This window comes from Canis lupus, chromosome 1, assembly GCF_011100685.1.
Source record: "Canis lupus familiaris isolate Mischka breed German Shepherd chromosome 1, alternate assembly UU_Cfam_GSD_1.0, whole genome shotgun sequence".
NCBI lineage: Eukaryota > Metazoa > Chordata > Mammalia > Carnivora > Canidae > Canis > Canis lupus.
The window spans coordinates 169,423-313,601 of record NC_049222.1 but is presented as its reverse complement, the minus strand read 5'-3'; the positions used below and the strand labels follow the sequence as shown (position 1 = coordinate 313,601).

General features: G+C 39.1%; 2 protein-coding genes across 2 annotated transcripts; both read left to right on the top strand.

The window, feature by feature from the left end:
* Positions 1 to 23,780: 23,780 nt before the first annotated feature.
* On the top strand, positions 23,781 to 27,644 carry LOC102151484. Its single transcript, XM_038529555.1, is given in 6 exon segments — positions 23,781 to 23,819; positions 23,821 to 24,143; positions 24,145 to 25,791; positions 25,793 to 26,212; positions 26,214 to 26,878; positions 26,881 to 27,644. Coding segments are annotated over 6 exon segments (3,789 nt in total). The 3' UTR covers positions 27,576 to 27,644.
* Positions 27,645 to 30,721: 3,077 nt separating this feature from the next.
* Positions 30,722 to 104,517, top strand: ENPP1 (ectonucleotide pyrophosphatase/phosphodiesterase 1). Its single transcript, XM_038525686.1, has 25 exons — positions 30,722 to 30,857; positions 62,950 to 63,022; positions 64,793 to 64,909; positions 65,729 to 65,854; positions 66,732 to 66,792; positions 68,739 to 68,836; positions 70,743 to 70,822; positions 71,827 to 71,946; positions 73,012 to 73,121; positions 74,023 to 74,088; positions 74,399 to 74,471; positions 76,692 to 76,800; positions 79,028 to 79,159; positions 80,928 to 80,959; positions 82,113 to 82,240; positions 83,591 to 83,660; positions 84,388 to 84,475; positions 86,098 to 86,267; positions 87,097 to 87,148; positions 89,051 to 89,205; positions 90,766 to 90,895; positions 95,493 to 95,573; positions 96,406 to 96,538; positions 98,107 to 98,269; positions 100,173 to 104,517. The coding sequence occupies exons 1-25, from the start codon at positions 30,774 to 30,776 to the stop codon at positions 100,341 to 100,343; spliced, it is 2,622 nt and encodes an 873-aa protein (XP_038381614.1). The 5' UTR covers positions 30,722 to 30,773; the 3' UTR covers positions 100,344 to 104,517.
* The last annotated feature ends 39,662 nt before the right edge of the window (positions 104,518 to 144,179 follow it).

Here is a 144,179-nt window from a genome sequence, read left to right as displayed (position 1 = left end):
CATTTGTCAATGTCACGGGCAAGGGGCAGTGAAGACCTAAGCCCCCAGATATCAGCATAAAAAGGCCATCAACAGCACAGACACATTAACCTAATAGGTAGACAGATACTGGACCAAAGCCCTGATTGGCAGGACTCAGCACACCCTGATTGCTTAAGATAGTTCTGCAAAAGAGCTCTTAAAAATCCCTAAACTTAGAAACTCCAGGAGCAACCCTCTCAGGCTCCCCCTTCTCTCTGGAAGTTCTATATTCTCGCTCAGTAAACCTTGCTTTGCTGCTCACCACTCTTGGTCTGGTCTACCTCTTCATTCTTTGAAGTGGAGTGACCAAGAACCTGGGCACTTAGGAGCACAAATCCTGTAGCAATGAAACCTGAAGAACTCATGCTGTTGATGAGCTTTAGTGTTCTGACTACTGCCTAGGCTGCCAAAATGAGCACATATTTTTGAGCACTCAACAAGCTATCTACATGACTTATAGACCATTGTTTGAAAAAATATGGCATTATATGTTTTGTTAACTATCTCATATAAAAATATGGTGATGAGATCTCTGATAACCACACCTAGAAAACCTGTCACCCTGGGTGTTTCGTGTGTAATTCTCACAAAGATCTTTCTTTCTTTCTTTCTTTCTTTCTTTCTTTCTTTCTTTCTTTCTTTCTTTCTTTCTTTCTTTCTTTCTTTCTTTCTTCTCTTACTTTTCTTTTCTTTTCTTTTCTTTCTTTCTTCTTTCTCCTTCCTTCCTTCCTTCCTTCTGTTCTTTTTTTCTTCCTTTCTTTGGTGAGGATAGTGATAATCTCTGTTCTACATCCTGAAATTACAGAGGAGCTCAAGCTTTGGAGTTCAGTAAGTTTGAATTCCAGTTCTTCCATTTATTAGCCATATGACCTTAGGGAATTAATAACCACCTCTCTCTACAGCCTGCTTTCTCAACTATGAAGTGGGTACATTAACAGTATCTTGCAGAGTTGTCATGAGAATCAAATGAGTTTATATGTGCACAGTGAGCATGATTAGAGGATCCTGTAACATCACAACATGAGGACCCTTTGTGACTTCATGCAGATCAGGTAATTGTCAATAAGTGACTTGGCCAAGATCATGTAGGAAAGTCAGAACACTGGATAGAGTGTCCAGAGGTATCCAAATGTTCCCAGACCCCCAGCAAGCAGGAGTGAACCAGCAGCTGCCCTGAGGGCTTGGATGGAGGGTGGCAAAGGGGAAGGTAGAAGGCAGGGGTGGCAAGAAGCAGCATGTCCATGTACTGAACGCTGACAACAATGATACTATGGTTTACACTTTTTACAGCTGGAGGAACTAAAGCTTCAGTGTATGTAGTAATTCACCCAAGCTCACCCAACTAGAACATGCAAAGTTGTATTTGGACCCAGGTTTGCCTACTCAAGTCTGCACTCTTCCACTACATTTCCCTGCTTACTAACTTCCATTCATCTATTTGAAAAATATCTATTAAGTACCAGGCACTGTTCTAAATGTTTAGAATACATGAATGAAAAAAGACAAAGCTTCCTGGCTTCATGAATTTTAGATTCTAGGGGGAAAGACAAAGAAACAATGTAATTTTATAAAAAATTATATACTTGTTAATAGACGCTAAGTACTGGGGGAAAAGAAAAGAGGAGCAGAATCAGAGGAGTCAGGAATGCTGGGAGTGGAGGCCAGGACAGGTTGCCATGTTAAATAGAAGATGAGCTTCATTAGAAAGATGTCATTTGAATAAGACTTGAAGGAGGTGAGGGAAGGAGGGAGCCATGCAGATCTCTGAGGAGAGGCATTCCAGGCAGGAGGAACAGGGAAAGCAAAGACTCCGTGAAAAGGGATGTTCCTGGCCAGTTTAGGAATAAGCAAGAGGCCAGGATGTTAGAGCAAAAAGAGTGAGGAGCAAAGGAGCAAGAGGTGAAGTCGTAGTAAAAAAAATGTGCCCCTGTAGGACTGTGAATTTAATGTATGAGGAGTGTGGACTGGAACATTTTGAGCAGAGGAGTGACTTAGACTTTATCAGGGTCACTATATCACCCACATTGAGAATTGACTGCCAACAGAGACAATGTAGAAGATAGGCCATTTGGGGGTAAAAATCCAGGCAAGATTTGATATCACTTGAATTCTACTATCCAGACCTGAGTGGCATCAGTGGCAGGAGGGAGAAGTGGTCAGGTTTCACATGTTTTTGAAGGTAGAGTCACAGATTTGCTGAAAGATTAGATAAAAGAAGGAGAAGGAAAAGTCAAGATGGCACCAAGGTTTTGTCTGAAGCAACTGAAAGGATAAAGATGTCCTCAAACAGAAAGTCTGGGGACAAGATATGGGGCTTACTTTTGCCTTATTGAGGTTTATATGCTGAGTAGATCTCTAAATGCAGTTGTTGGGCAACCAGTTGGATACTTCCTAAACAATTGCTATGTATCCTCATGTAGTTTATTAATGAAATGATTTATCATATAAGTGGCTTGAGTTATTGGGAAGTCCTAAATATCTTGCCTTCATCTTTATTTGCTTATAATTATATTCCTTGGTGGGATTAGTTGAGAGGGCTAGGTTCACCTTCATTGGTGCTCATTTCTTCATTGCATATCCATTGCCCAGCAAACGTTTCTGTCAGGTGGTAGGTGCTCAAGGCACGTGCCAACTACTCAAGACATATTTATTAAATAAATTGATATTTGTTAGAACAATGGATATTTTTAAGCTTACAAGAGGAGCGTTGATTTGAAAATAGAGATAAGAAAAAAAATTTGGGAATTTTTCAAATGTTATTACCATGCTGTTTTACCACAAGTATCCACCCACTTTAATTCAGGATTATACAATGATATTATCAGAAATTATATTCTTAACTATGACATTTCAGAAAAGTTGAGGCATCATGACATGTGACTGTAGCTTGTAAAATAATATATGTATATTAAACATATATACATATGTAAATTTAAAATATATATTTATATGTATAAATTGTGCTCTTCAAGTGAGAAAGCATGTCTGAAATGATGATGTGCCCCAAGGAAGAACATTAATAAGACTTATAATAATAGCAAAAAAAGTAAATCAGAACTTTTCTAGAATGCTACAAACTTGTAAAGAGAAACTCATTTTATGTAAATGTTTTGGATTTAAGTTGATGGCAATGATATGAGAGCAAGGAAATGGTGGGAGGGTAGTGGGTAGAAGATCTTGATGCAAAAACCATGGGGAGGTTGGATTTTGAGGAACTTGTGACTCTGTGTACTCCCATATGACCCACCTCAAGAAAAGTAAACCATGTGTCCTTGGATTCATCGGTATCCCCAGTGGGGAGCCTTTCTTGAGTCTTAGTGTCACTACTCCCTTGTCTGATGTGGTTAAAAAAAAAGAATGGTCAAGATTCTTCATGTATATCTTAGTTAATTTCTTGAAGATATCTCTGGATTTCTTAACCCCTGGATAAGGAAAAGACAATAACTCACAAAGTAATAGTGCTGTAAAAGCTCCAGCATAACTGATGGTGTTCAGTTAGTTTATTTCTTTTTTTAAAAAAAAAAAAAGATTGTATTTATTTATTCATGAGAGACACAGAGAGAGAGGCAGAGACACAGGCAGAGGGAGAAGCAGGCTCCAGGCAGGGAGCTGGATGGGGACTCGATCCCAGGACTCCGGGATTATGCCCTGAGGCAAAGGCAGACCTCAACCACCGAGCCACCCAGGTGTTCCCAGTTAGTTTATTTCCATGATTTTTCCCTGAACACATAATTCTGACTTCCTCAGTTGAAACTGGACTCAGATACAGAAAAAGTGAGATAATGTGTCTATAGCTATTTTTACAGTGTTTTCAGGCCAATTGCGGGCCTGTAAGATTTTCTTGGCTTTCCTAATCTCTACCAGATCCTAAAAGGAGTGTATCCCTCATCCATCAAGGAATAAACTGAATTAAACATTACAGACTGATCTAATGATAACAGTCTGCTTATTGCTTCTTAAGATTTCAACATATTTTTGCCAGTTATTCATACCTCCCTTTGCAGAGTAAATGAAAATATGTCCCTTTGGCAGCTACACATAGAAACACTGCGCAGATTTTCTTAAACTCTCTAAGCATCAACTTTTTAAATCTAAAAAATGGTACAATAACAATACATCAGAAATTTTTTTATGGGTTAATGCATGTAAAGAGTTAATATGTGCTTATGATAGCATCCAGTACAGAATAAGTATTCTAAATAATTGTTTTTAATACAGAAAACTTGGGTGAAACATCATTGTGGTTTTAAAAAAAGAATGGGGTTAGAAACCAGAGTCAGTTCATCTTTGTTCACTGCTGAATGCTTCCTACCCATGGATTCAATCTTGGGCTTTTTTAAAAAAGACCTCTCGGTAAAAAGTTACAATGGCATCTGAGTACTATGAAATATACAATATCATTAAAAATAATTCAAAAGATAGCAAGTCTTAACTATCAAAATATTACTAATTTGTTGAAAAGCATTCATTTGTTCAGCAGTGGGAAGAACGATGAGCTGATATAAGTAGTGGGGACACTGCAACAGGCACATGCCAGGCTGGCCCCTTGAGAATTCATGACCGCCTCTCCCACCCTCCTCAGGTCATTATCTTATCTCCATATTCTTAGTGTCACGGTTCAGAAATGCCCATATCCCTGATAGTGAATCCTCCTGCATACTTCCTCTGCTCTTGAATTAATTGGCAGAAAAGTCAACAGAAAAAAAAAAAAAATCTCTGCAGATTTATAGCTTCCTAGCAACTGAGGACAAACACAAGTCCAGATAAAAACCTATCCATGTAACTGCCCTCAAGGGAACCAAGAAATACATGAGGATCCTGCCTTAAATTGGCAGAGGCTCCAAACAGAGGGCAGAGCATCTACATATGTACAGTAAATCCACTGGCTGCACTTGGCAATAAAAGATATGAAATCCCAGAAGAAGCTCTCTAGGGAGTGTCCCACAATGGTAGTCAGTATTTGTGGGATTTGTAGATAAGGGTTGTTTCTCACCTCCAAAATCCAATTTCCTGACCTCTTTCACTTCATTTGCTTTCATCTTTCTTCCCCAGCTCTGCTCCAGCCACCCTGGTCTCTTGGGTATGCTTCAGAAAGGCCATGTAGGCTCTGACCTCGGAGCTGTGCACCTGCCAGCTCTCATTTTCTGCAACACTCCTTCCCCAGATACCTTTTGTCACCTCATTCTTTATTACTCTTTACTTAGATGTTACCTTCTCAGTAGGGTCAGTAAGGCCTTCTCTGGCCACTATGATGAAAATTATAGCCACGTCTCCCTAATATTCTCTTCCTTCCCCACTTATTCTTCTCCACAGAACTTAGTACTTGCTGACAGACTGTAGTTTTATTTATTTATTATCCTTGTTGTCTACATTCCACCCCAATAAACTGGAAGTGCCAGGAAGGTGTCTTTTCCCACCATTACTATATTTCCAGTGCCAGCCATGTGGTAGGCTCCCAATATCTGTCTCACAGAGAGATGGATGTCTATTTAAAAATGGGTATAAGGGCCTTGATGGTGGTGGCAGTGGTGGTAGTGGAGATTAAAATAGTTCATTAGGTAGCAAGGTAGGCAGATGGAGGGGCTGAGAGGATTTGATGGGCCTGGTGAGATGAAACCAATTTTTGGCCTGCTAGCTTTACATTGGAAGTAGATTTGACCACTGGTATGGACTTCTGAGCAGCCATTTTGCTGATATTTATGAAGAGAACAGTTTTCTTAAAACAGAACTCTGAGGAAAACAACCTAGAAACCCAAGGGTCACTGGGATGGAGGAAATCACAGGCTGTTAAAGAATAGATGTGACAAGCTCTAGGTGGGTAGGGGAACAGAGAGGACACTGGGACACAGCAGAAACCAGGACAACCAGAGTACTTTGGGAATGTAGAACATCGGTTCATAGCAAGGCTGTTTGTGTTCTTAAAGCTTTTCCACACCTGTTTTCTGCAATACCCTTCTCCAGATGTGCCTAGCCACTTGTTGTGGATTTTTTAATCCCCTCCTAACCAAGAGATATTCCATCTTGTTTGACCTGCCTCATTAGATACGAAATCCTGGTTTATCTTGTTCACTCATTTCTGCTTCTTTCTTTTATCCAGATAACCAACATTATCTTGAAGGGGGAACGCGTTGAGGTAAGGTTCAATAAAATGAGACTAGAAAATGAATGAGTTGATTTCAGAGTCGACTGAGTACTGATCTGTGTATCATAGATGCTCCATTTTTTATTACAGATTATGAAGACCACAAAATCTTTAGACTTCACTCCTCTGGAATCACCATTGATCAAGAAGGCTAGCCAATTCATCAATCTTCTTATTAATTCTCATTGGTTACTCTGTGCAGTAAACTGACTTCCATCTTTATTTCTCTATAAGAAATGACCAACACACAACATATATGTGTTAATATTTCCTGATAATTCCAGCATATGAATTTTAACTTTGCTTATGGGTTGTTTTGTTTTTGTTTTTGTGAGAGAACTATTAGCACATTCTCATTGGCAGAGCTTTTTTCCAGGAATTGGAAACCAAGAAGCAATTAATCATGAAAAAATACTTTCTGGTTGTAGTAATGAAGTCTGGTTGTTTCAATGTATTTCTCTATGGTTACTTAGCAAAAGGCTTAGGTAAGCCCATATTGATATATGTGGGCCAAGTTTCTCCTTCCTCACTTCTGTCTTACTTCTCTCCCAGGAGATTGTGTGGAATAAAATTGCTTGGTTGGAAATGGCAACCCTCCATGTAGCCAAACTCTCATCCAGAGCTCCATCAGCTTGCTGTCCAGACATGTAACTCAAGCTTCATGTAGGACCATTGGGCATTGGGTTTATAGTTTCTACTGGAAGGCTTATTGAGAAGAAGAGTGGAGGCAAATGTAGAACATCTGTGCCCTGGGCCAGGGAGCTTATGGAGGCTGGATTTCTCTCGCTTATACCCTGGGAAACTGGTGGTCTTATTGATACCCACTCTCAGTACAGATCTTGGTTCTGGCATGAGAAGTCAGGCAAATTCCCACAGGAAGCTGAAAGGAGGAAAAACTCTGCACAGAACTCAATGTTTCAAAATCTATGCCTTCTTGGAAAACCAAATTAAGAATAATTTGACATTTCAGATTTTTTTTTTTTTTTTTTTTTTTTTTTAGAAAGAGAGAGAGCATGTGTGTGTATGTGCACCAGTGTGGGGAGAGGGGAAGGTGGCAAGGGAAGAGGGAGAGGCAGAGAGAGGATCTTAAACAGGCTCCATGTCCAGCACAGAGCCAGAGGTAGAGCTCAGTCACGCCCCTTGAGATCATGATGTGAGCCAAAATCAAGAGTCAGATGCTTAACTGATTGAGCCACCAGGTGCCTCCAAAATAAAAATTATTTGGCTTTTTAATATATAAAATTGTATCATAATATTGTTTTTCCCCCTAAAACACACATACCTCACTGAAAGTCTAATATACCCCACAGAAAATCTTCAGTCTCAAGTATGGATGATTTCACCAGGGGTCCTAGTCACCCTGGGGCTCGGGGGTTCAGAGAGGGGATAAAAAAACACTGGAATGTCTTAGTCCCCTTCCCTATAAGGGTTTCACCTCTATAAACACTCCTGGTATTTTGGTTCCTGGTATTTTGGTTCCCTTCTAGTTTGCCTGCTGTTTATGGAATAGAGTCATGATTCCTTAGTTTTTAAAAAAATGTTTCCCAAATGTAAAACTTGTGTAGACAGGTTCTAATATTGGTGGAAAATTTGGAAACCTAGGATGCTATGCAAGCCAAGTGATTTTTTTATGGGCTTAATTATTTCCTTTTGTAAGATTGTTGTTTGCAGGGAATCATTTCAAAGTACTGTTTCTCAGAATTAAGAGCCCAGAAATAAACCTACACATGTATAATCAATTAATTTATGACAAAGAAGACAAGAATACACCATGGGGAAAAGACAATTTCTTCAATAACTGTTGTTGGGAAAACTAAACACCTACATGCAAAAGAGTGAAACTGGATCATTTTCTCACACCATACACAAAAATTAACTCAAAATGGATTCAACACTTGAATGTATATCCTAAAAACACAAAAGTCCTAGAGGAAAATATAGGCGGTAAGCTTCTCAACATTTGTCTTAGTGATCTTTTTTTGGACCTGACTCCATAGGCAAGGGCAACAAAAATGAAGCTAAACAAATGGGACTATATCAAATTAAAAAGCTTTACACAGCAAAGGAAACTATCAACTTAATGAAAAAATGATCTACTGAATGGGAGAAAATATTTGCAAATCATAGATCTTATGAGGGACTAATATCCAAAAATGTAAAGAACTCATAGAATTCAAAAGAAAGAAAAACAACATCTGATTGTAAAGGGGGCAGGAGATCTCCGGCCAGCCTTGGTGGCTCAGTTGGTTAAGCATCTGACTTTGATTTAGGCTCAGGTCATGATCTTAGGGTCATGAGATTGAGCCCCACATGGAGTCCCATGTGGAGACTTGCATCAGGCTTGTTCAGTGTGGAGCCTGCATAAGGTTCTCTCTCCCCCTCCTCCTCTATTACATCACCTCCCTCCCAAAGGACACACATGTGCACACACGTGTACCCTCTCTCTCTTAAAAAAAAAAAAAAAAGAATGAAATTTTACCATTATTGACAAGGTGGATGGACCTAGAGGGTATTATGCTAAGTGAAATAAGTTAGCTAGAGGAAGACAAATATCATATGATTTCATTTAAATGTGAGATCTATAAAATAAAACAAATGAACTAACATAATAAAACAAAACCAGATTCACTGATACAGAGAACAGACTGGTGATTGCCAGGGAAGAGGTTGGGGGTTGGGCAAAATAGGTAAAGGGGATCAAGAGTTACAGATTTTCAGTTATAAAATAAAATAATGGGAATGAAATTTCCAGCACAGGGAATATAGACAATAATATTATATTAGCACTGTATGGTGACAGATGGTAACTAGACATTAGGTGATCATTTTTGTAGCATATATAAATGTTGAGTCACTACCTCGGACACCTAAAACTAATATAATATTGTATGTCAATTATACTTCAATAAAAAAGAAAAGAAAAACAAAGTTCTATTTTTTAAAAATACTGTGATATCTTTCAAATATTTATTTCCACTGTTAGCCAAAGAGTAATTTAAAATCAGCAAAATCATTGTATGATATACAAACTATATTATGTGTATCATACAATAATAATACATCTTTGGAAAGAAAAGCACAGGGGATATTGAGGGTAGGGCAATAGGATCAAGGAGCATCCAGAATCTTCCTCATGAAAAAATATGTGAATATTGCTTTTTACCTGAAAGCTGATGTCACCTTGGAATAAAAGGCATAGAGGGAAAGAATATAGAACAGAATGGGGTAAAAAAGAAGTGATATTAAGCAACAAAGAAGTCATGGGATCTCTTTAGGAATGAAGGTCATCGTACTTAGGGTGGGGAAAGGGTGGGCACATCTGTTTATCTTGCCACAGATCTTATAAAAAAGCACACTGACTTTTATTTTTAATTTTTTTTTAATTTTTATTTATTTATTTATGATAGTCACAGAGAGAGAGAGAGGCAGAGACATAGGCAGAGGGAGAAGCAGGCTCCATGCACCGGGAGCCCGACGTGGGATTCGATCCCGGGTCTCCAGGATCGCGCCCTGGGCCAAAGGCAGGCGCCAAACCGCTGCGCCACCCAGGGATCCCCCCTGACTTTTATTTTTAAAGTTAAATTTTACTTTGAAATAAAAGGTTATTTTCTTGCATAGAGTTCTGTATATTTAGAAATTTATTTTGGATCCTCAGACAGGTCTACAAATTCACACAATTATCACTTCAGGGTAGAATGTCCTTTGGAGCAATTAAGAAAAACAAGTTTGCTTTCTCTGTGGTTATAAACTGTAAAATTTTCTTCAGGGAATAATTTTTTTTTTCAGCAGTCATGATGTGAAATTTAAAATGAGCGTTAATTTAAAATACATAATGTTTGCAAGTTATGTTTACCAATACTTTGTTTGAAACTAAAAAATAAAATCCTAGAAATTTTAGGGTAAACAAACCACCACTCCAAAGTGGCAAATTTCCCCTTCACGAATAAATGATTTGGCTTCAGTTTGCATCTACTCTACAGTTAATTATAACAGGAACATCATCACCAACTCTACTAGTCCCTTAAAACTTACAGAGTGCTTTCATGTCTAGACTCTTCATTATATTTCAAACAGCCTTTTTGAGATGGGCAGAACAGATAGTACCATTATCTTCATTTTCCAAATGTGGAAATCAAAGCAGAAAGATGTTAGGTAACTTGGCTAGGTCATCCAACTATTGAATAGGGAAACCAGAACTTCCAAAAAGATATTCTGAGTCCAAAGCCTCTTCTCATTACAAAACAATACTTCTTTAGCTATCTTTACAAACAGCAGCAGACCCTTCAGAATAATGCATTTGGGAGCAGTCCAGTAGGGACTGGATATCAGGCACCACCGAATTACATACTTTCTTTGCTTCCTTCTTTTCCTTTCCCTTCTTTTCAGCCAAAGAGAATTTTGACTCTTCAACAGTTACTGAACTTATTCAAATAACTGTATTGCCATAAAAACAGAAAAATATTCACCAAGAGTTGCCAAATTTGGAGGGATCAGGTAGGGAGGAAAAGATTGTTGATGTTTTATCTTTGCTCCATGTCACAGGAAGCCTAAGAAAAAGAGAAAAAGGTTTCCTTACATCTGGAAACAAAACATTAAAAAAATAGCAAGGTTTCAAGTAGAAAGTCTTAAAAATTATAATCAACCTCCTCAGTTTATTCAGTCCCACGCAATTAATTCTTGTTGATCTATCTTTTGTCAGAAGCTTTAAGAAGCCATCAGTTTCCCCAATAAAGCTGCTATAAATTCTTATTTAGTTCAGTGATATGCTCTGAAAGTTATCAGAAAGCTGTATTCTAGAGTACTTGTCAGATTCCTTTCCATGAATTTCTCTGAAGATGAAACAAATTTGCAGGAAGCTTTTGTAAAAACATCTGAATAAAACAATAACAAAAGACTTAAAAGTAGCCATAATTAAATATGTGATGAGAGTTCATTATAATACAATTGATGAGAAAATTTGACAAGATAATTTATTTCTGTGACACACAACATTTTCAGGTAATAATAACCAGAATTGTGATTGATAACATTATACCAGGATATATCAGAATTCTAGGAATTTTATATAATTTTAAAGCACTCATATTATTAACATTCACTTATACCCTATAACCTAAGAAGAGTTATCATTATTATTTGACAATCCTTCCCATGTAATTTAACATACTAAATTAGAATAATTTGTGTAACATTTCTCTCTCTCTCTCTCTCTTTTTTTAGAGATTTTATTTATTTATTCATGATAGACATAGAGAGAGAGAGAGAGAGGCAGAGACATAGGCAGGAGGAGAAGCAGGCTCCATGCCGGGAGCCCGAAGTGGGATTCAATCCTGGGACTCCAGGATCACACCCTGGGCCAAAGGCAGGCGCCAAACTGCTGAGCCACCCAGGGATCCCCAACATTTCTCTTTTATAAGAGGAGAGATAAATCTTTTGAGATGTCCCAGAGACCCTCTTAAAATTGTTTGTCTGAGGTCAAAAAGACTTTATTTAGAATTTGCTTTGGGGGAAGCTTGTCAAAAATATCAAAAGGTTTTAAAACACTTGGTAAAATAGGATCATAGTTCCCTGTGAAATAATCTTTAGTTATTTATCTCTTTAACCAAAGTGACAATTACAGACCTCATAGGCAAATATAGGTTACATAGTTCTAAGCAAAACTTAGTTCTTTTAATATCAAGAGAACTAGGTTTACTTTAGCAATCAAAGACCTGATAAACACTGGAAATTATTTTGGAAAAACATAAAATTCTTGTTTTCTAAGCAAATTACTTTAAAAGGTAAAGAAAAACCTTTTTATAATTTCTGATGAGGAGTATAAACTCTTATGAGGAGTAGACCAATAGTCCAGTCAAATTTATTTGTCCTTTTAGAAGCTGAAAGAAAATTAAGTTCTTGTTTGACATAAGTACACTATTGATATTCAAACTTATTTCCTTAACCCTTATAACAAATTAATTCAATTAATCAAACTTGATCACATATAAAATTCTGTCTCCAAGATTCCTTCTTCATAAACCTTCTACAACTTCCTATGTTTATTTCAATTTGTCCTTGTTATCTTTCCTGCTCAGAAAATAATCAGCTTTACTTTAGGACAGAATTATTTTTTCCAACTCAACAAAAATGCATCTTTATTCCTCATATGTTTGCTTTCTAAAAATGTTTATCCTACTTTTCTTGCATACAGTTATTTCTCTTATTTCTAAAAGCTTTAATTACATATGCTAATTACAATTCTTAACCCTTAGGAACCTTAATTTCTAGTGAAAATTAAAAAGTAAGCAACTATGAACTATTACATCAGTATTCTTAGATTGACAAAATTATAAATACAGAAGTAGCAAAATGTATTTAACATAGCACAAGGCATATTTACTAATACACCCAAATTTCTCTAGTTCCTTTGTAAAAAGACTTCAAAAGTAGCTTTACTTAGGCTTGTTCAGCAATTAATGTTTCCGTATTTATCTTATTGGAAATGATCTAGACAGTGAACAAGCTCCCTTAATTTGATTTAACTTAGCAAAATCCTAAGGATAGGAGTTCTGGAAGATATCAAGTAGATTTGGAAAACTAGAAGTAAACATATTCCAATGCAATCATTACTTAAAAATTCAGTTTTTAAAACTCTTCTCACATTTAACTCATATGTTTTTAAGAATCATACTTAGATTACTCATGAGAAAAAAAAAAAAAAGATTACTCATGAGAATTTCTTGAGATCATTAAAGCAGTTAACCATTAAGTTTTTTTTCTTGCTGACACATTTTGTAACAGAGATAACATGAACTTATTTGACTTTTGGTAAGCTTTAGGCAGAATAAAAGCATTATATTTAATGCTGAGAACTCTAAAAACATCTGTATTATTTAAACCAACAAACTTAAACTTGCTCTAATACCAAATATTTTCCCAGGGCATGTGATTTTGAAAATCAATACGATTAGTTTCTATTATCTTTTTTGAGAATCAGAAATACTTAATTTACAAGCACTTAAAGCCATTAAATAGAGCTCTTTTATGAATTAGTTTTGGCAATACCATCCAGAGGTAGAAAAATACCATATTTGTAATGTACATATTATACACATACATACAGACAACATAAACAGAGATCCTACAGCTTACGATCTCTGCATAGAAAGACCTGAAGCTGGTAAAGTCTGACTATAAAGCCCAGCAAAATGAACCTTATTGCTCATCCTGGGTATTTCTGGATTTATTTCCTGGCTTTTAGTATTTACCTAAGTAACTTGTAGACCTTGGGCCTAGGGATTATGCTGGAGGGCTCTCTGAAAATCTTGTAGGGGAAGGGAAGTTAAAACAAGCAGCTGAGTGTTTAAGGGATTTTCTGCGGAAGGTGGAAGAGTTTGAGGAGTTAGAGGAATTTGAGGAGATAGGGCCAGATTTTAAGAAAGGGAATTTATGTTGGATGTGGACTTTAATTTCATTTTAAGCTTAATTTCTGTTCTTTTATCTTGTTAACAGAGTCCTTACAGTTAGCTGTCATAATTTTTTGTACCCACTTTTTAATTTGGTCTTTCAGTTGATATCAATAAGACAATTGTTTAGGTTCTCTAAAATATAGAAGTTTTTCCAATTCAAAGGATCCATTGTGTGATCAGTGATGAATAGAATCTTATACTAATCTAATAGTGACTCAAACCAGTAAGCTTTTTTATGGCTTCACCAAAGATGCCAGAGGTATCCTATGAGAGACTACAAGAACTGCAGCCCTCACAGATCCAGACAGTCTAAGAAAGCTAAGGCCTTCATTGCATAGGCAATAAGGGATGGTGAATTGAAAATGCTATTTCTGTTCTCTGATAGGAACATGAGATGCCTCTCCAGTCCCAGACCTGCTAATCTGTGACATTGTGCAGGTGCTGGTGGAATTAGATTAGCAGACAGAAACATTGAGATGATAAAGGCCACTTATGGAGTGTTAGGACAAATTCCCTGGAGAGTTGGCATGGTCAGACAAAGAGAATGTTGCTTATAACATCGTGTCTTGGAATCCCAGTCCATTCAACTGACCACAAAAGTGTACCCTGGTAAGTACATCTTCTGGATGGGGGAGACCAGAAAGAATATTCCCTTTGGTCATAAAGGCACACTCTCAGGACATAGAACAAGATGAAAGGAAAAGCCTGATCTAGTTTTTACACAGGGAACCCATAGCAAAGTTTATGGTAAACAGACATTGATCTGGTGAGAAGTGTGACCTCACCAGTCTGTGAAACCAGCTTGAACAGCAGGCTTATAGGTCCTATGCCAGTGTTTTACCCTTTGATTTTTCCTCCTTATGATAAATGATATAATAGACAGAAACAAAGAGAAATAGTAGCCATCTTTGGGGAAAAAAGGATCAGTACAAAATGACAGCACTCATACAAAATCTATACCTGTGTCCTTGTACCCAAGGAACTAGTTCCACAAATATTTTCTCCTGATAATCTAAATTTTGCAAAACAGCAGAAGGGTTATCATTTTTGTTTCCATTGAACCCTGTAGACAGAGACCTGCTGACAAAGTAAGAATTCTTTACTTTCTGTTGGTGCGTCAGGGCCCTAGGACCTTTCAGTTGTAGCCCCGGAGCAAGTAGTGTCCAGCCAGCAAAGTACCCTTCCTACTATGCCAAAACTGTCAGGGAGGGGACAGTTTCTCCCAACCCCTCTTGGTTCTTTTGGCTGGTCTAATACTTAAATTAACATAACACAGATTGATGGGAGAAACACATATTTAATTTTGTATATATTGAACCCCATAAGAATATGAGACTCAAAGAAGTGATCAGTGAAGGCAGCTTTTATACCTTTCAGACAAAGAAACAATACATTTGTGAAGAACTGACAAGACAAGGAAACTTAGGTTTGAGTACTCATTAGTGAGGAAACTAAGCAGAGTTTGTTTACAAAAAGCCTACATGGCTTTGAACTCCCTATCTCTAACAATAAGGATGTCTCTATATCCTGGTGCATGGAGGGTGCATTTTACCTGGGAGATTTATTTCTTGCTTTCAGAGAGACAGAAAAGAGAGTCAGAGTATTCTTGTGTTGGCTGTTTCTCAAGTAACTTTAATTCAAAATAATATGCCAAAATGGCATATTCTGGGGCAGCCTGCCCTGAACCCCATTAAACCCACAAGTAGTAACCAGTATTATTTTATTATTTATCATCATTTATTTTCTCCCCGTAATATGCAGTTACATAGCAACAAGGCTCTACAAGGCGACTGTGGTTGTTTGTATCAGTGCCTGTTAGAGATATCATTGGCTTTAAGCCTTTGCTCAAAAAAAGCAACTTCATGTCTCAGCTGCTTGCCAGATGGATCTGTTACCAACAGCTGTTTTCCAGCCAATCTCAATCATGGCTTACTTCCAGGGAGCTGAAGAGGATGTCTGAATGAATCCTTAAAGTCCTTTTTGCCTCTCTTTGGAATTGTGTTTACAATACAGCAACTACTAGAGAGGAGGATCTGCCCATCCTCTGAGCTGGGAAGCCAACTGCTTCTTTATGCACAAAGGCCTAACATCGTGACCCACAGAATCCTCATCCTCCTATTTTGAAAAATATAATAACTTACTAAAATGAAATTTTGAATCATTTTACAATTTGTGACTTACAAAGTTCAAGTATCTCTGAACAAAGTGCAAAAAAAGCAAAAATAAATCTTCACATTGCTTTGTCAGTTTGCCAAGCATTCATTCCTATGAAATATCTTAGAAAGTTTAACTTTATTTGATTGAAGCAAAAAAAGTACAAGACATTCAATTTCCTGTTAAAACCTCATAAAGGTCACTTGTTACTTGCAGTGCTTCGGAACTCAAGGTAAATCAAAACAAAAATATCTTTACAGATTTCCTTTCTCGACATCATTCTGTGATTTGCTTTCTTTTTGAATCTCCTTTTTGATGTATAACTTTTCTCATTTATATGACTCCCTTATTTTCAAAATACATATTTGAGTCTATTTTCAAATGTATATTTTATCTAATTTGCTATTTCACTTTCTATTTTCAAAATGCATATACCTGGATCACATTTCAAATGTGTATTATTGGGACCCCTGGGTGGCTCAGCAGTTGAGTGTCTGCCTTTGGCTCAAGGCGTGACCCTGGGATCCAGGATTGAGTCCTGCATCAGGCTCCCTATGAGGAGCTTGCTTCTCCCCCTGCCTATATCTCTGTCTTTCTCAGTGTCTCTCATGAATAAATAAATAAAGTCTTAAACACACACACACACATACACACACACATACAAATGTATATTATTGTTATCATCCCTTTGAAGTTCTTTTTTCACTTGTAAATTCAAGTACTTCTCCCTATCCAGATCCCAAAACTCTGGGCAATGTTAGAGAGATCTTGAATTGTTTTCATGTATAAAAGGACACCATAAAATTGGCAGATAAAGAACTGATACCTGAATTGTCTCAGTTTATGACTCATGGCCCATTTATCTCATTTCTTCCTTTATACAGATGTTACACAACCGGTGTAAGCATTTTTCAAAATCATCTGGGTCTGTGGTCTTATTTTCACTTCCTCTAATTAAGCCCTACCTATCTTTCAAATTTTGGTCCAAGCATCACTTCTTCAAGGAATCCTTTAACCACATCCTACCACTACCGCAGACTAGTTTAGATATTCCAGTATCTATATTCTAGCCTCTTGTACTCTTTCATCATAGTGCTTATTGCACTTTTTAATATAATTCTAAGCACTTACTTGATTAATATCTATCTCCTTTCACAAGACTCTTAACTCCTTGAGAAGATTGATGTTCTTTTACTCTTGTAGACCAAGCCTATAATAACACTTGACTCATGGTAGGAATTCAATAAATACTGGGTGAATACATGCATAAATAAATGAATGAATAAAGAGATGAAAAAAAATACATGAATGACTTAAGTCTCCAGAACCATGACCAGTACACAGTGACAATCAATAAAATAAGTTAATATTATTATTGTTAGTCTCCATGCCAGATCAAATAAATTTGCTGAGTATTTTAGTCCATCAAAGACCTGATTATGGCTTCAGAAACTGAAAGTTATGTGCTCCTTCAAATATGTTGTTTCCCACCATCTTAATGTTTCCTATAGTTGTGCAATGGATGGATGTATAGACATAGAAAGATATACATATATGTATGTGTATGTGTGAATGCATAATAATAAAGAATAAATCAGTTAATTTTTAGATGTAAAACATGTAAAATATTTTTCTATTTAATAGTCATGCATATTAAAAATGTATATTCATATTGACTTTTCTTAATTTTCTAAAACAATAAAATTTTTAGTATGAGTTTTATTAGTCTGATGAAGATTTCTACGATCAAGAAATATATAGCCAAGGGGTGCCTGGGTGGCACAGTAGATTCAGTGTCTGCCTTCTGCTCAGGTCAGAGTCACAGGGTCCTGGGATCAAGCCCCATTTTGGGCTCCCTGCTTACTGCGGAGTTTGCTCTTCCCTTCCCTCTGCCTCTCCTCCTGCTTATGCTCTCTCTCTCAAATAAATAAATAAAATATTTGGAAAAAAAAAAGAAATATATGGCCAAGAGTAAATAAAATTAATTATTCATACATTTTTTTCTGAAAATTCAATTTTCTCTACTTTAATTTGCATGCTTTAATAAAATTTGCAAGTTTAAGACCTTCATTTTGTTTTATAAAGAAGTATGATAATTTCAAGAATAGGAACATTTCTGGGTAACTAATTTTTCTGTTATAATAATGTTAATCTTGGGATCCCTGGGTGGCGCAGCGGTTTGGCGCCTGCCTTTGGCCCAGGGTGCGATCCTGGAGACCCGGGATCGAATCCCACGTCGGGCTCCCGGTGCATGGAGCCTGCTTCTCCCTCTGCCTATGTCTCTGCCTCTCTCTCTCTCTCTGTGTGACTATCATAAATAAAATAAATAAATAAATAAATAAATAAATAAATAAATAAATAAATAAAATAAATAATGTTAATCTTAATTTCAGTTCTCAGTGAATTGACAGCGAGCACTCAGAATCACTGTTTTAGATTCACATGGAAAATTTGAGACCTGTGGATAATTAGCATCCCATTCATCTTACATTTAATTTCTTTTTTTAAATAAAGTAATTGCATTTATTTTATTTTTAAAGATTTTATTTACTTAATCGAGAGAGAGAGAGAGAGAGAGAGAGAGAGAGGCAGAGACACAGGAGGGAGAAGCAGGCTCCATGCCGGGAGCCCAACGTGGGACTCCATCCCGGGACTCCAGGATCGAGCCCTGGGCCAAAGGCAGGCGCTAAACCGCCGAGCCACCCAGGGATCCCTTACATTTAATTTCTTAAAATGAATTCTCTGGTAGCTCAAAGATATTGAAGATATTTTGAAGATACCCCCCCCCCAAATTAATTTTCTAAGTAGGATATTTACACACAACAATACTTCTGTAGATTATTCTCCTGGAACCAGACAATTCTTTGGTTGTTTTTGTTTTTGTTTTTGTTTTATCGCCATGTGTTTCCAATACAGCCCTTGATATACAGTAGATAATCAATAAATGTGTTCCCAATAATGGTAACTAGATAGATATGTTAATATGGTAATTCCTTGCCTCTCATTTCTGGAGTCCTTGAGTCCAAAGACTGTGTTTTATTTTCCCCACAGAATAAATATCCAGTTTTCTGCTGACAAGGGAAAAGAGAGAGACCAATTGCATGGAGTTGGGGTGAGACTCTGGCCCTCTCAATGCTTCTAAAACAGACTTTTACCCAATTCTCCTGTTTTTAAGTCCAACCTTTATATCCTCTAAAAGAGGTACCCAGTGCAGCCCATTTTACATAGAAGTCTAGTTGCATCTTGGCTTTTGGCTTAGGGTTGCGTTTCTTTCATCTCCTAAAGCAGTTATCAAATGTCCACCTCTTTTTCCACCTAAAGTTGTGTTATTCTGGTCATCTCTTCTCCAGTTCTCTTTGTCCTTGTATGTGTGTAAAAAATCATTTTGCTTGTTTGAGTGTGGTTTGGGAGAAAGTGAAAGAGTTTGATCCACACCTTGCCCAGAAATCCCTGTCCATATTACTTCATTTTTTTTAATCAGCCTTATTATTGAGGTATATTTTGTATGCAGTAAAATTCTTCGATTGTAGGTGTGCTATTTAGTGAGTTTTTGGTGTATATATAAATGGAGTAATGATATAAGTCATTTCTATCACTCCAAAAAGTCCCCTGGCAAAGGTATAAAACAGCAGGACAAATTTGTAGCTGTAAGTCCAGGGGAGTATTAAAAAATGTCAGAAAAATACTCAGAACCCAGAGTTGCTATAACAGAGTCCCACAAGTCCAGTGTTCAACCAAAAATTATATTACATGCAAAGAAACAAGAAAAAGTAACACATATTCAAGGGGGAAAAAATCTGTGTGTCTATATGTGAGTGTTCTCTTAATTTTTTTTAAACTCCAGTTCTTTTAATTAATTAATTAATTAATTATTTATTTATTTATTTATTTATTTATTTATGATAGTCACAGAGAGAGAGAGAGAGAGAGAGAGGCAGAGACACAGGCAGAGGGAGAAGCAGGCTCCATGCACCAGGAGCCCGACGTGGGATTTGATCCCGGGTCTCCAGGATCGCGCCCTGGGCCAAAGGCAGGCGCCAAACCGCTGCACCACCCAGGGATCCCCATTCTTTTAATTTCTTAAAAAAAAATATGGTTGTTTAAAATGATTATAACACTGAATCATTGGCTTTATAACACATACAGATTGATATATATAACAACAATAGTAAAAGAAAAGGATGAGGAAAGGGAAATGTATTACAGAAAAAATTGCTATATTTTACCAGAATTAAGTCAGTATCAATCTGAAGCAGATGGTAAGTTAAAGATGCAACTACTAAGAAAAAACACCTTTAAAAAAGCTAAAATTCAACAGAGGAAATAGCATGGTATAACAAAAAATTACCACAAATTTATAGAAGCGAAGGAGGAACAGAGGGAAAGATAAGACATGAGGCACGAGGAAAGCAAATAGCAGAGTGGCAGAGATGAATTCAGATTACTGGCAACCAAAGGTTTTTTTTTTTTTTTTTTTTTTTTATTCAATTTGCCAACATATAGTGTAACATTCAGTGTTATCACATCACGTGCAACCAAGGCTTTATTGGAAATGAGGTGTAAAAGGAAACAGGAGTGGCAGAGACTTCAGAGTACCAGAAAGTGAAGGCCTGGATGGCAGCTCCCTCTAGATGGGATATGTATTTTCCATGTTTCCATGGTTTCTGTAACTCTCAACTGCATTTTACACTTCGTGGTTCACTCCACTCATTTTGCTATCTGCCTGCTAAGAAGCTGTCTCTCCTCCATCCCAGAGGGGCAAGCATCTCTTCCTGACCCCACAGGCTCTACCTTTGTAGTTGCATTTTCACTGGCAGCTCTCGAACCTTTCCAGAAATTAAGTGTTAACCATGCATTATTTACGTGAAAATGAAATTGTTTATTCTCTCTCTGGTAGGGGTGTGAGTTGAGTGATTTCAGTATGGAAAGGATACAATGAATGGATAAAGAAGATGTGGTCTATGTATACAATGAAATATTACTCAGCTATTAGAAATGACATATACCCACCATTTGTTTCGATGTGGATAGAACTGGAGGGTATTATGCTGAGTGAAGTAAGTCAATCGGAGAAGGACAAACATTATATGGTTTCATTCATATGGGGAATATAAAAAACAATGAAAGGGATCATAGGGGAAAGGAGAGAAAATGAGTGGGAAATATCAGAGAGGTGACAGAACAAGAGAGACTCTAACTCTGGGAAACAAACAAGGAGTAGTGGAAGGGGAGATGGGTGGGGGGATGGAGTGACTGGGTGATGGGCATGGAGGGAGGCACTTGATGGGATGAGCACTGGGTGATATGCTATATGTTGGCAAATCGAACTCCAATAAAAAATAAACAAAAAATATGGAAAGAATACATTCAAATTTTTGTGACAGTAGGGAAATGTTAATTTTTTGTTGTTGTTGTTGTTGGCATTTGGAGACAGCAGTGTAATTTTATGGTATTATTTGTAACATCATTTTATAAATGAGGAAGCCGAGACTCAGAGAGTCCTTGTAATCTGTACAAGGTCACATAGTTATCCAAGCTTCTCCCAGAGAGTAAATCTTTTGTGCTTATGAAAAGGAAAGAGAAAGGATATTCTACAAAAATCTTAAAAATAAATTAATGCCATGGAAAATGTTTTTTTTTTTTTTTTTTTTTCTAAGTCTCACGAAGACTGAAGAGCCAAAGTTTTTTTTTTTTTTTTTTCTTTTTTAGGCTGGGCTAGAGGTCTTTCCTGTTTTACTGGAGAATCGGAGAAAGTTGGACAAGCTCTGGAGCAGCTGGTAAAATAATTACTCTGCAGCATATTTCAGTTTTTAAAACCCAGAAACTGTTCCTCACATTGTGAAAGTCAGAATTCAAACACACAAATAAGTTGGTTTTATTTGGTGTTTTGGTCCTATCTGTGTCTCAAGTTTCAGGCACTGGGAGAGAAACATTGAAATATTTCTGTAGAGGGATGCCTGGGTGGCTCAGTGGTTGAGTGTCTGCCTTTGGCTCAGGGCGTGATCCCAGGGTCCTGGGATAGAGTCCTGCATCGAGTTCCCTGCATGGGGCCTGCTTCTCCCTCTGCCTGTGTCTCTGCCTCTCTCATGCGTCTCTCATGAATAAATAAATAAATAAAATAAATAAATACATACATACATATTTCTGTAGAATAAAACTTCAGAAATCTTATAAAATCTTAAATTCTCATCTTTCCTGCTGTACCAGATTATAGTCTTCAATCATTAAAGCAGAGTATTTAGGGTCAAGGATCAAACTTATTATTAACCTTGCACTAACCAGGAAGGTTCTGTTGTACTTGGGAGTGTGGAATACAAACAAGACCGAGGCAAGACTCACTACAGGCATTGCTATGTCTGTAGCTAAGCAACATGAGTGGCATGCTCAATTGATCCATTCTTATCCCTCTGATTTAATTTTTTTTTCAAAAAAATTTTAAAGATTTTATTTATTTATTCATGAGAGACACACAGAGAGAGGAAGAGACATAAGCAGATGGTGTAGGACCCAGGAAATTGAACAAAATCCCCTACCCCTGGACAAGCAGAGCAGGACTGACTATTTAGGGCTGCACCCGCCTTGTGCTGACCTGCTTATTACCTAGGGCACTGCCCCGCCCTAGTCAAAGACCAGGGCACAGCCTAACCGGAAATCCGGCTCAGTGGACCAGCATGGCTATGCAACTTTCTGTGTATCCCATGGGCCACTGGCCCCTATAAAGCTGCTAAGCCTCTTAGCCTCGGGGTCCAAGTCCCTGCTCCGCTGCGTCGGGTATACTTGGGCCCAGGCTCGAGCTTGTAAATAAACCCTCGTGTGATTGCATCGGTGTCGGCTCCTTGGCGGTTTCTCAGATTCGCGATCTTGGCCACAACATTTGGGGGCTCGTCTGGGATCCAAGAAACCTCCAGGACCCCATCCGGAGGGTTTCACGCGTGGAGAGCGCACTCAACTTTTCCACCTTTGGCGCGCCTATTTTCTGAGAGCTCTGAACTGGGCCGTACCTGTAGGAATTCCGATCTGTGTTGGGGCGGCCTTGGCTTAGGCGGGCGCTGGCGGGCGGTCAACCGGGGGTCTTGAGGAGCTGTCCCTTGCCCCTGCCTGGAGGACGGGGTCCTCATCTGTAAGGAGGACAGAGGTCCCCATCTATAAGGGGGGCCGGCTGCGAGCCCTTCAGGTTACTTTCTGTTTTGTCTCCGCGGCCGCACGGAACGTTCGTCTGTTACCGTGTTCTTGTTACCTGTCTGCACGTTTGTCTGTGTTAGTACGTCCTTGCTAACTGTTTGTGCATTTGTCTCTGTTGTTGTGTCCTTGTTAATCATCTTTACTGTCTGTGTCTTGGTGTGGATTGGGGACATAATGGGGGAGACAGAAACCACTCCCCTATCTCTTATGCCCTCTCACTTCTCGGATATTAGGGAAAGAGCTTGTATTCTGAGCATAGACATAAGGAGAAAGAGGTTCCAAATTTACTGTGTATCAGAATGGCCAACCTTTGACGTAGGATGGCCCCAGGAAGGAACTTTTCACCTACCTATTATCTTACAGGTTAAGGCCGTGATCTTCAGGGACAAACCAGACGGCCACTCTGACCAGGTGCCCTACATCCTGGTCTGGCAGGACATGATGGAGAATCCTCCTCCTTGGCTAAAACCATTTTTACCCCCCAAATCAGGACCCACAGAGATTCTAGCCCTGCAGAAAGCCAAAAAGGAGATCGACTCTATGCCCGAAGCACCCCTTCGTCCGGTCTTCCAGGATTCCTCCCCGGAGGACCTGATTGACCCGCCGCCCTACTGGGCATCCCTCCCCGCTTCTGCCCCTCCATTGGAGGCACAGGGGGCTGCAGAAGGGGCGCCACCCCTCCCTGACGAGGGAGTCCCTGTGCACGGGCCAGCAGCGGGGACACACAGTCAGACCCAGCGGACGGCCCCACCTCCGAATGCGGGGGGACCGACTCCACCGCCCTTCCTCTCCGCACTATGGGGCCCCCCCCCCATGAGACTGGCGAACAGCTAATGTTATATTGGCCGTTCTCCACTAGTGATTTATATAATTCAGAAAACCCAAAATGCAAAGTTCTCTGATAACCCGAGAGGTCTAATCGGGCTTTTAGATACTGTTCTCCTTACCCACCAGCCTACTTGGGATGACTGCCAACAGCTCTTACAGGTTCTCTTCACCACCGAGGAAAGAGAACGAATTCAGGTGGAAGCCCAGAAGTCTGTCCTGGGAGAGGACAGACAGCCAACTCAAAACCCAGACCTCATAAATGCTGCCTTCCCTTTATCCCGCCCCACCTGGGACTACAACTCAGCTGAAGGTAAGGAGAGACTCCGGGTCCACCGCCAGACTCTAATGGCAGGTCTCCAGGCTGCCGTGCAAACCGACAAATCTGGCCAAGGTCTATGATGTGAGGCAGGGTAAGGATGAGAGTCCAGCAGCCTTCTTAGAGAGGGTCATAGAGGCTTTTAGACAGTACACCCCTACGAACCCAGAAGCCCCGGAAACAAAGGCTGCAATTATCATGGCTTTTGTTAACCAGGCCACTCCAGATATTAAAAAGAAATTACAAAGAGTAGAGAGACTGGGAGATAAGATCTTGCAGGACTTAGTGATAGTGGCAGAACGAGTCTATAATAATAGAGAAAGTCTGGAAGAACAACAAACCAAACTAAGTGACCGGCAGACCTGAAATCTGGCCAAGATCCTGCTGGCCACAACCATGGACGACCCACAGGAAAAACGGAGGCACCGCAAGAAGCTGGCTCCAGGGACAGGTAAGGAGGATGGCCCTGGTCCCCCTTGGGAGTGCCCTAAGCTGAACAAAATCCAATGCGCCTATTGCAAAGAGGAGGGCCATTGGTTAAAAAGCTGCCCTAACAAAAGATCTAAGGCCGCTGCCAAGATCTTAGAAATGGAGGACCTGGACGATTAGGGGAGTCAGGGTTCGGCACCCCTCCCCGAGCCCAGGGTAACTCTTAAAATGGAGGGGCAACCTGTTGAATTCCTAGTGGACACTGGGGCATGACATTCAGTTTTATTACAACCCCAAGGGAAATTGGCAAACAAAACTTCATGGGTGCAAGGGGCCACGGGCACCAAACAGTACTCATGGACTACCCGAAGAACTGTGGATCTCGGCACGGGCCAGGTATCCCACTCCTTCATGGTCATCCCTGAGTGTCCCTACCCGTTGTTAGGTCGGGATTTGCTCACCAAGATGGGGGCACAGATTTGCTTCCACCTTGAAGGGGCAAAAGTCCTAAACAAGAAGGGGCACCCGATTCAGGTGCTTGTCCTGAGTTTAGAAGATGAATATTGTCTCCACCAAATACCCTCAGTGTCAATGACTGACATTGACCGTTGGCTGCGGGAATTTCCCCAAGCGTGGGCAGAAACTGGGGGAATCGGGCGGGCCCAACATCTGCCGGCCATATACATAGAACTAAAGCCGGGGGCCGACCCTGTCAGGGTCCGCCAATACCCCATGCCTCTAGTAGCACGAAAGGGAATCACACCCCACACACGGCGACTACTGGACTCGGGCATATTAAGGCCCTGCCAATCGGCATGGAACACTCCCTTGCTGCCGGTTCCAAAACCGCACTCTAACGATTACAGGCCAGTCCAGGACTTGAGGGGAGTCAACCGGCGGGTAGAGGATATGCACCCTACGGTCCCAAACACATACACCCTCCTCTCCACCCTGCCTCCAGACAAAACTTGGTATACAGTATTAGATTTAAAAGATGCCTTTTTCAGCCTGCCTTTAGCACCCAGAAGCCAAGACCTCTTCGCCTTTGAATGGATGGACCCTGAGAAAGGCATCAATGGCCAGCTCACCTGGACTCGACTACCACAAGGATTTAAAAATTCACCGACCATCTTCAATGAGGCCTTACACAAAGACTTGAGTGAGTTCCGTTCCGAGCACCCACATTTAACTTTATTACAATATGTAGATGATATCCTGTTGGCAGCGGAGGACCAGGACACATGCCTGCAAGGCACCAGGGACTTGCTCCAGGATAGCGGCCCTAGGATACTGGGCCTCAGCTAAAAAAGCCCAGATGTGCAGAACAGAGGTGAGCTACCTTGGGTACAAATTAAAAGATGGACAAAGATGGTTGACGGATGCACGGAAGGAAACTGTCTTAAGAATCCCACAGCCGCAAACCGTCCGCCAGGTGCACGGAATCAGAACTGATCTCCAGGACCAGCCACTGCCGAATGCGGACGCCACCTGGTACACGGACGGCAGCAGTTTTGTTCAAGAAGGATTCAGATATGCGGGGGCAGCCATAACCACGGAGTCGGCTCAATGGGCAGAACTGATCCCACTGGCCAAGGCGCTGACCATGGGGGAAGGTAAACGAATAAACATCTACACCGACAGCAGGTACGCCTTTGCCACCGCTCACATTCACGGAGCCCTTTACAGAGAGAGAGCTTCTGACAGCAGAGGCAAAGACTGTTAAAAACAAAACGGAGATTCTTGAACTCCTGAGGGCCCTCTGGCTGCCCAAGGCCCTAGCCATCATCCACTGTCCGGGGCACCAAAAGGCAGACACGCCAGTAGCCAGGGGAAACCGGCTAGCCGATTTAAAAGCAAAGGAGGCGTCCCTTTTGGTGACCCAGGTCTTAGCTAGCACGCTACCCAATCCGGGGGCACTGACCCAGCCTGACACCCCCAACTACACTGATGCTGACTTACACTGGATCAAACGCTTGCCTGTGACCCAGTGCTTGCGTGGCTGGTGGAGGGCCACAGACTCCAGCATCATCTTGCCAGAGGAACTGGGACGGCGAGTCCTATCCAAAACGCATCGGAGTACTCACACGGGAACAGGGAAGATGGAAGACCTCCTACGACATGCAAAGATCACTATTAAAGACTCTCGAGCAAAGATCGAGCAGATCGTGGCAAGCTGCCGCGCATGCCAATTAACAAATGCCTCCACCCATGGATCTAACCCAGGCACCCGGCTCCGAGGGGACCGCCCAGGAGCCTACTGGGAAGTGGACTTCACTGAAGTAAAACCTGGAAAATACGGGTATAGGTATTTACTAGTGTTTGTACATACTTTTTCAGGATGGACAGAGGCATTTCCCAACATGAAACGGCACAGATCGTGACCAAGAAACTGCTGGAAGACATCGTACAGAGGTATGGTTTTCTCGTTAGAATTGGGTCAGACAACAGCCCAGGATTCGTCTCTAAGGTAACACAGAGAGTGGCTCTAGTACTTGGGGCAGATTGGAAATTACATTGTGCATATAGGCCCCAGAGCTCAGGACAGGTAGAAAGGATGAACAGAACATTAAAGGAGACCTTAACTAAATTAGCCCTGGAGACTGGCGGGGACTGGGTGACTCTCCTCCCCTTCGCCCTATATAGGGTGAGGAACTCCCCATATAAGATGGGACTGACTCCCTACGAGATCATGTTCGGTCTTCCTCCACCCATTATCCCCAATTTAAAACCTGAGGTGCTTGATGAATTTGATGATCACCAACTTCTTTTCTCTCTCCAAATGTTACAATGAACCCATGAGCAGGTATGGCCTAAGCTGAGGGCCCTCTATGAGACTGGGCCACCCCCGGACCCCTATTGATATCGGCCAGGTGACTGGGTGTATGTGCGGAGATACCAACACCAGACACTTCAACCTCGCTGGAAGGGACCCTACCTCGTGATCCTGACCACTCCCACCGCTCTCAAGGTCGACGGGATTACTCCCTGGGTCCACTACACCCACATCCGGCCAGCTGACCCACAAACCATTCTCACGTACTTTGTTACAGAATAAAAAAAAAGCCAACCAGACAAGGACAATCCCCTAAAGCTAAGACTGTGCCGTTCTCACTTATTTCCCAACTCCAAGACTCCCTAGTCCGAGGTTGTCCTTCAAAATAGAAGGAGACTAGAATTAGTCTTCTTACAACAAAGGGTTGCGGGGGGCGGGGGGGGGGGGTATGTGCTGCCTTAACTGTAAATAAGAGCAAGAACAGCAACAAGGTTGGTGAGAATCCTGGTTTAATCATTCCACCTGGCTCACTCTGAGAGCAACCTGGACCCTTGATTGGATCCTGCATAGGATCCTCTGAAAAAGGAGGGAATGTGAGACCCAGGAAATTGAACAAAATCCCCTACCCCTGGACAAGCAGAGCAGGACTGACTCTATTTAGGGCTGCACCCGCCTTGTGCTGACTGCTTATTACCTAGGGCACTGCCCCGCCCTAGTCAAAGACCAGGGCACAGCCTAACCGGAAATCCGGCTCAATGGACCAGCATGACTATGCAACTTTCTGTGTATCCCATGGGCCACTGGCCCCTATAAAGCTGCTAAGCCTCTTAGTCTCGGGGTCCAAGTCCCTGCTCCGCTGCGTCGGGTATACTTGGGCCCAGGCTCGAGCTTGTAAATAAACCCTCGTGTGATTGCATCGGTGTTGGCTCCTTGGCGGTTTCTCAGATTCGCGATCTTGGGCACAACATTGGAGAAGCAGTCTCCTCGCAGGGGGCCTGATGGGGTATTCGTTCCCCAGACCCAGGATCAGGCCCTGAACAGAAGGCAGACGCCCAACTGCTAAGCCACCCAGGCATCCCTGATTTTAAAATTTCAATGGGACTTTTATAGTTACCCATACAAGTCCCGACTGGCACAGGCAAGGCCTGAGTATAAGGCAGAGGCCACATCCTGGTGGCCTGTTTGCCAGGCCCACCCTGCAGATGTGTTAGATTTTGTTTCAAGTGTTTAAATAAATTGTTTTTCTGAATTTTGTAGACACAGTTTTGCAATCTGGAGAATTCGCACAAACATCTACATTTCTTGTTTCTCTTGAGAAATCTAAGTAGCCATGATAGGCACATGCCTCACCCCTCTCACGAGGGCACACAGTTCACCTACCCGGGGCTGCCTCACTCCTTTATGGTGTTTGAGTTTGTGACTCCAGAGTGTCCGCTCACATTTCCAATGGGTGAAACCTTGAAAGTGATTCTTTGCCTTGGAACGTGAACGATCAATATACTGATTCCATTTGTTTTGTCAGGTTCAAAGCCACTTTAGAAGTTTCTGAGGAGTTTCCTTTAGAAGTTTTGACACTGATTTGACCAGTCTCTGTGGCACAAATCTTTGTCCCTGAATCTGACTTCTGGAAACAGTTAAAGGAAAATTTGGAGCCAAGTTTGGGGTAAAAAAATATGTGTGACTATGAAACAGTGAAAACGTGTTTCTTTTGGGTGATTTGTAAGCTGACTCAAAGGTAATTAAAAGTGGGCTCAATAACGTTTTGAGGGATGGCCTTTTACTCCTTCCAAATGTCAGTTACCTCTCCACTAAACTTTCAAAATATCTGATTTGTGACACTATTTTGTATTTAGGACTTGGGTTTAAAATTTTTTTTTGTTTGTTGTCTTTACCCCCTTCCATCAGACTGAGAGCTACTTGAGAAATACATAAATTTTTTTTCATCTTCAATATGGTATACAAAGTTGGAGGCCAAAAGACTGAATGAATGAAGAGTCAATATAAATGGAAAGCATCCTAAATTGACTGTTTTAAAGGGAACAACAAACATTTTCTGTTAAATAGTCATCCTCAGTTAAAAAAAAAAATATCTGGGGGCACCTGAGTGGCTCAGTGGTTGAGCACCTTTGGCTCAGGGCTTGATCCTGGGGTCCTGGGATCCAGTCCCATTTTGGGGTCCCTGCAGGGAGCCTGCTTCTCCCTCTGCCTGTGTCTCTGCCTTTCTCTGTGTCTCTCATGAATAAATAAATCAAATCTTTAAAAAAAAATTGTATGCATTCGTGTAGTCAAAATGAATTGAGAATGAATGTTTTTGGACTGTGAAACTTTCCTTGGTGTTCAAAGTCAGTCCCTAGTATTGCAAAGCTGTTGAAAGCCACTCGTCTGTTTCCCCTTGACAAGAATCACTTCACTACACACTTGCGGTTTTTCTGATGAGGAAGGAAATGTGAAAGTTGTAGAATAAAAGGTGAATCAAAACCCATCAAGATTTACAGCCTACGCTTCATGTCCTTGATCAAAAATAAAGTATCAAAGTATTTCAGATGATGTTAAAATGTTCAGTATTGCTAACCAAGTGCCAGGATCAACCTCAGGAGGAGGCAGCACGGACACTTTGAAGCCTTCAACACAGAAAGTCAAAAGGAACTAACAAATATATTAAGGCAAGATCGGCTAGAAAACCCCAGAAACCACATAAAGCCGTGGAAAACTAAGTATCCCTTATATATGAGTGCTTTTGTTAGACCAGAGGTGGGTAATTCGTTTCTCAGAGGAGAGTGGTAGTGGGTGGCAGGACTTTGAAGGCGTTCTCACTTGCTTCTACGCAGGAGAAGAAAGAAGAGGGCCTTACCCCACCTCGGACCCTCCCGCCCGCTTGCACGTGCACCTAGAAACACGCGCGGCCCCACCGCTCTCGCTGGCCACGGAGAAGCAGCGCCGCCGGCCGCATCCTTCTCCTCCTCCCGCTCTATTTTGGGGCCCCATGAGCTCATGCCCTCTGCAGACCACACTCTGCAATTCCAGGGCAGCCCGCGCCGCGAGGCCACGCAGGGCGACTCCGGCAAGTGTTCGGAAGGTGCCCGGGCGCGGGGAGGAGAAGGCTTTGGGGGAAGTTAAAGACTCGCCCACGGGCAGGACCTAAAATAACCGACACGCTGAGTGCCCGAAATCAGACAGGAAGCAAATAATCCGGGGCGTTGAGTCGCTTTCCCTTCAGAGTAGCGCTGGGCGGCGGGAGCCGAGCCAAGGTCCGGCGGCGAGGGGCGGGCGCGGGGCGGGCGCGGGGCGGGGCCGGGCGCGGAGCCTATTAGAGGCGCGGCGGGGCGGCCGGGCCAGAGCGCCGGGGCCACGATGGAGCGCGGCGGCCAGGCGGGCCTCGGCTCCCGGGAGGGCCCGGCGGGGAACGGCCCCGACCCGGGCTGCGCTCGAGCCGCCGCGGCGCCGGGGGATGGGCAGGCAGCCGCGGCCTTGCTGGCCCCCATGGACCTGGGGGAGGAGCCGCTGGAGAAGGCGGCCCGCGCCCGCCCGGCCAAGGACCCCAACACCTACAAGGTGCTCTCGCTGGTAGGTCCGCGGCCGGCGGGCGCCGGGGAGGGCGCGGAGGGCGCGGAGGGCGCGGAGGGCGCGGAGGGCGGGGAGGGCGCGGCCGGCTCCTGCGCCCCCTCTCCACGCGCTCGCCTGCGGCCGCTGTGCGGGCCCCTCGCTCGGTGCCCTCTGCTCCCCGGGGCAGGAGTTCACGCTCCCGGGCGCCGCGGAGGCTTCGGAGGGCCCGGCTGGGAAATGAGGCTGTTAGAACTGCGCTGTTTGTAAATACCGCTCGTCCCCCAAGAGCGAATGAAGTTGTTTTTGGGGGAAAATAACCAGCCAGCCGGAGAATTGCTGGTCTTAAGAAGGACCAACATTTTTTTTTTCCCCTTTTCAGTCTCTTTTTAGGCGACCCTGGGTGTAGTATTGATGACTTTCTTTGCATTAACCTATTTCACTGGAAAAGATTTAATAGAGTTCCCTAAGTTTTATGGGGAGCTTTAGGAAATGCCTTTTCTTTTGGCTCCGCTTAGGAATTTCCGTGCAGCTGTTCAGAAATCCCATCAATATTCATGTTATGCGAATGTGAAGAAGCGCGTACGATTCTTTGTCCACTCTTTTTACCGTAGGTTACATGGCTTTTGTTGCTAACAAAAGTAGTCATTATTCCTCTGCTATTTTGTTGTGACAGTGGCAAGACCCACAGCCAATTTTATGAAATGTGGGGGATTTTCATTCCTAGGGTAGAAAGTGGGGGCGCTGAGAGTCAGAGCCTGGGTTCTTGATTGAGTTAGTGATTGCTGAGTCCTTGTATAACTCTCCCAAACCTCAGTTCCTTATTTGTTAAAATGAGGACATTACTTTCATTGCCCATTGCGTAGGATTATTATGAGGATCCAATGGGAACAATGTTTGTGGGGAAGTAAACTGAAAATTACAAGGAGACATTATTTTTATTGCATTATGTGGAAGTAACATCACTTATTATGATTGAACAATGCTGTGTAGAGAATACGTTTCCTGATATTTGAAACCTACCTCTTCTCATAAGCATTTCCATTTTCACTATATTTCAGGTTTCATGGAGTTGTTACAATACTTTGAGGAGCCAACATTCCTAAAGAGATGGTGTTGTATGCTTAGTCAACCTAAGCCTAAATTTCAGAGAGTCACTAACCACACAGTGTATCTCAACACATATTCTTGCATCAGGATGAGAACTTACTTTTGGTCTTTTGAGTCTCCTTTTAGGTTTCTGTTAATGGGAGACCTTTGCTTTTATAACGATCACTTAAATTCTTTAGTATCTGTACTTTCAGGTTTAGCACACTCCTAGCTATTCCATAATTGTACATTTGAATCTGTGTGAAACTAATGTGAAATCACTCCTAAATGCCTGTAGTCTTAGAAGGTAGCTAAATTGCCAATTACTATATCTGTTTTTAAGTTTTTCCTACTCGTTTACGTTCAGGTATGAGCAAAGGTCTACCTCTGAAACTTGCATTTCAGTCTCTGACACCTGCAGTCACTGGTCAGACAGCATTCCACTGTGCTCTGATGATGCAGCTGTGGATACTGGACATGAAAGTGTCTTAGGTCTCACTTTCACAAGTAGTACAGTTATGAATATTTCTTTTCCCGTTAGGTGGGTCTTTGCTGTAACATGAATTGGCAAAGAATTCTTATCTCACGTCTTTGATGTAACACTGTGGGACATTAAATATACATCTAAACTCATTGCTGTATTTTTGAAATGTCAATAACTCCAGTGAATGTGAAAACTTTTACCCATTCTTTTTCTTCCCTACTTCAATACTCTGCTTTCCTCTGCAACTGTTCCCGCTTTCCCAAATGATGCACTTACAAAGGGAAAAGTCTCCTGAAGGAATCTGACAATTGACATCAAAGAGTTCTGGGACAAGTCTTCTAGAAAGGAGCTGCAATTATGGGATTCCTTTTTTCAAGTTGGTCATCAACACCTTTTTTTAATTTTTTTTTAATTAATTTATTTATTTATTTTTTATTTTTTATTTTTTTAGTGAAATAATTTTTATTGGTGTTTAATTTACCAACATACAGAATAACACCCAGTGCTCATCCCGTCAAGATCAACACCTTTTTTGTAAAGCTGAAGGAATGTGTTGACTAATTGTATCCTGAGTTGGGATTACTGGAAGCCAACCACTGACCTAGTCGTGGGGCACACAGTCTTTACCTAGCAGGATAATTGCAGTTGCTTTCCAGAGAGATAATCAGTGGCAACTCTTGCATTTTTGAAGACATTTCCGATAAGTTTAAATGCTGTAGTAATGGGAGAATGGATGAAGGAAAGAACCCACTCTATCCTTGCTTCTCTTTAGTGTGGTGTCTGAGTCCAGGGAAAGAATTGCAGGTTCTGGTGGCTTTTGGCCCTGGGCCCTGGAAATGCCAATGCCTAAGCACTGAGCTAGGCTGCAGAAAACTCAGAGGGCAAATAGGAGAATTACTCTGTATGTGCTCTAGATGATATGTTAAATACTGGATGTCTTTCCTTAGTTCCAAAATAAATTCTGAGCTGAAATTTTGACTTCCACTGAGGTTAGACTTGAAGAGTTATTAAAAAAAAAAAAACCCTTGTTCCCTGGTATCATTTGAAAGGGCAGAGAATTTTCAGCCACAATGCAGTACATTTTTCCATTCACCAGTGAGTCGTTCTGCAGTTTTATTTTGTTTGTGACGTCCTGCTGTGCTTATGAATAGATATACCTGTGTATGTGTAAAGGGCTTTATGTGTGGGTGGTGGTGGCTAAAGACTACTTTCGCCTTTCAGTGAAAGAATTATTTGTAAGTGGCAGAGGTTGCCCTCATTTATCAGAAGTTTGGGTATGAAAGCTATTAATCTGATAAGATTTTCTCCTTTTTTTTTTTTTTTTAGATTTTCTCCTTTTTTTACAACACATTGTCTTATCTCTAAAATACAGCATTGAGAACATTCAAGATAATTCTCTGCCTTTTTTTTTTTTTTTAAGATTTTATTTACTTAGCCTGAGCAGGGAGAGGTGCAGAAGGAGAGGGGAAGAGAGAATCTCAAGCAGACTCTACTGAGCGCAGAGCCTGATGTGGGGCTTACTCTAACAATCCTGAGATCAGGACCTGAACCGAAATCAAGAATCAGACACTTAATTGGCTGAGCCACTAGGTGCCCCTGGTTCTCTGCCCTTAATCAGATTTGGAATCAACATTGTTATTTGATTTGTAAAATTTAATATCCATCCAGCCATAGTTTAGCATATTTCAAAATGACCAGAGCATCTTAGAGGCCAAAGAAGCCTCCTGTTTATGCCTTTTGGTATTTGTTTCACATGTGATAAAATGAATCAAACATTTCTAGGAGGCAAGCAAGATGATTGTGTTTACCACTGGTTCTCAGATGGTGCCTGACAGTGTCAGCTTCTGGTTGAATGAATGAATGCACTGCATTTTTACTTAGACCAGGTGACACTTTGCTTTAGAAAATGGGTAGATGAGAAGTTGCATATACAACCACAGACCCATATGACCAGTTGAAAGTCAGGAATCTAAATATAGATGCACCAATAGATAAGGCACTTGGGTAGAAATTCAGGGTAAGATCAAAAGTAGGATACCATTCCATTAGGGCATTGCAGATGGAAGAGGCAGTGAATAAGCCATAAACAAAAGTTTCCAGCCAAGGCCATCATGCTTTAGGACAGGCCAAACAAGGCCTCTGTGATCACTTGGATTCAGAATCAGGATCTAACCACTGGCCATCCTCTCAGGTATGAATGACCTAGTGTGGCCGCATCTGGCATGCACAGGTTAGGTCATCCTGCAGGTACAAATGAGAGTCTCCTTTACTTGTGTCAAGGCCTCTTCTGTTTTCGTGACTTTGTGGCATACCCTGCCATTCAGTCTTCATGGCTTTTGTGGGCTGTTTTCTCCAGCATTGCTTTCAATTCTTTCTGGTTTGAGTCTTATGCATTCTGGTCACTCTCTCACCATTGATACTCAGCGGTTTCTGCTCCATGGATACAGACATCTTTTCAACATTTTATTTTTCCCTTGCATTCTGCTTGTTCAGTTAACTCTGGACACTTGGTTTTGCTGTCCCCTGCCTCTGTTATATCCTGTTCATGATTCTGAAGAGAATCCCTAATGGCCATGTTGAGGGACCTGATGCATTCTGTGTAATAAAGAACTGAGGACCATTGATCCATTTAGAATATTCAAAGAAATTTTTACCTATCATCTTCTCTTCCTCCAGCTAGCTTTTTTCTCAGATACAAACAAACGTTAAAGGTAAATGAGAATAGTTATGTACTCAGATTGAGTTTGATAAATTTCATGGCAAAATATCCCTGTGATTTCTAACTCATAGCAAATGTATTTCATCTGTATTATGGGTTTTTGGACAAGTTAGAGAATATAATTGTGATTCATAATTTTTATTTGGTAGAGGGAGAGGCATTTCATGTTTCAAATGATTTAGGAAGATGTAAGCTTTTGGAATGCAACTTGTGATTAGAGATCTATCTTTGGTTAAAATAAACATGCCTTTATCAGCTATGAAATATTCCCAAACAACAGGGAGTAAATAAGGGACCCCTTAGCAAATGAGTTCAAGGCAGAACAAGTCTTTTAAGCTTGACTTTTATGTAGCAAGAATTGATATTCAGAAAACTGAGTCAAATAAAAGCCCCCTTTGGCGTCAAATAAAATCTGTTATGTATTTACCATGGAAATTATACTTTAATAATATATTTAAAATCACTTTTCAAAAGAGTGACCAGGATGTTCAGCTATTAACTAGACCACTCTATTTACTGTGTATTTTAGTTATCTGAGGTTTTATGGTAAGAATTAATATAATATCTGTAATAATCTTTTATTCATTTTTACAGTTTTTTAAAAAAGATTATTTATTTTAGAGGAAGGAAAGGGGCAGAGGCAGAGGGAGAGAATCTCAAGCCGACTCCCACTGAGTAGAGTGCCTGACTCAGGGCTTGATCTCAGGACACTGAGATTATGACTTGAGATGAAACCAAGAGTCAGATGCTTAACTGACTGAAGCCACCCAGGTAACCCTCACTTGTAATTTTTATTTTATTTTAATTTTTAAAATTTTTATTTATTTTTTTTGTCAGGGAGAGAGAGAGAGAGAGAGAGAGAGAGAGAGAATCGTAAGCAGGCTCCACGCCCAGGATGATGCCCATTGCAGGGCTCGATTTCAGAACCCTAAGATCATAACCTAAGCCAAAATCAAGAGTAGGACACTTAACTGACTGAGCCACCCAGGCACCCTTACTTTTAGTTTTTAGAATATGACCTGGTGGAAATGTAGGTGATAAAAGTTTGGATGATTATCATTCACAAAGCACTTTGCAGTCTTAGAAAGCATTTTCTCACATATTCTTAACTGATCCTCAACACATCAGCAATTCTGAAACAGGAAAGTATGGTGACTATCAATCCCAGTTTACAGATTAGGAAACAGGCACACAGGGGCACACTCAGGTTTCTCAAACTGCAGCATACTTAGGAGAACAGCCAGAAACTATTAAGGAAAACATTGTTGGGCTCCAGTCCTAGAGGTTATGGTGTACAAGGCTTGAAATTGTTAGGACTAGGGATGCCTGGGTGGCTCAGTGGTTGAGCATCTGGCTTTGGCTCAGGGCGTGATCCTGGGGTCCCAGGATTGAGTCACACATTGGGCTCCCTGCAGGGAGACTGCTTTTCCCTCTGCCTGTGTCTCTGCCTCTCTCTCTGTGTCTCTCATGAATAAATAAATAAAATCTTAAAAAAAAAAAAAAAAAGAATTGTTACAGACTACACGTTTGTGTCCTTTTCAAATTCACATGGTAAAATCAACTCTGCAGTGTGATAATATTTGGAAGTGGGGCTTCTGGGAGGTAACAAGACTTAGATGAGGTTATGAGAGTGCAGCTGTGGGGATCAGATCAGTGGCCTTACAAGAAGGGGAAGAGAGAGGAGAGCTGAGTGGTCTCCTCCCTTCCTTTCCCCCATGCCCTCTGCAACACACACAGAAAAGGTTCTGTGGAGACATAATGAAAGAGCAGCCAGGAAGAAGAGTCTTTACCAGGATGTAGTTTGGCCAGCATCTTGATCTTTGACTTGCCAGGCTCTAGTACTGTAAGAATTTCTGCGGTGTAAGCTATCCAGTCTATGATATTTTGTCACAGTAGTTTGGGAAGACTAAGATAGGAATGGACCCAAAGAATCTGCATCATATTAGGTACCTCAAGTAATTCAGACATAGTTGGTTCATTTACTCTACTTCTAGAAAGAGTGGGTTAAATTTATAGGCAAAAGTCATACCATTTGGAAGTAGAAAACTTTGATAACCAAAAGGACTTTTAACTATGGATTTTTATTCTGAATTATTGGTGAATGGCATCCTATTTGTTTGCCTTTTTATCAGAGTGATGTCAGTAATCACATGTTACTCTGAGCTTCCAATGTATACAATTTTTGGGAAAATGATTTTCATCTTTCATTTGAATTTCCTTCTTAATACATTTTTAAATGTACTAGAATAGGAAAATAGAGAGTCATGATAAAAAGTCATTTTGAGGGAGTGAATTTTCACAAGCATATCTCATGTGGATGGATCATTTTCTCACCATGTCTTAGGTCTTTACATAGATTTAGGTGGCAAACATTCTATCACAGGTGTGATTTGATATCCTTTAAAGAGCATTCTACTTTGGTTTTCAGGAAGTCTTTCAGAGAAAGTAGCTTGTTCCTAAAGCTGATTTCTTTTCCTTGAAAAGCTTTGTGCCATTAGCAAGCATCTGGGGCCTATGGTCTGTCATGGAGAGACAGACATGGAAGGGACTTAAGCAGTTTTTATGGTGCTGTCGTGCAGCAAAATAAATACAACTTTCATTATGATGTTTTTCCAAATAGTTGCCTGTTGCTCCGGATTACCTTTATTTTGAATAAATCTTCACATAAGCAAAAGACAACACAGGTAGAATGAAGTTTCAAAAGCCAAAATATTTCAGGCAGCAGCTCTCAAAGTGTGGTGTGTGGGTTCCTGGGGTATCCATCCCTAAGTTAAGCCTTTCGGAGGACTACGAGTTCCAAATGATTTTAACAGTAGCATGCTGTCATTTGCCCTTTTAACTGTGCTGACATTTACACTGATGACATTAAAGCAATGGCAAGTGCCTCTGTGGTCGCCTTAGCAGAAATAAAGGCAATGAGTGGCCCCAGTAATACAGGTAGTCATGTACTTGGGATCACGACAAAAAGAAGTCAGTTTCACTTAAAAGAGTATACTAGATAAAGCAGTAAAAATGTCCTCAAGGAAGCAGATTTTTATTAAATATCAACCCTAAATTACCTCTCTCTTTAATAGGTGTGAAATTGGAGGTACGCATGCCGCATATCTGCTGCATACTGGAGTGCTGTGGTTTTCTGGAGGGAAAACTGATTGTGTTGTGAGTTGAACTAGCTGTGGGTTTTTTTTTTTTTTTTTTCATGGAACATTTTTATTGGAAGGAACAACCGACACACATAATATAAATGTCATAGATTTTAGATTAGATTTTCATATTTTAGATTAGATTTTAGATTTTAATATTTGGCACACATTTTCTCAAAATGCATAATGTTAGCTTGTCACTTTAAGGACAACAAATTAAGATGCCTGTTTCCTATGATAAAATCCAGTCTTTTCAGCAAAAATCAGAATTTTGGAGAACTTTGTAGCTGCCATTGTATGATTGATAGCATCCCAATTTTTAAAGACTTTCTTCAGGGGTGCCTGGGTGGCTCTATCAGGTATCTGCCTTGGGCTCAGGTCATAATCCCAGGGTTCTGGGATCAAGCCCCACATCAGGCTTCCTGCTCACCAAGGAGCCTACTTCTCCCTCTCCCTTTGCAGTTCCCCCTGCTTGTGTTCTCTCGCTCTCTTTCTCAACTAACTAAATAAAATCTTTAAAAAAACCCCAACAACTTTTCTATAGAAATTGGTGGAAATAGTAAGGAGTGTGATTTTTTTCGCATGGGGTAAAACAACGTGTCAACATTTGGAAGAACCGTGTAACTCAGTAAATCAGTATTTTGGGATCAATGGATGATTTACAAAACTATGAATGAGTGTAAGTTTCATTCAAAGTACAGGATAGACCAATGGATTTTAATGTAGCAGTATGAAAAATGTATTAATATTGTTTCAAGTGGCATGTTGCATTTTGCCTTTAAGAAATTACCATTTGTAGAATTTTGGAATCATTTTAAAGAATGCCCACAATTGTCTGAAAAGTCCTCTGTAAGAGTATAAAGGAATTCTGAGACCAAAAGCTTTAAGAATATCTGCTTTAAGGAAAGGTATACATTCAATACTATTTTAAGGAAAGGAGATTTAGACATATCTCTTAGTTACAACTAGAAGCTAGTTACAACTTACTGTATCTTCATATAACATCCTTTCTAGACTTCTAAATACATCCATTACCTCTTTTGTTCTATGCCATAGTTCTGCCATTATCTCTGTGTTAGGGACAAAAAATCATGGCTCAGAAATTTGGGGGACTCTAAGAATTTCTAATACTTCCCTTAATCCTATCCCTGTAGCTTATTTTTTTTTAAACTTTGACAAGCTTATTTATTTATTTTTAATTTTTATTTATGATATTCACACACAGAGAGAGAGGCAGAGACACAGGCAGAGGGAGAAGCAGGCTCCATGCACCAGGAGCCCCATGTGGGATTTGATCCAGGGTCTCCCGGATCGCACCCTGGGCCAAAGGTGTGCGCCACCCAGGGATCCCTCCCTGTAGCTTATTGACAAACAGTTTTCAAGTCAGACAGACTGGGTTTGTTTGTTTGTTTGTTTGTTTATTTATTTAATTTTTCAGACTGGGTTTAAATCCTGGAACTGTTATTAGCTGTTTGAATGCTGGCAAATAATTTTACTGAATATCAGCTTCCACAGCAATAAAGTAGAGATGATCAAATCATACTGGCTGGTGTAAGAATTAAATTAGGCAATGTATACGAAGTGGGACACAAAATGTGCCCTGAATAAGTGCTCATTTTTCTTGTGCTTCCTGACATGCTTCAGTGTGATTGAATTTTTTATTTTTCCTTATTCAGAAGACATTTATATCCTTGCTACCCAAAGCAGTCTGCAGGCTAGGCTAGTGGCATCACCTCCTCGGTGCCTGTGCAGAATGCAGCACCTTGGGCCCCACTCCAGACCTCCCAAACCAGAATCTGCATCTTCGCAGATCACCAGGGGTTTGTGTACACATTAAAGCTTGAGGAGTGGCACTCCTAAGGATGTTGAAGTGGGTGGTACAGGAGGCATTTCAACCCGTATGTCTCGGGCTGGGGGTCATTGACCTTTGGGCTTCCACAGACTTCATACATGATGTTATAGTTAAGAATAAAATTACTAAGTGTTCCTTAATGATCTCAGCTGTGTTGGCTTTGGGTTGATGTGGTGCTACTGCTTGTTGCATTTGGCCTCATTCTTTCCTGGGACCTCGGTGCATTGATGATGGTAGCCCTTGCCCTTGTGTGGACAGGACATGAAGTACAGTCTTTCTTACCTCCTTTCACATGTACAGTCACTGTCTCTCAGGAGCCAACCTGTGCTCTCATTTGTTTCTTGTACTTTAACTGCCTTTTCCTGCCTCTGCCCTAGCTTGTCCTTTAATTGCTCCTTATTACTCTCGGCTGTGCCAATCTTCTGCGGTTGCTGGGATCTGATAACATTCAGATGTTCTTTTCAATTCAGACACCCATCTATCAGAATATCAAGCTGATTTCAGTTTTACGTTGCACCACCAAATAGAACTCTTCAGAGTTTCCATGGCCAGCACCTTCTCAACAATCAACAATATACCCAATGCAACACCAAAACAAAGAGATCTTGGACCTGGGTTTTTTCAGGTGGCACTGAATCAAATTAAATGTCCTTGGCATAGAATTTATTCCATAATACTTCATCATCCAAACACATTGGTTTCTTATAGAGTGCCACCCAGCATCACTTCGATTAGAATCTTCTGGGGCCTTGGAAGCAGGTGAATGAAGTGTATTCAGGTGGGAAGGGTGTGGTTTGCATCATGAATACTGTGTTTGTCTTGTCTCTGAATTAACAAAAGAGAAGTAGGAAACTGTACTTGTACACTAAAGTACCTTACAGCTCAAAGGAAGTAAAGGTGAGGAATGGTGATGTATGAAAGTATTGCTACATTTGTCATCTCTTGGAAACTTTTAAAGGAAAAGAGAACATTGAGTTTTCTGGGATGATTCAAGCAAATTTTAAGAGATGGGCATGTGAAGTCACAGCAATTAATTGCTGTGTGACCTTTGAACACGTATGTGCTTTGCTTCTCTGACTTTCAGTTTCTTTAACCACGTTATAGGAGGTTTGGGTTAGGTGACTCTCTTGTACATTCAAATCTTTGTATAGTATAGAGAGCTCAGAGTATTTTCACCTTGTTAGAAACATACCATGTCTTACAGAAAGTTCAGAAAATGTGGGGAAATATAAGGAAGAGAATAAAGATTGCATTCCTCTTATCTGCTATTTATAGGGTTTTGTTTTTGTTTCTGGTTTCTACCTCAGGACTTTTCTGTGTATGTATCACTTTTTTAACAAAAATAGAATTATACTACAGATACTGCTCCATTTCCTTTTTAAATTATGTTCCATTGAGATTTTGTTATTGCTAGACAGCTTTATAACCTTTCAGGAATAGGGTTTCGAGACTTTTATTTTATGGGGTTAAATCATGGGGTAATCTTTGAAAGCATCTCTGCTCATACCTCAGACGTAGTCCCCAAGAATTCAAAAATTTAGAACACATTTTTTGTTTGGTTTTGTTTTATTCATTCCTCAGCTTCACCTCCACTGCTCAGATCTCTTTCTTATTGTTATTAGTTTTCCTGAATATAACATACAAGGGGAAATGCATACCCCTAAGCGCAATCTTTTTGCCTATTTCTCATTGCCTGAGTAACAGTGTTACCGATGGGGGCTGGGCGTGAATAGCTTCATGCATTCATAGCAGCCCCGAAGGTCCATGACGCATATGTGTGGCTGTTGGGCGGTCAGTGTTCGCCAGGCTCTTAGAGTAGACCCTTGCTTGTGGTAGGAGCTGTGAAGTATTTGATGAACTTGTACATGCCTTTATGGAGTGGACTCTGTGTCAGACTTCTGTGAAGCACTTTTCCGCCTTTGATCGGCACGATTGTGTGACCTAACAGGGATCACATCTGATGGCTGGGTAGTCAGGTCTGGGACCCAAATGGAGGTGGGACACTGTGTCCCTTCTGTAATATGGGATATGTGGATGTTGTATGCCTAACGTGGGTTTAGATGTTTGAAGGACTCGGATCAATATCCCCTTCTGTACTCCCGGTGTTGTGCCAGTGGAGGCAGCCCAGGTCTTGATATCCCTGTTCACAGTGCCCCAGCTCTGCTGGAACATACCTTCCATTATAGTCAGCTCAGGCCTATATATACTGTTTTACAGATACACTTGTTTTGACTATTTCTGTTTTCTAACCCAAGAATGATTTTTTTTTTCTTTTAAACCTCTTTTTCTTACCTGACATGAGGCACTCCCTGGGATCCAACTCCATTTCTCCTCTCACAGGAAACATTCCTTAAAGCTTTTCTTTTTTTTTTAATTTTTATTTATTATTTATGATAGTCAAACACAGAGAGAGAGAGAGAGAGGCAGAGACACAGGCAGAGGGAGAAGCAGGCTCCATGCACCGGGAGCCCGACGTGGGATTCGATCCCGGGTCTCCAGGATCGCGCCCTGGGCCAAAGGCAGGCGCCAAACCACTGCACCACCCAGGGATCCCACAGGAAACATTCCTTAGCTGCTCTTTGGCACCATCTCCCCTGTCCCTGAAGCACTCAGTTGCTATTTTATCTTGCCTCTGTTAATCATATAGAGGCCATAGAACTTAGTAGTTAAGGGCCAAACTGCTGGTATGAAATCATCTTTGTCCAGAACTGTTGTGTGCCCTTGGGCAAGTCCCTTCACTTCTCTTGTGCCTTAGTTTCCTCACCTGTAAAATGGGGAGAAAAATAGTAGCTAGCTACCTCATAGGTCTAGAGATTAAATGAATTAATTATGGTTGATTGTTATTGTTAGGGTGGGTAGCTTAACTATTTCAAGTCCCTACTGTGTAAGCAGTCTCATGCAAGAATCAGGGCTAAATGTGGCTAGGAGAAGGGAAAGACTTCCTCCCTGTTCTCAAGGTCCACCCTCCGTAGTACCAGTTATCAAAGAATCTATATGATTATCTCCCATTGCAGCAGTGATAAGAATTGCCTGGGAACCTTACCCAGGGCTGTGAGGGAGAGTCCTGAGGGGGAGGTGGCACCTTCACAGAGGTTGAAGGTGTCCTGGGGGCAGTGACCTGGGAGCAGAAGAGGCTTCCGAGGAGGTGGCTGCATGTACAAAGGCCCCCTGAGATAGCGGGGAGCACGGTCTATCTCAGAATTAGGAGGAAACCAGGTGGCTGGTAAGCAGAGGTTGTGTGATGAGTGATATGGCTGAGAAGGAGGCCTGGGGCCAGGTCCACGCAGGGCATTGCAAATTGGAAATCACTGTTTGTTTTTGTTTCTATTTTCATTCTTAGTGACAAAATCTGATTTACATTTTGGAAAGATCAGTAGCGGTAGTGATGAGGGGAGCAGAGGCAAGCTGAGGGCAAAACATATGTTGACACCTCCCAAACCTCCCTCCCCCAGGTGGGATCTATGTAAGGTTCCTCAGGCACTCCTGGCTGCCTGAAAACTAAGGGAAGGATAAAAAGAAATGCTTAACTAATAGAGATCACAGTCCTGCAAGACAGAAGTCTCCCTCAGTTTACAAAATGTCTTAGTGATTTACAAGAAAAAGGATCTTTATCAATACCCTAACTAACCCAGAAAGAATTTCAACTGTCTTCATATTAATGCCTTGCTAGAAGGAAAAACAGCCTTAAGTTGACAATGGCATGTGAAAATCCTTTTGAAACCTCCCTTTGCCTTGCATCCCCCAACTCCCAAGATTATAATCACAACCCCTCACAAGCCCTTGGCAGCAGCTCTTCCTGCCCATGGGTCCTGTCCCCACGCTTTCATAAAATCACCTTTTTGCACCAAAGACTTCTCAAGAATTAGCTCATTGGCTCCAGACCTTACCCCACCAACCAACTCACCTACATTCCAAAACCACATCAGTAGGAACATGGGTGAAGGAAGAGCCTGCTTTTTTACCTGGCTGTTTCAGAACTATTTTCTCCTTTCCTCTAGATTGTAAGTTCTGCATGTCTCTATTTAAATTAAAATTTCTGTTACGTAAGGTTAAATAAAAAGGAATCCAGTTCGTTGTCACAGGAGCCACTTTTGGAGTTCTCCACAGCTAAGTGCTAGTCACTACCATACTGGGCAATAGAAGCTGTTAGAACATGAGCATCTTAAAAACTTCTGTTGCTAGTAGTTCTTGAAGGTCGTGGTATCATAGGGTTTTTGTTGTTGTTGTTTTTACTTTTATAGTTCTTCCAGGAAGTAATAATGAACATGTACCTAAAACAAATGTTCTTTGTTCAAGAGACATTTTTTAGAACAAAAGAAATTGTTCAAAAGGGTTACTTTGTAAATGTTCTTCCAAATGTAATTTTAAGATTTTTTTTTTATCCAACTGAATGAGTGTAATTAAGTTGGTTTCAGCCATTCAGCAAATCTGCACGTTAAAAGGTGACACATTTCTAAAATTATGTTGCCTCCTAAATTATAAACCCATGTATCCCTTACCGTTTTTAAGTTCTGTCTTTTAAGTTTCTACTGTAATTGTGATTGAGTAACCACTGCATTATCTTGCATTATCTTGCATTATCCTGTTTCCTGTCCTTGGGAAGAATTGCCAGGAATCCCCTGGATAAATTGTCTTTTTGTTGTCTATTCCCTTCACTCCTGCCACCATCTTTTAAGAATAAATATAAGTTGCTGTAGTCATTATGCTGCAAAAATTATTTGGGGTGCAAGGGGAAACAAATCACATATACTTAACTGAGCACAATGCCCTTTCTCCCTTTTGTTTTTATCTCAGACCTTTCATCTGTGAAGGCAAGATACCTGTCTAGGCAAGAAAAACTATTTTGGATAAAATCCATAGTTCCTTACCTTTTTTGTCCATTTGTCCTCAGCCTGAGGGGAGAAAGGGCTGTCCTGTTCTGTAAATGAACTAATTTTCCTCCCTTTTCTATCTCATGAACTTGACTTAAAACATTTTTTTCTAAAATCAGTTAATAATACTTTTCATTTAATGACTCATCTTTCTTGATCATAGCTTCAAAAGAAACAAACTGTTTTCAGGATTATTTTGGCAGTGTTTTTTTTTTTTTTCTTCTTGAAATCCAACTGAAGCCAGACTTAATTAAAATATATGTATCTTTTGTATCTAGGAGATAGAGAATTAAAAACAAATGAATCCCCAAAATGGAAAGTTCTTTGCCTATATTCAGTTTAGTTTAGATTATACCTTTAGGTTATGCCTTGAGGGGTCTGTGTGTGTGTGTGTGTGTGTGTGTGTGTGTGTGTGTGTATAGGGTGCATTGAGAGAGAAATTCCAAGCTCTATTGGCCAGGGTCCAATCAGAAAAACAAAGGCCATACTTGGTAATCTCATCCAGAGAATTTAGTATGAGAAACAGGTTGCAAAGGTATTTGAAGAACTGAAATCCAAATGGGATGGTGTGGCAATGAGGCAGCTCCAGGAAAGGTAACAGAAGGAACCTGCTACCACCCTGAGGGCAAGAGGGGCAAAGGGGAAAGAATGGTGAAACCGGAGCTGAGATGACTAACATCTTATGCTAGAATGATGCATTTGTCACAATATCATCAATATGATGAACCCATATTCATACAGCCTCATTAACTAAAGTACATGCTTTGTTTGTATTTCCTTATCTTTCCTCTGCTGTCCTTTTTTGTTTGTTCCCATATCCCATCCAGGAACACCACATTACATTTAGTTGTCACATCTCTGTGACAACAGACTATTCTTGTTTTTGATGACCTTGACAGTTTTCAGCAGTACTAGTCATGTATTTTGTGGAATGTCTTGCAACTGGGATTTCCCTACATTTTTCTCATGAGTAGAGCGGGAATGTTCACTTTTGGGAGGTGGAGCCCTGAGGTAGTGTTTTCCAGTGTTCTTCACTCTTCGAGATACTCTGTTTTGTACTTTTCCATCCTGTACTCTGAAATCCCAGCCAACGCTTTTATTAGAGTATGTTCTGTCTTGAGGGTAAAGTATCTACAGAAGTTAATTGGAATTCTGTATGAGAGATTTGTCTCTTCTTTCCCATATATTGCTTATTTACTCAGTCATTTGTTTCAGTTTGTACTTACTGATGTTTATTTTATACTTTGGGCTATAACCCCAAAATGTGTTATTGTATTTTTACACAAATTATTGTAGCTTTGGCCATTGGGAGTTGGCACCTCTGTCCCTTTGACCTCCCCCATCTTTGTGTGGTGCATGTGTTTGTGTTTAACACTTCCTTATTTTCTGGTACTACAAAATGTTTCAGGCTTTCAAACTCATCTTGTCCTATTCCACCCCCCCCAAGTGTTTACTAATATTGTTTTCCTTACGGATTAATACAGTTTTTCTAAATTAAATTATAGTTGGCTTTTAAAGAAAATTGAATATAGTTGACAACAATAATTGCTTTACTTTCAAAGTATTGAGGGCTGACCATGTGAAATGTAATTGGATCATAATTTTTTTATTGAGGTATAATTGACATATAACTATGTTAGTTTTGGGTAGACAACATAATGATTCAATATACATGTAAAGTGATCACTACAGTAAGTTTAGTTAACATCCATCATCACACAGTTATAATTTTTTTTGTCTTGTGTTGAGAACTTTTAAGATTTAGCATCTTTCAAATATACGAGTATTTTTTTTTTAAAGATTTTACTTATTTATTCATGAGACAGAGAGAGGCAGAGACACAGGCAGAGGAAGAAGTAGGCTCCCCGCAAGGAGCCCAATGTAGGACTTGACCCCAGGACCCCAGGATCACGACTGAGCCAAAGGCAGGTGCTCAACCACTGAGCCACCCAGGCATCCCTACAATAGAGTATTTTTAATTATAGTTACCATGCTGTACATTAATTACATCTCTATAACTTGCTTATTTTATAATTGAAAGTTTGTACCTTTTGGCACTCCCCCCATCATTGTGTGTGTGTTTGGTATTTAGCGCTTCCTTTACTTTCTCGTATAAGACAAGATGTTTCAGACTTTCAGCCTCATCTTGTCCTATTTTTCCCCTAAATGTTTACTAATATTCTTGATACTCATAAGCAAAAGTCTACACTTGAAAATTAGGAGTGGACTTACATAAATACTTGTGCCTAAATTCTCTGTGCCCATACCAAAGGAAGCAACATAGACATCACATCACTTACATGCTTATGTCCCTATGTGAAGTATTTTTCAGGCATTTCCCTTCCTTCAATGAAGTGATGAGGAACAAATATTACCTCTGAAAGAAGCTGGCCATTGGGCACTTTAAGCAGAGTTAACTCATTCCTCCATTGATCATTTTATCTTGGGAATGATGTAGGCTTAAAATCTGGGAGGAAGGAAAGTGTGTTCTCTCCTATGCTCAGAGAGCCATACTGGTTGGTATTACCAGCTTGATAAATTCCTCTCTGTTCAGTATCTGATTGTCAGTTGTATAGATTCAAAACCCTCTCATGGTATTTGATGGGTCAGGAATTTGGGGAAAGTGTGGTAGGGCAGATGTGGTTCAGGTCTGTCATGTGGTTATAGTCAGATGGTGTCTGGAGTTGTAACAGCAGGGGATGGAGCATCTAGATGCTGGCCAGGCATCTTCCTCCCACTTCATATAGTTTCGGGACCTCCTCATGTGGTCTGATCTATGCATAGGATAGCTTGGGCTTACGGCACAATAGCCTCAGAGTAGACAGCTTACATGGGGCTGAAGACTTTAAGAGTAAGCATTTCAGTGATGGATTTACATAATTTCAAAAGAATTGATCAGTATTTTATACTGTTTGGGTTTACCATAATGCATTATATTTATTCAGTTGCTTATTATCAGAAATTTAGGTTTTTTGCACATTTTTGCTATTACAAAAATTGCTACAATAAATATCTCTGTGCATAGCCTAATGCATTTATGTGAAAATTTCTCTGCAAATTATTAAATTTGGAATTGCAGGAGTGGAGATTATGTACATTTTGAATTTACATAAATTAATCTAAATAACTTTTTAGAAAGGTGGATTAATCTAAATAACCTTTTATTTATTTATTTATTTATTTATTTATTATTTTTTTTAAATAACCTTTTAGAAAGGAACATATACTATGAAGGCAGTGCAAAAGTGTCTGTTTCACCTGATATACTTGCCAATACTTGCAATTATTAATCTTTTTAATAATTGTTAATCTTATTAGCTGAAAAAGGACTCTGATTTATAGTTGTTTGATTTTTAATGGAGGCAAATATGTTTTTATTAGCTGTTTTACTTCTTTGCATAGAATAGTTTATTATTTATTATTTTTATTATTTTAAAACTGCGGATTATCTTTTCTACTTGATTTTTATGTGCTCATTATTATGGATGTTAACCTGTCATACATTGAAAAAAAATTTTTTTAAGATTTTATTTATTTATTTGAGAGAGAGAGCAGGAGATGGGCAGAGGGAGAGGAGAGAATCTCCTGCAGACTCCTCACTGAGTGCAAAGCCTGATGTGGGGCTCAATCCCACAATCCTGAGATCATGACCTGAGCTGAAACCAAGAGTTGGACACTTAACCTGCTGAGCCACCCAGGTGCTCCTTTTGAAATGTTTTATCCTAGTTTCTCCCACCCCATCTTTCTAGTGGCTGATGTTCTTTTTCTTTGGCATTACAGGCATTCCTTATTTTTATGGATCAAATATATTAATGTCTCCATTCTAATTTTTGGATTTTTGTGCCATCTTTATAATGGTGTTCATCACCCTAAAATTATAAAAATATTTGCTCATATTTTTCTTCCAGTGGTTTCATGTTAAATCTTTATTTATTCCATATCATTTTACTTTGAAACTTTTTCTTTATTTTTTAGAGAGAGGCTACAGTTAAGTGGGATGGGGGAGGAGCAGAGGGAGAGAGAGAGAAAATCTTAAGCTGGCTCCATACCTAGTGCAGAGCCGACCTTATGACCTGAGTCTGAGTTCATGACCTGAGCTGAAAAAGAGTCTGAGGACTCTTAACCAACTGAGCCACCAAGTACTCCCCATCATTTTATTTTGTTAAAAGTCAAGAGATAGAAATCCAGTTTGTTAAACACTTTCCTCAAGATCTTATTTCGATAGATTACTTTTCTTAAGAGACTGGAGTCAGAAGATTACATAAAGGAAAACCACAAAAATGTTCTGTGATCATTTGTGGGTATTATGCATTTGTAGATATAAGTAGAAGCCTTAGTGGCAGAAGGCTGTGTCTGAGTTAACCTCCAGCCTTTTTAAGAGTGATCCTGTTTCATGTTGAGGTATTTTCTGTTACTGATCTTGTTAATTAAGTGTTTATATCTCAAGATTAAAGGAGAGAATACAGGTCATGGGGTGAAGGTTGCCATCAAAGCTAAATCTACTGAAACCATTACTTTATACCACCAAATGACTGCTTTACCCTTTGACCTTTAACTTCAGAGAGAAATGGTCTGTGAAAGCAATTGATGAGATCTGAGAAAAGTGATTACTCAGCCAGAAGTTAAAAAGACTGGATATTTTTCCCTATGAAGGGCTTGGTACTTTTTGAAGCAAAAATAAACAAGTTATTCTTTTTATTAGATCTATATGAGATGATAGATGTTAACCAAACCTAATCATTTCACAGTATGTATCAATCAAACCATCATGTTGTATGCCTTAAACTTATAGTGATGTCAATTATTTCCTGTTAAAACTGGAAAATAAATAAATGAACATAATAGAGAAAAGAATTGCTGTCCTAGATGGTTCAGTTCTCTGGAGGCTTTGCAGCATTCCAGGAAAAATTTTGACTATGAAGGATATGGCTCAGGTGAGTTGCCCCGCCCACTTGTACTTCTGATTCACCTGAGGAAGTTAAGTCTCCAGGGCTGATGTTTCCAGTTCTTTTCATAGCAGACCTAATAGTTATTCCACTATACTATTTTTAGCTAATAGTCTTTTTTTTTTTCTTTTTCAAGTTTTTAAGTTCCAGTTAGTTACCATACAGTGTAATATTAGTTTCAGGAGTAGAATTTAGTGATGCATCACTTAACATACAATATCCAGTACTCATTCCAAGTGCCCTCCTTAATACCCATCACCCATCTAGCCCATCCTCCTGCCCACCTCCCCTCCATCAACCCTCATTTCATTCTCTATAGGTAAAAGTCTTGCTTGGTTTGCCTCTTTCTTTTTTTTCCCCTTATGTTCACCTTTTTGTTTCTTAAATTCCACATATGAGTGAAATCATATGTCTTTCTCTGACTGACCTATTTCACTTAACATAATATTCTCCATCTTCATCCACTTTCTAACAAATCGCAGGATTTCATTTTTTGTATGGCTGAGTAATAATAGCCCGTGTGTGTGTGTGTGTGTATGTGTGTGTATACACCATAACATCTTTATCCATTCATCAGTCGGTGGACATTTGGGCTTTTCCTATAATTTGGCTATTATTGATAATGCTGCTATCAACATTGGGGTGCATGAGTCCCTTTGAATCACTATTTTTATATCCTTTGGGTAAATACCTAGTAGTGCAATTGCCCAATCTTAGGGTAGTTCTATTTTTAACTTATTGAGAAACCTCCATACTGTTTTCCAGAGTCAGCCAAGAATCTTAATACATGTTCATATTTGAGGTAATATTCCTTAAGAGAGAAGGGTGGAGGAGATGGAGTCAGGAATAATCCAAATAAAAGTAGGATCAGTTGTCAGAAGTTGATTGGTAGATATTTTAGATTTATCAGGGACCATAGAAAATATTCAGTCCAATGTGGGAACTACAGATGATGTGGCTTCTTCTGTATCACAAAGCTCGAAGTATAATACACATCCTTCTTTGGATATAATGGCATGAGAGTTGTTGATCTTTTTGTGATTAGGGCCATGATTTTGCCATACTTATATTTTTAACTGAAAATGGTTAGGATTTAATCATTTCCTTGCAGTTTATGGCAAAGTAGTAACATTATTTCTATTTTTAAAGCCAGCCTTTTAATTTGATATTTTATTTTAACTTGTCCTAAAAAAGATTATTTTTCAGTTATCATTACCAGCTTTTATTGGCTGTAGATAGGAGCTTTTTTGGATACTTTTCTTTAAATGCTTGTTTAACTAGGATAAGTCTTTGAAAATCAGGGAATTGATGAAATGACTATTTGCTTAAATATCAAAGGTGCCAAAAAAAAAAAACCCCAAAACATTTTCTGGACCACTAATTCTAGTTTGGGGAAGAATCTCGTAGTTTTATCAACCCAAGAGACTAGTTCAACCAAATATGAAATGTGTTTATTCAAAATAATTGTTTTGAACTGCATGTTCTTTTATAAGCATCTCCTAACAGATTCATGTGAGACTGAAGGCATTGCTGCTTTTCTCTGTCTTTCATGTACATAGTATCATACCTGAATGTTTCAAAATATCTATTTGCTGTTTTCTTTCTTTCTCACTTAGGAAAGGGTTAAATGGGTTAAATGTCCAGAGGTCCAGAGTAACACATGGTAGCATTTAAGAGAGCCAGTATTTAAAATAATAATAATTTAAGGATTTCTATTTTATGTCTTACTAAACTGTTCTACCTCCTTCTGACATTATTTCTCTTCTGTTTTTTTTTTTTTTAAGATATGAGAAAAGGAACTAAATATTCCAAAGAAGAGTATATGGTTTTTCTTTCTTTTTTTTTTTGAATGATTTTATTTTTATTTTTATTTTTTAATAATAAATTTATTTTTATTGGTGTTCAATTTACCAACATACAGAATAACACCCAGTGCTCATCCCGTCAAGTGCCCCCCTCAGTGCCCGTCACCCAGTCACCCCCACCCCCCGCCCTCCTCCCCTTCCATCACCCCTAGTTCGTTTCCCAGAGTTAGGAGTCTTTATGTTCTGTCTCCCTTTCTGATATTTCCCACACATTTCTTCTCCCTTCCCTTATATTCCCTTTCACTATTATTCCCCAAATGAATGAGAACATACAATGTTTGTCCTTCTCCGATTGACTTACTTCACTCAGCATAATACCCTCCAGTTCCATCCACGTTGAAGCAAATGGTGGGTGTTTGTCATTTCTAATGCCTGAGTGATATTCCATTGTATACATAGACCACATCTTTATCCATTCATCTTTCGATGGACACCGAGGCTCCTTCCACAGTTTGGCTATTGTGGCCATTGCTGCTAGAAACATCAGGGTGCAGGTGTCCCGGCGTTTCATTGCATCTGTATCTTTGGGGTAAATCCCCAGCAGTGCAATTGCTGGGTCGTAGGGCAGGTCTATTTTTAACTCTTTTGAGGAACCTCCACACAGTTTTCCAGAGCGGCTGCACCAGTTCACATTCCCACCAACAGTGTAAGAGGGTTCCCTTTTCTCCGCATCCTCTACAACATTTGTGGTTTCCTGCCTTGTTAATGTTCCCCATTCTCACTGGTGTGAGGTGGTATCTCATTGTGGTTTTGATTTGTATTTCCCTGATGGCAAGTGATGCGGAGCATTTTCTCATGTGCATGTTGGCCATGTCTATGTCTTCCTCTGTGAGATTTCTGTTCATGTCTTTTGCCCATTTCATGATTGGATTGTTTGTTTCTCCTGTCTTAATATTTCTTATTTTATTTATTTATTTTTAAAATTTTATTCATTTATTCATTAGAGACACACAGAGAGAGGGGGAGGGGGCAGAGACACAGGCAGAAGGAGAAGCAGGCTCCATGCAGGGAGCCCGACATGGGACTCGATCCTGGGACTCAATCCCAGGTCTCCAGGATCATGCCCTGGGCTGAAGGCTGCGCTAAACCTCTGAGCCACCTAGGCTTCCCAGTATTTCTTATTTTAAAACCAATATTTACCCTTTTATGTTTGTGGAAAGTGACGAACTAGTATCCATGTAGCAGAGAATTTTTTTATCCACAGTGCTAGATATCTCTGTGAGGGACAGTCCTATGGCTTGTGAGGTTAGCTTGCTTGTAATAGAGAGGTCCTAGAAATACTTTAGCAGCTGGGTTGAGCAGGTAATAATAAGTAGTGCCTCATGCACGGATCTTTGCAGATCCAAAGGAACCACTATAGTGTTCCCCCTCTGTTACATTGTCATTAGTTTTCTGATTGGTCCTTCTAGTTACTGTTAGAAGCAGTGATTTGGTAGCAAATGGCCTTGTCCATTAAGACCCTGGGTTTGGTTTGTTTGTTTTGGTTTTATTGTCAATGTGTGTGTGTGTGTCTCAATAAATTGCTAGTTATTGCCTAAAAGCTCATAAAATGAGGGGCGCTTGGGTGGCCTAGTTGGTTAAGTGTCTGCCTTTGGCTCAGGTCATGATCCCAGGGTCTTGGGAACAAGCCCTATGTCAGGCTCCCTGCTCAGTGGGCAGTCTTCTCCCTTTCCCTTGCCCCTGCCCCTCCTCACTCTCTTTCTATTCCAAATAAATAAATGAAATCTTAAAAAAAACAAACTTGAAAATGACTAATTTCTCATTTGTTTTAGCACGTGATCCTCCTTCTGTCATTGTAGTCTTTAACCTATTCTAGTCAGAAGATAATAAATATTCCTATAATGATTTGTGACTCTTAATTGAGACTTGTTATTGAGGTAATAAAAAATACCACTATTTCAGTAAATTACGTTATAACTAGCATAAGTATGAGCATAAAGGACATTTTACTTAAGACAGTTAGCAGGGCAGCCTGGGTGGCTCAGCGGTTTAGCGCCGCCTGCAGCCCAGGGCCTGATCCTAGAGACCCAGGATGGAGTCCCACTCAGGCTCCCTGCATGGAGCCTGCTTCTCCCTCTGCCTGTGTCTCTGCCTCTCTTTCTCTCTGTGTGTCTCATGAATAAATAAGTAAAATCTTAAACAAAAAAAAAAAAAAAAAGAAAGAAAGAAAGAAAAAGACAGCATACTAGATGTTCCCTGATACAGTACAGGCAGGCATTAATATTTCTTGAACAGAATTTGATGAGCTTGACCATAGAAAAGAGAGACAGAAATATAAGAGGTATATTTCTGGAGGCTATCATAAATCAGAAATAATATTTTGAAGTCAAAACTTCATTCTGTAAAGAAATTTTGCAGGCTTACATATCTTATATGCTGTGAATTGTGTTATAAATGTATTATATACATATTAGGTTGTATGAAGTTGGAACACTCTGTAAGATCTAGCTCTATTGTGTAATTATGGTGTATTTCCCATAAATAAAGATATATGTAAGTTGATCTCACTTTATCTACCTCAAGTTATAAAGGTGTTCTCAAACTTGAAGTTTCTCTAATGTTTTTGACAGAAGCAAATATAAATCATTTCTGGAAGAAAACACTTTCATCCCAGGCTTCATAGAATCCTGAAAATTCTTAACATCAATGAACAGAATGCAGTTAAAAACCACCAGGCACCCAAAGGAAAATAGCACCATGAGCGAAACCAGGAGAAATATCACACAACAGAAGCACACAATAACATCGGATGGTATTGTTATCAGACATAGATAGTAAAATTCTTGACTATTTTTGAAGAAAATGTAGAAGAAATAATAATGAATGGGAAGAAGGGTAATTTTTTGTGATCTTTCTTTTTGTGATGTTAGACGATGTCTTCTGAACTATCTTCCAGCTTACCAATTCTATTTTTCACTGTCTCTTCTGATGTGAAGCCTTATTACTGAATTTTGTTCATTTTTTATTTCTAGAAATTTTATTTGGTTCTTTAAAGACTTTCTAGGGCCACTTTTTGTAGTTTAAGGTTTTCCTGCTAATATCCGTTTTTCCTTTTATTTTGGATACTATGTGAAGAGATGACAATTTTCTAGAACTGAAGAAAGATACCAATCCTCAGATTTAAGTAGCTCATTGAATCTTATGCAGAATAAATATGAGAAATACATCAACACATGATAGAATAACATTGTAAAATGTAAACATAAAAATGAAAAATTTTAAAGGTATTGAGAAAAAGACATGTTTCCTTCCAAAGTGCAACAGACAGCTGAATTCTCAATAGCAATGATTAAAAGCATAAGAGAATGCAGTGATATCTTCACTGTGCTGAAAGAAGATAATTGTTGCCAGTTATTTTGGCAACATAATATATTATGGCAACATATATTTAGGTATATATTTAGGTATATACCTAAAAGAAATACCTATCAAGAATGAGAACAAAATAAAGACATATACACACTAACAAATAGAGAATCTGCCATCAGGAAAATTCTAAGAAATACACTTTAGGCAGAAGGAAATAGATTTCAGAAAATTCCATATGAAAGGTTCAAAAGAAAGTGTGTTAAAATGCATAAAGTCATAAATATTTGGGTAAATCTAAATGAACTTGTAATATAACAACAATGCCTTAAGGAGTTTGAAAATTAGAATACAAGTAATATTAAAAGAGAAAATCTATAAAGTTATAACCTACGTAGCCATATCAATAACTTAGGAAAAACAAAACAAAACAGAAAATTAAATGTAGGCTATGGAAGGAAATTAAAAATAAGACCAGAAATCAATAAAATAAAAAACATGTAAACATGTAGAAGATTGGTAAAGCAAAAAGTAACTTCTTTATAAAGGAATATTACTTCTGGTGAGCAATTAAGCCAAAAAGTAAAAAATGATAGAAGGACCACAAATACAGATCTACAGACACTGAAGAAATAACAAAGGGCTATTATAAATCACTTTATACCAATATATTTGAAAATGTAGATGAAGTGAACAATCCAAGAATAAAAACAATTTACCAAACTGACTCAAGAAAAATTAGGAAATGTAAGTAATTTTATAACCCACAAAGAAATTGAACCAGAAATCAATAAACTTCTTATACAGATCTTTCTAGGCCCAGAGAGCTTCACCAGTAAGTTCTACTAAACCTCCAAGGAAAAACTAACTCTGATCTTATACATCTTTACTGCTCATTTAAATTTTTATAATATTGGCATACTTTTACTTGATCTTTTTGTCATTGGTGTTCTGGAATTTTACAATGATGTCAATAAGTTTGAGCCTTCTTTGATTTATTATCCTGGATACTTGATAGAATCTTTGATTTGAAGATTTATGTATATCCTCTTGACCCACTGAGAAAACCAACTAGGTGTAATTATGTATTTTTCTTTCCCTCTCCCTTTATTTCTGTTGTGTTGATCTTACACTTTTTGTTTATCTCATTGTAGGCTTACCTCAGATGTATGGTGGTGAATCATGGCTGTTCACTAATATTTAAGAATGTGGGATTAGGGGGGTTGTTGGGTGGCTCAGTCAGTTAAGCATCCTACTTGATTTTGCTTATTCAGTGTTTGATATCTCCTTCCCTCATTTTCACTTGATCATTTATATAAATTGCTTTACATAAAATGTCACTGCCATTTGGGAGAATCTCCAATTATGTCAGACATAACTAAAATGATACTGAGTGTAGAAGAGGACAAGCAAAAGTTAGAACCATTTTTTTGAAAAGTTCTAAATCCATGCAAGCGGTTGTTCTAACGTGCACTTTGAACTCTGTAATACTTAAAAGTTCTTCAAGAATATGACATTTTCTTTGGTGTCCCTTCGAATCTCCTATGAAAGTTTCTGAGGATCTAACCTTCATCTTCTAGGAAAAAAAAATTTCCCTGAAGACTTAGCACTGTAGAACTGAGTTCTTACAAAGTTCTCTTCCGAAAGCATGTAGCTCTGGTCAGAGGTCAGAGGACTGATAGGCAGTGTGATCAGCCAACTTATCTTCACATCACATGGGCATTTATATTCCATCTGTCACAGTTGAATACCAAATCCAGCCATCTACCATTTCCTTAAAAAATGTTTTTCATGAAAAAAATGTTTTTCATATATATTTATTGTAGGCATTTATATAAAGCAGATACCAAGACACTTGAACTGATTGACTTTGTCAAGTCAGATGAAGAAAAGGAGAAGTTTATGGTTTTCCCTCAAATTATGGTTAATGAAGTCACAGTTTGATTTTCAGTTCAACAATTATTTTTGAATGCCTACTGTGTGCTAGGCACCATGCTAGACATGGAGATTATAGAAATGCATCAATTACCCCTTTCTGGAATTTACAGTCTAGTCAGAGACAGATTAGTCTCATGGTGCATAGTGAGGGCTGTAGTGCTTGGGGGTGAGGAAGACAGAGGAGGACAGAGCATCTGCTGAGAATCAAGGAGAGATCGATCAGCCCAAGCTCTCATTTCACACTTGAACTCATACCAGAGCCTTCCACATGTTGCCAAAGGCTTTTTCTAGAATTTGAAAATCCAGTCATGTCACTTCCATATATAAACACCCCAATGGCTCCTCACTGACTGCCCCCAGGACCACAGCCCCCCTTCAGTCACTATTGTGTCTCCCTTCTGCTCCATGGCTTTACAACCTGACTGCCTGAGTTCAGATCTTTTCCATGTGACTTGTCAGCTCTCCACAGCTGTTTCCTTAAACTGAGTTAATGTCAATAATGTCTCATTATTGTAAAGATTAAATGATTTGGTATAAAACTCAGAAAAGTGCCTAGCGCATAGTTCTGGCGAAGTGCACTTTTTAGGTCATTACTCTCTGTCTCCCAGGCTGGTGCTATCTTCTGTACCTTTCTGGCTTTGCACGAGGTGTCAATTGCACGTCACTGCCATGTGATTTAATTCTTAGACTGCTACTCACCACTTGCTGTCTTTATCATCAACAGATTCTACTTATCAGCCTGATTAGATGGTAATCTAAGAGATTAGGGATTTCACCACAAAATTTTTTTTGTTTTATTTTTGTACTTACCCATAGAACTTAAATACAGCTCCTACTGCAGACACTGGGACATTTATTTATTGATGGAGGAGGAAATCCCTTTTTCTCCAAATTTCTCTTTATCAAGTATTTTTTTTTTAATTTATTTATGATAGTCACAGAGAGAGAGAGAGAGAGAGAGAGAGAGAGAGAGGCAGAGACTCAGGCAGAGGGAGAAGCAGGCTCCATGCACCGGGAGCCCGATGTGGGATTCCATCCCGGGTCTCCAGGATCGTGCCCTGGGCCAAAGGCAGGCGCCAAACCGCTGCGCCACCCAGGGATCCCAAGTATTTTTTTTTTTTAATCACCATTCTCTCCTTTGCTTCTCTCTACTGTGCTATTTGTGTGTTAACATTTTTTACATATTTCTTCTGTAGCTCTTGTCCCTTTTCATCGTAATCATTAATTTCCATGCCCTCCCCCCACCAGCTTCATTTCTCTGTCAGGATAGGAGTTACTAGTTACTTTTATTTGTCTCTGACCTTTAGCAAAGGGAAGGGACTGGGTACAAGTAGACACTCATATATGAATGAATGCTCAATAAAGAATAATACATGTTATATTAATGTCACTGTATTTGAGGGAATCTGTGTGAAAAAAACCGAGTGCTTTCTTTGTATCTATTTCTTTTGGTTCACTAAATGTCCAAGAAAGGCCTAATTATTTAAGTACTCCAACTGAAGAAGCAGGAAACTCTCAAATAAATATTCTTCTGATGTAGAGGTAAAACATTCCAACAATTTACTTTTGTGTCTGGTAGCTCCATGTGTTCAAAGATGAAATGTTTTGTCTCAAGTTTCTAAGAGAATATCAAAATATGAAAAGTACCTAAATTGATGTAGAGGTGAAAATGAGTAGTGAATCTTGACATTGCTTTAAAAAAGAATTTATTTGAGAGAGATCACACACAAGTGGGAAGGAGGGGCAGAGGAAGAAGCAGGCTCCTGTCTGAGCAAGGAGCCCGAACGAAATAGGGCTCGATCCCAGGACCCTGAAATCGTGACCACCTCATTACTTTTTTTTTTAAAGTTGACTCCTTGCCCACCAAGGGGCTAAAACTCAACATCCCAAGATCAGGAGGTGCGTGCTGTATGGACTGAGCCACCCAGGCTCCCCTAATTCTTATGATTTAAATGCTTACCTGTGATCAACTCTTCCCATACTTTTCCTCAAGATGAGACTTAATTGTAACAGAACCATTGGCAAGTTTGTTTTATGTTTAGTAAGAGTAGTATGGTTGTTGGTAATATATCTCCATGACTAAATTTCTTACAGTAATGAGGGAATGTGTATTTTAAGCCAATACTTTTCAGAATATAAATAAAGTTCTCCTACTGTGATTTTTGTTGGTAAAAACTTAACTGTGATTACTAGTAAAAGTCCTGGAACTTTCAGGTCTTCTTACTCCAACAAGTATTTTATGCCAATTTCAGATTTCTCCTTTTGATTTCATCTCCATTCCAAACTATCCCACTTCTGAGAATGTAGACTCTGAAATTCCTTTCAAGTTCATAATTTCCATTCTTCCTCCTTCTTTGCTCCCTCCCTCATTCCCACTCTCACTTTTGCCTGATGCCCTATCTTCTCTCAGTTGTCAAACATCTGTGTCCACATGGTCCCAAACCTGTTCAGCCACTGCAGCCACATTTTGACTCTTGTAAGCTTCTCTGCTCTGTTTCCCTTGCCTTTGCATCTCCCCATGCCATGTTATCTTTTGGTCCTATCCTTTCATTCCCAGCCTTGGAATTTCAGGTTATTTGTGTCCATTAGAATCCATGATTTCAGGTTCAGCTGGGCTCCCAGAGCTTGAAGGTCTTTCTACTCTTCCCATCTTGACTCAGCCTCCTTTGTTACCATGGCTTTGCAGCCATTCTTCATTTGTGATATCCTGTGCCTTCTCATTACAGAGCCCCAGCTAGACTTCTTCGTTCCCGGAAGATATTCTTACTTGCCCAAGGAGATTGAGGGGGTCCACCATCAGCTGCTTCCAGCTTCCTCTGTCTGCATCTCTGTTTTGTTTTTTAGTTTCTTCTCAGGCCTTCTTTTGACATGCCTATCTTTGAGGCTAACCTCCTGAGATTGTGTAGATTAAACTGACCTTTTAAGGCAGTTTCTTAAAATGAACTTATTTCTTGGTTCTTGTTTGTTTGTGTATTTATTGTGAAGACAAACATTTTTGAAATAGGCCGCCTTGGACAGCCATGTTGCCCATGCGTGAGAGCGCAGGCAGCCCTAGTTTTGCATGACTCAGTGGCATGCTCAATTTCAGTAACCACAGTTTAATAACACCAGTCCCCCAACAACATGGATCATTTTAGTTACTAAGATTTATTGTTAACTGTAAAGAGTTGCACAGAGTAGAGTCTTTGCTGCTAGCTTTTTCAGCCTGCAAATCACTGTGTAAATAACAGATGTGTATGGTGGTCTGTGACCAACTGGCTTTTTTAAAAGTCTGTGAGAGGCATCTGGGTGACTCAGTGGTTGAGCATCGACCTTTGGCTCACACAGTGATCCCTGGGGTCCTGGGATCGAGTCCCACATTGGGCTCTCCACAGGGAGCCTGCTTCTCCCTCTGCCTGTATCTCTGTCTCTCTGTGTGTGTCTCTCATGAATAAATAAATAAAATATTAAAAAAGTCTGTCAGTGATTGGTTACTATGCATGTGTTGGTCAGTTCACAGCCAGCAAAGCAAGTAGTTATGTTGCTTCTTTGTCTGCCGGTGGCAAACGTACATGACCTTTTATAAAAATGTGTAATTTAAAGAGAGTATTGGCCAATAAAGATGAAAATTGAGTAAAGGCAAAAAAAAAGTGATGACGCCAGAAGTGAAATTCAGTTCAAGTGTAAATGAGATTATGGAAGAAAAAGCCAACTGTGTGCATGTTAACACTGCCTCTGTTTAGCAGACTCCAGCTATGCAGCCAGAGGAACTTACATCAGTTTCCCTCGTTTTAGGCTTTGCACTTTAAGTATTGTGCAGTATCTCCAAGACTTCCTTTAGTATGATTTCTTGTGCCAGTGTCTCTTTCTCTGGGACATCCTTATCCTATCCATCCAACCACACTCCTCACTATGTCCATAAACTCACCATCACTAAGTTTAGAAAGGAATGTGGCAGGGTGCTGAGGCATGGAAAAGATTCTCATTCTGTATTGTAAGCTATATGACAAGAAAATAAAGCACTGTTCAAACTATTCTTATAAATTTATTACAATGAAAACTTTAATTCTCCAGGTTTTAAATTACAATATACTAAATACAGATTAGTTTTACAATTGTTTCATTTCCCTATGTGACAATAAGAGTGTTTAGTGTTTTTTGATAGAGACTTAAAAATTACTTTTCATATGTTTGTGTCAACTTATACTACCATCAAAGGTTCAGGGCAATCTGTTAGTGCTCTCTGCTGGTGCCTCGTTCTGTTTGCCATCATTTACCTGTTTGTTGAAGCTCTTCCTCGGATGGCTCCCTATTTTGATGGACATAGATACACTTAGGTTTTTGGTTTCCTAAGAAAAAAGCTTCACCTAGACCCTGTTGTGTTTGAAACCCACTATACTCTTGCTCTCTCTTCCTTTACCCTCATTTTCTTCTGAAATAAATTAGACCTGCTGATTCAGTTTGCCATTTCCTTTCTCTTTAGTTCTTGTAGTCACTTGACATTAGGCACCTCGAGGATAAAGGTCATGTGTGTTTTACTACTGAGTATCCAGTACCTAATATGGTGACTGGCATATATGGTCAATACTTGATATGTTTTGTTTGAGGGAGTGAGTTCAAAAATGCCCGTACCCAGCATCCACCCTGTCCCATTTACTCATTCCTCTTGTTTCTATTATCTCTTTAGCTTGGCTTTTGGGAAACACCAATCTACCTGTCCCCACTACATCCATTCCCCTTTGCATATTCTTTGTTCTAGCTAAAGTAGGCTGCTTATTCATTTGCCTGCCTTCCACTTCTTCCTTCAGACATCCTAATGCTGGCCTTCCTCCTAGAAGTTTGCTCCATCATTATCACCTATCATGTCACACCATCATTTTCCCCTTTCAGAGCACCACCTAAGGACTTTCTCCATGAAGTCTTCTCTGATCCTCTCTCCAAAAACTGCAACTTTTCTCCTTCTTTAAATAACCGTGGAACTGCAGCTGCCTCCTTGGACCTGCCAAATATGAGCCATTTATGCTGTTATATTTATCTTTTGCCACACAAATAGAAGCTCCCTGAGGTATCTCTCCGTTCTTTCCTGTGCATAGCAGTCTTTACACATAGTTGGTACTGAATGCATAGTTTGTTGGATTTTCTGCAAAGCAAGACTCCAGGGAGCTGTCAAGGGAACTCCATTCCAGTAAAAATATTGAGAGTTGTTCTCTGGATTTTTTTTTTTCTCTCTCTCTAATTTTCAAATAAAAATTCTATTTGGTGTATCTACTTATTTTAAAAGAGTGGAGAATGAGAAAGCGGCAAAATGTTAGAGCTGGGAAGATTTTTAGAGATCCATGTAGTCCAGCCCTTTGATTGTATAAGTGAGTAATCTGATGTCTAGACTATTGTAAGTGATCTCCCCCAAGTTGTACAACCAGTTTGTGGTGATGTTTGGGCCCACATTGGAGTTACCCAGCCCTATCTAGTGCCTGTTCCCATGAGCAGCTGTGGGGCACGGGGCCTATGAGGATATTGTTTAGGTTTATGTAAACTATATAAAGGAAGCATCTAATATTCTCATGTTGCCTTTTATGGATTAACAAATAAGAAATTGAATCTCTAAATAGATTTTATTCCTCTCTCCTTTCCTTAATTAGTTCAGAATTCTCTGACTGGATTCATTTGCATCAACTGGGAAGTTTCTGGAAACATTTTCAATGGCACAGATTTGTTTGCTAACACTTGAATAAACTTTTTCTTGAACTATAACATACATACAGAAAAATGCACAAAGCATAGCCATGCAGTTTGAATTTTTCACAAAGCACATGTATCCATGTGACCTGCACCCACATCAGGAAACAGAGCAGCACCAGCAAGTTTAGAAACATTTGACTAAATAAAAGGATTTTGAAGCTATATAATTTTCTTTTTTCTCTCTACAGGTATTGTCAGTCTGTGTGTTAACAACAATTCTTGGTTGTATATTTGGTTTGAAACCAAGCTGTGCCAAAGAAGGTAATTACCACAGTAATGAGTGTGCGTGCCTGTGTGCATATGTGCACATGTATTGCTACTTAGACTTCTTCAGAATGTGATTGAGAAAAGTGTTATGTCCTGATCTGTGGGTACTCCATAGTTACTGCAGATTTCATGCTGGTTTGAGCCTTCTTGAAGTTTTATTATTATTATTATTTTAGCCATAATATTGTATTTACAAAAAAAAAATATTGTATTTACTTGCAAAACTTCATCCTAAAACAACAAACAGGGGCTATGACCAAAAAAAATTAACCAAAGAGAAAACCACCAAAACAACAAAAAATAAATTAAGAACGGTGAAGCAAATAGGCAAATATGGCCTAGAGATTCTGGTGGTGTGCCCCTGGAGCCCTCTCCCTCACTTTCTCCAGGGACTCCTAGGGCACTCTTTTTTTCACAAGGAGTTAGTTACTGAAGCAGCCCTACAGTACTACTAGGTAATCACTTAGCATCATTGGGCAACCAGAAACTTAATGGTTACACGCCCTTTGGGCTTTTAAAATTATCGGCCTTGGTGGTCAAAAGCTACAATTATTCCTTTTTTTCTGTTGGATTTGCATTATTTTACAATGGATTTTTTCCTCACCATCCTGATTTTTTTAGTAATCTAATGAAAACCTATCTTTTTTCAGATATCTAGTAACAATTAAAACATAAAATTATTGTTCTTAATAAAAAGTTTTCCTTTCATATCCACCATTTATCTATTTAACAAAAACTTGCTAGTACTAACTATAGTCAAGCACCTTGTAGGGTGCTGGGCAAATTCCACATGTGGTCTTTGTTCTTAAGAACCTGGTAGTCTGGGATCCCAGGGTGGCTCAGTGGTTTAGCGCCTGCATTTGGCCCAGGGCGTGACCCTGGAGTCCCGGGATTGAGTCCTGTGTCGGGCTCCCTGCATGGAGCCTACTTCTCCCTCTGCCTGTGTCTCTGCCTCTTTCTATGTGTCTCTCATGAATAAATACAATTTTAAAATAAATAAATAAATAAATAAAAATCTTAAAAAAAAAGAAGCTGGTAGTGTAGTATGACACTGGGATATTAACCAAATACTCTGGTTCAAATGGAATTAAGTGATGGAGTGGAAGGACAAGGTTTTATACAAGCTTCAAACAAGGAAATCAGACCTTGACTGGGGAGTTTGGGCACCAGGCTGGATCTGAAGGTGAAATGGGTATTTTGGATGATGATGGGAGGGACAGTCTTGCAAAACATTCGCACATGGACATTACTTCTTTTATATACCAAGACTGGGGGGGAGTTAAGTCAGACATTCTTTCTCTTTCTGAAATGCTCAGATAATCACTTTTAAAATCTTACCTCACAAAACAAAAAACAAAACAAAAAACAAAACAAAACAAAAAAACAAACTTTACCTCACATTTTGAGATTTTAGAGAACTTTATGGCTGTGTAAGCCAAACTTCTCAGAGCATAACACATTCAGAACAAGTCCTTATTCTGACTTTTCTTTACCGTGCCATAAGGATTTAAATCTTATCAGCCCCAGTTGGGTTTGTAATAAATTTTAAAAGTCCTTTTTTCTATGGCAAGAGATAAAATCAAAACTCTATGCCTTCTGTTGTGCCACTTCCTATGTATATTTATGAAAATATTCTTAGGTAACTTTATTACCCCAATCTGTGTTTTCTAAGGTAGGATTTGATTTTATCTTAGGTATATTAGTTGATGTTTGCTTTGTGTTTCTATGATCAGAAACCTCTAACTTGTTATTCAATATTTTCAGTTAAAAGTTGCAAAGGTCGTTGTTTTGAGAGAACATTTGGGAACTGCCGCTGTGATGTTGCTTGTGTTGACCTTGGAAACTGCTGTCTGGATTACCAGGAGACGTGCATAGAACCAGGTAAATAAAAATGTTCAGGGCAAAAGATGGGGCCATGGGCATTTAGTAAAAGATCAAAGAAAAGTTCTGCATCTTTTAGGTATGTGATTTATCTAACTCATTTGAGATTTTTAAAAATTTGGCCTTGGTTTTTCCTTAGAGAAAAAATTTCATGTGTTTTGCCTTTGTTCAACACTTTAGGGCTAGCAAAACTGTGCTTGTTTTTAATGTACGCTGAAAGCCAACATAATCTAATTTGCACTTAAACTAACCTAAGGTTGCTTGAAATATATGAATCTTTTCAGTGTGGGCTCATTAAAACACAGTTCTTAGATAGCCACTTCTTTTTATTGAAGTATATAGTTGACACAGAATGTTACATTAGTTTCAAGTATATGTAGATGTCTACTTATACTTCAAAATAAAACCATCAGAATATGTAAATTTTCTCAGTTTGATTTGGACTTCTCTACATCTGACATGGGTATTTAATATTTAAATGAGAATAAACCAGATTGAGCTTAAATTTCAGAACCCTGAAAATGGCTGGTGGAAAAAAGCCAAGAAAGATCCGTATATGATTTGATAATAATAATATTTGTCCATGTTTCAAAATGATGAAATTCTGGGTTCTTTTAGTGACATAATAACAATTACTGCTTGCATGTTTTCTATTAGTTCAGATCGACCACTGTGGTGGCAGATTCTGTGAGTAACTATAAGTTATGAAAGAGCTCATTGCGTCTCATGGATTGTTCTCCAGAAGAGAGGCATTGTGTGTCCACTTTAGATGTATTCAGTTTGGACCATAACATGGATTTTGTTGTTCTTTGTTTCTAGAACGCATATGGACATGCAGCAAGTTCAGGTGTGGTGAGAAAAGGTTGTCCAGAAGTCTTTGCTCCTGTTCAGATGACTGCAGGGACAAGGGCGACTGCTGTGTCAACTATAGTTCTGTATGCCTAGGTGAGGTTTCAAATGCCCATCTGGTTCCACAGCAGCCGGACATCCCCCTACATGGTGGCGGGGTTTTGCATAGGTGTTGTTTTTTTACATTAGGAGCCATATTTATTGACCAACTATGTTAGCTGAAAAAATACTTTATTAAAGAAAAATTCAAACGTGAGTAGAGTATGCAAAGAATCTTGTACCTATCAATCAGTTGAAGAATTGCTATTATCTACGCACAGCAAATCTCATTCTATCTATAGTTACTCACTCTGCCACTACCACCCCTTCATGTTATTTTGATATTAGCTATACATTTAATGATGCCTTGTGGAAAGATGACTTCTGCAGTCGTGGCTGACTATCATGTCCCAGGTTGCCTCGTAGTAAATGAGGACAGTGTCTGCCATGTATTGAAAGAATAGATGTGAAATTACTGCCCATGATTGTAGAGTATTATGTAAACTGATGCTATTGTGATGTCTTGTCCAAGTGTTACAGGATTCTTTGAAATTAATATGAAGGGAACTAAGACATCAAGGATTTAGTACTAAAATATGTCGGGTGGATAAAAGGAGGGCTATAAATTTTGGCTAAAAATATTAACAACTAAAGAATGAAAAAGATGCCTTTAAGTTCTCACAAATTCAGTAATATGTTGTAGTCTTGCAATTATACATTTTTTTCTTCCTGGTATCAACTGGCTCTTATTTTTTTTTTCCTCATAGGCTCTTATTTTGCTTTCTATATGTGTTGTATTTCCCTAAAATCATGCCACATATTACCTATATATCTGGTTTATTTTGTTTTGGAATCTGTCATTGCCTCACAACATCACAATTATTGTTAACTGTTTAGTGTGTTCAACTTGTTTTATTTCTTGAAAATACTTTAGGAGAGAAAAGTTGGGTAGAAGAAACATGTGAGAGCATTGATGAGCCGCAGTGTCCAGCAGGGTAAGATATATTCTAAGATACTATTCTTTTAAGGTACTATTTTTTTTTTCTCTTTCCAAGTTGAAAAGATAATAATTCATTTTTGATTCATTAAATGTTGTTTTTAGTCAGGCCTTGTGGTCAGGCACTGATGGTGTAGAGTTGACTATGGAATGACCTCCCCCCTCTGGAAGCTCACAGAAAAAGAGAGGCCATGACTTTAGGTTTTAGTGTTTGTAAGCATTGAGTGGAAATCTTTTGTCCTTCTACTTGGGAAGGAAGGCTTTTTACTTTCATTTGTAGCTTTAAGAGTTAAACCTTTGGCAAATTACTTTATAGCTTCCTTTTTATTTTTTGTATTTTGGCTCACTTATAAATTTTGGGAATAAGCAATGTGTCTATCTGAGAATATTACATAATTTTTATAATTTAGGGATCACTGGGTGGCTCAGCGGTTTAGCACCTGCCTTCAGCCCAAGGCGTGATCCTGGAGTCCTGGGATCAAGTCCCACATCAGCCTCCCTGCATTGAGCCTGCTTCTCCTTCTGCCTGTGTCTCTGCCTCCCTCTCTCTCTCTCTCTCTCTCTCTTTGTGTGTCTCTCATGAATGAATAAGTAAAATCTTAAATTTTTTTTATAATTCATATTTGTTCTTTTTGTCCTTAAAGTATTTTGCACAGTGTCTTATGTGTACTAGGTAGGTCATTGAAACAATTTGTGTGGAATTCAAAGGGGGGAGTTTTATGAAGATGTTAGATATATTTATCTTGGCTCCACTTGAGATCTATTACCTCATATAATTTGAATTATTCGTCTTCAGAAATACATTTTTACCTTTTTAAAATAATGATATTTTTCCAAAGGATGAAAATTTTAAAACTGTACTTTTAGCTTACGTTGTTTGTGTATATAATTTATCTTTGCTTTATACAATGTATTTTTTTCCTTTGGGATGAGAGAGTACATTTTTTTGGAAACAACAGTAATAGCAGGTGCAAAAACTAAACCCTAACCAAAAGATTAAAACAGAAGAGACTTTTTTCAAAGGGAACTCTCTTATACCTTAAGCTGTCTTTTAAGTCCAAGGTATATTGGAAAATTTAGATTTAGTGAATTTTGAATCTTTCTTTCCCTTCTACATATTGATCATTATTTTTGATTTGTAATGTCGATCTTTTTAGTGGATCTTTTTAGTGGAAAAAAAATCCTTTCTTTACAATAAGATTATAATTTAGAACATGTGTTATTATACTGGAAGTTATACCAGTATATTTATCTGGTGGCACAAGAAACTTATATTTTATGTTGCTTGAATACAAATGATTTTATACAGTTCTGGACTATTGAGACCCTATGTAGCTGATTCTGGAAACTTCTAACTGAGCTATGGTGTAAGTAGTTCTCAAATCTCTCTACAAAATAGTATCTTTCAAATTTAGTAAATTTAGAAACTAAATATTATATATAATTTATCTGATATAAGGTACCATATATTAGATTCACATAGAAACAATGTCAGGAAGTGGTTGCTCAGGAAAAAACTTAATGGAAGCAAAAACATAATTTAGAAAAATCCTATTTATTAATATTTATATTCCTACAAATTGGGAAAATATTATATTTTAGTAGCATTTGGCCCAGTTTTTGGAATAGCAGGGACTGTGAATGATATTCTCAATACAGTGGCTCAAAATGGTAGAAGTGTTTGAGAAATACTATTTGATGATGTATGTATATATCATATATATACATTATGGAATGTATAAGCACATATATGATATAAATGTAAAATCTCCTTTATAAGGATGCTTGCTGAGCTTGTAAGTTTGTTTACTTTAGATTACAAAATGATCTCAGGGAGAAGTCTTCATTGGACTTTTGCCAAAGAAGGAGAAGAACTTTCATTGGATGTGTGTATGTTCCTTCTGCTTCTTTATACATTTGTTTCTTTTCTTTCTCATTACCCAGGTTTGAAATGCCTCCTACCCTCTTATTTTCCTTGGATGGCTTCAGGGCAGAATATTTACACACTTGGGGTGGCCTTCTTCCTGTTATTAGCAAACTAAGTGAGTAACTTTGGAGTTCCCTGTTGGAGGTGTCACCGTTTTCAGTGAACTAGATGAAGCAGACTTTTTGTTTTGTTTTGTTTTGTTTTGTTTTGTTTTGTTTTGTTTTGTTTTGTTTTGTTTTGGAAAAGTACTGGCAGAATGTGTTTTACCAAGCATCTCTATTGCGAAGTAGTTGAACCTGATGATAAGGAGCTAGTTTCCAATATTGTAATTACTTTGAAGCTGCCTTTTAACTACTTCTAAGATAATACAGTTATGTGTGTGTGTGTATATATATATATATATACACACACACACATACATACATATATACATTTAGATCTCTATAGGCATGTATGTATTTTTTCTTAGAATTTTTGGGTTCATTTTGTGGAAAATAATAATTATTACATTTTAAAATAGAATTTCAAAAACTGAAAGTATTTCTGATATCACTCTAGTAATGTAGACACTGAATATTTCCCAGTTATCCTATAGTATCATGTAGCATCCTTCCAAATTTCTTTGCCTCATACAAAGCCTTAATTTAATGATTGTCCTATAAGTTATTGATGCAATAGTAGAACGGTCTTTTCTTGGTATTAATGCTAAAGTTTTAAGTCAAGTTAACCCCCAGTTTTATGGGTACCATTTGTATCATCATTGTTAATTGAAAAAGGAAAAAGATTGCTTATGGATCTAAAAATTGTGGAAATTTGCTCATTATCGGTGATCAATAGTTAAGCATTACAGTATAATACAAGACTGAAATAGAAGCAAATACAGTGATTTTAGTGTTCTGGAATTCTAAAATATTTATTAGACTCTTGAGTACTTGAGATTAGTTTAAACATTAAAATCACACTCAGTAAATACACATGTGCATTTATTTTACTTTTATGACAAAATTTTGGGAAAACTTTTTAAAAATTCAGTTTTTAATTTCTACCTAGAAGAAAATAATTTTTATAAATAATCATTTGACATGAAAAAAGTCCATAGCAAAAAGCATGCATGGGCAAGGAAGGCTCTGTTCTTATCAGTTAGGCCCATGGGCTTTGAAGCTTGAATCTAGTCCTTTGCAACCATTAGGAGGAAAGATGGCAAACATGGCATCTTGAGTTCAGAATTAAGGAGCTGTAGCTAACTATATGCGAAATTCAAAAAGAAATCAGTACACAATTAGCCTAAGCCCCAGCTTCGCATAATTGGGGAACATACTCTGTAATTCTGCACTGTTTGGAAGGCATTGAGATAGATCGACACATGCCAGTTCAGGAACATTTTTAGCAATGATGTACTGAAATGCTAGAATCATTAGTTTATGTGTTCTTTTTTCAATAGTAGAGGCAGGAGAAAAGGAGCATGACACCAAGGCTAAATCTGGAGCAGTCTGACTTCTGTGCTTTCTCTAGCTTAAAGCCAGAAGATATCTTTTATCTTTAGAGCCGTGTTGAGTTTGTCCTGAATTAGTTGGTTGTGGATTTTCAGATTGGGATACTGTCATCCCAGCTACTGTTTCACCCATGTTTTAATGTTGCAGATTTTGCTACCAGTGGAGTTTTTTTTTTTAAACTACCTCTTATAATTTAGGTATGTAAGCACCAAGTAATATCAGACAGAGATCTAGTAGGCATCCTCGTTACAAATGGTCCACCTAGAACTTAAGGTTATTGATGAGTATGGGATAATTATTTCAATGGCTTAATTATTTTGTTTGATATTTTTCCGAAAAAAATGAACTCTTAACATTGAATTTGAATCTACAGTGTTGCTTTATAAGTAGCCCTAAATTTTTATATGGTTATAAATTCCTCCTGGGTTAATTTTTTAATACTATTTAGACTTATTGGTAGCAAAGCTAGATGATGTAAACCGATTATCAATTGTATTTAATAACAATCTTTAATTTTTTCCCTTATAGAAAACTGTGGAACATATACCAAAAACATGAGACCAGTATATCCAACAAAAACTTTTCCTAATCACTACAGCATTGTCACTGTAAGCTCCAAGTTTCAACTTTTGTATGTTCACAGAAGTGAAATGTAAATGTTACATTTTTCGAGGGAATAATTAGACATCAGATCAGAAAAGGATAACTTTTCCAATATGTAGTTAAGCAAGGAAACCTAGTCTTTGCTCTGCCACTACTGCTGCAGTTTGGGGAAGGTCATTTTACCTTCTGGTCTCAATTTTTCCATCTTGAAAAGAGGTGACTAAAGTCTCTGAGAAATGATTTCTTGACTTCCTTTTGCCTTTCCAGTCATCTTGATGTTTGAGTTTAAGCAATCACTTTGCCTGACTCTAGACAGGATTACAATCCTGTTTCTGTTTCAAAGTTTCCCAATTTAATTGGAGTCCAGAAAAAAAGTCAAATATATTAGGCATTAGGGTTGAAGCCAGAAAATTAATTCCTGAGGTTGTGTTAATGCAAGCTATTCTCAGACTCAACTAAAACAAAGTTTATTCTACAAAAATACTTTACTCAGCAATGTGAAAGGAAAATAGAACACTCTTAAAAATTGAAGAGGTTATAGGGATGCCTGGGTGGCACAGTTGGTTAAGTATCTGACTCTTGATTTCGGCTCAGATCATGATCTTAGTGTTGTGAGATCCAGCATGAGTTAGACTCTGCTCCTTGTGAAGTCTGCCTCTCCCTCTGCTCCTCCCCCTGCTTCTACTCTCTCTCTCTCAAATAAATAAATAAAGAAAGAAATTAATTAATTAATTAAAATCTTTAAAAACATTGGGGAGGCTGCCTATTTATCTAGATCCTCATCCATAGCATTCCTACTTATTACATAATTTAAAACACAAATATTATAAAACATCTTGAGTGGTTGATTGTGTTTTGACAATTCCATTTCTTTGTTTTTCTCTCCTTAACCTATGTTAAGTTTCTTGTAGCTTTAATTACCTGTTTCTCTTCGATGATTTTGTTCTCTGAATTTATTTAACATTAAAAACCTCACAACCTGCATAAAACTTGTTTTTATATTTTTTAGGGACTTTATCCAGAATCCCATGGCATAATTGACAATAAGATATATGATCCCAAAATGAATGCTTTCTTTGCACTTAAAAGTAAGGAGAAATTTAATCCTGAGTGGTACAAAGGAGAACCAGTGAGTTGTTTGTTCATTTTAGCTAATAAAATAGTTTTTTTAAATTACTCTAATCTATTTCAATCACAGTAAAATAACAGATTTACTGAAGCTTTTAATAACCTACATCATTTATCATATCTGTGGTCATCCTTTTGGTGATGGAGATGAATGCTGATAATCCTAAATACAGCTTGTATCATTGTATAATGAGAGTAATTTTATTTCATAGCTGGGTTGGGGAAATTCTGAACCATTTTTCTTTTCTGCTTGATTCTACCTTCTTGTACTAGTAGTTTATAACTGTAGTCTGGGGGCCACATTTTGATCCACATATAACAAATTGTTTCCAAAGGAGGTAAACTTTGAATTCATTTATATATGCTAACTTAGAAGATTCTTTCTTGCTGTGATTTAGATGTGTTCATTGTATTTTTTAAAAATTGCCCCAGAAATTCTGTGGAGACTTTTTTGGATAGTCTCAATATTCCTCTTAGAAGGAAAAAGAGCATGATGTTTAATTTTCAGGAAATAAATTCAAATTCTAGTACTGATATTTAAAATTATGTGACTTTGGGCAATTTTTGCTATAGCTTGGTTTTCTCATATTTATCCTGTAGATGATACCATTAACTACCTCATGGGGTTATTGTGAGGATTATCTAAATTAATAATTGGGATGCTTATGGGGATATTATTTAGAACTATAATTGGCAGTAAGTACTTAATAAGTGTTAGTTATACAACAAATATGTCAACAAATTAAACAGATGAATATTTGGGAATATTTTCTTCTTTCAAGGGGAGCCCATTAAGTAGGTAGGGTTAGGGCTCTGAAAGTTGCAGAGGTTTTCAACTGATGGTGTCTATATTTTTTTAGACTAATTTAATCTCTAATTATTTCATTTCATTTTGCTGCTATTCAGAGTCCTATTAAGTGATTATTTTAGTCTCACTGCAGGAGCTTACTAACCTCAAAAATACTGTAGCACTTGAGAAGAGTGCATTGATGTCACATGAACATATACTTTCCTAACAGATGCACGGTTTTATAATTTTCTGAATTGCCTTCATTCTCTTCCCCAGATTTGGCTCACCACTAAATATCAAGGCCTGAAAAGTGGCACATTTTTTTGGCCAGGATCAGATGTGGAAATTAAAGGAATTCTCCCAGACATCTATAAAATGTATAATGGGTATGTATAGTTGTATTTTTTTTCAGAATAGCTTATTTGTTTTAAATCTCAGCTTCTCCTTGTTATCAAGTCTAAGTTCCAGCATTTCTGTGATGCGTTGGCTGAAAAATGAGAATGGTCAGAATAAGAACTCTATCTCAGCTACCTTTTAGGTGGAAGATAAGTAAGTTTTGGATACATGGATGGCCAGTAAAACTAGACAGTCTTGTTCTAGAGGTTTTCTAGAAAGTGCTGGTAATGTGTTGGAGTTTGCATTCAGATCTTTGGGCAGGAGGAAAAAATGAAGTTGTGGTGACTGACTCCAACTTTTATGTAAGAGTCACAAGTGAGTGAACTATCCAAGAGGTACCCTTTGTAGAATGTATCAACACATGGGTCATTCACCTGGAAGCAGTTACTGTCCTCAGAGAAATAATATCCTCAAGTAGATATAAGAAGAAAAATTTTTATTTTTATTTATTCATTATTATTTTTTAAAGATTTGCTTATTTATTTGAGAGAGAGAGAGAGAGAATGTGAGCAGGGGGCAGGGGGAAATGGAGAGGAAGAGAGTCTCAAGCAGACTGAGTGGGGAGCCCTACATGGGGGCTCAACCTCATGACCCTGAGACCACAACCTGAGCCAAAATCAAGAGTCATATGCTTAATAGACTGTGCCACCCAGGAGCCCCAAGAAGCAAATTTTTAAACCCAGTTACAGTTCTCATATGTGTAAATCTTAACCTTTGTTCCTTTATTGGGAAAAGAAATTTGAGTTTTCAAATAAAACTTTTACATTGTTTCAAACACAATGCAAGGGATTATTTTAGTCTTTCAGTGTTGTTTTGAGTAAGAAAAACACTGCCATTTTAAACTCAGACCATTGTCACAAATTGTTTCATTTTGCTTATCCTTAATTTTAGTTCAATACCATTTGAAGAAAGGATTTTAGCTGTTCTTAAGTGGTTACAGCTTCCTAAAGATGAAAGGTATGTAGAGGACTAATTTCTATGATAAATACTGCTTTGTTTTACAGAAATCACACAATATTTTTAAATAAGTTGCAAAAAAAAACTTTGCGATTGGCTCTGGCATCTTATATCCAAATGAATTTTTTTAATGTAGCTCTAATAGCCACATTTTGAAGAACTCCAAATCTGTAAATTATTTCTTAGGAAGTTTAGAAATGTTACCCCAGTGTTGTAGACTTTTTACTCACTGTCGATTGTTAAATTATTCTTTCCATTCTGTTTTACAATGTGTTTATAAAATATTACATTTTGATGCTGTTTGATTTAGACCACACTTTTACACTCTGTATTTAGAAGAACCAGATTCTTCAGGTCATTCATATGGACCAGTCAGCAGTGAAGTAAGTGCCTTTTTATCAGTGATTACTTCTAACTAAACCTTGCTTTGAAGCAGGCTTCTGGACCATTCTGTAAGATTCCATGATTCTGGAATGAATAAGATGCACTTTAGTAAAAATAGTAGGGAGAATTGGTCTTATCTAAACGTCTTGCAATGCTAAATTGAACTGGTGATAAATTGCGTATTCTCATTTCCAAAGCTTTCATTCACTCCATTTCTCACTACATCAACTTAAAAAACTAAGGGCTCCTTGGAAATGCTGAAAATGGGTAAGACTCCAATTTTCTATGTAAATAGAAAAGAGATTTAGAGATTTAGAAGATCAAATACTGCTTTCAGTTTTTGAGTGGCTATGTAATTTTTGTTTCTTGGAGCAGAGGAAGCGATAGCACAGATGATGATTTGAACTTCTTTCCTTGTACCTCTAAGCTGACTTCCCTTATGATGTATATTTTATCTGTAACCCAGGATCTGAAAAGAAACAAGAAATAAGATCTGTGAATATTGTTGGTCATAATGAAAGGAGAATCCATATAGCCAGGGACCCTAATCTCAGAATCCTTGTTTTCTTTTTCCCCATGTGACTCCAAGAGATAAAAGACCAGGAATAGCTAGAATTTCACCCTCAGGATGGATAGTTTGTGAGCTTCAAAGACTCTGTAGCACAGAGTCCAGACCAGAGCCTATACCACTGTGTCTGTCGTGAGCTCTGGTTTTGAGAGTGCTATTTGCTCTAAATGCTTCCTTCAGCAGCAGCAGGAGGAGGGGAAAACATGGCTCATTTTTTCTCATTTGAATTTAAAACACCTGCCTACACCATCTTCTGGTTTCCCTTGCCCCGGGAAGGGATTTTTTACTTTACACCAGATTTGCCTCTCTTAAAGCATAGGTTCCTCTTGGATGCCACATTGTCAGCTAAAAGAGACAAAGAGAGAGGGAAGTTGATCCTCAGTCTAGGTCAGTATTTACTCTCTAGGTTCTTTCCATCAAAACCCATCTGCAGCAGCTCTAATGTAGTTAGTAATTCCATGTGCCTTGCTTTGCTTCTGGCCTTCCACTAAGACAAAATGCTCCTGAGAGGTAGAGTAAAGAAGACACACAGCTGACAATGCAATGATGTCATAACTGGAAGGGAAAACCTTCTTGTTGGTGTTATGTTGGTTTGACAGTTGGCCAGATGCCTATTATTTATTTGTTCACTAAATACCCTGACACTTAAGATTCCTGTCGAGGTCAGTTTGTCTACAAGTAAGTCTGAGGATCATTTTGTAATTGTTTGATGATCAGCTCTTAGAAGTTGTAAAGTCTGCCTATTCTAATTTCACAGAAGATTTGCCAAAGGACTACTTTTTTGATTCACCTGCATTAAGATTGAGCCCATTGCTTTTCATCATAGTCGCCAACTTGTAAACTCTGTTAAATTCTAATATCTGGCACATCAAAACCCACCTTATTTTAATACTTTAAAATTCGAATTCAAGTTGGATAGCTTGAATTAGCTTGAATTAGCTGTTAAATTCTAATTCTGTTAAAATTCAAATTCAAGTTGGATAGCTTGAATTAGCTTTAATTAGCTGTTAAATTCTAGTATTTCTGGCACATCAAAACCCACCTTATTTTAATACTTTAAACTTTGAATTCAAGTTGGATGAATGAAAGACTGTATTGAAGGAGCTTGTTTCATATTTCAGTGAAATACATTGACTGTAGAGATGAAATACATTGACCATAGAAATAAGATTGATTTGATACATAACAGAAAGCACATGTAGAACTGCAAAGAATTTTCCTCAGGCAGCTTTGCAAAGAGAGCTGTAAAGGGAAATGTCAAAAAGCAAGTTGCTAAAACCATTTGCTCTTCTGTGTCCTTGTGATAAACTTGTGCAAAATACATGTAGTTTGGAAGGAAATAATAGGTTGTATTCCTAAGAATTCTAATTTTAAAAATCAAATACAAAGAATTATAAAAAGCATTTCATGAATAATTTTGACATCTGGCAGTTAAGACAATCAGATCAGCTGGTGTCATTCCTAATATTTATAATTGAGCACATATGGGATTTGGGCCCTTCTTTTGTTAATGAGTATTGTCTTAACTGACCTGTCTTAGCCTAATGTAAGTCAGTTCATCATAGCATACACTGAACGTTCCCTTTATTAACAGATATAGAAATAGCCATTAGTATGGAATCCATCATATGAAATTGCTTCCCTTTCTTAGGTCATCAGAGCATTGCAGAGGGTTGACAACATGGTTGGCATGCTGATGGATGGCCTGAAAGGGCTGAACTTGCATCGATGCCTGAACCTCATCCTTATATCAGACCATGGTAATCTGAATTTGTATCATTTACCCTTCAGGTTAAATGGTGCCAAAAAGAAGTTTCCTTGATTGGTTATTGTTTCATTATTTCTTCTGATTGTTATAGTTAATTCTTTTTTTTTTAATGTAGTTTTTTGTGGAAAGTTTTTAGAAAAAAATTATATTAAACATAAAGTACGAGTAAAACACAAAATTCACAGAAACCTAAAAGCCTATCAATGACAATACACCCAAAAAAAAAAAAAAATGACAATACACCCATCTCCTGATTTGGGGAAGGTGGTTTTTTTTTTTTTTTTTTTTTTTTTATGTTTAAGTGAAAGGAGGAGTCACATGTCCTCACTTTATTATTTTTTTTAATTTATTTTTTATTGGTGTTCAATTTACTAACATACAGAATAACACCCAGAGCCCGTCACCCATTCACTCCCACCCCCCGCCCTCCTCCCCTTCTACCACCCCTAGTTCGTTTCCCAGAGTTAGCAGTCTTTACGTTCTGTCTCCCTTTCTGATATTTCCCACACATTTCTTCTCCCTTCCCTTATATTCCCTTTCACTATTATTTATATTCCCCAAATGAATGAGAACATATAATGTTTGTCCTTCTCCGACTGACTTACTTCACTCAGCATAATACCCTCCAGTTCCATCCACGTTGAAGCAAATGGTGGGTATTTGTCATTTCTAATAGCTGAGTAATATTCCATTGTATACATAAACCACATCTTCTTTATCCATTCATCTTTCGTTGGACACCGAGGCTCCTTCCACAGTTTGGCTATCGTGGCCACTGCTGCTATAAACATCGGGGTGCAGGTGTCCCGGCGTTTCATTGCATTTGTATCTTTGGGGTAAATCCCCAACAGTGCAATTGCTGGGTCGTAGGGCAGGTATATTTTTAACTGTTTGAGGAACCTCCACACAGTTTTCCAGAGTGGCTGCACCAGTTGACATTCCCACCAACAGTGTAAGAGGGTTCCCTTTTCTCCGCATCCTCTCCAACATTTGTTGTTTCCTGCCTTGTTAATTTTCCCCATTCTCACTGGTGTGAGGTGGTATCTCATTGTAGTTTTGATTTGTATTTCCCTGATGGCAAGTGATGCAGAACATTTTCTCATATGCATGTTGGCCATGTCTATGTCTTCCTCTGTGAGATTTCTGTTCATGTCTTTTGCCCATTTCATGATTGGATTGTTTGTTTCTTTGGTGTTGAGTTTAATAAGTTCTTTATAGATCTTGGAAACTAGCCCTTTATCTGATATGTCATTTGCAAATATCTTCTCCCATTCTGTAGGTTGTCTTTGAGTTTTGTTGACTGTATCCTTTGCTGTGCAAAAGCTTCTTATCTTGATGAAGTTTGGGGAAGGTTTATACCAGGAATTCTGAATAGTTAAAACAAAGTTATTTAATAATAAATTTTGGTAAATCTAGTCTAACAATTTTAGATTTCCTTTGAGCACATTGTTGGGTGCTTTTTCTATTTTCCTTACCATGATAAATCTGATTTCAGAAGCAGTATAAATTAATTTTAGCACTATGTTAATTTCATTTTTACTTTGATCTTAGAACAGTAATAGCCTTGGGAGTACAGAAGTAATGAGTATATAAGAAAATAGAAAACAAATTCTTATTTGTTTTCTCTTGTTACTGTTTGCTTCAGAAATAATTACTAAAAGCTATTTCTAGAAACAGTTGTAAGAAGTTCTATGCCAAAGAAGCTGCAGTTCTGGAATGAGACTGAGAATTTTATGCTACCATTAGTATTTTGGGTGATTTAGGGAAAATAAGTGGGCTTTCCTTTTCAGTCTGAAACTGATATTCCTCCTCACTCACATAAAGTTACTATACTACATAAATAAGAAGAAACAGTAAATGAATTGTGGATGAAAGAAGGGAAAAAGTTCTTTGGTTTTTTTTGAAGTGGAGTGGTATATATAGCTGAAATTCTATGTCTTACCTATTAGATGTTTAACAAACATAAGCACTGAGCATGTAATTATTGAAATAAATTCTGGAGGTAAAAAATTCTCTTCTACATTTAAATTCCTTATTAAAATTGCAAAATGTTTGGGAATTTTTTTTCTTCCCAGGCATGGAACAAGGCAGTTGCAAGAAATATGTATATCTGAATAAATATTTGGGAGATGTTAAATTCTGGAGGTAAAAGAAATTCTCTTCTACATTTAAATTCCTTATTAAAATTGCAAAATGTTTGGGAATTTTTTTCTTCCCAGGCATGGAACAAGGCAGTTGCAAGAAATATGTATATCTGAATAAATATTTGGGAGATGTTAAAGATATCAAAATTGTATATGGACCTGCAGCTCGATTGAGACCCTCTGATGTCCCAAATAAGTACTTTTCATGTAAGTATACATGGATGCTAACTTGGATTATATTTATAATACTTTCCTCTAAATTATTATGTCTCTTCACTAAAGTGCATCAAAGTTAATTTCTTTTTCATGATCAGTTCTCCAATGCAGATCTTTGGCACTCAAAGGGATTCTATAAGGGGACTGGGTATGAGGACACAGGTCCAACCACTTATCTTTGTTGCTCATTGCTAATATATTATTTGATGAACTTAGTACAATTTTATGTTGAAGTGTGTGTGTTACTTGTATTAGGTTCAAGAATACTTGTACTAAAAAAAAAAAATGAAAAGTTCAGCTACACGTATTCAAGTTTAATAACATTCCATTAAAATAGCTTAGAGCTGTTATAGAATAATATTCCATTATGAGGAGGAATGTTGGCAATTCCGTAATTCTTAAAATTCTATAAACAACTGGTTTTTGTCCTCATAAATGACTTTTCCTTGACCATTCCAAAACAGAGTAAGAATGTGTTTTGCAAATGGAGAAGAAATTTCTTCACATTCTGTCCTGACACATGTGGAACCCCACCTGCCAAGAAATGGTTTTAAATATTAATTATTTGGCAAGTGAGGTCCGTTTGCTAACTGTTTGAACCTCTGTTGTAGCCCACTTCTTGATTGCCATCTTTGTTAACTTCCAGATGCCTACAGCAGGTCCTGTTTATCTCTCTACTACAGTAAACTTTGAAATAGAAGAGATAAAAAGCTTGTCTGACATTTATCAGAATTAGGTTTGGGCAGTGTGATGCTGTATGTGTCATGTTGAATATTCATGAGGAGAAGTAGATGTCACTGCAGGAAAATGTTTATGCAAATATTAAACTATTAATGTAGTGACACTAAGCATAGACTCTGTATATGCCTGGCAAGTTTTAATTAGTAGTTTTTTAATTTATAAAAGTAGTATACAATTATTGTAAAACCTGTTATAAGAACTATGCAGGCAGAGGCAGTGCCCAGAGCTGTTTAGGATGGGATGGCTAAGCTTTGACCACACCCTTATCTCCTTAGGCTTCTGTTTCCCAAATTAAAGCAAAAACTGTATCTATATTTATTTATCAGTATACATACATAAAATATATTTATAATACATGTTCTTTTATCTGAGTAATTTTCTCAAGTTTATATAAAGTATACTAGAAGGATCTTTGGAAAGCTAGACATTTATTGATTTGTAGCACAGAATACACTAAATCTTGCTTTGCAAATTCAGTTTCAAAGCTAGTCTACTTGCCCTCTCCTAAGTTCCCGTGTTTCCTTTTTATTTGGAAATTCTAGAATTACTGAATATCAAAATATGTAAAGTAAAACATAACAGTTTCCCTAAATCTCCCTAATTCATGACTCATTTCCTCTCTCTAGAGATAAATCTTGTTAGGTTGGGATATGTCTTTCCAGATATCTGGTATGTGTATACAAAACATGTTTGTTTTTTAATTTTTATACCATGAAATCGTTCTAGATCTAGGTGCATGGACAGATAAGTGGGTGGTCAGATGGGTGGACACATATATAAATTAACAGATGAATGGATAGAAAGTTATTCTGTAACTTGCCTTTTCATTGAACAATATGACATAATTTTAGAGGCATGAGGTGGTTGCCTTCTCAATCTTGCCAATAACTAATGATTTAAATAAGGTGCTTGAAACATATTTTGATATTTTAATATAGAGTTTGAGTTTGACATGCAGCATTTTTGTTTTAATTGTAGCATACCATCAACAATAATTCTTATCTCTGTCCCCCTTCAGTTAATTATGAAGATCTTGCCAAAAATCTTTCTGTAAGTATCTTTATGTCTCCATTATCTAGTTATTGTTTGTTTGTTTAATATGTGTTTAGAAAGGGGGTTCAGTTCTTGGGGTTTTAGCATTAGAATTAGCATTAGAATTTTGAGTATATGGGCCAACATTTATATGCTCTGTTGTTTTTAAATAACTTTGAGGATATGTCCCAATAAGCTAGCATTGAAAGTTTTTAAGGGTGTGCCTGGGTGCCTCTGTGGGTTAAATATCTGCCTTCGGCTCAGGTCATGAGCTCAGGAACCCAAGACTGAGGCCATGTCAGGCTCCCTGCTCACTAGGGAGTCTGCTTCTCTCTTTCCCTGTGTTCCTCCTTCCCCAACACACATGCATGCACACTGTCTCTTTCTCTCTCAAATAAATTAATTAATTAAAAAAATTTTAAAGAATTCGTTTATTGTCATTGTTTCATTTTTATGACAGTAAAGAAATAATTGGAGAAACACCTCGGTGGCTCAGTGGTTGAGAGTCTGCCTTCAGCTCAGGGCATGATCCCAAGGATCCAGGATAGAGTCCCACATTGGGCTCCCTGCATAGAAACTGCTTCTCCCTTTGCCTGTGTTTCTGCCTCTCTCTCTCTCTCTCTCTCTCTCTTTCTCTCTGTGTCTCTTATGAATGAATAAATAAAATCTTTTTTTTTTAAAAGAAAAGAAATAATTGGAAAAAACAGAAGGAAAAAATCTATAGCTATTTTACCATAGGTACTGTTAACATTATTACATATTTCCTAGCAGTCTTTTTATACCTATTTAAAAAATAAATGTCTGTCTTGTTGATAAGTTATCTACAGTACAGTTTTTTACATGGTATGTTTTAAGTATTAAAATTCTTGACATTGTAGTTCTAAGTGTTTGAAAATAATATAATCAGTAATAACAAAACTGAGTGCCAAAGTCTTAAGAGTTTGTGGGTTTTTATGAAGTCTGATTTCTTGTAAAAAATATGAGTGTTGAATTGTTGGGAATGGTCAACTGGTACATTATATAACTGGTAAGAACTCAGTTATTTTTGTATCTGTGACTTATTGAGCAGTCTGGTAAAAATTTTATCAGAAAAAATTCATACAGAATTAAGCAATTTCACACCTAAAAAGATATGGAAATAAGAGTTTTTCTTTACCTCCTATAATTTCAGTGCCGGGAACCAAACCAGCACTTCAAACCTTATCTGAAACATTTCTTACCAAAGCGTATGCATTTTGCCAAAAATGACAGGATTGAGCCCTTGACATTCTATTTGGACCCTCAGTGGCAACTCGCATTGTAAGTTTGATGGCTTCCAGATAAACTTAGCCTCATATGTTAGTAATTCCATGTAACCATTGGCCCCTTTCCAACAATCTTGTTATATGAAAATTGTACAAATAGATTCTCTTCACACTATCCTGGAATTTCTTAACCTTGGCCTGTTGACCTTTTGGGTCAGATAATTCTTTGTGGTGTCCTTCACATTGCAGGATATTTGAAAGCATCCCTGGCTTCTAACCATTAGATTAAAAAGCACCCTTTCCACAGTTGTGCCAACCAAAAGTGTCTCTAGACATTGCCAGTTTCCCTGGGGAGAGCCATTCACCCCCAGCTAGATACCACTCCTCTGCTCACATCCATATGATTATTTCTTATGCTCTACCACTTACCATTGTATCCCTGCTGCACATTACAGCTGTCCTACTAATACCTTTAAATCCAGCAAATAGGGTGCCTGGGTGGTTCATTAAGCGGCTGCCTTCAACTCGAGTCATGATCCGATGGTCCTGGGATGGAGCTCCTGAGCAGGAAACCTGCTTCTATTTTTCCCTCTGCCACTACCCCTGCTTGTGCTTACTCTTTCTCTCTGTCTGCCAAATAAATAAATAAACAAACAAACAAATAAATACTTAAATAAATAAAAATAAATCCAGCAACTAATTGGTAAAACCTCTTTATAATGAACGATTACTTTCTTCATTTTACAGAGTTGTTTTTCACCTCAGTTTTTTGGTGTGTTGGAAAACTATTTGAATGGTTAATATTGTTAATATCTCAAAACATGATAATTAACTCTTTTGATGGTTGCCAGGAAGTCAGGGATGATAAAGCAAAGCCTAAGCAATGAACAAGGATTCAGTTAATGTTTCACTCCATTTACTAGAGAGCTGTACTTTTAGTGTCTGGAAGAAAAATATGAAGGAAGTGGTGGTCTTTACCCTCATGAGAGAACTAATATTTCAATGACATCTATTATATTCCAAAGATTTCTTTAGACTAAACCATTTAATTTGTACAAATAACCAAAAACGACAAAATTGAAACCAAGAAAAGAAAACTAGCTTGCTAAAGTCACAGCTAGTAAATAGCCTAGTCAGCATTCAAAATCAACTCTGTGTCAATGCTTATGTCTTTTCTCCTCTATGCTATATTGCTTATAGAGTTGATTTATCTACAAAATAAAAGATAAGGGTGGCCAGTTAATTCTTTCCAAGCCAGGTGACTTTGTTTGCTTTTTTTTTTTTTTTTTTTTTTTGCTTTAACAAAATAGGGCCTTATTCTTTATTAACATAAATAATGTCATGATTATAAATTTGGTACTATGAATAGACTTTACGTCATTAATTCATACTATGTCAAAATTAGGAATCCTTCAGAAAGAAAACATTGTGGAAGTGGATTCCATGGTTCTGACAATTTGTTTTCAAATATGCAAGTAAGTAAACTTGTTATACTTTAAAAAATGATAGTTTATAAAAAAAAGTTTATATCTGAAGAAAACTGTATGAAGTTATAGACTTAGAAACATAGAATGTGATTATATGTCTTGAAGGAAAATTAATGAAGCATATAATTTTATACAGCTGTTTTACTTTGGGCATTACATTAATAGAATTTTGTTAAAATGTTATATTCATGTTTCATGAACTTGTGGTTTTTACCTTAGACTAAATTTCTAATAATTATTTTGCCTGTATTTCTGCTCCATTAAGAATATTGCTCTATAGTAAATGAAAACTAGTGATTTAATAGGGGAAAAGATATCATGCTTTTTTCCTAAATGAAGATAATGCCTTATATTTAACTAGCAATTTAAAATTTCAAAATATACTCACAATGATTAATTTGATTTCTACTGCACAGTGTGTGGTGAGCAGGGTGACATTTATATCCCATTTTACAGATGAGCAATGATTTCATCATCTGTTCTGACTGTCAAGTCAGGATTGCAGTAAAGCTGAGAGAAATAGCCCATGTGTCCTTAGATTAAATGTGCACCACGGGTTAAAACAGTATCCTGTGGAGTCCATGGACACAAGCATTTTTCCCATTATCTTAACCAGTTTATACATATACAGTGTGGATAATATAAAATAGTTTTTGTCACTGACTACATACATAGCTGAAATGAATTGACAAACTCACTTTTCTGGCCAATCTAGGCACTTTTTATTGGCTATGGACCTGGATTCAAGCACAACATTGAAGTTGACTCCTTTGAAAATATTGAAGTCTATAATTTAATGTGTGGTAAGTGTGAACAGGCTTCTTTCATTTTGTCTGAAAACAGAGCTGATATAGGACTATCCAAAGTAGGCCACGTGGTGGGCTCCTTTATAGAGAGGGTGATGAGGGGAAACAGACCTTCTTCTTCCTGACCTGGAGTGATTGAAAAAAAATATGGGGACCATGCCATCTGATTACAAATGTTTCTTCCACTAGGCTGCACACACGTAAACTGGAACATCCAGAGCAGGTACATCCCCAATGCCTCACACTTTGCCAGGACTTGGGCTTAATTATATAACATTTGAAACAGGCCTGGGGGGAAGCCTGAGAGAGTTTGGAGTCTGTGAAGGGTACACCAAACAGGCAGAGCCTCTGGTAGTAATCATAGTTGAATGGATGACAGTGTCAAGGTGGTAGAAATTGAGGAGGACTCATTAGATACATTCTTGGTTTACTCTGTACTTTCTTAATTAGTACTTTTATTTTTTTATTTTATTTTTTAATAATAAATTTATTTTTTATTGGTGTTCAATTTGCCAACATACAGAATAACACCCAGTGCTCATCCTGTCAAGTGCCCACCTCGTGCCCGCCACCCAGTCACCCCCACCCCCCACCCACCTCCCCTTCCACCACCCCTAGTTCGTTTCCCAGAGTTAGGAGTCTTCCATGTTCTGTCTCCCTTTCTGATATTTCCCACTTATTTTTCCTCCTTTCCCCTTTATTCCCTTTCACTATTATTTATATTCCCCAAATGAATGAGACCATATAATTAATACTTTTATGGTCAGATATGTGTTTTAAATATTATTTCCTTTTTCTGATAATGATACCAGGCATTTGCAAAACTTAAATATGTCCTCAGTGTAATTCTTTCAGTGGGAACCTATATATTTAAATGAATTAATATGTCCTAAGGCACTTAAAACAATGCCCAGCACATCCTAAGTGCTTTACTATAGAAGTGTTTGCTATTTTATTTTTAAAGATTTAATTAATTAATTAATTAATTAATTTATGTGTGTGTGTTAGAGAGAGAGAGAGAGAGAATAAGTGGGGGAGGAGCAGAGGAAGAAGCAAATTCCTTACTGATCAGGGAGCCACATGTGGGACTTGATCCCAGGACCCTGGGATCATGAGCTAAAGGCAGATGCTTAACTGACTAAGCCACATAGGCACCCGTGTTTGCTGTTGTTATTACCAAGAGCATGAGTCAGACTCAGAGTAAGCTAGTTTTGAATCCTAGGTCTTACTCCATTAAAGCTTTGAGGCTTTGAGCAAAACACTGTGATTACTCATCTACCAAGTATTGACAATAACTTATTAAATTGTTTTGAGGATTAAGTAAGAAAAATATATTAGCACAGTGGTTGGCATATAATAAGCATACTAATGGTGGTAACTATCCTACACATTAAAATTCAGAAGTTTCTATAGAGAACTACAGCATACATATTAGTAATTCCATTAAGAATACCTTAGTCATAAATGTTCTAAAATTCAAGAGAGTGTTACAGTTTCATTTTAGGTAGAGAGTAAACTCTTTTATAGATAGGGTTTAAAAAAATAAAAATCAAAGGATAAGTCTACTGTTTATTTGATTTTGAAACCTCTAACGATTTATCATTCTTGGAATTATGCAGATTTACTGAATTTGACACCTGCTCCTAATAATGGAACTCATGGAAGTCTTAACCACCTTCTAAAGAATCCTGTCTACACCCCAAAGAACCCCAAAGAAGTTCATCACATGGTACAGTGCCCCTTCACAAGAGCCCCCAGACATAACCTTGACTGCTCATGCGATCCCTCAGTAAGTATCTTCAAAAACGTAGCCCAGTTTGATCTTACGGCACCCTCTGCATAGCTTGTGTTCTAGAAACAATTAATGGTCAAATTAAAATCTATGAGTGGGCATAAATATATATTTATGTTTAATTCTGGTAGAACACTGCACCACTTTTATTGTTTATTTTTCCTCTCCCTAGTTTTTGCATTTTCACCTCTGTCTCTATCCCTTGGTGCTGTGACTTGACTTAGGTGCAGGTTGGGAGAAGTCCAGCTAAGTCCTAGAGCATCTTGAATCATGAGAATCTGTGCTGTTATCCTAGCAGTGAGGTCTTTATTATAAACCAATCACAGTATTCTTTCTCTAAAATATATCTCAATTTATTTTAAAGTTAGAGGGAAAATCACATTTCTTTTGGTATGAAATGAATATATGGCACTGTTTCTTTTTTACTCCTATCTTCACATACAGTTGTAAGAAGATAAAAATATGTGACAAGTGAACAAAACTGAGAGTGTCCTTAGAGATTTGGGGAGCAGTTGATTTTATGCTTTCCATTTTGTTTTAGGCTCAAAGAAAGACTATAAGAATAGTGATAAAATGATAAAGCAGCAATTCTCATTTTTCATTCATACTGTTGGGCTTATGTAACAGTTTTGCCTTTTTGTAGCTGTCATCTGACCTTTTATCCTATTCTTCAAAAAAATAACTTTCACTTGTACAAGATGGTTTTACCTTTGTCCCATGATGGCTGTAGAAGTTGTTTCTTTCAAGATTAAAGCATGTCTTAAGACAAAAACAAAATAAAACCCCATGTCTCTCGTTACTTAAAATAGTACTATTACCTTTTTAGGTTTTGCCAGTTACAGATTTTGAGACACAGTTGAATTTGACTGTGGCAGAAGGTAAGACATGTTTACTCTTGAGCTTGGAATGTGGAAGCAGGCTTTTTCTCAACAGTATCAACCACAGAAAGTTGGTTTGGGGACATTAGTTGAGAACAATGAAACATTATATGGTCTCATTCATTTGGGGAATATAAAAAATAGTAAAGGGGATAGGAGGGAAAGGAGAGAAAATGAGTGGGAAGAATCAGAGAGGGTGACAGAACATGAGAGACTCCTAACTCTGGGAAATGAACAAGGGGTGGTGGAAAGGGAGGTGGGTGGGGGGTTGAGGTGAATGGGTGACAGGCACTGAGGGGGGCACTTGACAGGATAAGCACTGGGTGATATGCTATATGTTGGCAAATTGAACTCCAATAAAAAAAATAATAAAATTTAAAAAAGACTATAGAGAACTCCAAAAAAGAGAGAGAGAGAGAGAGAGAGAACAACCAATAACTTAAAGGTAGTAGTGGTGGAGGACCACCTGAGGAAACAAAGAGAGGTCATTGCTTAACACTCTAGACTGTTCATCATAAAGAAAGAAGGAATCTTTAAAGCACATCATATATTTAATGGAAGCTGAATTACTCTTTATGAACACAGTGGAGGTGGTTTGAGATTTTGAGGATTTTAATAGGTCTATAAGAGATCTTCAGATTTCCATTGTAAACACCTGTTAAATTTCTATTTCACTTGGTTCTTAGTTCAGAGTGTATAAATTATTTATCTAAAGTTATTTCTTCATAACTTTTGAATGAAAATTAGGTATGCTTAATATACAGACAACTGTTAACATTCATCAGTTGTGACTGGGATGTTCAGCATCACTTTGATATGGTCTCTGATACACATGGATATAGTCTCTGATCCTTAAGTTACTTGGCTCAGTTTTTTCCTTCTGGAATAAAAGTGAATTCAGCATCATTCCCAAGTTGAATTTGCTTATATAAAATCTCTTTAAATTTGGAGCACCAGGGTGGCTCCGTCAATTAAGCATCCGGCTCTTGATTTTGATTTTGGTTTAGGTCATGATCTCAGTGTCATGAGATTGAGCCCTACATCGAGCTCCACACTGAGTTTGGAGTCTGCTTGGGATGCTCTCACTCCCTTTCCCTCTGCTCCTCCCCCCTCTTGCATATGCTCTCACTCTCTCTCAAAAATAGAATAACATAACATAAAAATCAAATCAAATGAAATAAAAAAGCTCTGTAAATGTTTAGAGAAATCTTTGATGGCTCTGTAATGGCAAAGAGTTGTGGTAAAGGATGACACTTCTGGAACTGATCAGTGTTTGAATATGAGCATAGGAACTGTATGTCCATGGATAAAGTATTCAATCCCTGTAAACTACTCATCTGTATAATGGGGCATATAACCTTAATTCATAGGGCTAGGTAAGAATTAAGTTAGATGATGTATATAAAAGACTCTACAAAGCACTTGATACTTGGCAAAAATACAATAAATGGTCTATCTTATTAATGCTTCATTCAGCTCAGTCTCATAATTTCGGCTGTGAATTTTTTACTTCCTAAGCACATGCATCACCCAGAAATTTCTCTGTCTGTAGTTTTCCCTGAAGAATAAATCATTAAAATAATGCTAAGAATTTTAGTAATATTCTTTTAAGTCCTAGTTGCTGAAATTTCTAGCAATTTCATATAGTGTCCTCTTGTGATATCTTGATATTATGTTTATCTTTCAGAATCTTCATGGGCAAAAACTATAGTGAATCTCTTTTGTTTTCTTAATTGTTCATGGTTCTGGTCTTTGTAATTAGGGGTTTTTTTTACACTTAAAAATCACTTTTCAGTAGGAAAAGTAGAGGAAAGAATTGGATGAATGTATCATTATATATTGTCTTAGAACTCACAGTAAGTATGTTTGAATGGTGGTTTCATTATTCCCCTATGACCCAAGAGAAGGTTATTAAGCGCGGCACTTTACCTTATGGAAGACCCAGAGTTATCCAGAAGAACACCACAGTCTGTCTTCTATACCAGCACCAGTTTGTGAGTGGTTACAGCCATGACATCCTGATGCCCCTTTGGACATCTTACACTGTCGACAGAAATGCAAGTATTGGTCTCCTCTTTAGCTATTGTGGATATTTCAAATTATCATGAAGCAAAACATTGAAAGCATAGTTAATTTTGGTCAGTTAATCTTGGCTCTATACTCAATTCCTGAGGTAGAAGGTCACTAAACTGGGAGTCTGAAAATTAGGTTCTGGTTCTAGCTCTGCCACTAACTAGCTATGCGACTCCACAGATTTCTTCTGTGAAATGAGGGATTGCATGTAATAGGAGTTCCTCCCATGCTTTTTGTTCATTTTACTATCTTATGATTCTAATTTACAATTTTGCAAAATCAATTTTTTAGTCAGGCACAGTTCTTCATCTCTAAATACATAGATGTGTGAGCACAAAGGATCTTCCTTAGCTGCGTGCACCTGAGGGGGTCCTCACTAATGGGGGAGGCTGTTAAAGCTCAGTAACCTCCCTGTATATACCACTCACAGGACGACCCCCAAACCAAACCAGGGAGAGGCTGGGGTCCTGTCCACCTCCCAGAACATAGGAAGGCCTTGAAAAGAGTTGGGGGTGAAGAGGGCAAATACCTCAGAATAAGACCATCATTCCCCCTCACCCCTGCTCCCTGGCTGCTGTGATATAAAGAGAAACGGAAGATGGGCCTTGGAAGAGAGAATGGAGGAGGGGATGAGATTTAGATTTTAATCAAATTGAAGTTTTAAACTAGACCAGATTTTCAGAAAGTGAATGCCTGGCAAGCTACAGGATGCCCTTAAGAGATGGAAAGGGGATTTGAGAGAGCTTAACTGAGTGTAGCAGCTGGATTTAAAGAATAAAACTATTGTTAATACTCACTGAGAAAGCCAAATAAAAAGATAGGGATATGTGTGTGTATATATGTAATTTCTGTGTTAAATATGTGTGTGTGTGTGTGTGTGTGTATGTACAATGTACCTGCACATATTCACATGATTACATAAAGTTTCTACCATAAATTTGATTGTTGTAATTTTGAAGACTATTTTCCAACACTGTAAATACATTTTTTTACTTGACTTTGTGATATATGAGAGTCTGTGTGGTGTTTTGTAGGTCCCCAGCAGATGTACTGTTGTTTAAAGCCTTAATTACAGTGTTCTTTAATTCTGTTCAAATGTTCAGTTTTCTTATATAATCAAAGCCGCATATATTGTCATCACTACTCCTGAGGCTTTCATGCCGCATTATTGTTCAGTGGCTCCCCACTCCTAGCTTTATAGTCTGTGTAGTTGTGTATGAAAGAGAGACTCAGGTCTCCCCCAAAACAGCATTTCATCCTCAGTCGGTTTGCAATTGACCAAACAAAAGCAGTGCCACAAAATGAGCCAGCATAATAGGAAAATATTTGCCCATATACGACAGATGTCTAATATCCTTAATATCTTAAAGAGGTTTTACATTTACATCTTTAGTAAAAAGATGAATATACTACTAGAAAAATGGGGAAATGGTGGAGGACAGCTGGAGCTCTATAATTGTATGGTGTTATTCACCTTCAGCTACTCAAAGCAATCTTCTTTTATATGTGTGATACTTGATGGCTGTTTTCATTTTGTTGTTCAGGACAGTTTCTCTACAGAAGACTTTTCCAACTGTCTTTACCAGGATCTTCGAATTCCTCTGAGTCCTATCCATAAGTGTTCCTTTTATAAAAATAATGCTGAACTGAGTTATGGGTTCCTCTATCCACCACGTAAGTTTCTAAGTCTCTGACCTTTTCTCCCTCTTGTCATCTTTCTGTCTTCCTTTTCTTTTCCTTATGAGGCAGGGTACATATCTTGTTTTTTTTTATTGGTGAAAATTGTGAATGAAAAGTATAACTATTAGGGAAAAGTGTACAGTGCCTAAAACTTGAATTTTAGAAAATAGAACATTCTTCACGTTTCTACATTTCTTTGACATGGAATTTGAGAAAGCTTGGATCAGAAGGATATATCAGGGTTCTTTCTTAGGAAGGAAATATCTTTTGTTTCTTACAAGGAAAAATGTAGGGGTGCCTGGGTGGCCCAGTCGGTTAAGTGTCTGCTTTCGGTTCAGGTCATGATACCAGGGTCCTGGGATGTCATGCTCCCTGCGCATCGGGGAGCCTGCTTCTCCCTCTCCCTTTGCCCCTCATTCTCCCACCACTTGTCAGTCATGCTCTCTCCCTCTCTCGCAAATAAAATAAATTTTTAATAAAAATTTTTTAAAAAGGGAAAATGTAATTTGTCAAAGAATTAGGAATAGGCAGAGCCTAGGTGTACTTGCTCTTTCATGGAGATGGAGCTGCTAGGGAATGGCTTTTTTTTTTTTTTTTTTTTGAAGTTGTGTTTATTTTTAATGTGGCACATTTGTGGGTTAATGAGAAGATGTTTTGAGGCTGGCCTTAAAAGGCAGAAATCAGGGACACCTGGGTAGCTCGCAGTTGAGTGTCTGCCTTTGGCCCAGGGCGTGATCCTGGAGTCCTGGGATCAAGTCCCACATCGGGCTTCCTGCATGAAGCCTGCTTCTCCCTCTCCCTTTGTTTCTCCCTCTCTCTCTCTCTGTGTCACTCATGAATAAATAAATAAAATCTTAAAAAAAAAAAAGACAAAAATAAAAAAAAATAATAAAAAAATAAAAAAATTTAAAAAAGGCAAAAATCAGAAGGCTCCAGGTGCTCAAATATTCTCAATATCCAGTCCAATCCCCAGAGTAAGTGTCTGAAGTCAGAACTTGACTATTGCTTTATAAAAATAGACCAGGCCCAAGCCAAAAATCTATACAAAGAAGTCTTGTACAGTAATTAGTGGCAGGCATCCTGCGATGTTTTTTCTGGGTAGTAAGTACTGTTCTGAAGCCATATATTCTCTTTTTTTCTTCTCACTATTGGAAGAGTTTAAGGAGAGAGGGTTGTCAATACATTTTAGTTGAAATTTGAATATATTTAAATTGGGGGTGTTATTTTTTTTTAAAGATTTTATTTATTTATTCATGGGAGACATAGAAAGAGAGAAAGGTAGAGACACAGGCAGAGGAGAAGCAGGCTCCATGCAGGGAGCCCGACGTGGGAATTGATCCTGGGACTCCAGAATCATGCCCTGGGCTGAAGGCAGGTGCTAAACCACTGAGCCACCTAGGGATCCCCAATTGGGGCTGTTATTAAACTTTTGTTTCTTTAGTAAATTCATCTTGAAAAAGAAAAGATCTATATTTTACTTTTTTTTAAGGGACTTGACCGAACACACTGCACTTTCCCTTGACTCAGTACCTAGGAATGTTTTATGAGTTTAAGGTGATAGCTAATTTTTTTAAATGCCCTCCCATAGATAAACCATTAGCCAGCCTTAAAAAACAAAAGAGAAAACACTCAAATTAATAAAATCACGAATGAAAAAGGAGAGATTATCACCAATACCAGGAAAATACAAACGATCTTTAAAACTTATGAGCAGCTATATGCCAATAAATTAGGCAATCTAGAAGAAATGGATGCATTTCTGGAAAAACACAAATTACCAAAACTGGAACAGGAAGAAATAGAAAACCTGAACAGGCCAATAACCAGGGAGGAAATTGAAGCAGTCATCACAAACCTCCCAAGATAGAAAAATCCAGGGCCAGATGGCTTCCAGGGGAATTCTGTCACATGTTTAAAGAAGAAACCATACCTATTCTACTAAAGCTGTTCTAAAAGAAATGGACAGAATACTTCCAAACTTGTTCAATGAGGCCAGCATCACCTTAATTCCAAAACCAGACAAAGACCCCACCAAGAAGAATTACAGACCAATATCCCTGATGAACACAGATGCAAAAATTCTCAACAAGATTCTAGCCAGTAGGATCCAGCAGTACATTAAGAAGATTATTCACCACGACTAAATGGGATTTATCCCTGGGATGCAAGGCTGGTACAACATTCATAAAGCAATCAATGTGATAGATCATATGAACAAGAGAAAAAACAAGAACCATATGATCCTCTCAATTGATGCAGAGAAAGCATTTGACAAAATACAGCATCCATTCCTGATCAAAACTCTTCAGAGTGTAGGGATAGAGGGAACATTCCTCAACATCTTAAAAGCCATCTACGAAAAGCCCACAGCAAATATCATTCTCAATGGGGAAGCACTGAGAGTCCTTTCCCCTAAGATCAGGAACACAACAGGGATATCTGCTCTCACCACTGCTCTTCAACATAGTACTAGAAGTTCTAGCCTCAGCAATACAAAAGACATTCAAATTGGCAAAGAAGAAGTCAAACTCTCCCTCTTCACATATGACCTGATACTGTACATAGAAAACCCAAAAGACTCCACCCAAGATTGCTAGAACTCATACAGCAATTCGGCAGTGTGGCAGGATACAAAATCAGTGCCCAGAAACCAGTGACATTTCTATACACTAACAATGAGACTGAAGAAAGAGAAATTAAGGAATCAATCCCATTTACAATTGCACCCAAAAGCATAAGATACCTAGGAATAAACCTAATCAAAGAGGTAAAGTATCTATACCCTAAAAACTACAGAACACTTCTGAAAGAAATTGAGGAAGATACAAAGAGATGGAAAAATATTCCATGCTCATGGATTGGAAGAATGAATATTATGAAAATGTAAATGTTACCCAAGGCATTTTACACATTTAATGCAATCCCTATTAAAATACCATGGATTTTCTTCAGAGAGTTGGAACAAATCATCTTAAGATTTGTGTGGAATCAGAAAAGACCTGAATAGCCAGGGGAATGTTGGAAAAGAAAACCAGAGCCGGGGGCATCACAATGTCAGATTTCAGGTTGTGCTACAAAGCTGTGGTCATCAAGACAGTGTGGTACTGGCACAAAAACAGACACGTAGATCAATGGAACAGAATAGAGAATCCAGAAGTGGACCCTCTACTCTATGGTCAAGTAATATTTGACAAAGCAGGAAAGACCATCTACTGGAAAAAAGTCTCTTCAATAAATGCTGCTGGGAAAATTGGACAGCCACGTTCAGAAGAATGAAACTAGACCATTCTCTTACACCAGACACAAAGATAAACACAAAATGGATGAAAGATCTAAATGTGAGACAAGAATCCATCAAAATCCTAGAGGAGAACACAGGCAACATCCTTTTTGAACTTGGCCACTCCAAATTCTTGCAAGATACTTCTATGAAGGCAAGGGAAACAAAAGCAAAAATGAATTATTGGGACTTACTCATGATAAAAAGCTCCTACACAGCAAAAGAAACAGTCAACAAAACTAAAAGACAACCTACAGAGTGGGAGAAGATATTTGTAATGACATATCAGATAAAGGGCTAGTTTCCAAGATCCATAAAGAACTTATTAAACTCAACAGCAAAGAAACAAACAATCCAATCATGAAATGGGCAAAAGACATAAACAAATTTCACAGAGGAAGACACAGACATGGCCAACAAGCACATGAGAAAATGCTCCGCATCACTTGCCATCAGGGAAATACAAATCAAAATGACAATGAGATACCAGCGAGAATGGTGAAAATTATCAAGACAGGAAACAACAAATGCTGGAGAGGATGTGGAGAAAGGGTAGCCCTCTTGCACTCTTGGGTAGGAATGGAACTGGTGCAGCCACTCTGGAAAACTGTGGAGGTTCCTCAAAGAGTTAAAAATAGAGCTACCCTATGACCCAGCAATTGCACTGCTGGGGATTTACCCCAAAGATACAGATGCAGTGAAACGCCAGGACACCTGCACCCCGATGTTTCTAGCAGCAATGTCCACAATAGCCAAACTGTGGAAGGAGCCTCGGTGTCCATCGAAAGATGAATGGATAAAGAAGATGTGGTCTATGTATACAATGGAATATTCCTCAGCCATTAGAAATGACAAATACCCACCATTTGCTTCGACGTGGATGCAACTGGAGGGTATTATGCTGAGTGAAATAAGTCAGTCAGAGAAGGACAAACATTATATGGTCTCATTCATTTGGGGAATATAAAGAATAGTGAAAGGGAATAAAGGGGAAAGGAGAGAAAATGAGTGAAAATATCAGAGAGGGAGACAGAACATGAGAGACTCCTAACTCTGGGAAATAAACAAGGGGTAGTGGAAAGGGAGGTGGGTGGGGGGTTGGGGTGACTGGGTGATGGGTACTGAGGGGGGCACTTGGCGGGATGAGCAGGGCGTTATGCTATATGTTGGCAAATTGAACTCCAATTAAAAAAAAAAAAAGAAACAAGTTAAAAAGAAATAAAAAATAAATGCCCTCCCATGAGAAAGTATAATTTCTAATGTTATTCATGAAGAACGAAATAGTTACTTTTTTTTTAATTTTCTTTGTAGAACTAAATAAAGGTTCAAATCAACTATATTCTGAAGCACTGCTTAGTACTAATATAGTGCCAATGTACCAGAGTTTTCAAGGTAAAAAATTTTAACCCTGTATCTCACAATTTCAATGAATTTCTGTATATTATAGGTATAATTTATATTAATAAGACTTATCCTCTAAATTAAATGACTATCAAACACATTCTTACAGGTATATGTTCTTATCTGTTCTTAACTTTAACAATATCAGTACACAAAACTTCTACAACTCTTAGAATTATGATATATTCCAATGTCTATTATTCTACTTTGTATTTAAATGTTTATAAACATTTTTTGGTGGAAAAAGTATGTAATATTTTTCCTAAGTTATCTGGCTAATATAGCCTACTAACACATTAACTTTCAATATGTTTTCCCATTTAACTTTTGGAGGTTCTTGATAATTGTTTTTGATCTTAAAATGAATAGATTTTTGCATCATCATTAACTATTACAGTATTTGGAACTCTTACAAAAATAAATACACATTTTTTTCTTTAGATGTCATAGAATTTCAAAATACAGAGCACACAAGGAGGCTTTTACTCTACGTGTAGAATACTTGTGAATATTTCAAAGGGAATTTTTGGATATTAACAGTATATCTGAATAACCTGCCTTGCATTTAGGTTCATGGTTTTTAATGCCTAATGGTGATCTGTGATCACAAATTCATGGTGATGCACATGGTCAGGGATGCCCAAAATAGTGTTGATTTCAACATCTGTCTCTTCTGCCAGAGGCCAAAGCTGAACAATGTATTTTTGGCATCACACTAAGACTGAAGTCAGATTTGACATTGTCTTTAATTATTACAGATTCTAATTTTGAATAAGATTATTGAGTTATTTAACATGGCGGCATGACTTCCTTCTTGTTTCAGTTATATGGCACTACTTTCATGGTACCCTTCTGCAAAGATATGTGGAGGAAAGAAATGGTGTCAATGTTGTCAGCGGTCCTGTGTTTGACTCTGATTATGATGGACGTTATGATTCCTCAGAGACCTTGAGGCAGTAAGAACATATTTCATTTACTCTTAAAAACAGCTGTCAAGTGAGATTACCATCCAGTTGAGTCAGTGGAGCTTTTTCTGTCTGATACTATTCATATTGCTGAACATGACATTTCTGATTACACTGGAAGCCCCTTGAAATATCTGATTAATTTTGATGTTTTGCTCAGTGTTCAGTAAAATGTTTTTTTAGAGGAAAGAAAGAGTGTTTCTCCCCCACTCAGTTTAGATGAGTAATTCCTGAGTTCAGATCAAACACTGAAGTCTGCCATATTTTAAGAAGGTTTAAGATACATGTTTAAGATCTCTCTGTGTGGCTAATTGTTACGATACTGTCTTAATAAAGTGATTAGAAGATAACCACGTGGTGTGGCTAGAGGCATCATGAATGGAAGAATAAAGATGTAGTATCTAAGCATAGACCTTGGGTGAATGTCACAGATTTTACCTAGCCTTGCTTAGAGGGAGGCTGAGTCACCATCAGTGACTCAAACCATCAGTGGGTGCTGTTTTTATAAAGGAGAGCAGCAGAACATTTTCAAAACCACTTGATTTTTCTTAAAATAATAACAGCATGATTTTTTGAAGCAATATTGCTATTAAGGCTTACAGGAAAAAGAGAATGAGATGTATGCTGATGTTCAGCTCATTCTGGAGAACTGCTCTCCCAGGCGGGCTCAGGGATTACTCTTACACACATGTACCGGTGACACATTAGTTTGTCCTGTATAATTTATAGACATTGGTTTGTAAAATGACAGGTTTTGTTTGTTTGTTTATTTATTATAAATAAATAAGGGTCTCAACATAACTGCCTCAGAGGTCATAGCAGTAGAATGGGTAAAGAAGAGAATTTCATGCCTTTCCCCTTCCACCAGAGCTCTCAGTTTTAATAAGTTTTATATATTATGGTTCTGCATAAGGTTATGATAGAAAACAATGCTCCCACTAACTTAAATTTGGAAAGATACTGAAAAACAAATAAATAAACCTGGTTTTGAGGCCAAAGGAAATAGCATTAAGATGAGGTAAAGGGACATGTTGGAAAATGTGCTGCAATTTAAAAGAAGTTCTCAGGATGAGAAAGAAAATCCCTTTAAAAGCAAGGAGGGTTCACAGAAACATGACTTCTCTGGCAGGGCTGGAGTAGAAAACATCCCAAACCAGTTCCCTCTCTGTCTGCCATCTGTGTACTGCAGCACAGAGTTGGAAGACAATAATGCTTTGGAATCCTGGTTGTAGGGATTCGAGAATGATAGATTTTTTTCTTTAGTGTCCCAATTCCACTGTGTTAAGGTAGAACTAACAAAAAAAAAAATCTGAAGTTCAGTAAATTTTTATAGGAAATAAAAATTTCTTGGCTCATGTTCATCTGTTTTCTAGCTCTAATTCTCTCAATCTGGCAGAACATGTTGAGGTATTATGATCACTAACTTCTTCACAATATTTTTAATTATTTGACTGAATTTTATTTTTAGATGCATTGTACTAAAAATATACTTTACTGACATATTCATTAAAAAAAGATGGTTATGTTTTTCTTAAAGTGAAGATTTTCATGTTTTCTAGAAACAGCCGACTCATCCATAATCAAGAAATTCTGATCCCAACTCACTTCTTCATTGTGCTGACAAATTGTAAAGACACATTCCAGACTCCCTCACAGTGTGATGATTTAGACAGCTTAGCTTTCATTTTGCCTCACAGGGCTGACAACAGTGAGAGCTGTGTGGTAAGAAGCCTTTGTTAATTTACCTTTGTTAATTTGAATAGAAAATATGAATATAAGTATATTTGTGTGTATCGTATCTGACATTACTGTGGGCAAAAACAGAATGTGAATATGCATGTACTTTGAAAGAATGTACTTTATATGAACTCTGCAGAGTGGTTTTGAATTCGAAACTTCGAGATGATAGATCTTTGGCGAAGACCACTCTTGTCTGTTAAAACACAAAAAAACAGATCAAAATGTAAAACCTTAAGGGATGCCTGGGTGGCTCAGTGGTTGAGCATCTTCCTTCGGCTCAGGTTGGGATTCTGGAGACCCGGGATCGAGTCCCACATCAGGCTCCCTGCATGGAGCCTGCTTCTCCCTCTGCCTGTGTCTCTGCCTCTCTCTCTGTCTCTCATGAGTAAATAAACAAATCTTAAAAAAAAATAAAATAAAATCTTAGCACCTGCATTTGGCTTAGCTGCTAAATTCCAGGTTTATTTAAACTACAAATTTACTCTTGTTTCAAAACTAGATTGATAATTCTCAAAGTGTCAGCACTGTTATAAATTAGTCTTAAAGTTATGGCTAGGTAGTATTTCAGATTAATTTCTACATATAACTTCATTATAAAAATCACGTTTGTCCCTAATTAGGCACTGGGCTCCTTTTCCATCTCTACCATTCCAAAAGCTATTGTACCAATGTCTTAAATGTAAACATTTAACCAAATTCTATAATAGCAGTATACCTAGAACACACTAAATATTGGACTTGAACCAGAGAGAGGATTATTGGAAGGTGTATCACATATGTTGACTGATCGCTTCTGTTTCATCTCTGAAGTAGTGACTAACCATCAGCAAGATATTGACGTGAGAGGAAGATGCATTACCTGTACTTTTTATCTATCTCTATGTGTTGGGACAACAGGAATGGAAAGTATCTACTGGCCTAGTAGTCCACTGAGTCAGGGTTATTCCTCTAAGAGCCAGAGTGAAGATTGTTGGAGAGAAAGAGCTTGGGTGGGGTAGTAAGTAGCACTGGGTATAGTGATCATTGGAGGCTAATGGGAAAATGGAAATGATTGATCCATTCCCTTTTTATATAGAAAGTCTGAATTATTTCCAACTAATATAATGCCCCAAGGGTACAGAAATCTTTATTGGAGGATGTCTTTAAAGTACAATTATAGCCCACCAGCAATGCATACCTTCTTCATCCTACTCCAACAGGAGGCATATTCAGAAAAATGTATAGTTACACATAAGTGTATGATTTCCATCTCTGTTACCTGCCTCAGCTACTGGCTCTGCTTCCATGTGCCAGAGCATGTGTCTTTACTTCTTGTCTGATCTCCCGTTAGCCGAGACATCATTACCCCACCAGAAAGGAAATTGTGTTTTACTATGTCCCCAGATCCCCTCTGCATTGCAACTGTGTAAATAACTGATTCTGATTAGAACTGGTGTTCTCATAGTGCATTTGCACACATCATGACATTTGGTCCTCAGAACAACCGTCTCAGGAGGGTGTAGGTAGGAGCATCAGATTTCAGATGTTAAATAACTTGCCTCAGTTTACATGGTGTGATGGTGACAGGACCAGGACTTAAATCCAAGTTTCTCTCTGCTAATTCCCACACTGTTGAAGGTTCTTGCACCAATGCAGTACATGAGCATCGATTCCAGGTAAATGTCCCTTTTCCCAAACTTGAGACATCTAATTAAATAAGCCTGCTTGGTATGTATTAGATGGTGAGCTACTCGAGAGCAGAGATCATGCCTAACAAAGCTTGTAGCACCTGCCTTCTGGGAGCTAGAGTGATGTAAATCTTTGAAATGTGAAGATGGAGTGCTTGTAAGGAAAGTGAACTGACTGTTCTCTCCAGTGACTTCTTTCTCCCCCCTCACTTTCATAGCATGGAAAGCATGAGTCTCTGTGGGTTGAAGAGTTACTGAGGTTACACAGAGCTCGGATCACAGATGTTGAACACCTCACTGGACTCAGCTTCTATCAAGAAAGAAGAGAGTCAATTTCAGACATTCTAAAGTTGAAAACACAGCTGCCAGCCTTTGACCAAGAAGACTGATTTTCTTTTTTTTTTTTTTTTTTTTTTTGAAGACTGATATATTTTTAATTCTAAAAACATAGCACAATGTTTTGGAAAGAACCTTTTATTTTATACAGTCCTCTCTTCACGCTGTCACATTGTTTGGAAAATGTCTACCAGAGCTGAGAATCCTCTGCGATACAATCATCTCAGGGAACCCTGTGGCCTCCGCTTGGCAGTAGAAAAATGCTCTTACTGAATCTCACACACGGTTGAATGAACAATTCTTAATTGTTCCAATTTGGGGAATAAAGACAGACTATCTCTAAAACTACTCTTCTACTTCTCTTAAGGGCAGAAGTAGCTGTGAACCTTGTCTGGACACCAGATATTTGAATTTTATTTTCTTTAATAAACTTTTATGGAACTGGCAAACACAACTGAATGGATAGGATTGGAATAGTCTGTGTTACATTAGTATTTTCACAAGGATTTAAAAAGTGATTCTGGATACTTTCTAACTTGGAGTTTCATTCATTTTAGTTTTAACTGAAAAAATTAGTAGAAGCAAAAATATTTCTAAGGCCCTCTTTCTGTCTTTGCCCTATACCCCTTCAAAAGCCAAAATATGTCATCCTGTGGGTATTTTTTTTTTTTTTTTTTTTTAGTTGTGACTGGCTTCTTCAGATTTAAAGTCTTTAACAAGTTAAACTTCGAGGAAAGATGTGTGAATTGAGTAATCTAGTAGATCTACCTGCTATAAAATTTTCTTCTACATTTATACAAAAAGAGATTCCCATCCTGTTCACTGGTAATTAACATAGGTGGAAAATAGCTCTAAAAGTGGTTCTTTTAGACTATTAAAAATGACTTGGTGGAACTTCAGAGAACTTGTCAGCACATGCGTCGTGGCATTTTTCAAGACAGTAGGTTGTTTTCCTCTGCACAAAAATGACCCCGCCAACAGCAGAACTGTGCTGAGCTGTTCATTTTGAAGTTCCCCAGATATGGAGAGAATGTGTAACCATTGCTTTACGTCTTTTTGGTCATCAGTCATAAAGGAACCTGACCTCTCCACCACATAGCCTGTATCTTTTAGTCCCAACCTGTGAACGTTCAGAGTTGGCCTTCACTCTTAGGCAACCTGGGTTTGATTTCAGTGATATATTAGTCCACCAGAAATCTGTATTTGCTCTTCATATAATAATCATTCTTCAACAGACTACAGGGCACAGAATCCTTTAGATAATATAATTTGTATCTAGAAATTATTTAATGACTTATATAGTTGGGTTGTTTTTTGTCTTAGTCCCATAGGGTCCTGAGAGTTTGTAGATTACTTTTTTCCAATCTGTCTTCTGTTATTCAATTTGGGTCAATTTCTATTGTTCTGTCTTTAAGTTCACTGATTTTTTTTTTCTCTCTCATCCATTTTGTTGTTGAGCCCACCCACCCACTGATTTTTATATTTCAATAATTGTGTTTTGTTTTGTTTTCTAAAATTTCCACTTAGTTCTTCTTCATGTCATTTCTTTCTTTGCTGAGAATTTTAATTTTCTTTTTTTTTTTGCTGAGATTTTCTATTTTCTCATTTTTTTCCATTGCACTTCATACTTCCCACTGAAGCATCTTGGTGATGGCTGCTGCAAAATTCTTTTCAAATAATGCCAGCATCTGTGTCATCTAAAGGTTGGCATATGTTGTCTCTTTTCAAATTGAAAGAGATTTTCCTGGTCCTGGGCATGATGAATGATTTTCAGTGGAAAACTGAATAATTTAGGTATTATGTGAGTATAGATCTTTTTTAAACCATCTGTTTTAGCAGACTTTCTCTGACATCAGCTCAGTGGGCGAATTAGAAGCACTGTCTAGTTATTTCCACGCGTGGCTATGAGTCCAGGTTTCCCACTCAGCCTCCAGTGATGGTCGGGGCGAGATGAGACCCTTGTCGCTGCTGTGTAGGGTGGGAGGTCAGCTCTCCACTGGGCCTCCATTGAGTGCATTCCTGGCTAGGGTGTGCAGTGAGCCGTGTCCTTGCTCCCATGTGGTATCCACTGACACTGGGCAGGAATGCTGGGAAAGCATTATTATGACCCAAGAGGGGATGAAATGACCAGTTGCCTACTCAACCTTCTCAGACACCGCAATTTCAGGGGAGTTAGGATACTTCATTACAACCTGTTGAGGCTGGAAGTCTAGGCTCCCCACTTGGCCTTTGCTGGCATGGGTAGGGCCATGGTCTTTTCAGTGGTGTTTCCTGGAGTGGAGCCATTACTCTTTTCTCTCTTGGTAGGCTACTCTTCCAGTCCTTTGGCTAGAGAGTAGGCCTTTCTTCCGACATTTTTCTGCGCACTCTGTTGGCATGTACAGGTTGTGACTTCTTTCACTCCAAGTCTGGGACATAGGAACTAAAAAGCAAACTCAGGGCAATTCATCACAGCTTTGTCTTTTGGGTCCCAAGGTCCCTAGCCTGTTTGCCTCCTTCTCTCCACCTGTCAGAATCTTCCTATTTTTGTTTTATATGTAATATCTAAGCTTTTTATCTGCACTTAGCAGAAGAATATCTACTTCTTTATAGAAGTGTCTCATTGATTTTTATATATTCTTCAAAAGACATGCAGACACATGATTGCCTCTATATAAAGTATCTTAGCAGATCTTAATTAAATGGATAGATGTCTCTCCCTTTTGCCAGTCACCAGGGATACAAAGAAGGACAAGTTATAATCCTTACAGTTTTAGGGAGGGAGAGGACATAGCAGAAGTGTAGATGATCCCAAAAGGGTGGTAATTGTTTTAATGGAGCCAGGCAGGGTGCCAGGGAGGAGAGAAGAGACACTGGGTGGTACGTGGTAGTCTTATCAGTGACTTCCCATGGATGGTGACATTTGGACTGGAACTTGGTGTGAAGTGGAACTCTTCAGGTGAACAGGTAAGGAAAGGACATTTTTCAAATTTATTTATTTTTAATTTTTTTAAAGATTTCATCCATTTATTCATGAGAGACACAGAGAGAGAAAGAGGCAGAGACACAGGCAGAGCGAGAAGTAGGCTCCATGCAAGGAGCCCAATCTGGGACTTGATCCCGGGACTCCAGGATCATGCCCTGAGCCAAAAGCAGGTGCTAAACTGCTGAGCCACCCAGGCATTCCAGGAAAGGACATTTTAATATCCGTTGGACGAATACATCCTTGGCCTCTTCCCATTTACTCTTTTACTTCTGATATTTCCTACGAGTGTTGCTATGACCAACTTATGATGTACAACCGCTTTATTTTTTCTGCTTTGTTATAATAATCTATTCTTAAAAGTCAGACTATAAATGCTATGCTGGCTCTTTAAAGGGCACCCACATCTATTCCTACTGAGCTTGTTTTTTCAGTTCCTCTTACAGTGTTCTTTTTCTTATTTTGTCTCGAAAGAGATCTCTCCTTTGACATATTATCAATTTAAGACAAGTGACTGGCCTTCACTCTCTCAATTTGAATGGTAAAGTCACAAGACTATGTATGAAAATGTCTTTATCCTACTCTCTACAGTAAAGGCTGGTCTTTGCTTTTCATATACAAAGCAAAACCTTTACTTTTCCCTCATTTTATTGCAATGCCTCTGATTAGTACTTCTTAAATGATGTAAGTAACTTCCGTATAAGATTTCATAGCTCAGTCAGCTCGTTTATGGCAGAGCAGAGAACCAGCTGGAACTTAAAAATACCTAGAAGTTTCAGAGAAAAGAGGGCAAACCTTAGGGGGCTGAAGGCCAATGTTCCAGCACGGTAGATCAATGTGTAGAGGACCATTAGGCCAGTTGGCCCAGTCCTGTTTCAGGAGAGGAGGCAGATGAGATTGTAGCGGAGACCACCCACTCCTCCAGGAAAGGCGGTTACTTCTCCTCACCCTGACTTTTTTCTTTCATTAGCTACAGTAACTGTCCTACCTTGCCTTGTGGGTACCTGCTTATGTATAACAGGAACAGGCATTTGAACTTTTGAAACTAAATGTGATTACACTTCATGCCAAAGCCTATCACAGGAATCTGGTGTGTTGGTGCTTTCGTAATAAGCATTTGGTAAAATTTTAACATGACTGCAGTCCAGTGACATTTTCCTTGATTTTTGGCAGTCTAGATATTGTAAGGGGGAGGGGAATAATCTACAGAATATGTCTCTAAGCTAAGAAATGCGGATTTACCAATAAAAGTGATATATGCAGAAGCGTGGCTGCTTTCCTGTGTGTGCATGTGTGTGGAGGGCGGGGACAGGGAATGGGATGGTGATTTTTTTTCAGGGATGGTACTGCATGCAAGGATTGTAGACAGCCACAGTTGTATTGATGGTAGGGGAGAAAAGATCCAAAGTTCATTTCAGGTTCACAGAGTAAACATGAATTTCTGATCTGTGACTTATTATTCTTGTTTTTGGTTTTTAATTATTTGGAATCATACTTGTAGGTAAAAACAAAAGACTGGCATGTATAAACATCCTTCCAATATTTAGAATGGTCTGAAGCCAGAGGGAAAGTATCCAATTTGTAACTTCCATAGAATTTTTTAGTATGAAATTTTTGTACTTCTCCTTTCCATTGTGTATAACCAGCAATTGAGGGAAAAATATTTACTAGAATTTATAGCTATGGCAGAAACTATAGGTGCATAAAATTAGTCTTGGTCTGCTAGAAATGAAAGAATCTCTTCCTGAGATGTGAAAGGAAGCAACAGAAAAAAAATGTGCCTTTCATTCTACCCCAAAGTCATCGTTTTAAATTTGATTTCGTACTTGCCCATAAAACTTCAACTCAGGGGGCAGGATTTTATTAAAAATAACCCATTCATTTAAAACTCTCATAGAATTTCATTGAAACAAATTCAGAACTCAGAATTAGGATAGATTTCAGCTTTCACAGATAGAGACACAAAACAATTTAATAAATATCCAGGAAATGAGTTTTTATATCTCTTAATAATTTTGCCCCAGGACATCCAGGTATTTCTCACTATCAAAATTTTTTATGCCTACAATTAGATGACATTGTAATAAGTGTAATATAAACCTGTCAGAACTGAAGGTTTATAAATTAATAGAGACTGGAGATTATTTTAAATAAATGAGACTAGTATTTTCTCAGTTCAATGAATGGATCTCATTGCTCAAATTTTTACAATTTAAAAAATCTGAGATCAAAATCTACAATTTTGCATTCATAAACTATTCTAGATCTTGACACAATTTCACTGTTTTGAAGAGTTACTCACTTTTATGAAGGTCCAAACAGAAACAGTGGTTAACCCATGAGGTCTTTTATGTTCTTGTGTGTTTTCAAGATCTCATCACTGTTTAACTCAATAGGACACTTTGCTGCCTTCAACTAGATTAAATTCAATTAAATCAAGACTGACAACAGATTTCAAAGCTGTGTTTACTCTGTGTCAAGGAAATAGGCATTAGGAATAAATTGGGGAACAGAACAGATGGGATGCCTGCCCTTGTGATACTTACTTACCAACATTTCACCTTGATTTCAAGATATAGCTCAAGGCCCATTTGCTTTTGACATCAGTTCTCTTTATCCTTAAAGCATGGTCATGTGATCAGACCCTCCCAGGCTTCAGAGAAGACAGGCCACAGGCCCTCAGGCTAGTCATTGTAACCAACTGCACATGTGTAATGCATTTTATTGTCCTATAATCTGTACCTAATGTTACTAAGTGGCGCTGTGACTTACTAGGAAACTGTACTCAGGCCCTGATACTAGATCCAAGTGTGTGGCTTGTTAAAGGTAGTCTGCAACCATAAAAGGAAATAATTTCAGGGTGATGTGGTTATAGGTATAAGAGAAGTATTAGCTTCCACCTAGGGCTTTCAGGGACCTGGCAGGGTCTTATCCTAAAGAGAACACATTCCACCAACCTCTTGAGATTGAGAAGTCCCAAGAAGCTGCATTATCTAAGTATTTCCAGCCTGTGGTCTTCTGTTAAATTTGCTAAGAATATACCCTTTGAATTTCTTCTCTAAAACTATAACTTTGATGAGATTTATGTCAAGAGTGTGCTGTTTCATAAGAAATACAACTGAATCCTGTGGAACTTTCCCCCACAGTGGTTGTAACTCTCATTTGACATTAAGCATATATTTTTTAAATTGACAAATTCCTTTTCATGTATTTCTCCATTTTGTCTCCAAAACTGTCATTGAGAACAGAAATAATCTTTATAGCCACTGTTTCTAGTACAGTGCCTGGCACATAGTCGTTGGTTATTAATAATGAAAAAAAAAAAAAAGTCCAGATGAATAAAACCCAATAAGCTAATCCTACCCAAGCATTCATTTAAGGTAGCTCGGGAATCACAGGTTATAGAATGCAGCTATGGGACATCACAGTGACATTAATTATTCTTTGCATCTGTGGTTTTTATGTGCCAGATGGGTATTTTTTTTAAAAGGAGTGCATCTGTATATGTCTTCCTAGTGTACAAGGCATAATTTAAAAATAAATACAATACAAAATAAAAATAAAAATACAATAAATATAAGATCAAGAATGCCTTTCAAGGGCCACTCATAGTTTCATTGACTACATCCTGTGGAAGGTATGTTGCCTGGTGAACTGAAGAGGAAAAGAATGAACTTTGTTCAGAGTTTTGACATCTCAAATGAAAACCTCTCTACAAAGCATGTAGTGTTTTTCCAGCAACAAAGTGCTGTCGTAAACATTCAGTGGCAAAGGTGGAAAAGCATGGGAGCATCTCCTCTATCAACCTCAGGTAACACCTTTTTCTATGAAGAAAAACATATCAGCTTGGAAGAAATAAGTTGGTAGGAACCATGCTGGAGCACCTTAAAACAAACATTTCAGGCAACTTCATTTTACTGAAGACAAGAGAGATTCTCCTACATCTTCTCACTATCTGTGAAGTTTAGGGTAATTGAATCTAGCATTGGCTAAGATAGTGACGAACTAAGAGATGTTAGTGATATGAAATCATCCCTTTCCATCATGGAAAGTTGATAGTAGACAATTTGATTATTTGTGTACCTAGTATTCATCATTATGATAACAAAGATGTCTCTGAAACTAGATCAAATATGATGATAATTATAATAATGGCTAACTTTACTGGGTGCTTATTGTGTTCCAGACATTGTACCAAATGACATTTTACATGTATTTTCTCAACAACTCTGTAATGTGAAAATAGTAATCCTAACCCTGGCTAGTGTGTTATCACTGGCAGGGATTTGAGCCCACGTCTTGGTAAAGCTCATATATTTAAACAGCATGTTACACCACCTTCTTGAAGAGAACATTAAAAGTGTTCAAATTCATCAAGGTCTACTCCATCAGCAGCTGAATTCCAAATCAGTTCTGAATTAAATTAATAGTGTATTAAGAACTTGAAATATCGCTATTTTAAAAAGAGCACTTAAAAGCAAAATTTAAAAAAATGTTAACTCTCAAATTGAAAAAGTCTAGATTAAAACATTCATAAAGAAAAGAGCTGTAAAAGAAAGCAAAACCATAAAAAGTGTTTTAGTTCATAAAGATATACAAGTGAAAAAACAACAACAACAACAACAACAAAGATATACAAGTGACATCTTTGTGTGCTTACCATGTGGGAAAAGCTTTAAAAGATGCAGATCTCCAGAGTTGGGAAGTTAATCGGCAGGAGTCACACCTTGAGGGTGGCGGCACAAATTGTTATGGCCCATGTGAACACAATTTGTTTTTTTTTTTTATTTTTATTTATTTATGATAGTCACACAGAGAGAGAGAAAGAGAGAGAGGGAGAGACACAGGCAGAGGGAGAGGCAGGCTCCATGCACCGGGAGCCCGACGTAAAATTTGATAATTTGCATTCCAAAAGTCTAAAAACTGTTCATGAACTATGACTCACATTTCAGTTCCTCAAATTATTCTGAAGCCATTGTACAATTGTACGAAGACATAAAATGATGCTCAATTGAAATTGTTGACTCTTATTAGAGAAATAGTTATAGTATATTCATACAATAGAATATTCTCTCAAATGTGATCTTTATCTGAATTTACTAAAGTGGAAAACTTCACAATACAGGAATCAAAAATGAACTTCTAAAATATCATATGATAATGTATCCATTTTGGTGAAAGGAAAAATAAAATCCCCTTTCCTCTTCTTCCTCCCCTTCTTCTTCTATATGTTTTTCTAGTACACAGTAAAATATTTACAATGATTTTAACTGAGTGCTGGGGGTTTGGGGTGATCCTCACTGTCTTGTTCTTCTATAATTCCTTTTTTCTATAATCTGGGAAAAAAACACCAGTAAAATTCATTTAGACAAAAAGTACTCTTGAATCTTAGAAAATATTTGAAGTGACTGCACCCATGTCTATATATGTGGTGATAAGCATCCAAACAGCAGACAGTACCCAGTACCTAGGATATTGCTTGGGTGCATATTAGTAGTGTATGAGCGATATTCCCTCATTGCTCTGCTACTCACCATGCTGATGTTCACACACTTCCAAAAAAGCTCACTTGGACTTGAATTTCACCATATGACACAAAACATTTGTCTTGGGTCCTCTTTCTTTCCCTTCCAAGCTTCTGTGTTGGCACCTGCCACCTTAACTTCTAGTCTCTCATGGAGAAAATGGGATTTGTTTGTTTGTTGAGACCTGAGTTCTCACTTCTCCCAGGGCTTTGTTTCTTCGTTATTAACCCTTCTTCCTCAGCCACCATCTGTGATTCCCACCTCTGTGCTGCTGCCATCTAGAGAGATACCTGTATGTACTGGTCCCTCCTTTTCCCTATGCATCCCCCTTGTTGCATCTGTCCCTGGAGCTCAAACAGTGAAACAGGGCCAGTAGGTGCCTGGCTTATAGCCCCTGACCTTATTGCCTCACTAACTTCTCCCCTTGTTTGAAACTCTAATAATTTGGTTTCTGATCACCTCCCCAGCCCTCCCCACCTCCCATAACCGCTCTTTTTAAAAAAGAACAATGATTTCCTAATTGACAGATTTCATTTTTATTTTGGAAATGTAACAATATTCTGCAAAGTATAGGTGAGAAATAATCATCATCCCATGCAGATCTCTACTCACATGCTGGCTTCTTCATTAGTTTCTCCATTATTGCATTAATCTTTCTTAGATATATTTCCAATCACTGTAATTATCTCAAGAATCCCTTTATGCCCCTGAATCTATTTTTCAGTATGTTTACTCTCTTCTTTGCTATTTGTGATTTATTATTTCTGTAGTATTATTTCTCTGGGCCTGCCATCTGCTCTTTTAAAATCTTTTATTATTTATCATATCTTCTTTGAGCTTATTTTTATTTATTGAATTCATGTGTCTATCTTCTTATTGTTTGACCTATGTTCTCCTCTAGGTGGAATAGATGGCGTAAGCTTTCCTTCCTCACCTCCCCTCTGCCTCCCTGCCTCTGTCTCTCCCTCCTTTCTTTCCTCTTGTCTTAGCCCATAATATATTTGCTGGGTTTAATGCCATTCCTTTTCATCTTCCTCCTGTTTGTCACGCTATTATACTCAGAGATGGAGTGGGTGACCATCTTCCAATCGTATCTGAGAGTCATGTGTTTATTCCTTTAAACTATAGTTTCAGGGAGAAATATTTTGCCTCCCATCCACTTTTTTGAAGCCCAGGGGTAAAGTAGTGGTGGGAGAAAAGAGAGTTTGAGTTTGTCTTGGACTTTCTATATATTTGGTCTTCCCTCTTCTGAGCTTGTGTCTCATACAAATGTTCACGTTGTCTGGAGAGTAAACAATTCTTGTGTTCGATACTCTTGGACTGTGGCTCATTTTCTCAATTTGATGGATACCCAGGAGATTGCATATCTCTTTCAACTCCCTTTTCTCTTTCCTTATGTCCCTGAGTTTTCTCCCAGAATAATTCTCATTATATTCCCCCATTCCACCATTGAGATAGATTGTTCTCTCTTTCTGTCCTGCATGCTTCTTTTCAGTGTGACTTTGTTGCTCCAGCCTTGAATTGTGGGCTAGCCTTGTGACTTGCTTTGACATAAAGTGACATTTTTTTCACTTATGATGTGATCCTTAAAGGTCTTTGTACCTTATGCTTTAGGCTCTGAAAATACTCCTACCACCAGGTAGGAAGCCAGGGCTAACGCAATGGATAACAAGAAACTGTGTGGAAGAAAGGCTGAGGTCACAACCAGTACAAGGCCCCAACAGAGGAGAGGGTAAGGCCATCTTATGCCCTCCACTGTGAATGGAGCTGCCCGATGGCGGCAGTGGTATGAATGGCCCCAGAGAGACCAACAGAAGAACCACTCTGCTGAGCACAACTATAGAATCATGAGAATTATTAAATCATTTTTTTAAGCTACTATGTATTAGAGTGCTTGTATGCAATCATATACATTTGATGCCTGAGAGTGGGTAGTACTGAGTTGCAACTTTTTTTGTATATATTTTTAATGGGGTTTGATTTGCCACCATAGAGTATAACACCCAGTGCTCATCCCATCAAGTGCCCCCCTCAGTGCCCATCACTCAGTCCCCCCGTCCCCCCGCCCACCTCCCCTTCCACTACCCCTTGTTAATTTCCCAGAGTTAGGAATCTCTCAAGTTCTGTCTCCCTCTCTGATATTTCCCACTCATTTTTTCTCCTTTCCCCTTTAATCCCTTTCACTATTTTTTATATTTCTCATATGAAGGAAACCATATAATGTTTCCCCTTCTCCGATTAACTTCACTCAGCATACTACCCTCCAGTTCCATCCACGTTGAGACAAATGGTGGGTATTCGTTGTTCCTAATGGCTGAGTAATATGCCATTGTGTATATATATGTATATATCACATCTTTATTCATTCATCTTTCAATGGACACAAAGGATCCTTCCACAGTTTGGGTATTGTGGACATTGTTGCTATAAACATTGCAGTGCAGATGTCTCGGTCTTTCACTGCACCTGAATCTTTGGGGTAAACCACCAGCAGTGCAATTGCTGAGTCATAGGGTTACTCTATTTTTAACTCCTTGAGGAACCTCCACACAGTTTTCCAGAGTGGCTGTACCAGTTCACATTACCACCACAGTGCAAGAAGTTTCCCCTTTCTCCACATCCTCTCCAACATTTGTTGTTTCCTGTCTTGTTAATTTTCACCATTCTCACTGCTGTGAGGTGGTATCTCATTGTGGTATTGATTTGTATTTCCCTGATGGCAAGTGATGCATTTTCTCATGTGCTTGTTGGCCATGTCTAAGTCTTCCTCTGTGAAATTTCTGTTCATGTCTTTTGCCCATTTCATGATTGGATTGTTTGTTTCTTTGCTGTTGAGTTTAATAAGTTCTTTATAGATCTTGGATACTAGTCCTTTATCTGATATGTCATTTGCAACTATCTTCTCCCATTATGTAGGATGTCTTTTAGTTTTGTCGACTTTTAGCTTTTGCTGTGCAGAAGCTTTTTATCTTGATGAAGTCCCAATAGTTCACTTTTCCCTCTGTTTCCTTGCCTTCATAGATGTACCTTGCAAGAAGTTACTGTGGCCAAGTTCAAGAAAGGTGTTGCCTGTGTTCTCCTCTAGGATTTTGATGGATTCTTGTCTTACATTTAGATCTGTTGTGCCCAAGATTGTGAATCCAAGAAAACTACCAAGGAGCTGACACTGATGCAAGTACATGAGGGTTTATTAACAAGCTCGAGCTTGGGTCCAAGTATTCCCGACACAACGGAGCAGGGACTTGGACCCCGAGGGGGGTTACAGTTGGGTTTTTATGGGCTGGTCTAGGGGATTTTCAGGAGGGGTGGAGGAATTTCTTAAGCTCTGTTTTCATTTCAATACAGGAATTTCTGTCTCTGTCAAGAGCGTTCTGAGCTCTGTTTTCATTCTGATATGGGACTTTCTGTCAAGGGCATTCTGTGGTTTTTCCTGTAAAGTTCAGCTCTTATTCACAGGGGCCTGAGATGGCTGTACTTGTGCTAATGCTAAATTTGAGGTGGAATGGCCTTAATTTTCTTGGCCTCCACATTTCCCCCTCTAAGAGGAACCTAAGGAAGGACCCAATCATGGGTCCAGGTTGGTCTCAGAGTGAGCCAGTGGGAATGATTGAACCAGGATTCGAACCAACCTTGTTGCTGTTCTCATTCCTGTTTATGTCTAGCCAACTTTCTCTGACTTTTGCCATAGATTCCTAGACTATTCCTGAGTGGTCAGTAAAGAAAAGGCAGCATATAGATTTGCATGTTTAAAATGTAGTCACCCAAGGGAAAGTCTATTTTCTTAATGCAAAACATGATACTGTGGGTTTAAGCCCCCCTTGCTTGCAAAAGCCTCTCTATAGTTAAGATGCTCCCATCTTTTTAAACTTTAAAAGACTTTAAAAGCAAGGCTGAATTGGGTGCATATTTTTAATCCTGATGGTAAACGAGTGCAGTGATTTTCATGGTCTGATCTCTTCAATTTCGATTCCGACTTCGCTAAAAGAAACGGCACCAGACTCACCCATTTAATAAACAGACCTTATACCAACTCCCTGATCTCGCCTCTGGCTCAGCATTCATACCATCATTTACATAACCCAATTTTCTAGTGCAGAGCACAACTATTTCCTTTGATACCCTTCATTGCATTGCATCCCAAACATAGTCTTTCTTGCCTTTCTCACCTCACCTGTTGCTGCCCACCTGGGATGCTGGGCCTTGCTGCATAGCCTGCACATCCTCCCCACATTTTCCCTTGCAGGCTCTTTCTGCCACTTGCCAACTGACCAGTTACACATTAGCTTAAGCCTTGCTCTCCTTCCTCTTCCTCAGCAGTGAGTGAGCCAGGGACATGCAAGACCCAAGGCTCAGGTTCCTCCTGTGCACAATCACAGTGAAAGCAGTCTTTTGAGCTCATTATCTGGTATGAAGGCCTTTTACAAGGGGAAAATGTCAGTCCTTGCCATTTTTCCTCCAGTGGAACTTGTACCCACCTGTCCTTGTGTGTGTGTGTGTGTGTGTGTGTGTGTGTGTGTGTGTGTGTGAAGCGAAGCAGGGGGCGACAGGATGAAACCCCATAGTAGGCTAGGGGAGGAAGTGAGGTGACTGGGTGAGATTACTTCTCCCCTTGAGACATCTATTACCTGCCAGGTTAGATTAAATGGCTGATGGGGATTGGTTCTGGCATGAAGAGGACATAGCATAAGCAACATTAGTAGTGTAAGTGAGAACGGCACAGTCTTAGCTTTAGGGGATTGTCCTTGTCTGGTTGAATTTTCTATTCTGGAACAAAGTCCTTGAGAACGGCGTGTGGGTCAGCTGGCCGGATGTGGGTTTACTGGACCCAGGGAGTAATCCCATCAACTTTGAGAGTGGTAGGAGTGGTCAGGCTCATGAGGTAGGGTCCCTTCCAGCATGGTTGAAGTGTCTGGTATTGGTATCTCTGGACGTACACCCAGTCACCCAGCCGACATTGATGGGGGTCTGGGGGTGGCCTGGTCTTGTAAAGGGCCCTCAGCTTAGGCCATACCTGTTCATGAGTTTGTTGTAACATTTGGAGGGAGAAAAGGAGCTGGTGATCATCAAATTCAGTGAGCACCTCAGGTTTTAAATTGGGTATAATAGGTGGAGGAATACCAAACATGATCTCGTAGGGGGTAAGTCCCATCTTATGTGGGGAGTTTTGTACCCTATATAGGGCGAAGGGGAGGAGAGTCACCCAGTCCCTGCCAGTCTCCAGGGCTAATTTAGTTAAGGTCTCCTTTAATGTTCTGTTCATCCTACCTGTCCTGAGCATTGGGGCCTATATGCACAATGTAATTTCCAATCTTCCCCAAGTACTAGTGCCACTCCCCATGTTACCATAGAGAAGAATCCTGGGCCATTGTCTGATCCAATCTTAACAGGAAAACCATACCTCGGTAAGATATCATCCAGCAGTTTCTTGGTCACGGTCTGTGCTGTTTCATGTTTGGTGGGAAATGCCTCTGTCCATCCTGAAAAAGTATCTACAAACACTAGTAAATACCTGTATCCGTATTTCCCAGGTTTTACCTCAGTGAAGTCCACTTTCCAGCAGGCTCCTAGGCGGTCCCCCCAGAGCTGGGTACCCGGGTTAGATCCATGGGCAGTGGCATTAGTTAATTGACATGTATGGCAGCTTGCCACGATCTACTTGATCTTTGCTCAAGAGTCTTTAATAGTGATCTTTGCATGTCGTATGAGGTCTTCCATTCATCTTGTTCCCATACAAGTACTCCGATGCATTTTGGATAGGACTCGCCGTCCCAGTTCCTCTGGCAAGATGATGCTGGAGTCTGCGGCCCTCCACCAGTCACACAATCACTGGGTCATAGGCAAGTGTTTGATCCAGTGGCCCGGACAATGGATGATAGCTGGTACCTTAGGCAGCCAGAGGGCCCTCAGGAGTTCAAGGATCTCTGTTTTGTTTTTAACAGTCTTTCCTTCTGCTGTCAGAAGCTCTCTCTCTCTCTGTAAAGTGCTCTGTGGATATGAGCAGTGGCAAAGGCGTACCTGCTGTCGGTGTAGATGTTTATTCGTTTACCTTCTCCCATGGTCAGCGCCTTGGCCAGTGCAATCAGTTCTGCCTGTTGAGCCGATGTTCTGGCTGCCAACGGCTCTGCCCAGATGGTCTCCGTTTCCGTGGTTACAGCTGCCCCCGCATATCTGATAGTCTGTCTTGACCATATATAAAATTCCTTTCCAAGGATTTCCCTTCACAAACCTTCTACACCTTCCTTTGCATTCAGAATTTGTCCCAAGCCATTTTTTCCAGTCTTTTTTTTTTTTTTCAGTCTAACTTAGGACAAAATTGCTTTCTTTTACCTTGAACAAAAATATATTCCCATTCCTTATATCTTTCTTACACATCTTTCCTACATACAGAGTTGCTTCCTTTATCAGTCATCAGTCTTATTTTAGCAGTTTTTCATTCTTAGAAACCTTAGTCTCCAGTGAAAACTAAGGAGTAACCGATTTTGAACTATCACACCAGAATTCTTTAGACGGCAAATTTATGAAACAGTTAAGTACAAAGCATGTTCACCAACAGATTCAAATGCACGTTTCAGCATTTTTTCCTGTTTGGAAAAGACCTAGATGTCCAAAGAATTTAATCCCATTTGTTTTCTTTTGATGTCTGGAGTGGCCTGGTTAACAAAAGCCACGCTAATTGCGGCCTTTGTTTCTGGGGCTTCTGTGTTCATAGGGGTGTACTACCTAAAAGCCTCTATGATTCTAAGAAGGCTGCTGGACTCTCATCCTTACCTTGTCTCACATCATATACCTTGGCCAGATTGGTCGGCTTGTGCGGCAGCCTTGAGACCTGCCCCTAGAGTCTGGTGGTGGACCCGGAGTCTCTCCTTACCTTCAGCTGAGTTGTGGTCCCAGGTGGGGTGGGATAAGGGGAAGGCAGTGTTTATGAGGTCTGGGTTTTGAGTCAGCTGTCTGTCCTCTCCCAGGACAGACTTCCGGGCTTCCACCTGAATTCGTTCTCTCTCTTCGGTGGTGAAGAGAACCTGCAAGAGCTGTAGGTTGGTGGGTAAAGAGAACAGTATCTAAAAGCCCAATTAGATCTTTCGGGTTATCAGAGAACTTTGCATTCTGGGTTTCCCAATTATATAAATCACTGGCGGAGAACAGCCAATATAACATTGGCTGTCCACTGGTCTCGTTGGGGGTCCCATGGTGTGGAGGGGAGGGTCGGTGGAGTTGGCTGGCCCCGCATTAGGGGGTGGGGCTGCCTGGTGGGTCTGTCCACGTGTCCCTGCTGCCAGCCTGTGCACAGGAACTCCCTCATCAGGGAGGGGTGGTGCCCCTTCTGCAGCCCCCGGTGCCTCTGATGGGGGGGAGGGCGAGGGGGCGTCGGGTAGGGCGGTGGGAGAATCAGGTCCTCCAGGGAGGAATCCTGCAAGACCAGATAAAGGGGCTTAGGGTCAGTCTCCTTCTCGGCCTTTCGCAGGGCTAGAGTCTTGGTAGGTCCTGCTTGGGGGTAAAAATAGTTAGGAAGGGGATTCTTCATCATGTCCTGCCAGGCCAGGGCACCTGGTCAGGGTGGCCGTCAGATTTATTCCTGAAGACCACGGCCTTAACCTGTAAGATAATAGGTAGGTGGAAAGTTCCTTCTCAGGGCCATCCTGCATCAAGGCTTGGCTATTCTGACATGCAGTAAGTTCTCGAAATTTTTCTCTCCATATGTCTGTGCTCAGATTATGAACTCTTTCCCTAACGTCTGAAAAGTGGGAGAGCATAAGAGACAGGGGGGTGGTTTGTGTCTGCCCCATTATGTCCCCCATCCACACCAAGGCACAGACAGTTATGACAATTAACAAAGACACAGTAAAACAGACAAATGTTCCAGTGCGGCTGCCGAGACAAAACAAAGTAAACCGAAGGGCAGGTAGTCCCTAATGACAGCCTGTCCTCCTCACAGATGACGACTTCATCCTCCTGGAGCGGGCAAGGAACATCTCCTAAGACCCCCTCAAATGAGGACTTCGTCCTCCTGGCGGGGGCAAGGGATGTCTCCCAAGACCCCAAGTCGACAACCTGCCAGCGCGACCACCTAAGCCAATGTTGACCTAATACAGATTGGAATTCCTACAGGTAAAAATACAGTTTAGAGCTCTCAGAAAATAACAAAGACACAGGTAGAAAAAGTTGAGTACATTCACCAGGTGTGAAACCCTCCAGATGGGGTCCTGGGGGCCTCTCGGATCCTGGACGAGCCCTTAAATGTTGTGCCCAAAATTGCGAATCTGAGAAAACCACCAAGGAGCTGACACTGATGCAAGTACATGGCACTTTATTAACAAGCTCGAGCTTGGGTCCAAGTATTCCCGACACAACGGAGCAGGGACTTGGACCCCGAGGGGGGTTACAGTTGGGTTTTTATGGGCTGGCCTACGGGATTTTCAGAAGGAGTAGAGGAGTTTCTTAAGCTCTGTTTTCATTTCAATACGGGACTTTCTGTCAAGGGCGTTCTGAGCTCTGTTTTCATTCTGATATGACTTTCTGTCAAGGGCATTCTGCGGTTTTTCCTGTAAAATTCAGCTCTTATTCACAGGGGCCTGAGATGGCTGTACTTGTGCTAACACTAAACTTGAGGTGAAATGGCCTTAATTTTCTCAGCCTCCACAGATCTTTCTTCCATTTTGAGTTTATCATTGTGTTTGGTGTAAGAGAATGGTCTAGTTTCATTCTTCTGAACGTGGCTGTCCAATTTTCCCAGCAGCATTTACTGAAGAGACTGTCCTTTTTCCAGTAGATGGTCTTTCCTGCTTTGTCAAATATTAGTTGGTCATAAAGTTGAGGGCCCATTTCTGGGTCTCTCTTTTCTGTTCCATTGATCTGTCTGTTCTTGTGCCAGCACCACACTGTCTTGATGACCACAGCTTTGTAGTACAACTTAGTACATCTGGCCTTGTGATGCCCCCGGCTCTGGTTTTCTTTTTCAACAATCCCCTGGCTATTCGGGGTCTTTTCTGATTCCGCACAAATCTTAAGATGATTTGTTCCAACTCTCTGAAGAAAGTCCATGGTATTTTGATAGGGATTGTATTAAATGTGTAAAATGCCTTGGGTAACATTTACATTTTCACAATATTCATTCACAATATCCAATCCATGAGCATGGAATATTTTTCCATCTCTTTATGTCTTCCTCAATTTCTTTCAGAAGTGTTCTGTAGTTTTTAGGGTATAGATTCTTCATCTCTTTGGTTAGGTTTATTCCTAGGTATCTTATGCTTTTGAGTGCAATTGTAAATGGGATTGACTCCTTAATTTCTCTTTCATCAGTCTCATTGTTAGTGTATAGAAATGCCACTGGTTTCTGGGCACTGATTTTGTATCCTGCCACATTGCTGAATCGCTGTATGAGTTCTAGCAATCTTGGGGTGGAGTCTTTTGGGTTTTCTATGTACAGTATCAGGTCATATGTGAAGAAGGAGAGTTTGACTTCTTCTTTGCCAATTTGAATGTCTTTTATTTCTTTTTGTTGTCTGATTGCTGAGGCTAGGACTTCCAGCACTATGTTGAATAGCAGTGGTGAGAGCAGATATCCCTGTTGTGTTCCTGATCTTAGGGGAAAGACTCTCAGTGTTTCCCCATTGAGAATGATATTTGCTGTGGGCTTTTCATAGATGGCTTTTAAGATGCCGAGGAATGTTCCCTCTATCCCTACACTCTGAAGAGTTTTGATCAGGAATGGATGCTGTATTTTGTCAAATGCTTTCTCTGCATCAGTTGAGAGAATCATATGGTTCTTGTTTTTTCTCTTGTTGATATGATCTATTCCATTGATTGTTTTATGACTGTTGAACCAGCCTTGCATCCTGGGGATAAATCCCACTTGGTCATGGTGAATAATCTTCTTAATGTACTGTTGGATCCTATTGACTAGGATCTTGTTGAGAATTTTTGCATCTGTGTTCATCAGGGATATTGGTCTGTAATTCTCTTTTTTGGTGGAGTCTTTGGTTTTGGAATCAAGGTGATGCTGCTCTCATAAAATGAGTTTGGAAGTATTCTGTCCCTTTCTATCTTTCAGAACAGCTTTAGTAAAATAGGTGTTGTTTATTCTTAAATGTTTATTCTTAAATGTTTGATAGAATTGTCCTGGGAAGCCATCTGGCCCTGGACTTTTGTGTCTTGGGAAGTTTGTGATGACTGCTTCAAATTCCTCCCTGGTTATTGGCCTGTTCAGGTTTTCTATTTCTTCCTGTTCCAGTTTTGGTAATTTGTGGTTTACCAGAAATGCGTCTATTTCTTCTAGATTGTATAATTTTTTGATGTATACATGCTCATAATAAATTTTTAAAATTGTTTGTATTTCCTTGTTATTGGTTGTGAACTCTCCGCTTTCATTCATAATTTTATTAATTGGAGTCTTTTCTCTTTTCTTTTTAATAAGGCTGGCTAGGGGTTTATCTATCTTATGAATTCTTTCAAAGAACCAACTCCTGGTTTTGTTAATCTGTTCCACAATTCTTCTGGTCTCTATTTCATTGAGTTCTGCTAGAATCTTTATTAACTCTCTTCTGCTTGGTGTAGGTTTTATTTGCTGTTCTTTCTCCAGTTCTTTTAGGTGCGAAGTTAGCTTGTGTATTTGAGTTTTTTTCCAATTTTTGAGAGATGGTTGTATTGCAATGCATTTCCCTCTTAGGACTGCTTTTGTATCCCAAAGACTTTGAATGCTTGTATTTTCATTTTCATTAGTTTCCATGAATCTTTTTTTTAAATTTTTTTTAAATTTTTATTTATTTATGATAGTCACAGAGAGAGAGAGAGAGAGGCAGAGACATAGGCAGAGGGAGAAGCAGACTCCATGCACCGGGAGCCCGATGTGGGATTCGATCCCGGGTCTCCAGGATCGCGCCCCCGGGCCAAAGGCCCACGCCAAACTGCTGCGCCACCCAGGGATCCCAGTTTCCATGAATCTTTTTAATTCTTTTCTAAATTCCTTGTTGACCCATACATCTTTTAGCAGGAAGCTCTTTAACCCCCATGTATTTGAGTTTCTTCCAAATTTCTTCTTGTGATTGAGTTCTAGTTTCAAAGCATTGTGGTCTGAAAATTGCAGGGGACAATATCAATCTTTTGGTATCACTTGAGACCTGATTTGTGACCCAGTATGTGGACTATTCTGGAGAACGTTCCATGTGCACTTGAAAGAATGTGTATTCAGTTGTGTTTGGATGCAAAGTTCTATATACATCTGTGAATGCCATCTGGTCCAGTGTATCATTTAAAGCAAACATTATATGTTCTCATTCATTTGGGGAATATAAATAATAGTGAAAGGGAATATAAGGGAAGGGAGAAGAAATGTGTGGGAAATATCAGAAAGGGAGACAGAACGTAAAGACTCCAACTCTGGGAAACGAACTAGGGGTGGTGGAAGGGGAGGAGGGCGGGGGGTGGGGGTGAGTGGGTGACGGGCACTGAGGGGGGCACTTGGCAGGATGAGCACTGGGTGTTGTTCTGTATGTTGGCAAGTTGAACACCAATAAAATTAAATTTATTATAAAAAAATAAAGTTCTGTTTCTTTGAAGATGTTGTGTTTAGAAGACCTGTCATTAGTAGAAAGTGCCATGTTGAAGTCGCCTACTATTCGTGCATTATTAACTAAGTGTGTCTTTACTTTGGTTATTAGTTGATTGATATACTTGGCAGCTCCCACATTAGGGTCATAAATATTCATGATTGTTAGGTCCTCTTGTTGGATAGACCCTTTAAGTATGATATAGTGTCCCTCTTCATCTCTTACTACATTCTTTGGGATAAACTTCAATTTATCTGATATGATTCTACTCCAGCTTTTTTTGAGGGACATTTAAGTGGTAAATGGTTCTGCAACCTTTCATTTTCAGGCTGGAGGTGTCCTTAGTTCTAAATGAGTCTCTTGTAGACAGAAAATAGTTGGGTCTTGCTTTTGTATCCAGTCTGAACCCCTGCATCTTTTGATGGGATCATTTGGCCCATTCATGTTCAGAGTTACTATTGAAAGATATGAATTTAGTGTCATCGTAATATCTATTCAGTCCTCGTTTTTGTGGATTATTTCTTTGGACTTTTTCTTTTATAGGGTCCCCCTTAATATTTCTTGCTGAGCTGGTTTGGTGGTCACATATTCTCTCAGTTTCTGCGTATCTTGGAAGCTCTTTATCTCTCCTTCTATTCTGAACAAGAGCCTTACTGGATATAGTATTCTTGGCTGCATGTTCTTCTCATTTAGCACCCTGAATATGTCCTGCCAGCCCTTTCTGGCCTGCCAGGTCTCTGTGGAGAGGTCTGCTATTACTCTAATATTTCTCCCCATATAAGTTTGGGATCTCTTATATCTTGTTGCTTTAAGGATTTTCTCTTTTTCTTTGTAATTTGCAAGTTTGACTATTAAATTTCAAGCTGTTAACGGTGTTTATTGATTTGGGGGGCGGTATCTCTATCTCCTGGATTGGAATGCCTGTTTCCCTCCCCCAATTAGGGATTTTCTCAGTATGATTTCTTCCAATATGCTTTCTGGCCCTCTGTCTTCTCAGTGCTCTCTGGAACCCCAATTATATTTAGATTTTTCCTTCGGAGGCTATCATTTATTTCCCTTAACCTTTCCTCATGGTCTTTTAATTGTTTTCCTCTTTTTTCCTCAGCTTGCCATCAACTTGTCTTTTATGTCATTCACTCTTTCTTCTACCTCATTAACCCTCATCATTAGGAACTCCAGTGTGGATTGTATCTCATTTAATAGAAATTTTTAACGATTTTATTTATTCATGAGATACACAGAGAGAGAGAGAGAGAGAGAGAGAGAGAGATTGGCAAAGACACAGGTAGAGAGAGAAGTAGGCTCCATGCAGGGAGCCCTATTTGGGACTTGATCCTGTGACTCCAGGATCATGTCCTGGGCCAAAGGCAGGTGCCAAACTGCTAAGCCACTCAGGGATCCCTAATTGATTTTTAATTTCGGCCTGATTAGATCTAAATTCTGCAGTCATGAAGTCTCTTGATTCCTTTATGCGTTTTTTCGGAACTACCAGTAGCTTTATAATTGTGCTTCTGAATTGACTTCCTGACATCTAATTGTAATCCAAATTCTGTAACTCTGTGGGAGAGAGTACTGTTTCTGATTCTTTCTTTTGTGGTGAGTTCTTCCTTCTACTCATTTTGCTCAGTGCAGAGTGGCTGTATGAGCAGGCTGAGTCAAGAATATCAACCATGACCTAAGTAAATTTCACCCTAGATGATTCTGCTTGGTCAGAGACCAGAAACTGAAAACAAAGATCAGAACGAAATAAAACAAAAGGACCACTAAAGTGAAAAGCAAATTTTAAAACAAAGTAGAAAAAAAATAGGCCAAGAATCTCAAAGAAGAAGAGAAAAAAAAAGGAGAAAAAAGAAAGAAAAAGGAGTGGGGGCAGGAATATGGTGGTGGTGATGGAGTTGTAGTGTAGGGAGAATGTAGTCTACCTGATGGGTTCTAGAGAATGATGCTCTTGGTTATGAGTATAGTAAGTTCTGTATGTTAGAAGATGCTTAGTCCCAAATTTATATAAAGCAGAAATACTTGTAGAGGCCCCAACATTGACCACCAAAACATAATTGAGATAAAGAGGGGGGCAGCATGGGAATGAGGAATCTCATCGAATGAACCAGCATGGTATACCACTTGGTTCTGGGTACATGCTGCTCATGTTTTAAAAGGTTTTAACTTCCACCATTGTAGAACAAAATGAGGCAGAAAAAACAAAAAACACAAAACAAAAAAATCGTATCTTGTATATCTCCCAAAATTAAGTTGAGAATGTTGAAGGGAATCTAGAGGTGGAAAATATATCTAGGACCTGTAATTGTAGAAGTGTGAAAGTCAAAAAGGAAGAATCTTAAAAATGAAGAGGTGGTAAAGTATTGTAGTTAAGGTGGGAAAAGAGAAAAAAATGGAAATTTACAGTCTGATATAAAAACGAGTTTTACTGGGAAAAGGAAGAAAAAAAATAGGATGGATACCCTCTGGTTCTATATACTGTAAATCCCTGGACTTCTCCTGGAGCTTTTCAGTGCTGCTGGGTCAAGAACTTGCTCTTCCCCTGTCCTTCCAGCTGGTCTTCTGGGGGAGGGGCCTGCTGTGCTGATTCTCAGGTGTGTGTACCTGGGGGGGCTGCCCCATCCCCCACTGGGTGCCTGGCTCAGTGGGAGCTGTTGACTCCATGAGGCCTCTGTTTCCTAGCAGCCTCGCCCTTCCCAGGCACAGGTGACACCAGGAGGAACAACACTGTTGACGGCCAGGTCTCCAGCTCTGGAGTCAGCTCCCTGCAGTAACTACTGCAGTCTCCCAGTCCTCACTAGCCTAGATGCTTCCGGGGTGGTGGTGGTGGCACTGATCTGCACAGCTCGGGGGCACCCAGAGGCAGGAGAGTCTTCGCTGTCCTGTGTCCTCCTGTCCTCTGCCTCTCTGGGGGAAACGCAGGATTCTGGGCTGTGTTCGCTTGGCGCCTTGGGATCCAGGGCCTGTGTTACTGGAATCACACTCCCGGGGTGCGAGGCTCCCAAAGTCAGCAGGGCACAGACCCCTCTGTCTGGAACCGCCCACCTGACCCACTGGCTTCTCCCTGATTCCCCACTGGCTGCGCACTCCAGCTCTTTGATATCAGCCCACAGTTTGTGGTATGCTCTCCCCTGGGCACACTTCCTCTATTGGTGACTCTGGGAGACTGGAGGCTTCCCTGCCCCTCCTGCCATTCTGTTCGATTTCCCCGCTAAGGACCTTTCAGTCCAAGCAGAATCTGATGCGGATTTTTTTTTAAAGGTCCTGCTTCTCCTGGCCTGGGCTTTCCTGTCCCAGAGGCTTTTGCCGCAGGCCTACCCCTGCTCCTCGCAGGGCCCCTCCCCCACTTTAGTCTTTTTTATTTTATTTTTTTCTGCCTTCCTACCTTGTTACAAGCAAAAACCCTTCTCTCTGTAGTGTTCCAACTTTTCTCTCATTAAACCTAATGAATTCGTAGGTTTTCATGATGGTTTGAAAGTTATCTCAGTAAGTTGGTGGGGCCAGGTGAGTTGAGGACCCTACTCCTCCACCATCTTGCCCCACCTCCCCGAGTACAACTTGAAACATGTAGCATTGACTTTGGGACCAGGCAGTAGGCAGAGGTTGGAAAATGCTACAGAGATTGTGGGAGGCAGAGAAAGGACTACCTATGTTAGTATGTGGTATATAATGTTGGCATTCTTCAAAAATCTATCTTCAGTTGTTTGTGAAAGCAACAAGTTTGAGTTACAAATTGAGATCTAAGTCATTTGTATGTGTATTGATTTTATATTTAAAAGGCCAGATGTTGGAGAGGATATGGAGAAAGGGGAACCCTCTTGCACTGTTGGTGGGAATGTGAACTGGTACAGCCACTCTGGAAAACTGTGTGGAGGTTCCTCAAAGAGTTAAAAACAGATCTGCCCTATGACCCAGCAATTGCACTGCTGGGGATTTACCCCAAAGATACAGATGCAATGAAACGCCAGGATACCTGCACCCAGATGTTTATAGCAGCAATGTCCACAATAGCCAAACTGTGGAAGGAGCCTCAGTGTCCATCGAAAGATGAATGGATAAAGAATATGTGGTTTATGTGTACAATGGAATATTACTCAGCCATTAGAAACGACAAATACCCACCATTTGCTTCGACATGGATGGAACTAGAGGGTAGTATGCTGAGTGAAATAAGTCAATCAGAGAAGGACAAACATTATATGGTCTCATTCATTTGGGGAATATAAAAAATAGTGAAAGGGAATAAAGGAGAAAGGAGAAAAATGAGTGGGAAATATCAGAAACAGAGACAGAACACGAGAGACTCCTAACTCTGAGAAACAAACTAGGGGTGGTGGAAGGGGAGGTGAGCGGGGGTGGGGGTGACTGGGTGATGGGCACTGAGGGGGGCACTTGGCAGGATGAGCACTGGGTGTTATTCTATATGTTGGCAAATTGAACACCAATAAAAAAATAAATTTATAAAAAAATAAAAGGCCATGTTGAATGAGAGACACCTAACTCTGGGAAATGAACAAGGGGTAGTGAAAGGGGAGGTGGGCAGGGCGTGGGGGTGACTGGGTGATGGGCACTGAGGGGGGCACTTGGCAGGATGAGCACTGGGTGTTATGCTATATGTTGGCAAATTAAACTCCAATAAAAAAATTTTAAAAAGGCCATATTGATGCATATCATGTTTGTAGCAGAACTATTCACAATAGCCAAGTGGTGGAAGCAACTTAAATGTACATTGACAGATGAATCGATAAATAAAATATGTTATCTACAAACAATAAAATATTATTCAGCCTTAAAATGAAAGAAAAAATATATCAGATGCTATAACAGAGATGAACCTTGAGAACATTAAGTGAAATAAGCCAGACACAAAAAGCCAATGTTGTACAGTCCTACTTATGTATGAACTATCTAACGGAGTCAGTCATAGAAGCGAAAGGTTACCAGGTAGTTAGTTACCAGGGGTTGGAGAGGAAGGATATATGAGTTATGTAATAATACAGAGCTTCAATTTTGAAAGATGGAAATTTTCTGAAGATCTTTTGTACAACAGTATTAACATACTTACTGCTATGAAACTGTACACTTAAAATGGTTAAGATGGCAAATTTTGTGTTACATGATTTTATTTGTCAGTTTTACAATAATTTACAAAAAAAAATGAGGAGGGAGAGGACAGGGTGACAGAATAGATCTATCCTGATGGTAGATGGTAATCTGCAAGTTTACAGGTATGCTTCACAGCAATAATAAATATAACAGCAGTAAAAATACCGAAAGACAATCCTCACTTTAGAAATGTTTAGCTCCATAAATGCTGGCATTGAAATAAAATTGAACATAGGAAACTACGAGAGCCACAAATACAATTTCCCCCCACTATCTGAAAATAGAGCGTTCCTATGAACCTTTTGCTAAGTAGAAATGGTATAGAGCGAAGAAGCAATTACCATTAGTGTATGTGGAAATTGTTTTGAGTGTTCCCAGATGAAACAATATCTTCTCATAGGCTTTTTTGGTACCTTAGGGCATATCTTGCTAACAAAGTCACCAAATAAATCAAGATAAAGCACAGATGCTCACAGACAGTTCAAAGCTCTGGTGGCTTGATGCTGAGATGCCATGTAGTTCTCTCAGGAAGGAGCCTGGTGGAGCCCTTCTTGCTGCAGGAGGTGCACACTGCCTGGGTAAAGGCTCACTGCAAAGCAAGTGCTGAATGCTACTTTTGCCTTTTGAATTTTTGGTTTTTTTTTGTAAAGGCAAAAATCCTCTTCAAATCCTCTTCTTTTGGTTAGCAAAACTAGGTACTAATAATGTAGGATTTTTGTGTGTGTGTGTAAAAGCAAAGTGGCCTAGCACAAACTTTCAAAAAGCGGAAGATGCCTGCTACGTAGTTTGGATTCTAACTCTAAAGTAAGGAGTAATTCTCCCCCTGCTGGCCATCTTGAAATGTTTTTAGGCGAAAACCAGGACAGCGAGAGTGAGAACATTCCTTACAAGATTTTCCTGCCATGAAAATACAGACCTTTTTATCCACAAAAATATTTCCTGAAAACTCTTGTAGCCATTATCTGCAATTACTCATTCATTTGTTCTTCCATTTCTTAAAAGTAACATACTGTTTATTTGGATATAGCTCATTCATTCACTGGCCTTTCTATAATGTGCCAGGCATTGTAATAAACACTGAGGTTTCAAAGATGACATTGGGTTTGACATATAATAGTATGATATACACATGTGAATTATTAAATCAAATGCAGTAAGGAATTGTGAGTTGATAGAAATCACTTGTAGTGACATATAAGAACTGGGGCATAAATAAGGTAGTAAAGCAGTTCAGCAGAGGTATAATCAGTACATTGGATTCTTGCCCTTAGTATTCAGCAATAAGAGGTTATCTAATCATAGGTAGGTACACAGATATTGTCAATGAACATTTTTTTCTGGTTGTATTTTTAAGCAGCTTATTATTTTTAAATAATTACAGTTGACCCTTGAATATTATTAGTGGTGCCAACCTCAATGAAGTAAAAAATCCTCGTATAAGTTTTTACACCCCCAAAACTTACCTATGAATAGCCTGCTGTTGACCAGAAGCCTAACTGATAACAGAGTTAACATACTTTGTACGTTACATATCTTGTACACTGTATTATTACAATAAAGTAAGCTAGAGAAAAGAAAATGTCATTGGTAAAATAATAAGGAAGAGAAAATACACTTATAGTATAGCATTTATCCATACTGCAAAGTTATGTCATCTGTTTACAAAATGAAGTATCTGTAGAACCTACATAGATATTATCTAATATGATACAACACTGTTGATGTTATACATATTACTAACACTACACATAAAAAAGTAAAACGAAAAATGAAAAAGAAATTCCCATTTATTTACAAGTATAATGACTCATGAAGTGATAATGAAGTAGCAATATGATTGTTTTCTGGGAGCCTTGTACAATCAATGTCATTGCTTTGCTTTGCAGTAGCTTAGTTTATAGACTAGTGGGTCATCACAAAATTTCATAGCATACAATATTACAGTCATGTTTACAATACAACTTTGGAAACATTGTTATGGTCTTTTTAAGAAATCATTTTTGTGTGATGATAGGCTGACACCCTGTTTCTCCAATCATGAGAGAGGTGTACTGTATGATAATGTAATTCTCGGGATCCCTGGGTGGCGCAGCGGTTTGGCGCCTGCCTTTGGCCCAGGGCGCGATCCTGGAGACCCGGGATCGAATCCCACATCGGGCTCCCGGTGCATGGAGCCTGCTTCTCCCTCTGCCTGTGTCTCTGCCTCTCTCTCTCTCTCTGTGACTATCATAAATAAATAAAAAAATAAATAAATAAATAAAAAAAAGATAATGTAATTCTCTAAAAGAGAAGTTATAAAACAGAAAACTGACAATATTAATTTTATATTAAATATTACTCCCCTTATGCCTGTGTGAACATAGGTTATCCACTTCTATACGAGTCTTACACACAATGCTCTATATCATGAATACTTAGTTGATAATGAAGAAGACACAGAAATGTCTCATATGGTTCTTGCCTTAGTTATTAGATTGTCACATGAAGACACACATACACGACAGGTTGATTAACTATATGGTGTGATGATTATTCACTGTTCAATAAGTGGAAATGGATCACCATAAGGAAGAAGTGGAAGTATGGTCCTACTGTCTCAGGGTGGCAGAGGCAAAAGAGAAGGAGGAAGCAGAAGGGGAGGCAGGAGAGGCAGGCACAGTCAGTAGGACTTTACAGAAATATGTGATTCTGTCTAACTTTTTTTGTATATTCCTTGGGACTTTTTATGTAGGCAATCAAAGCATCTGCAAATGAGGACAGTTTTAATCTCTCCTACCTATCTTTCTTTTATTCCCTTTTTTATTGTTCTATTTCCATCCTAGAAATTACAATATCATTTTTTTCTTACAATATCATTTTGAATAGCAGTGGGGAGTGGAATTTTTACCTTCTTCCCAATCCCACCACTCTAAGGTGCAAGATATGCATTTTATTATTATTCCCAAATTAAATATGAACATTAGTTGCTATGTTTATGAGTGTCCATTGTTTTGTACAAAATGTTCAGTTTTTAAAATAAATATTTAGAAACAAAAATAATACCAAAAACTTGCATTCTTAGTAGAATTTTTTAGTAACTATGAGGATGTATTCATAAATAATTTTAAATTCCACTTTGTAGTAATTATATGAAAAGCAATGATCACATTAATAGTTTACCTAACCAATTAATCTGAAATATATTTTGTGTCTTCTCTTGTTTTTTCCCCCCTTTCATAATGAAGTTCTCATCCTTCTGAATTAAAGAAAATAAAATAAGTCAGCAACTGTTTAGTTGGCCCTTGCAATTATGTTTATGTAGAACTAGTAATTTTTTTTGGCACAATGACTTTGCCAAACAAAGTCTCAGCTTACTTATAGGATAAAGTGGATGATATGAATGTTAGAAATATTATTAGATCACAGTGACATATCACTATAGGATATCTTCAGTTTAGGAATACTAGGAGCATAGGAATTCAATGTACAGATGCCATAGGAGTTCCTTGGGAACCATGGTCTACCTGTCTGAGTATCCATCCAGAGCACTGAACACTAAGAGGATCTATTTACAGGAGCATCGTATGTGAGAAGTGCCTTCCTTTGTATCTCAAAGGTCACTGAAGCCTGGGCAAATCAGCAGAGATCTTCAGCAGGCATGTTGAAACTCTGCGAATTGCCAGCAATGACTGGATATGACACTGGGCACATTTCTCTAAACTGGGTGGACTGTCTTTTCAAATGGCTTTTGCTTTTTTTTTTTTTTTAATTTTTTATTTATTTATTTTTTTATGATAGCTACAGAGAGAGAGAGAGAGAGAGAGGCAGAGACACAGGCAGAGGGAGAAGCAGGCTCCATGCGCCGGGAGCCCGATGTGGGACTCGATCCCGGGTCTCCAGGATCGCGCCCTGGGCCAAAGGCAGGCGCCAAACCGTTGCGCCACCCAGGGATCCCTGGCTTTTGCTTTAACAGTAACAATGACACTAGGCTGCAAATAGCCCAGAAGTCTTAGCTATGTAGAGTTCAGGTGGTTCCTTGACCTCGAGTGCTGCACCTCTTCACCCAGCAGGTGGCAGTAAGTGATTATGGAAAATCTGTAACAGGCTTCCAAGGAGCCCAGGGCTGTTTGGAAAGGCAATTCCAAGGGCATGTTGGACATCATGGGGATCTGCAGTTAGCTTTTAATGTGAATGTAACCTGAACTACTGTTTTATCTGGTGCCTCTAAATTGGTGAAGTGGTACCTCCTGTTTTCACATAAAATATTTATAACATCTACTTTCGTTGAGTAGAGGTGTGAAACCTAGAACTTGACTTCTCAGTGACATTTCACCAAATAGTAGACCTTTGAGACTTTGAAGACCTTGCTTTGCTCAACTCTCAGACTTGTAATTCTTACTAGACATCTTCATTTAGATGTCTGAAGATCAGCTCAATTCAACATGTTCAAACTAGGCAGAGGTCCCTTGGGGACAGCCTCAACAGAGGCAACTGATAATTGTCAGAGATTTTGCAAGCTGAGGGACTTCACATCGGTAGTTTGAAATTGGCTATCATGGAAGCATTTACAGTAAAAATTTTCTATTGCTATAAACCAGGAACTTCCATCTCCTCCAGCTGGTTGTTTTTATCTTTTTATTATTTTTTATTTTTTATTGGAGTTCAGTTTGACAACATATATCCCATCAAGTGCTCTCTTCAGTGCCCCTCACCCAGTCACCACATCCCCCACCTGCTTCCCCTTCCACTACCCCTTATTCATTTCCCAGAGTTAGGAGTCTCTCATATCCTGTCACCCTCTCTGATATTTCCCACTCATTTTCTCTCCTTTCACCTTTAATTCCTTTCACTATTTTTTATATTCCCAGTATGAATGAGACCATATAATGTTTGTCCTTCTCCGATTGACTTATTTCACTCAGCATAATACCCTCCAGTTCCATCCACGTCGAAGCAAATGGTGGGTATTTGTCGTTTCTAATGGCTGAGGAATATTCCATTGTATACAGACCACAGCTTCTTTATCCATTCATCTTTCGATGGACATCAAAGCTCCTTCCGTAGTTGGCTATTGAGGACATTGCTGCTATAAACATTGGGTTGCAGGTGTCCTGCTGTTTCATTGCATCTGTATCTGTGGGGTAAATCCCCAGCAGTGCAATTGCAGGGTCATAGGGTAGCTCTATTTTTAACTCTTTGAGAAAACTCCACACAGTTTTCCAGAGTGGCTGTACCAGTTCACATACCTACCAACAGTGCAAGAGGGTTCCCCTTTCTCCACATCCTCTCCAACATTTGTGGTTTCCTGTCTTCCTAATTTTCACCATTCTCACTGGTGTGAGGTGGTATCTCATTGTGGTTTTGATTTGTATTTCCCTGATGGCAAGTGATGCAGAACATTTTCTCATGTACTTATTGGCCATGTCTATGTCTTCTTTGGTGAGATTTCTGTTCATGTCTTTTGCCCATTTCATGATTGGATAGTTTGTTTCTTTACTCTTGAGTTTAACAAGTTCTTTATAGATCTTGGGTACTAGTCCTTTATCTGATAGGTCATTAGCAACTATCTTCTCCCATTCTGTAGGATATCTTTTAGTTTTGTTGACTGTTTCTTTTGCTGTGCAGAAGCTTTTTATCTTGATGAAGTCCCAATAGTTCATTTTTCCTTTTGTTTCCCTTGCCTTCATAGCTGTATCTTGCTAGAAGTTGCTGTGGCCAGTTCAAAAAGTGTTGCCTGTGTCCTCCTCTAGGATTTTGATGGATTCTTGTCTCACATTTAGATCTTTCATCCATTTTGAGTTTATCTTTGTGTATGGTGTAACAGAATGGTCTAGTTTCATTCTTCTGTCCAATTTTCCCAGCACCATTTATTTAAGAGACTCCTTTTTCCAGTGGATAGTCTTTCCTGCTTTGTCAAATATTAGTTGACCATAGAGTTCAGGGCCCATTTCTAGGTTCTCTCTTCTGTTCCATTGATCTATGTGTCTGTTTTTGTGCCAGTACCACACTGTCTTTATGATCACAGCTTTGTAGTACAACTTGAAATCCGGCCTTGTGATGCCCCTGGCTCTGGTTTTCTTTTTCAATATTCCCCTGGCTATTTAGGGTCTTTTCTGATTCCACACAAATCTTAAGATGATTTGTTCCAACTCTCTGAAGAAAGTCCATGGTATTTTGATAGGGATTGAATGTATAAATTGCCCTGGGTAACATTGCCATTTTCATAATATTAATTCTTCCGATCCAAAATCATTTGTGATTTTATTAATTTGAATCTTTCTCTTTTATTTTAATAAGGCTGGCTAGAGGTTTATCTATTTTATGAATTTTTTCAAAGAACCAACTCTGGTTTTGTTGATCTGTTCTACAGTTTTCTGGTCTCTATTTCATTGAGTTCTGCTAGAATCTTTATTAACTCTCTTCTGTTTGGTGTAGGTTTTATTTGCTGTTCTTTCTCCAGTTCCTTTAGGTGTGAGGTTATCTCATGTATTTGAGTTTTTTTCCAATTTTTTGAGGGATGCTTGTATTGTGATGTATCTCCCCCCTTAAGACTGCTTCTGCTGTATCACAAAGATTTTGAATGATTGTATCTTCATTTTCATTAGTTTCCATGAATTTTTTTAATTCTTCTCTAATTTTCTGGTTGACCCATTCATTTTTTAGCAGGACGCTCTTTAACCTCCACGTGTTTGAGTTTCTTCCAAATTTCTTCTTGTGATTGCGTTCTAGTTTCAAAGCATTGTGGTCTGAAAAATTCCGGGAACAATCCCAATCTTTTGGTATCATTTGAGACTGATTTGTGACCCAGTATCTGTTGTATTCTGAGGAAAGTTTCATGTGCAGTTGAAAGGAATGTGTAGGGATCCCTGGGTGGTGCAGCGGTTTAGCGCCTGCCTTTGGCCCAGGGCGCGATCCTGGAGACCCGGGATCGAATCCCGCATCGGGCTCCTGGTGCATGGGGCCTGCTTCTCCCTCTGCCTATGTCTCTGTCTCTCTCTCTCTCTCTCTATGTGACTATCATAAATAAATAAAAAATTTTAAAAAAAAAAGAAAGGAATGTGTATCCAGTTGTGTTCGATACAAAGTTCTGTATATATCTGTGAAATCCATCTGGTCCAGCATATCATTTAAAGCTCTTATTTCTTTGATGGTGTTGTGTTTAGAATATCTGTCATTTGCAGAAAGTGCCATGTTGATGTCGCCTACTATTACTGTATTATTCTCTAGGTATCTCTTCACTTTCATTATTTAATGATTTACTTGGCAGCTCCCACATTAGGGGCATAAATGTGATTATTAGGTCTTCTTGTTGGATACACCCTTTAAGTATGACATAGTGTCCCTCTTCATCTCTTACTACAGCCTTTAGGATAAGCTTTAGTTTATCTGATGAGGATTGCTATTCAGCTTTCTTATGAGGACCATTTGAATGGTAAATTGTTCTGCAACCTTTCGTTTTCAGGCTGGAGGTGTACTTAGGTCTAAATGAGTCTCTGGTAGACAGCAAATAGTTGGGTCTTGCTTTTGTATCCAGTCTGAACCCCTGCATATTTTGATGGGATCATTAGGCCATTCACCTTCAGAGTTACTATTGAAAGATATGAATTTAGTGTCCCTTCAGTCCCTATTTTTGTGGATTATTTCTTTGGGCTTTCTCTTTCTTTTACAGGGTCCCCCTTAATATTTGTTGCAGAGCTGGTTTGGTGGTCACATATTCTCTCAGTTTCTGCTTATCTTGGAAGCTTTTATTCTCTCCTTCTATTTTGAACGAGAGACTTGCTGGATATAGTATTCTTGACTGTGTGTTCTTCTCATTTAATACCCTAAATATATCCTGCCAGCACTTACTAGCCTGCCAGGTCTCTGTGGAGAGGTCTGCTGTTAACCTAATACTTATCCCCATAAACGTTAAGGATTTCTTATCTCTTGCTGCTTTAAGGATCTTCTCTTTATCTTTGGAATTTGCAAGTTTCATTATTAAATGTCGAAGTGTTGAATGATTTTTAATGATTTTGGGGAGTATCTATCTCCTGGATCTGAATGCCTGTTTCCCTCCCCAAATTAGGGAAATTCTCAGCTATGAGTTGTTCCAACATATTTTATGGCCCTCTGTCCCTCTCAGCGCTCTCTGGAACCCCAATTATATTTAGATTTTTCCTTCTGAGGCTATCATATTTCCCTTAACCTTTCTTCATGGTCTTTTAATTGTTTTTCTCTTTTTCCCTCAGCTTCCTTTCTTGCCATCAACTTGTCTTTTATGTTGCTCACTCTTTCTTCTACCTCATTAACCCTTGTCGTTAGGACCTCCATTGTGATTTGTATCTCATTTAATCGATTTGTAATTTCGGCCTGATTACATCTAAATTCTGCAGTTATGAAGTGTCTTGATTCCTTTATGCTTTTTTTCCAGAACCATAAGTAGCTTTATAATTGTGCTTCTGAATTGGCTTTCTGACATCTAATTGTAATCCAAATTCTGTAACTCTGTGGCAGAGAGTACTGTTTCTGATTCTTTCTTTTGTGGTGAGTTCTTCCTTCTACTCGTTTGCTCAGTGCAGAGTGGCTGTATGAGCAGGCTGAGTCAGGAATATCAACCATGACCTAAATAAATTTCACCCTAGATGATTCTGCTTGGTCAGAGACCAGAAACTGAAAACAAAGATCAGAACGAAATAAAACAAAAGGACCACTAAAGTAAAAAGCAAATCAAGGGGATCCCTGGGTGGCGCAGTGGTTTGGCGCCTGCCTTTGGCCCAGGGCGCGATCCTGGAGACCCGGGATCGAGTCCCACATCGGGCTCCTGGTGCATGGAGCCTGCTTCTCCCTCTGCCTGTGTCTCTGCCTCTCTCTCTCTCTCTCTCTGTATGACTATCATAAATTAAAAAAAAATTAAAAAATAAAATTAAAAAAAGAAGTAAAAAAAGCAAATTAAAAAAAAAAGATTTTATTTATTTATTCATGAGAGAGAGAGAGGCAGAGGGCTGCCTGTGAAAAGCAAATTTTAAAATTAAGTAGTAAAAATAGGGCTCAGTGGTTTAGCGCCACCTTCAGCCCAGGGTGTGATCCTGGAGACTGGCGATCAAGTCCCATGTCAGGGTCCCTGTATGGAGCCTGCTTCTCCCTCTGCCTGTATCTCTGCCTCTCTCCCTCTCTCTCTCTCTCTGTCTCTCATGAATAAATATATTAATAAAATCTTTTAAAAACACTAGTAAAAAATAAAAGGCCTAGAATCCCAAAGAAGAAGAGAAAAAAAGGGGGGGGGGAAGAAAAGAAAGAAAAAGGGTGGGGGACTTGGATATGGCAGTGGTGATGGAGTTGTAGTGTAGGGAGAATGTAATTTACCTGAGGGGTTCTAGAGGGTGATCCTCTTGGTTCTGAGTATATTAAGTTCTGTATGTTAGAAGATGCTTGGTCCCAAATTTATATAAAGCAGAAATACTTGTAGAAGGCCCCAACATTGACCACCAAAACATAAATGAGATAAAAGATGGGGGCAGGGCAGCCCAGGTGGCTTAGCGGTTTAGCGCTGCCTTCAGTCCAGGTTGTGATCCTGGAGGCCCGGGATTGAGTCCCATGTCAGGCTCCCTGCATGGAGCCTGCTTCTCCCTCTGTCTCTGCCTCTCTCTCTCTCTCTCTCTCTCTCTCTCATGAATAAATAAATAAAATATTTTTAAAAAATAAAAATAAAAGAGGGGGGCAGAATGGGAATGAGGAATCTCACTGAATGAACTAGCATGTTATACCACTTGGTTCTGGGTGCATTCTGATCGTGTTTTAGAAGGTATTAACTCCTTCCATTGTAGAACAAAATGAGGCAGAGAATACAAAAACACAAAACAAAACAAAAAAACATATCTTGTATATTTCCCAAGGTGAGAATGTTGAAGGGAATCTAGAAGTGGAAAATATATCTAGGACCTGTAATTGTAGAAGTATGAAAGTCAAAAAGGAAGAATCTTAAAAATGAAGAGGTGGTAAAGTATTGTAGTTAAGGTGGGAAAAGAGAAAAAAATGGAAATTTACAGTCTGATATAAAAACGAGTTTTACTGGGAAAAGGAAGAAAAAAAATAGGATGGATACCCTCTGGTTCTATATACTGTAAATCCCTGGACTTCTCCTGGAGCTTTTCAGTGCTGCTGGGTCAAGAACTTGCTCTTCCCCTGTCCTTCCAGCTGGTCTTCTGGGGGAGGGGCCTGCTGTGCTGACTCTCAGGTGTGTGCACCTGGGGGACCTCCCCCACCCCCTGCTGGGTGCTGGGCTCAGTGGGAGCTGTTGACTCCATGAGGCCTCTGTTTCCTGGTAGCCCCGCCCTTCCCAGGCACAGGGTGACACCAGGAGGAACAACAACACTGGCAGGGGCCAGCTTTCCAGCTCTGGAGTCAGGTCCCACAGTAACTACCGCAGTCTCTAGACCGCACTGGCCTGGATGCTCTGGGCATGGGGTGGGGGCGCTGACCTGCACAACTAGGGGACACTAGGCAGCAGGAGAGTCCTTTCTGTCCTGTGCCCTTCCCACTTCCCACCTGTCCTGAGGGGAACTCAGGATCCTGGGCTGTGTCCACCCAGTGCCCTGGGATCCAGGGCCTCTGCTGCTAGAATTGCGCTCCTGGGGCCAGGGCTCCTGAAAGCAGCAGGGCGCAGCCCCCTCCACCTGAAGTCCCAGCCTGACCCCTGGCTTCTCCCCGAGGCACGGCCTGGCGCTCCAGCCCTTTACCGCGGCTGGGCTGGTGTGTGGGGCGCTCTCCCCCGGGCGCCCCCCCTGTTAGTGACCCCGGGAGACTGGAGGCTCCACTGCCCCTCCTGCAGTTCTGCCTGAGTTCCCAGCTGAGGCCTTTCTGTCTGGGAAGAATCTGGTGCAGAATTTTTAAAGTTCCTGCTTCTCCGGGTTGGACTTCCCTCTTCTGAGGCTTTTGCCCACAGGCTTTAGCCCGGCTCCTAGTGGGGCACTCCCCCACTTGATTTTTTTAAATTTTTTTCTTTTCCACCTTCCTACCTTGTTAGAAGTGAAAACCCTTCTCTCTGTAGCATGCCAGCTGTTCTCCCTTTAAATCTCAGGTCAAATTTGTAGGTTTTCAGGATGGTTTGAAAGTAATCTAGGTATGTTGGTGGCGCCAGGTGAGTTGAGGACCCCCACTCCTCCGCCATCTTGCCCCGCCCCTTTAAGAACTTATTAAACTCAACAGCAAAGAAACAAATAATCCAATCATGAAATGGGCAAAAGACATGAACAGAAATTTCACTGAAGAAGATATACACACGGCCAACAAGCACATGAATAAATGCTCCGCATCACTTGCCACCAGGGAAATACAAATCAAAACCACAATAAGATACCACCTCACAGCAGTGAGAATGGTGAAAATTAAGAAGACAGGAACAACAAATGTTGGAGAGGATGTGGAGAAAGGAGAACCCTCTTGCACTGTTGGGGGGAACGTGAACAGCTGGTTGTTAAATATTTACCAATATTCCACCGATTCAAACATAGTTGCTCTCAACCATATCCCTTCTGCTCATGTGTGTCTGTTAATTCCCAAACTTCTGATTGTCTCACTCTTCAATGCCCAGTTCAAATTCATCTCCTCCCATGGTCAACTAGTATTATCCAAGGATATTCAATGGCAAAAGGACAGTCTCTTTAATAAATAGTATTGAGAAAATGGGATAATTCCATATAAAAGAATGACACTGGATTTTACACCACTCACAAAAATAAATTCAAAAGCATTTAAAAACTTAAATGTAAGACCTGACACCATTAAATGCCTAGGAGAAAACATAAGGAAAAACCTTCTTGACATAGGTCTTGGCAATGATTTTTTGGATATGACACCTAAAACACAAAGCAACAAAAGCAAAAATAAGCGAGTGGGACTACATCAAGCTACAAAGTTTCTGCACAGCAAAAGAAATGATCGTTAAAATAAAAAGGCAACATACAGAATATGAAAAACTGTTTGCAAACCATGTATCTGGTAAAGGCTCAATATCCAAAATAAATAAGGATCTCACATATTTGCAAACCATATGTCTAAAAGGGATTAATATCTAAAATACATAATGAACTCATAAAACTTAATAGCAAGGGCATTTGAGTGGCTCAGTCAGTTAAATGTCTGCTTTTAGCTCAGGTCATGATCTCAGAGTCTTGGGATGGACCCTGACATTGAGCTCCCTGCTCAGAGGGGAGCCTGCTTCTCCCTCTTCCTTTGCCCCTCCCCCTGCTTGTGCTTTCTCTCTCTCAAATAAATAAAAATTTTTTAAAGTCCCAACTTTAGGGATCCCTGGGTAGCTCAGCAGTTTAGCACCTGCCTTTGGCCCAGGGTGTGATCCTGGAGTCTTGGGACTCAGTCAGTCTCCCTGCATGGAACCTGCTTCTCCCTCTGCCTGTGCCTCTGCCTCTCTCTCTCTTTGTGTCTCTCATGAATAAATAAAATCTTTAAAATATATATATATAAATAAAATCCCAACTTAATAGCAATAATAATAATCATTGAGTGTTAAAATGGGCAAAGTAGCTGAGTAAACATTTTTCCAAAGAAGTCATTCAAGAGGTACATGAAAAGGTGCTCAATGTCACTAATCATCAGGAAAATGCAAATCAAAAGCACAAACAACACAGAAACCTTACAACTGTTAGAAGGCTACCATCAGACATGTGGAGAAAGGGAAAATTTGTGTACCAACAGATGGAAATGTAAGTTGGTACAGCCATGATGGAAAACAGCATGGAGGTTTCTTAAAAAAAATAAAATTAAAAATAGAGCTGTCATATGAACCAGCAATCCCACTTCTGGGTATATGGCCCAAGGAAACAAAAACACTACCTTGAAGAGAGATCTGTACCCCCATGTTTAGGGCAGCATTATTTACAACAGCCAAGACATGGAAACAACCTAAGTGTCCACTGATGGGTAAATGGATAAAGAAAACATGGTATTTATATGCAATGAAATATTACTGAGCCATAAAAAAGAAAGAAAACTTGCCATTGGCAACAACATGGAAGGACATTGAGGCCATTATAAGAAGAGAAATAAGTCAGGCAGAGAAAGACAAATACTGTATGATCTCACTTATATGTGAAATCTAAAAATACTGAATATTTTTAGAAACATTGGTGGGGTAGGAAAAATGAGTGAAGGTGGTCAAAATGTAAAAGCCAGAACAAAATTCACCTCAACCTGCAGCGACAGAATTCCTCCAGGGGATTTTGAGGAATGTGTCTGAGACATTGTGGTGACCTCAGTGGCTATGGTAGACCTTGACACAGAGTAGATAGGAAAATGGTTGTGGTTTTGTGGAAGGCCACAAAATAACCTTGTGCTTCTTTTACACTCATCTCTGACCCCAATAAACATATTAACACTATTTTTATTCTGCATCTTCATTGATCCTGTTATTTGTCCCTGTTAAAATGGGACATATAAGGATGATGGTATGTCCATAGCCACCTCCTACCTTCTCCATCTTTGAGTCTGCTTATCCCTTTCCCCAGGGAGGCTCTGATTTCCCTGACCCCAGGAGACTCTGCTTACTCCTTTCCCCATGGAAGCTCTGTTTTGCCTGACCCCATGGAGGCTCTGTTTATCTCTGTCCCCATGGAAGCTCTCCTTATCCCTGTCCTCATGGAGGCTATGCTTATACCTGTCCTTGTGGAGGCTCTGCTTATCCCTGTCCCCAAGATGGGGTCTACTTTCCCTATCCCCATGGAGGCTCTGTTTATCCATTTCCCATGGAGGCTTTGATTATCCCTCTTCCCATGGAGTTTCTGCTTATTATCCCTATCCTCATGGAGGCTCTGCTGATCACTGTCTCTATGGAGGCTCTGCTTATCCAATTCCCCATGGAGGCTCAGCTTAATCCTCTACACAAGAGGCTCTGCTTATCCCTCTCTCCAAGGAGGGTATGCGAATTCCTGTCCTCATGGGGCTCAGCCCTTACCTGTCCCAGGGAAGCTCTGCTTTTCCTGTACCCATGGAGGCTCTGCCTATCCCTCTTTTCATGGAGGTTAGCTTATCCTTGTCCCATTGTGGGTCCGCTTATCCTTCTCCCAATGGCGACTCTGCTTATCCATGTCCTCATGGAGTCCATGCTTAACCCTGTCCCATGGAGGCTCTGCTTATCCCTGTACCCTTGGAGGTTATGCTTATCTCTGTCCCCATGGTGGATCTGCTTATCCATGTCCCCATGGAGGCTCACCTTATTCCTTTCCCCCATGGAGGCTCTCCTTATTCATGTCCTCATTGAGGCTCTCCTTATCTCTGTCCTCATGGAGGTTTTGTTTATCCATGTCCCCATATTGTCCTGCTTGGGGAGATTTCCTCCCCAAGGAGGTTCTGCTGATCCCTGTCCCCATAGAGGCTCAACTTATCCCTGTATGCATAAAGGCTCTACTTTCCCTTTCCCCAAGAGGTTCTGCTTATCCATTTCCCCATGGAGTCTCTGCTTATCCCTGTCTTCCTGAGGCTCTGCTTTCCTTGTCTCCATGGAGACTCTGCTTATCCCTGTCTTCATGGAAGCTCTGTTTTCCCTGTCCTCATGGAGACTCTGCTCATCCCTTTCCCCATGAAGCTCTGTTTATCCTTGTCCTCATGGAGATTCTGCTTTTTCCTGTCCCCATGGAGTGTCTTCCCGATTTCCTTTAAGCCATTGCTCAAATGTCATTTTTTTTCTTTTTTTAAAGATTTTATTTTTTTATTCATGAGAGACACAGACAGAGGCAGAGACATAGGCAGAGGGAGAAACAAGCTCCTCTGAGGAAGCTGGATGTGGGAGTTGATCCCAGGACCCCAGGATCTTGATCTGAGCCAAAGACAGATGCTCAACCACTGAGCTACACAGGCGTTCCAAATGCCATTTTTTTTCAATGGAGCTTTTCTCTCCCTATCCTTTGGATTCTGCCACTCTCAGTAATCTGAACTCTTAACACAGGAATCTTGAAATTGGTCCACTAACTCCTAAAATCTCTTAGAATGGGAAAAAGAACTAATCCACTGTGGTTGGCTAGACCGCAAAGAGGAATGCCAGAGATCATGAGGAGTATTCTCAGAGCCTTGCCAAAGTCCCTCACTTGTCCAGACCAACAGGAGTGTGAATGATGGACAGAGATTTTGGATATAGGGCATGATGAACAGGAGGAGAGCAAGGTTGGAGAGGCTAAATAGACAGCAAGGCTGTCTATTTAAAGTGACAGCCTGTCTGGCAGCCCTCCCTGGAGGCAAGAAGGCTGTTTTGCTCTCACCCATATCAGAGGTGCTTGTAACCCCCACACAATGCAGGTCTGTTAGCCTTCTTGATAAAACCATGTTTGGAGAGCTATATCTGGGGAGGTTATTTTGGTTTGAAACTGGAAGAAAGCAAGCCTGAAACTTACCTGGGAAATAAGAGATAGATCAAGGAAGAAAAGTCAACAATTCTGAAGTGGAAAATACTTTGAGGAGTAAAAATATTGGCTTTTCACATGGCCTATAAGGCAGTTCTGCTATTCACCATTTCATTTGCTGTCTTCCTGTGCCCCACTGGGACGGTTCTTTTTGGGCTGATTGCTGCTTTTTAAAGAAAAATTAATTTTATTTTTAAGTATTTTTTTTAAATTTCAGGTTGATTTGTTAACATATACTATAACACCCAGTTCTCATCTCATGAGGTGCCCCCCTTGGTGCCAGTCACCCAGTCACCCGTCCTCCCACCCACCACCCCTTCCACTACCCCTTGTTCATTTCCCAGAGTTAGGAGTCTATGTTCTGTCACACTCTCTGATATTTCCCACTCATTTTCTCTCCTTTCCCCTTTAATCCCTTTATTTATTTATTTATTTTAATTGGAGTTCAATTTGTCAACATATAGCATATCACCCAGTGCTCATCCCGTCAAGTGCCCCCCTCGGTGCCTGTCACCCAGTCACCCCATCCCCCCGCCCACCTCCCCTTTCACTACCCCTTGTTTGTTTCCCAGAGTTAGGAGTCTCTCATGTTCTGTCACCCTCACTGATACTCTCACTCATTTTCTCTCCTTTTCCCTTTATTCTCTTTCACTATTTTTTATATTCCCCAAATGAATGAAACCATACAATGTTTGTCCTTCTCCGATTGACGTATTTCACTCAGCATAATATCCTCCAGTTGCATCCAAGTTGAAGCAAATGGTGGGTATTTGTTGTTTCTAATGGCTGAGTAATATTCCATTGTATATATAGACCACATCTTCTTTATCCATTCATCTTTTGATAGACACTGAGGCTCCTTCCACAGTTTGGCTATTGTGGACATTGCTGCTATAAATATTGGTGTTCTGGCGTTTCACTGCATCTGTATCTTTGGGGTAAATCCCCAGCAGTGCAATTGCTGGGTTGTAGGGTAGCTCTATTTTTAACTCATTGAGGAAACTTCATGGAGTTTTCCAGAGTGGCTGTACCAGTTAACAATCCCACCAGCAGTGGAAGAGGGCTACCCTTTTCCAAATCCTCTCCAACACTTCTTGTTCCCTGCCTTGTTAATTTTCACCATTCTCACTGGTGTGAGATGGTATCTCATTGTGGTATTGATTTGTATTTCCCTGATGACAAATGATGCAGAGCATGATCTCATGTGCTTGTTGGCCATGTCTGTCTTCTTTGGTGACATTTCTGTTAATATCTTTTGCCCATTTCATGATTGGATTGTTTGTTTGCTGTGAAGTTTAATAAGTTCTTTATAGATCTTGGATAATAGCCCTTTATCTGATATGTCATTTGCAACTATCTTCTCCCATTCTGTAGGGTGTCTTTTAGTTTTGTTGACTGTTTCTTTTGCTGTGCAGAAGCTTTTTATCTTGATGAATTCCCAATAGTTCATTTGCTTTTGTTTCCTTGCCTTCATAGTTGTATCTTGCAAGAAGGTGGTGTGGCCAAGTTCAAAAAGGGTGTTTCCAGTGTTCTCTAGGATTTGATAGATTCTTGTCTCACATTTAGATCTTTCATCTATTTTGAGTTTATCTTTGTGTCTGGTGTAAGAGAAAGGGCTAGTTTCATTCTTCTCAACGTGGCTGTCCAATTTTCCCAGTACCATTTATTGAAGAGACTGTCTTTTTTCCAGTGGATAGTCTTTCCTGCTTTGTTGAATATTAGTTGACCATAGAGTTGAGGGCCCATTTCTGGGTTCTGTCTTCTGTTCCATTGATCTATGTGTCTGTTTTTGTATCAGTACCACACTGTCTTGATGATCACAGCTTTGTAGTACAACTTGAAATCCGGCCTTGTGATGCCCCCCCCCCGGCTCTGGTTTTCTTTTTCAACAATCCCCTGGCTATTCAGGGTCATTTCTGATTCCACACAAATCTTAAGATGATTTATCCCAGCTCTCTGAAGAAAGTCCATGGTATTTTTATAGGGATTGCATTGAATGTGTACATTGCCCTGGGTAGCACTGCCATTTTCACAATATTAATTCTTCCAATCCATGAGCATGGAATATTTTTCCATCTCTTTGTGTCTTCCTCAATTACTTTCAGAAGTGTTCTGTAGTTTTTAGGGTATAGATCCTTTACCTCTTTGGTTAGGTTTATTCCTAGGTATCTTATGCTTTTGGGTGCAATTGTAAATGGGATTGATTCCTAATTTCTCTTTCTTCAGTCTCATTGTTAGTGTATAGAAATGCCACTGATTTCTGGGCATTGATTCTGTATACTGCCACACTACCGAATTGCTGTATGAGTTCTAGCCATCTTGGGGTGGAGTTTTTTGGGTTTTCTAAGTACATTATCATGTCACATGTGAAGAGGGAGAGTTTTACTTCTTCTTTGCCAATTTGAATGCCTTTTATTTCTTTTTTGTTGTCTGATAGCTGAGGCTAGGACTTCCAGTACTATGTTGAATAGCAGTGGTGAGAGTGGACATCCCTGTCTTGTTCCTGATCTTAGGGGAAAGGCTCCCAGTGCTTCCCCACTGAGAATGATATTTGCTGTGGGCTTTTCATAGATGGCTTTTAAGATGTTGAGGAATGTTCCCTCTATCCCTACACTCTGAAGAGTATTGATCACGAATGGATGCTGTATTTTGTCAGGTGCTTTCTCTGCATCTAATGAGAGGATCATATGATTCTTGGTTTTTCTCTTGCTGATATGATGAATCACATTGATTGTTTTATGAGTGTTGAACCAGCCTTGTGTCCTGGGAAGAAATCCTACTTGGTCATGGTGAATAATTTTCTTAATGTATTTTGGATCCTATTGGCTAGTATCTTGTTGAGAATTTTTGCATCCATGTTCATCAGGGATATTGGTCTATAATTCTCCTTTTTGGTGGGGTCTTTGTCTGGTTTTGGAATTAAGGTGATGCTGGCCTCATAGAACAAATTTGGAAGTATTCCATCTCTTTCTATTTTTCCAAACAGCTTTAGTGGAATAGGTATGGTTTCTTCTTTAAACGTTTGATAGAACTTCCCTGGGAAGCCATCTGGCCCTGGACTTTTGTGTCTTGGGAGTTTTTGATGACTGCTTCAATTTCCTCCCTGGTTATTGGCCTGTTCAGGTTTTCTATTTCTTCCTGTTCCAGTTTTGGTAGTTTGTGGCTTTCCAGAAATGCGTCCATTTCTTCTAGATTGCCTAATTTATTTCCGTATAGCTGTTCATAATATGTTTTTAAAATAGTTTGTATTTCCTTGGTGTTGGTAGTGATCTCTCCTTTCTCATTCATGATTTTATTAATTTGAGTCTTCTCTCTCTTCTTTTTAATATGGCTGGCTAATGGTTTATCTATCTTGTTAATTCTTTCAAAGAACAGACTCCTGGTTTTG

Coding starts and splice junctions, on each gene's coding strand:
- ENPP1 (XM_038525686.1), top strand. CDS start 30,774: ATGGACCTGGGGGAGGAGCCGCTGGAGAAGGCGGCCCGCGCCCGCCCG. Junction 71,947..73,011: donor AGTGGTACAAAGGAGAACCA/GTGAGTTGTTTG, acceptor TCTCTTCCCCAG/ATTTGGCTCACCACTAAATA. Junction 86,268..87,096: donor ACTGCTCATGCGATCCCTCA/GTAAGTATCTTC, acceptor TTACCTTTTTAG/GTTTTGCCAGTTACAGATTT.